General features: G+C 42.6%; 3 protein-coding genes across 10 annotated transcripts in view; 2 read left to right on the plus strand and 1 right to left on the minus strand.

The window, feature by feature from the left end:
• Nucleotides 1-4507, plus strand: part of uckl1b (uridine-cytidine kinase 1-like 1b) — a 16017-nt gene extending 11510 nt beyond the window's left edge. For 3 of the 5 annotated variants that reach the window (XM_071476476.1, XM_071476478.1, XM_071476481.1), the window contains exons 8-15: nucleotides 175-194; nucleotides 880-978; nucleotides 1105-1198; nucleotides 1701-1763; nucleotides 1897-2019; nucleotides 2329-2436; nucleotides 2523-2679; nucleotides 2854-4507. In XM_071476476.1, coding sequence (XP_071332577.1) covers nucleotides 175-194; nucleotides 880-978; nucleotides 1105-1198; nucleotides 1701-1763; nucleotides 1897-2019; nucleotides 2329-2436; nucleotides 2523-2679; nucleotides 2854-2933 — 744 coding nt within the window. In that variant the 3' untranslated portion in view covers nucleotides 2934-4507. The remainder of the gene's footprint in view (nucleotides 1-174; nucleotides 195-879; nucleotides 979-1104; nucleotides 1199-1700; nucleotides 1764-1896; nucleotides 2020-2328; nucleotides 2437-2522; nucleotides 2680-2853) is intronic. The other 2 variants (XM_071476477.1, XM_071476479.1) reach the window with 1 other exon arrangement.
• A 17886-nt stretch (nucleotides 4508-22393) lies between these two features.
• zbtb46 (zinc finger and BTB domain containing 46) lies at nucleotides 22394-88662 on the plus strand. Of its 3 annotated transcripts, XM_071476484.1 has the most exons (9): nucleotides 22415-22822; nucleotides 43193-43416; nucleotides 43606-44542; nucleotides 66292-66573; nucleotides 71309-71649; nucleotides 73128-73170; nucleotides 73295-73420; nucleotides 77939-78114; nucleotides 78211-88662. In XM_071476484.1, the coding sequence occupies exons 2-9, from the start codon at nucleotides 43231-43233 to the stop codon at nucleotides 78649-78651; spliced, it is 2532 nt and encodes an 843-aa protein (XP_071332585.1). In that variant the 5' UTR covers nucleotides 22415-22822; nucleotides 43193-43230; the 3' UTR covers nucleotides 78652-88662. The 3 variants fall into 3 exon arrangements, with proteins under 3 accessions (XP_071332584.1, XP_071332583.1, XP_071332585.1); XM_071476483.1 differs by lacking the exons at nucleotides 77939-78114; nucleotides 78211-88662 and having other exon boundaries at nucleotides 22394-22822; nucleotides 43196-43416; nucleotides 73295-77009; XM_071476482.1 differs by lacking the exons at nucleotides 77939-78114; nucleotides 78211-88662 and having other exon boundaries at nucleotides 22397-22822; nucleotides 73295-77009.
• slc2a4rg (SLC2A4 regulator) lies at nucleotides 88529-121688 on the minus strand. 2 transcript variants are annotated; one of them, XM_071476488.1, is made up of 9 exons: nucleotides 121197-121688; nucleotides 119718-119953; nucleotides 99515-99615; nucleotides 97839-98077; nucleotides 94885-94985; nucleotides 92836-93109; nucleotides 91603-91749; nucleotides 89928-90055; nucleotides 88529-88865 (listed from the first exon to the last, which is right to left on the minus strand). In XM_071476488.1, the coding sequence occupies exons 1-9, from the start codon at nucleotides 121467-121469 to the stop codon at nucleotides 88754-88756; spliced, it is 1611 nt and encodes a 536-aa protein (XP_071332589.1). In that variant the 5' UTR covers nucleotides 121470-121688; the 3' UTR covers nucleotides 88529-88753. The 2 variants fall into 2 exon arrangements, with proteins under 2 accessions (XP_071332589.1, XP_071332590.1); XM_071476489.1 differs by lacking the exon at nucleotides 91603-91749 and having other exon boundaries at nucleotides 121197-121687.
• Between the last annotated feature and the right edge of the window lie 208 nt (nucleotides 121689-121896).

Consider the following 121896-nt stretch of genomic DNA (forward strand, 5'->3'; position numbering starts at 1 on the left):
ATTTTTAAGTCTCAGCTGTCACACTTTTCACTGTGAGAGATAATCCCTGATCCCTTCATCCACCTGATGTTGTGTCTCCTCTCATTTTTCCTCCTCTTATCTGTTGTTTTTCATCTGTCTGTGTCTCCTCTTTTGTGACTGTTGTTGTGTTTCGACGAAAAATTCTCCCCATAGAGGAAACTTCGCTGGGATATGTGAGCAGATTTGCTATGATTTCTCGTTTCTTTGCATCTGGCTAACGTGTATCGCAGTGACATTGTGGAGACTGTAGTGTCAACAAGACTGTATCACTGAGCATTTGTAACAGTGTGTTCTTCTAGAGCCCAGGGTAGACCTAGGCTAACTAGATATCCAAGTATGTGTGGAATACTGGGGCGGTATTAAGTGTAGTAGAGACCTGTCATGGAAAATAACATTCTTGAATATTTATTTACATCAAACAGTGAAATTTACCTTCTTTTCAAATCTGTGTATTAATTTTTAAGTAGATCATTCTTAATTCTTGATGTTCTTTTCCATTATCATGGTCTCTTTGTTTTTGTAATTTTCTACTGAAATACTCAACACTGACATTGTGTGCTTTGCAGTTTTGTGCGTCTGCCTTTTCCAGTTACAGTGGTTACAGACTACTATTATCAACTTTGCTCTAACTACTTGCTAAAAATAATTTGTGCATGTATTTACACATCTCTGTGTGTCTGTGTGTTTTCTGCTCATTTGTACTTGTTTGTGAATTTGCACATTCTGTACACAACGTGTGCAAAGAAGTGTTAATTGCATTTGTATTCATGTTTAATGTTTCTGTCCATCTTCCCTCTTCCTGCTCCTCTCACCCTGCACTACCCACCCCCGCTCAACTATTTGTTGCCGTGGTTACAGGGCAGCTTTGGCATCTGCACACCAGGCCCAGCCCCTACCCCAGACCCTCAGCGTTCTTGAGAGCACACCCCAGGTCAGGGGTATGCACACCATAATCAGGTAAAGCCAAGAAATCTGAATTTTTACATTAAGAAACACATCTTTTTCCATTAAAACATGTGCAGTGTATAGCAACTGACACCGGTAGAAATCTTGTGTCTTTCTTTTCCTAATCACCACATGTAGAAATAAGGAAACCAGCCGCGATGAGTTCATCTTCTACTCCAAGAGGTTGATGCGTCTCTTGATCGAGCGAGCACTCTCCTTCCTTCCTTCACAGGTGCTAAACACTAAGATACACTGTTAATTAATTCATAGCACCACATGAAGGTTCTGTAATCTTGTGTATTAAGGACCTTGACTCTGAACCATTAGATACCAGGGTGTAGACTGAGACATGTAAGAGAAAGAAAGTGTGAGAAAACTGATGGATAGTCAGATGCTGATGAGAAACAGCAAGAGAGTGACTACAGTTCAATATTTGGCCTTCAAATGAAAAAAATATTCACATACAATGGAAAAAGAGTACGTGCTTGTATTTGCTGAAAAGAGAATCAGATAGATATAACAATAGTGGCCTGCCACATGAGCCAGGAAACTTATCAAATTACCACAATGGAAAGTTTCCATACCTTCACCATAAGACACAGGTGACTGAAGGTCTACACCCACATGAATAACTGTGCAGTACATTGTAGATGGTCACAAAGTATTTCACTGACTTCTGTAGTACATTATATAGTGCTGTACTCACACTGTTATGATGTTTAATATTATCTCAGGTCCACGTAGTCCAGACCCCCCAAGGAGAGGATTATGAAGGCAGGACTTTCAATGGGAAGAGGGTGAGTGAACTCCATTTACTCACGGCCATTTTCTCAACTCCTTTTTTTTTTCTTTTCAAGAGTTTTGTCTCCACTTACACTGATGCAATTAACCTCAGTTTATAATTTTTTTCTTTTCTTTGTTTTTCTTTAGATCACAGGCGTGTCCATCCTGCGAGCCGGAGAGACCATGGAGCCGGCTCTGAGGGCCGTCTGCAAAGACGTCCGCATCGGCAAGATCCTCATCCAGACCAACCAGGACACAGGAGAACCAGAGGTAGACATTTGAAATGTTGCTTAAGGATCAGAAATTTTCATTTTCATTTTTTCAATATGAGAACTTTCAAATTAATATGTGCTTATTGACATATTAACACATTTCAAAATAATATCTCACATTGTGTTTCCTGTAGTTTGGCACGGTCCTGTTAATCATTTTTGCTTATCTAGAAGTCCTTTCCAGGAAATTTTCAGGTTAGGGGGTTTCTGCATCATACCACCTACGATATAGCCACAGGATATAGGTACTGGTCATGTATTTACTCATTTTGGTGTTAACCCACATCCTGTCTCGAACCATTGCCAGCTTCATTACCTGCGTCTACCGAAAGACATCAGCGAAGATCATGTGATTCTGATGGACTGTACTGTGTCCACTGGAGCTGCTGCCATGATGGCTGTACGAGTCCTGCTGGTGGGTGCGCCTGCTTGTTCACAAATCCATGTTGCCTGCAGTAAACTGCATTACGCAATTATTCACATTCATGTTTTCATGTTCAGGACCATGATGTTCAGGAGGACAAGATCATGTTGGTGTCTCTTCTCATGGCTGAAATGGGAATCCATTCTGTGGCCTACGCATTTCCACAGGTCAAAATCATCACCACGGCTGTCGACAAGAAGGTCAATGATCTCTTCCACATCATACCTGGCATAGGTGAGTAATGCTGGGAAATGAGGAGAGAGTGTATAAGACTATTTGAATGTTAGAAATACTCCTTATTGCAGTATATTCACTATATTTTTTCATGCAGTGAGCTTGACCTTTACATGATGTCATCTTTGATTTGTACAGATTTAACTGATGTTATTATGTTTGTCGTCATTGTAGGAAACTTCGGGGATCGGTACTTTGGAACAGATGCGCCCCCTGACTGGAGCGATGAAGAGCTGGATGAGCCCAGTTACTGATGAAATTATTGGCAGTGCACTAACTTATTGGATGATTCAAGGAAGTGCCCCTCTGAAGACGATATGGGAAAATACTCTTTGCTTCTGTCAGGCCATAACATTTGTCCTTCAAAAGCCAAACAATGGGGCCCTGAAAAATAGATAAACATGACAAATGTCACTAATATACAGTCACCTTTTTTGAAATTTTAAATTAAATTATTTAATCTCATGTAAATACTGTTGTGGAAAGTGGTGTTGAAATATTTTTATATGATCAGTTAGTTCTAAAGTCCAAATGTTTTATTTTGGTTTTTAAATAGTTACAATCGCTGTATCAAAATTTCCGTCATGTTGTTTTGAAAAATATATCTAGCCTTAAACCGTGTGCTGCGGACGACACAACTGAATGTAAATTTGCACGTGCTGTAGAAAAAGAAAAAAAATCAAGTTTTTAAGGTTATTTTTTATCACATACCTTCCTCACAACTTTCAAAAATCAGAACATGAACTCATGTTGCTCAACTTCCATTGCCATGAGCACTTTCTGAAGGACCATTCAATCGGAAAATGTGTAGGTGTATCTCTTTTTTTTTAGCTCTCTGGTTCAGCTCTTTCTTTCTCTGTGGATGCTGACCTAACTAGTAGTAAAGGGTGTTGAAAACTGTTTTTTATTAAACAGCCAAAAGTATGCACTTGTGGGATGTATTAATGCAGTATGTCCTTCATTTACATATTTTACACTATGGATAGATTTGACCAGTGAAATGGCAAGTCGTATATCTATTCACTGCTATGAAACTGGGTCATCTGCATTTAACAAACACAGACTAAATTTCAGTCCCACACGACCTGATTTATGCCTCTTTTTTCATGCCGTAGATGGGATTGTTTATTTTTTTGTTTAAAAAAATATCCTATTGAGTTGTGGATACCTATGAACTCAGAACAAGTCAAAAAGTGTCCTGTTAGTGCCTGATCTTTTTACACTGTCAGTATTGAAACAAATGAGATCTGTTTGTCAAAGTTAGTGCCTGTGTAATATTACTTTGCTCTGCATAGGATCATTTGAACACTGTGGTTGTATTCTACAATATTCATCCACGTTCTTATCTGAACTTACGCAATGAGACATCAGAGGGAGAGCGTTGCATAGAAAGTGTGCTTTGCATTTTGCTATCATCATGTAGTGACTCCCATTGAGTTACATGAATATGATGTTCTCTTCTACACGCTTACAATCAATTATCAATGTACCAGATTTATTTTGGTTTACATTTCTTGAAGTTTAAATCACTCATTTGCTTTATAGAGAAAAAGGAAAGGTACACCATTAAGAGAAAATAAAATAAAAAAGAAGCAAGGTGTGTTGAAAGTGTAACTGTGCAACTTGTCACATTAGCAACAAGTACTGCTAATACTTTTGGTTCACCACTATCTTCCATTTAATCAACTGCTACTGTACAGTATGTGCTGAATACAACTGAAAATCCATTGACTGAGTTTGTAGCCTCAGTGTTTGACTGCGTGCTGTTTAACTCTCCTGCTGCATGTTTTTTTGTAATATATTTAATAAAAGTGCAATAGAGCTTTTACATTTCTTCTAGTGCACTATTTCATCTATGTCAAAAACACATTTTATGGTGCATGCTATGCTATCTGTGTTCACCCAGCTCACTCCAGTTGAACAGAGGTCAATATTTCAGTCTCTGTAACAACATATTTAAAAATACTCTTCAGTCTGGGCCATTAAAACAAACCTCAAAGAACACGCAGCACATTTCTTGCATTTGTGAATAACATGGTGAGATATACATGAGTTGCATATTTTTGCCTTTATCAAACACCTCATGACAGAATGACACATTACCTACACTTTGAAAATGAACAGGAAGGATATTGTGGTTGTCCTCTTCTCATGGAAAGTAACCTTGACATCTTCCATCACTTTCCATAATTATCATTCTGACAGCTGTCAAGACGTCAGCCACAGTAAAGTATGATTGACACACATTTGATGAGGCTGATGGACAATTACAAACCAGCAGCCGATTAGACAGATATTGACCCACAAGAGGCATCTTTTTTCTGAGAGAGAAGCTGTGAGGACAGACAAAAGACACACAAAAGCTAAGAATATCAGGAAGCTCAGCAGCAGCAGCAGTTTTATTCTTGTACTGCCCCTAGTGCATCTTGTGTAAAATGTGCAGCTGTCTTACATTTGAAAGGTTTTATTTTTCTGCAAAAGTAAAAATGGCTCAGATGACTTCATAATGAGTTCATTTAATGTGTCAAATTGATTTTAATTTGCAATAAGTTGAAAAGTTTGCCGTGTCTATATTTTTATTGCAGCAACTTTAGCACTCCCTATACACACACACACACACAAACACACATACACACACAACACATGCAAATTAGCTCTATCTTCCGCTGTATGGTGACATTTGCCAATAAAAGGTTTCATAGTCAGTTCAGATCTGTTTTATTTCTCATGATAAAATGCATGAAAACTTCATAGAATAGTCCCTTCAATGGAGATGTCAGTGGAAAGTTTACCACCAGCACTGACAAACAGGAAGGTGGTGTGTCTGTGTATGTCAGCATGTGTGTGTGTGTGTGTGTGTGTGTGTGTGAGTGAGTTGCATCCCCATTGGTAGTACAGAGCATGATGAGGTCACAGCTTGGTAAAGACAGCAGGAGCGGCCGTTATAACTCAGCGACCTGTGTTTCTTTTTCATCCTCTGTCACCAGCTTGCCTCCAGGTTGCTCTTCTCTCTTCCTGTGTGCCTACTACTTGATTTTACATGATAAAGATGACTTGAGATTTTTTTTTTTCTTTTTTACCCCCCGTGTCTGAGGATTCAGAGGGTCTGCCATGTGGGTAAGGTAAATGTAGAGGAGACTTTAAAGCCTTTAGTGATGAGACTTTTTTTTAAAAAACTTTCCTCAATCTTCCTTTATTATGATGATTGTTGAGGGCACGTGTAAAGTAACTATGTTTTTATGGTTGTTATTTGTTTGGTAAATGTGCTATCTGCCAGTGAGTGTGTTTGGATTGTAAATGTGAAGAAGACCAGCACAGCACAGTGGCTTAATGCCGATAGTTAAGGATGAATTATTCAGATGATGAAGTATTTCTGAATCATGTGAAGAGGGAGGTTGAACAGAGTAAAGTATGGTCGTCTTTTCTCTCCCTCCTTCTCCTTTCACTCTCTCTCTTCTGTGTGTGTGTACATGTGTGTCTTTTCCTGCGCTCTCCATCTGCATAGTTTATCACAAGAGTTAAAATTCTGAGAGACTGGAGTGTCTTCATAAAGTCAGGCCAGGGTGATTTAAATGTTTTTTAGCATATGATGCAGTTTGTGCACAAAGCTTGATTGTTCTCTGGGTGGTTTCACTGCAGCTTAGCTTACAACACAGTGCCAGATGTGGTGTTAAACTTTATACCGTGCTGTTAGTTCTCTGGAGAAAATGTGCACAAATAAAATCCAGGTATGTTTTTTAAATGCATTTAATTGTGGCTGCTGGAGTTTCCCCATTATTTGTTACAGATACATGATATTTTACAATGAACACAGCATCTGTATGCTATAAACATTAAAATCTACTGAGATTATATGATCAGAATAAATAAAAATCATTGTTGTTACTTAAATCAAGGGAAATTATTTCTAAAAAAGTGTAATTTTTCAATTTTATCCTCACTGGGTTCATGACTGTTGCTCCTCGCGCCAAAATCCTCATGCAGCAGCCCATCTAAATTACTGTAGGAAAGCTGCATTGTTTTAACTTCTACTTTAATTTATTTAATAACTTAACACAACAACAATAGTCCCTTTGGGTCACAAAAATCAAACACTTAAAACAGACCTTATTTTAGCAGATACATTTAGGATTAACATTCAGTTTAAAAAAAACACAGCCTTCGGATTATGGTGATCAGCACTGTTGGTGACCAATATAGTCACAAGTATTTATTTCATTATGATTATGCAGAAAACAAAAACACCCTACCGGCGTATTACCCAGAAATTGCATATTTGCAGATGTGCAAACACATCTGGACCAAAATTAACCTAAGGCCGACGTATTTTCCACCAATTTTATAAATTCTTTTCGTTTTATTTTTGTCAGAGCAGTTGCGCTCGGTGTGGTCAGTGCACACCGAGCCTCATGGAGCGGCCTAAGGAGGAGACCCAGTCCCACTTTAACTGTTGAGTAGTTCTTTCTAGGACTGTCCAACCTGAGAATGGTGATTTCAGGCTCAATCTCAGGTTCGTCAGCCCATGAAATGCTAACTCACCTCAGCAGCCTGTGAGGCGGAACACCAAAAAGCCCCAAAACCTGCCTGGACTGTGGCTTAATATGTCTGATATCCAGACACCAAGGTTTAAATTATCAGCTGATCACACAGACAGTTTTGTTTTTCTGTATTTAATCAGTTGTGTAATCGGTGAACTTTTCATTTAATGGGTGAAACCGGCCTGACTTCATTGTGGATTTTTTTTAATTCTGGTTCCTCTCTACGCAAATTGCATGTCAGCTCTACAGAGATAAAAACATATTCCATCCTATTCACTAAATAGCAGTGTTCAAAATAAAGCACCACTGAGCGGGTCCCTTCTCCTCACACAGAGCAGACAGCAAGAGTTCTCTAACAGAGCTCTGCCTGTTTACCAGTAGAGGGAGCAATGTGCACACTAACCACACAGCATTACTGCTTGTGGAAATTACTTTGCTAATTTAGATTTCAATCTCAAAGCTAAATCGCCTGAATCTCCTTCTCAGTAATTCTGATTTCATGTCCTCAACAATGGCCACTTCCTTCTTGAAAATGAGAGGAAACAGACATATTAAAAGTTGCCTCGCATGCTGCTTCCACATGGTTTAGCACACACATGCCAGAGCTTAAATGTGATGTTATTTTAAAACACTGGGACAAAGTATTGTTGTTGTCAGTGATGTAGGATTGTTGTTCGGTGTCTTAAAGCTGTCCATCAGTTGTGCTGTTCTTACATCTGCAGAGCTCATGTGAATGTGAGGTGACACATGCCGAATAATTTAAAAGGTGCAGGATAAGAAAGTGTTTTAATATATTATATATCAAATATATTTAATAGTTCCGTACTGTATATGAGCATGTAAAAAAATATAATGAGCTATACAATTATTATAATTTTATGTTGCTTCATTAACAACAATTACAACAATTGCTATTTTTAACGCGCACCTACCTTTACTGCAGATTTGATTTGATTTTACTGTTTCCAGATTTTTATGTGTGCAACAGGAATAGCTTATGTTGCATTCATCATTTCTACATTTTACAATAAATGCCCAAAATCAACAAAAACCAAAATGGAGTTTTGAATCTGATCTATTATTTTGCCAGTTTGTATGTCAAATGTCATTCAGCCTTTATTGAATCATCTTGAATAAAAACAGACCTTACGGGAATAAAACCAGTGATACATGAAAATATATCATTAGATTGTAATATAACAAGATAAAATAAAATGATTACTAGTACATTTGATGCACTTAAGGGAAGGAATTGTTTAAAAACTATACAGCTGTATCGTGGCATTTTGCAGCATCTCTAATCTTGTACAGATGTAGCACTTCAGTTTCCTTTTATTCTCTGAAATGAAACTTCTAGACTTTTCTAGAAGGTGGTCATTGATTCATCGTTTGTTACATGACATTTTTTTGTCTCCTTGTTCTCTGATCTGTTTGATAAATCATAAATTTGATGAAAACTATTTTTACAGGAAAATGGAGCTGCGGGCATTCAGCTGAGGGAAGAACATTTTTGAAAATTTGCTTTTAAAAAGTCATTTTTTTTTGGTGAATTCTGTACGGGGGTGTGTTCGTACCCCTTTCAGAGTAGAAAATGCAATATCTTTTTACATTCTGACCCCTCACTGAGATTAATATGTAATTCAATCTAAAAAGCACAGGTATAATATGAAGTGCAAAATGAAATGAAAGAACCTTGATAGATCCAGCAGGTCTTTTCAAATGCATTTTAAATTTAGCACAATAGTTTAGACTTCTATTTTCCACTAACTATCCTAGCGAGTTAAATAAATGGAACTTCACAATACACTCTGGCATCTCTAACAATTAGGGAGGAAGAGAGCTGTGGACATTTTTTCTGCAGGGATTGGTTTAGAAACGAGGCATCTCATGATTTTTAGAGAGGGTATAAACATTGATGTGGTCTTAAAAAGTCACGGGATGTAAGCTGCTGCGGAGTTTTACGACATGCTTCTGGTTTCATTGTGTGCTATAAATGTCCTTTAGTGGTTATATTGGCCAATATTGTTTTTTTTAGCTTATAGGTGTATAGGTTAGCAACTCCCCTCAACAAAGTCTGTTTTATTCTGAAGGGAGTGAAGAGACAGCAGGTGCACCCTGTCACACCCCTGCCAATATTCATAAGACAATGGAGTGATGCAATTGTTGTTATTGTCGTTTCCCTACCACAAAAAAAAAAAAAAGAAACTCACAATATCTTTCGTCGGATTTGCAGTGATTGTATTAGGATGACTTTGTTACAATTAAATGTATTCACATTGGCTCTCTGTTGCCATGAAAACTGATTTTACTAACACCCTTTCAGAGGAAAATGGTCATGTAGAAAATGGACCAGAGGAGTGTGTGACCTCTCTGACCTTTCTTTCATTGGGGTTAAGGGTCAGATTGGGATCCAGCTCTCTGTGGAGAGATTAAACCGGGTCACCAAGGTAACATTATGTGCAACCGGGATGACCAGGGTCACACCGGTGAACTCTCACTCTGATATTTATTGCACACTGATTTTTATCTCATGTCTTGAGAAGGGAACACGTTTGTTTTAGTGATACGTTGCCACGTTTTATTTCAATTAATAATAAATATTTAAACAAAACACATTCACAGTCTTCTGAATTATTGTAATGAGTTGTGTGTATGCGTGCGTGTGTGTTTTCATGCTAGCTCTCCTAGCTTTAACCTTTGATGCCCCCACAGCTTTTTTTTTTTCTTTTCGTTTGCGAGTCCGCCGACCAGGGTTGAAGGGTTTGAGCCATGTCGCCTGGGGTCAGTTGGCCGAGTATGAATGAGATGAATGAACATGTGTGTGGACTGAAAAGCCAGATCATGGCGGCCAAGTGTGAGCCGAGGTGGCTGGCTTACAGCGTACAGTCTGAGGCTAAGCGAGGAAGTTCAGGTCAGCTCATGTCACGCAAGAAAAGGAAAGGTTCTAGAGTTCACGTGAAGACTTACATTTTATCATATTCTTGTCAAATTGGTGCTGCTTTTAAAGTAAAACACATTATCAAATCATTTCTTGCTTTAAGGGCCCTTATTATAAAACTGTCATGTTTTGTAGAATTTTCTAATTTAAAGAAACACACCTGTGGTTTTGTAAATTTTTGTCCTTTTATATTAAATCAAATTACATTTTAAACTGACTTTCTATCCTCAAGTTGCTGTTGCTTTCCCCACAGTATGAAAATCAATATCTCGAAATATGAAAATTGCTTGAGATAGTTAATTTATCACAGTCAATATCTAATCATCTTTAATTTCATGTCACTGTTATGTTGCTGATGTGTTGTGATGGACTGAAAATTCTCCCATATATTTATATATATACAGACACTCTGACACGCAAGATACAAGTTTGAGCAACAGCAAATCTAATGCAAAAAGAAACAAATTTCATATTCCTGTATTTAGTCTTCTCATTTAGCCAGCTATCAACTCTATAATGCAGAAATGATATGCAATCAAAATTAAATTGAATTAAATGCAAGAAGACTTTAAAAACTTTAACAACAAATAACAGCAGCAAATAGTTGATTATGATTACCTGTGTCAAGCAATTCTCAAGGCTCTGACAGATGATTTTCAAATTGTCAGTTTCATAGTGTTTGAGTGTGCGCACAGTGTAGTGGGACAGTCAATCTATAAACTGGCAATAATGTAAAGAACATGGGAAACAGTAGATGTATGAATATTGAGGCAAACAGCTGACAGTATTTTGTGACAACAGTAAAACGATTAAATGAGGCGTTGTCACAGCAGCCGGGAGAAGCATTGATGAATGGCAAATAGGTACATGATGATGAACTTCCACTGGGCCAATCACTGTTTATGTGTGCTAGTGACCATGCCCCATCATCTGCAAGTGTGTGTGTGTGTGTGTGTGTTAGAGGGTTAAAAGGTATGGTGTGAGCTGAGGTCAGTTAGTTCCAGCCCAGAGGAGAGTGCCGCCACGGCCTTGGAACAGTGTGGGGGTGGTTCACTTCCCCTTTCCCTGCCTCATGGCTTCCTGTGAGCGCTATAACCGTTAACCACACCCTCCTCCCCTGGCCTACACCCCCTCACGCCACCACCACACACTCGAAAACACTCCGCTCTTACACCAACTCTCCCCTCTTTCTCCTTTATTCCCTGGCCAATGAACACACGCACACGCTCCAACAATAGTCCTCTTCCCTCACACTGTAGTAGTCACACCTCTCCCTCTCTCTGATCCTATCTCTGCCCTAACACCATCTCGCTGTTGTTCTCTGCTGCTCTATGCACGACCCCCCCCCCCTGCTAATTATAAAGATAAGTAAACACAAGTGTATGTAGGCATGTTTGTGCTTGAGCCATTGTGGCTACACACAGGTAGGCTTGCACTCGTAAGAGGTTCACGGCATTCCTCCCGATGCCCGTCTCTCATCGTGTAATCAGCCGCGTGGTGGTGGAGGTGATGATGGGGGGGATCACTGTCCACGTCTTACCGTACCATATATCGCACCTACATTAGCAGCACTCCTACTAAACTCCCATCAGACATTGTGCTGCAGAAGAGGAGATTGTGAACAAGATCTTCTGTGTCAGTGTGTGTGTGTGTGTGTGTGTGCGTGTGTGTGTGTGTGTGTGGGCGTACATAAGCCTGTGGTCTGTGGAGGGACAGTAGAGATGTGTTGAAGCGCATGTGTGGGGATGTATGTGTATACATTGTGAATGTGAGCATAGTACAGCACAGTGGTAGTGGTGTTTTTTTTTTTGTAAGGGGGGGGGGGGGGTCTATTCCTCTAAAGGGAGTGCTGTTCCTGTACGGCAGAGGAGGAGTGGGGTGGAGTGCATGGAGTGAGTGTATGTGGGGGAGTGAGTGTGGGGGCAGCTAGGCCATCTGGACTGCGAGAAGGCTGAAGAAAGGGAGAGTGTGGTGTGTGTGTGTGTGTGTATGTGTGTGTGTGTGAGAGAGAGCGAGAGACAGAGAGAGACAGCATGAAGGAGGGAGTAGGGATGAGAAGAGAGAAGGGAAGAAAATAGGGAGGGAGAGCTGAAAATTAAGGGTGTGGGGGAGAGGATGGAGGTACGTGAAGAGCAACAGAGGGAGGAATGTTGCTTGCGGTCATTATGCTCCATTTTTCTACAGTAATACTCAACATGCACTGCATTAGGGATTGATTTTACTTGATAGAGACGTGTTTCAAAGCCTCCACACTCATTCAGTCTGTTCTCTTCATGAAAAACTACGCTAAAAAATATTCTATACACACAATATTATCCTGCCATAACCAGCCTACTTACTGTGCTCATTGCAGTGGCGCTAGCATACAAAATAAAACACATTATGTCCTCAGAATCTCAAGATCTAATTAAAATTTGACCCTAACTGAAACGATCTAAATTCATTATTCATACGCACAGACAGGACAGTGTTGTGCAGGTGTTAAAACATGATGTGTTGTTTAGTAAATGTATTTATGTGACCTAATATTTTAAATATGATTATGTAAAATGATGTAAAGTGAAATATATGTGAGAACGATTAGTTTCTAAATTTGACACGAGAAATGTTATTATAATATCATATCATAATATTATAAGGAGTACGGTCTAGATATGAAAAGTGCCCGGTGATAACTTCTGTGCTATATAAATGAAACTGAATTGAATTGTATCAAATTGAAATGGACCCTGTGGGTGCAGCATCACGCTTCATTTTATGTAACAGTTTCAATGGTGTTTGTTTGTTTGTTGCTTTTTTTATTGGACAGCTTACAGAGTATAGACAGGAAATGCAACAAAAATCTCTACCCAGAATCAAACAGGGTGAGTTACAAGAATACAGTGTTGTGTTTTATGGTACCAGGATGCCCCCTTCTAATGCTCGTTAACAAGATTGAGTAGAATCGTGATGTAACATCTAAACATTCGCTGACTGGTTGAATACATACGCGACCAACCTGATTCAGTTCTTATGTCGTTGTTTCAGAACTGGTCCCCTGCAGATGTGGTCTGACAGCGTGTGATTTGGTAAAATACACTCCTTTAGGTCAGTTATGCCTGTCCTGTACCATAAATAAAAAGGGGCCACTTTTCTGTCAATGACAGGCATAATAGGCCTTTTTCTTCACAGCAGACATTTTGACTTGTCATGGTGGAAAAAGTAGAAACAGGAGTTATTAATAAAACTAACGGCTGGGGTTCGAATCCGACCCATGGCCCTTTGCCACATGTCATCTCCTCCTCCTCTCATCTCTCTCTCTTCCTGTCTCTCTCTCACTGTGGCTATCAGAATAAAGGCAACAAAAAAAAAAAAAAAAACAATGACTCTGTTCCATTCAAGTGCCCCAGTAAGCCGTGACAGTGTGACAATGAGCCAGCATGCACAACACCAGGACTCTGAAGCTTAAGCAGCTAAATGGAATTCAGCCATTATTTGTTTTTATCATTGACACTTGCACTTTTCCTAATGTGACATTTAAATGTGTTTTCCATGAAAAACGCAGATGGACATGGTCTGCTAGGGCCTGTAACATGCTAGGGGGCCCTTCTCAACCTCCATTCCTCCTATTCTCTGTGCTGTATAATCCCTGTACCAAGGGAGGAAACTAGGCTTTGGCACAGAGACCCTCTTGAAGACAGGGCCATTGGATAATTTTGTTACTCCAGTGCTTTAGCATTCCCAAACAAATTTTCAGGTACCTGGCACAAAGGAGTTGACACAGCAGTCCTGGAGCTTTTGGGGCCTTGGGGTTGTTAATGGTGCCCTGGGGCAGTAGTGTGCTTTGCCTAGTTGGTAATCCAGCCTTAACTGCCAATGATGACTCTTGGCACTTGATTAATGACTACTAATCTTCTAATTACTCACTACATATTATGTTGCATTGTGGGATAATTTGAGTCTCACCAGACAATCAGACCAGACTATAAAATGGATGACACTCTTACTCTGAACAGTAAATGATTTCTCTTCAAAATGTGTTTGGTGTAAAGTGCTCTCAGTGGGAAACAGCATGAAGTGCAATGTTATTCAGCCAAACGTGCGATTTGCACAAGATGCTAAATGACGTTCAGTCATCAGAATGGTTTGTGTAAAGAGATAAACAGGTGCACGAGACAGATGCGAGTATCAAGGTGAATGAAATGTGATGGTTTACAGTGATAGACCACATGTTCTCAGGCTTGGTTGTGAAGAGAAGAGATGACCTCCCTTTACTGTCCTTGGATGGTTTGCTGACCCCTTATCCTCACCCTCCCCAACACCTAACATCCCATCCCCCGTCTCTTGGCCACATCAATATCACCTCCTTCCTTTCCAAACCTCCCCATAGACCTACCCTATCCCCTCCCACACTCTCTCCTGCCCTGAGCTCCTCTCGGGACCTCCTGGCTGAGGGGTCAACTGGGGTCAGGAGCTCGTGACTCCCTCGTTCACGCTCTTTCCTCTTTCTCCTGACCCCCGCTCTTGTTCTATCGCAGCTCCGTCCATCTCTCCACCTCCTTCCATCTCTGCGTCCGAAGCGCAACCACTCATCCTCTCATCTCATTATTTGACCCACTTTTCCTCTCTCCGTCTCTCTCCCTCTTTCAGTTTCTCTGCTCCTTCGCCGGCTCAAGCTGTTCTTGGATGGTGTATTGATTGGGGTTTCTATTCACCTACACTCACATCCTCTCTTTCTCTCTCTCTGAGCCTCTCTCTCTATTCCTTTTGTTCCCCAGTGTACTGTAATGCTCAAACCTCTTTGATCTGTGTGTTTGTGTCTGTCTATCTACCACTTTCCTAAATGTCTCCATTTACTGTAAGCTCTATTGCCACACTGTGCACAGTTTCTCTCTATCTCACTGTCCAACATACACACACACACACACACACACACACACACACACATTGTCAGGTTGATTCTGGTGTGCCTCAGATGTATAACAAAATAGGACTGTCGTCTGACTTGCAGCTCACATTTAACACATTTGTCTGCTCTGCCATTCTTTTTTTCATTACTCAGTGTGTGTGTGTGTGTGTGTGTGTGTGAGGGTGGGCGTGTGTGTGTTTTGTACACATGACATAAACCCACATGTTTCTCTGCATGTTAACTGTAAGTCACATGTGGGGTTTGTGTTCCCAAAGGCCAATGGTGTTAAATCATGATTCTGAAGAAGGACTGCACAGCTAAAAACCTTGGGTACTTAAGGGGATTTACATGCAAGCGGTTGTGTAGACACACACACACACACACACACAAACACACACACACACACACACACACAGAAACACACACATACTCACAGAGCAAACACAAACACTGCCAACGAGAGGAGGGGCTGTACTTTACCCCTACATAGCTAAAGGGAGAGGAGATGAGGTACAGAAAAAAAATTAGAAACCAAATTAGAGGAACTGGTCAGGCGAGGAGAAGAGGCAGAGTGGAGTTGGAGGGGAAGGAGGGGAGGAGAGGGTTGAGGGAAAGGAGGGCTAGGACAAACAGAGCCAGTGACCTGAGGAGGGAGTGTCTGAGAACCTACCCGGCATGCATCAACAAGAGGGCTGCTGAGAGGACAGAAATAGGAGTTAAAACAGCGAGAGCAGCTCACAGAGAAAAAGAGCAAATGCACAATGTCGAACGCGTGTGTTGGTGAGAGTCGTCTTTGTCCAGCCGTTGCCCTCTGACCCTTCCCTTGTATGTGTGTGTGTCTAATCTTACATAGAAGTCCTAAATGATGAACAAAAGCCTTTCTTATGTCCACCCTCATCACTCCCTGCCCCCATGGTAAACCCCCTAACACATGTCATCATCACTCCCTCACACCTCAGTGAGACAAACAGAGGCCTGAGCACATGTACGCCTGACAGCAAAACGGGGTTTTTGAAACTCACTCAGCCCGCTGTACCACCACCACGGCCCATCCTGCCTTCCCCTCCCAATGAAACCATCTCTCCTGACTGGTGCATCCCACGCCTTCCCAGTCAGCCTCTCCTTCTTGAGGAGTGTAAAAATCTGGGAAATGTTTTAACCCTGTGAGAAGAAAAGTCAGCAGGGTGGGGCTGGAAGAAAACACTTATCATATTATCATCCTGATGACTCTGCCTCTTCCCGTTTGTGTTTGTCAGTGCAGTTTATAATCGTCACACTCAGATACATGACAAACACTCAAACTGTGCCTGCATAATGAGTTATGAATATCCCCCATGTAACACAACCCTTCCCCGGCATGAAGACAGTCAAACTGGGATACTTACACATTACAACCTCCTACAGCTGTGACCTCCGCCCCCATCCTCTTCTAACTCTCTCCCATTCTCCCTCTCTCATCCTTTCTGCAGCTCCTTCTCCCTTTCTGTCTCCCTGTCTTCTATTGCCTCATCTCTTTCTCTTGTTGGTGTAAGTAAGCAGCTTAAACACCTACAGGGTGTGACATTGGGGCCCCACGCGCCTCCGAAAGCAGTCAGTGCGGGCGGGAGAAGGCAGCGCTGAAAAGGAGAGCGTTTCATCCGTCTATTCTCTCCTCCCTGCTCTGCCTGGCATCGACGGCGCAAGTGTGGTTAAGGCAAAGCCAAGGCTGTCCCCTCACATTAGCCGGGACTGAGCCAGACAAGCCGTCATCCCCCCCGCAAGACTGTCCTCCACTGCTCATCTCAACACCCCCTCCCCCCTCCACTCTCTCTCTCTTTCTCTCTCTCTCTCTCTCTCATCCTCTTTCCTCCTCTCCTCCGCTCAGCTCAGCTCTGCCATGGGCACCGGTCCCCAATCTCCAAGGTGATTATGACAAAAACGAACGACCCCCAAGAGACGGGGCCAGCAGAGATAAGAGAGAAAGAAGAGGATGGCAGAGGGAGAGAACGAGGAGGAGGAGGAAAGGATTGGAGATGGATGATGTAACAGGGAATTTTGGCTGTGCGTTATGATTTGGGTTGAGAGTTTCAGAACCAGCAGTTCATATCAACCCATATCTATCTATCTATATCTATATCTATATCCCTATCATTTTCAATTTTTTTTTACCTCTGAGAGAAAGAAGCCACTGACAATAGGTAGGTATAGAAGTGCAAATATGTTTATTCAAATGTTGTATTAAAGTACAGGTCTGAGGTATCTCCATTTTATGCTACTTTATACTCATTATAGTTTTATTTTAAGATTTTACATTAAAATAAATATGATCACGGTTATAGAATAAACTCCCCAACAATATAGGAAGTAGTTAAATCTGCACTAGTGCGTACTTTCAATACTTTAAGTACAGTTTTCTTCTACTGTTTCTGTACTTTAACTTTAACTTAGATAGATAGATAGATAGATAGATAGATAGATAGATAGATAGATAGATAGATAGATAGATAGATAGATAGATAGATGCATACTGTACATAATTACATAGATAGATGGTGACTAACACAAATAAGACCCTTCCAAGGGTCAAAGAAATTTTTTTGCGTTGTGGACTGGGGTCGTGACCCCACACGGTCAATGGGGTCAAATCAAACAGCAGCACTGAGCCCAAGAAGGTCATTAAAAAGACAGAGAGGCCTGATGGGGGGGAAGCTGAACAGGGGATGCTGTTAACCCCTTCCCCTGCCTCCCTGCAGAAATGAGAGGAAGCAATGAGAAAGGAAATGTAGTGGAGGAGAAGAGATGAGAGGTCATATTATTGTAGCATAGCAACCCAGGTTTCAGTGTGGGTTGAGGCAAGCAATAATATATAATATTGCTGAGAGGTTAGACTGCTTGGAAGAACCTTTCAAGATGGATGTGGAAAGAGAGGTGCACTTTCTGCACAGAAGAGGGGGAGGGAAGGTAGGAGAGGGGGTGGGGGTGAACAGAGTCAGTAGAAAAAATAGCCCAGTCCTCCCATCTCCATCTACTCCCCCCTTCTCCTTCTCTCTCTCTCTCTATCTCTCTCCCTCCCTCTCCCTCCGCTCTGTGCATCATTAAAACAAGCAGAGTAGTGTTCTGAGCGTGGGGCTGCACTGAGACGGTGACCTCCACAATAAGAAGATGTTCTTGCTTCGGGGAAGAGAAGGTCATTTTGTACTCCTCTCTCTCTCTCTTTTTTTTTTTTCTCCTACTTCTTCCAATGGAGTAAATGAGATTTAGAGGGGGTAGGATAGTGGAGGAAGGGATCAAGAGGGTAGACATGCAGAAAGAGAGACGGAGATAGTGAGATGCAGAGGGAGAGAGGGCAGTTTAATGTAGGATTCATAACACAGAGAACTAAGATATGATAAACAGGGAAAGATCTGAATTCCCCTAAAGTAAAGTGGCGAGGAGGGTTAGAGCGAGGCAGACAGGGGCTGAAACCTCAGAAATCCAGGGCATGAAAAGCCTGAATATGAGTCTGCCTATTTTTCATTTGGGAGGAAGATTATTCCTGCTCCGAACTGGGGGGAAATACATGTGTTTTCTCCACACGTGCAGATGGACACAGTGAGGTCAGCCAGGAGACGCGCTTATCAAAAAAACACCAAGTCTTGAAGAGGTGACGAGCGCACTATCTGCATCCCTGTCCAGAGGCATCTCTCCATCATATACATACAATAAACACAAAGGCCTGCCACTGTAGGGAGCACAGGAAGTCCTATGGGTGACATGAGGACAGGCAGTGGTGTGAACAGCCCCGGCACCCCCAACTGCCACCCCCCCCCTCCCCACCTCCTCCCTGTATGTCGCCTTCACACAGGAACAAAATGTGTGGGCAGCGAGCACAAACACATTCTCTGTATCCTCCAGATGATTATACATCCTTTAAATCCAATAACCTCGATTCATTCTGCTTCTTCTGGTGTCATTCTTCATTGTAATTCATTCATTGACACTTTCTTTGAGGAAATCTGCTCATTCTTTACCTTCCTTTCCTCCTTTATTAACGCCACCTTTCCTTCCTGTCCTCTTGCCCCTCAATCCCTTCCGTCCTCTCTTCCCTCCTACCATCAATGGACGTGGTTCCTGTACTCTTAATTTGCTCTTTCTCTCTGAGGGAGGACTCTTTATAAAAGCCTTGTCGTTTCCCAATACTGATTTGAGTATCACTAAGCTGCACCTTCACACATATTGTTGTCTCACACCTTGTGCCAAATATTCCTTTGTAAAGCCTTCCCCCATCCCCTGCCTGCACCTGGTAGAGATAGTGTTCTTTCAGCCGCAGGCTCTGCTTTCTATACAAGCAGGGCTAGGATGGCACAAGCACCACACAGCTGTTCCCCTCGGTAAATTGATAGTGAAGGGTAGTGGATGGGGCTTTGAAAGCGCCTTGCGCTATTTTTATGACAGTTGTAGATTTTTTTGCTGTTTAATTCGATGTGACCAATTATGCCGTCGCGTTCCCCAGCAGGGGGGCACGCTGGCAGAGCAAATTAATGCTTGACTTCAAAAAGTTTTCCTAAAGTGTGTTTACGTTCCTCATCTCTCTGTCGCGTTTCAAACACAAGTCGTCAAGAAAGGACCCGGTCTCACTTCCTGTGCTGAGCAAAGACGTGTGTTTCTCTTTTCTGTGACTGTTTTTTAATGTCTTCTCCCTGGCCTCAGCTACAAACTTTTAATAACAGCATGCTCACTTTCATTTTTTAAAAGTCATACTCATGGGGGGGGGGCAGCAATTCAGCCTGATACACTGACAACCCCCCCCCCCAACCCCCTTCTCAATGCAAACACACACACAGGTCCATAACACACCCATCACCTTGTGTTTCAAGGACTCTTTCTGAACATAAGTACCACACAAACACATACACGCACGCACACACACACACACACACACACACGGACACAAAACCACAATGAAATACAGAAATCCTCTGCTCTCCCTCCTGAGTGCTGTGATGAGTGTTCCTAGGACTGAATACATGTGTAAGTGGCCTAATGATGCCTAAACCCATCTATGGGCAGACACAGGGGAAGAGAAAGGGGAGGGGCAGGGTGGAGGGGGTGGTGCAGAAAGGATCCGGGGTCATGCTTGTCATGTCAGGAGGATTGGAAGGCCACATTGGCGTGAGGGAACACAGCTTTGAGTAAAGCAGCTTGTTTCAGGCAGGGATTGTGTTTGCGGACCCTACTCAGAGAGAGAGAGAGAGAGAGACAGTGTGTGTGTGTGTGTGTGTGTGTGTATGTGTGTGTTTGTGTGAGAGAGAGAGAGAGAGAGAGAGAGAGAGATCTGTGCCTGGGCATTACAGACCGACAGCCTTAATCCACATGGCCTGACATTCTCCGTTATCCGGCCCTCAGCAGCCAACTACCCAGACTGATGCAGGCATGGCTCTACCCCCTGCTGTGTCATGCTACTCATCACTCTCTCAACACACACACACACACAAACACACACACACACACACATACATATACTACATGTTTTGCTGTGCCACACACTCTCTTCCCCATCAACTTTTCCCACTTCCTCAAACCTGCAACGATTCCTGGTCACAGCACGTATATGACTATTTCCTAAGAAACAAGCCCCTCCTCAGTTCCTCATTACTACAGACACTCAAACACAGTGGTGGACTTTATGTACTGACCATGACACACGCAAAAACTCACCCTTGCTTGCAGTTCTTGTCACTGTATGAGTTGAACCTCATCATTTTCCTGTCTAAAAATAGACAGGTTCTGTACTGTGAGCCATGGTTGTTCAACTTTAGGTGATAGTGCACATTTGTTCTCAGCTCAGTTTGTATAAACACATTAAGAGCTACTGACAACCAATCAAATTTCTTGCAGTGCAGTACAAAGTGACTAAGTACATTTACCGATGTATTGTACTTAAATACAATTTTAAAGTAATTGCACTTTTATTTGAACAGCCATTTTATATTTTTATACTTCTACCCCACTACATTTCTTATACAAATATTTTTTTTTTTACATTTCTCTGGCAGCTATAGTTACTAGTTGTTCTTCGCTTTAAGATTAAAAATAAAAAAGATATTCAGCTTCTAAAATACAACACATGGTTAAAGATTAAAGCAGCAGCTTTGGGCCTTTTTGGCTTGTGACCCCTTACATAAAAAACAGTATCTAGTTGAGGCCTCTGGGTCACACTGCAGATATCTATGAGATGTTAGAAGTTTCACCAGACATTTCCTCTCTTAACTTCTCTCCTGGTTTCATTTAAACTGTTGAAAGCTCAGAGAAGTAAAATGATCCAATATTTCAAAAAAGAGAAATTTAAACAATGATAACAAATTTATGTAACAGAACTTTTTTTTTTCTTTCCTATCTCATTGGTGATCCCCATTAATGACCTCATGACCCCTCAGATTTACCTTCAGACACACTGGAGGGCACCAACTGCTAGGCAGGGGACCACTGGACTGGACTGGCACTGGACTACCTGAGGATAAATAGATAAATTAGCTCCACCTTCACCAGCTACAACAGTGAAATGATGCATCAGTATAAACAATCTAACATATAAAAATATATCAATCACACAGACCATTTCTCTGCAGACTGAGCACTTTGACTTTTGAAAATTTAAGCAATTTTAAATTTTAAAACCTCTGTACTGTAGAGTTTCAATACAGGACTTGTGACCAGTTAAGTCTTGTACTCTACATACCACTATAATATCAGGAAGTACTATATATTGCAATACATGTAGCTGCTATTTTCTAGCTGTTTAGGAAACCACTTTCCAGGCCTTTCTCTCTCTGCTGTGTGTCACAAGTGCGAAAAAGTCACCTCATAATTTCCCTTCAAACAAAGTGTAATGATAAAAATCCATAGTGTGAGAAGGACAGGCCGGGCTGGGGTGGAATTACCCCAGACTTTTTGCCAAAAAGCGGCCTGCACATCACATGGCTCTCAAAGGTGTTTTCCAGCCAAACAGTGTCAAACTGTAAATGTCAGCCTTCAGGTTTTTAAGTGACAGACTGGTGTTTTCTAGCTGTTGCCACAAGAGGGGGTAAGTTACAGTAAGCCCCCAGTCATTATTGAGCCCTATGGCAACAGACGCACAAGCCAGAAGCCCCATATGAACCACGCCGAACTCAATCCCACTGCTGACATCATAACACAACATTATTATTATTATTATTATTGTTGTTGTTGTTATTGTTATTATTTTTTAGCATTATTATTATTATTATCATTATTATAAAAAAATAAAATAGAATAGAATTTGCCTTAGTGTTTCTGATAACACTTAGATCAGATGGATATAAGCGCAGTGTGTTCGTTGTCTCATTTCCTGACTCTGCCCAGAAAGAGAGAGAGAGAGAGAGAGAGAGACAGAGAGAGAGAGAGTGAGAGAGAGAAAAGAGGAGATACGGGGACACGAAGAGCGAGAGAGAGAGAGAGAGAGAGCGAGATCGCAGGGGGAGAGTGAGCTAGAGAGAGACGGGGAGAGAGGAAGGGAGAGAGACATAGACATGCACAGAGGAGGAGGAGGGGGAGGCTCCTGATACCAAGACACGGAAAAGCAGGGGAGGGAAAGAGAGAAAGAAAAAGGGGCTGGTGGAGGAAGAAGAGCGGGGAGTGGGAGCAAACAGGGGGAATAACACTTGAAGAAAGCATACAGAGGAGAGGAAGGACAGTACCTAGTGCTTTGGACATCCCCTCCTTTCTTCTCTCAGGCTGTCACATCAGATTGGACTCCGAAGGACCGACACCGCGTCCACCCCAGACCCCATGGGGTAACAGGTATGTCTGACTTCCTTGTATTAGTAGTAGCCCTTCTATCAGCATTCAGCCCCGCTCCGCTGCTAACAGGTTTGAGATTTCATTCAGACGCGGCGGGATATCGCAGGATTTCCATGCCTTTATAGTACCATGTCAACAATTAGTTTTCTACCTCACGGAGCCATCGCGTCTACAGCTGATAGTTGGTGGGCGCGCAGGTTGGAGACATGACACAATGCAACTCTTCGCGATCGTGGCACTATTACAGTTGGCCACTATATATGAAGGCCCGTCTGTCTGTTTTTCCGCTGCTTTTTTTTTATTGATTTTTTTTTTTTTTTTGTCTTAATTCCAGTCCACTGGCATCACGTTAGCCACAGCATGAGTGTATTTTGACAGCTAAATGCCCGACCGAGTGAGCAGGCGACAGTCTCAAAGTACGCCTACCTGTTCCATACGTGACAGCCAGCTGTCTATTGCGCTTGTTGATATTTGGAGAAGCTGTCATTCTTTGACGGGATCCACACGCTGTACATTTCACGCATTATGTGGACGATCATGGAACACAGACAGTGGAAACAACTGCAGTTTATATCTACTTTATAACAGACAAACTGATCTAAAGAGGAAACAGTTAATTTGGTGGAGTCAACAGCGCACGGGGGTGGGGGGGGGGGGAGAGAAAATAAATGTCTACTTTGCATAATATTATTTTGAATAAATGCCATATCTGTGCATCTTCTGCGGGCTGTACTTTTAGAAAACACCTCCCAACATATGCACAGGTAGCTACACAATGTGACACTTGCAGGCACATAAATCATTCTGTGTTGGGGTTTTTTTTTTTTTTTTTTTTTTTTTTTTGTTATCCCAGCTGATGGAGCGGGATCCTGGTGAAATTTGCAAAGTTTTGAACAGCATGACAACCTATAGCCACATCGGCTTTGGTGGGGGCTGGACCTGTCTTGCACACATGTCGTGCCACACAAAACACGGGTGATGCTCCGTGCAGCCGTCTGGAGGGGATTCAAAATGAAAGCGCTCAGAGCTTGGAAGACAAGGGCTTAAACCCTCCTCCTTCTCCCCTCGATTAACCTCCAAAAGGGGGATTTCTCCAGCTGGAAATTTCTGCTGCGTCAACACCCAGCCCTCGAGTAACCAGACAAGACAGGGGGGATTTTGTTTGCAGATGGTGCTCTCGGGTAATTTTTTGTAATTGACGAGGTACCGCTGATCATCATCTGATCCGTATTGAGGAGTTGGAAAGTGTGGCGTCAAGTGTTTTCTGTTTATTGGCGACCGAAGCCGAAAGCGCCCCCCCCCCACCCCCCCCACCCCCCTCACCCCCTCTCCCTTCCCCTCCCCTCTCTCGCCGCTTCTGTCTGTCTCCCGTGCTGTGTGTAGGCTATATACATGTCTGCTGTCTGCGTCTGCCCTCTCTCTCTCTCTCTCTCTCTCTCTCTCTCTCTCAAGCCGGTCAGTTCCGTCTTCCTCCATTTTCTGCCATGCTTGCCATGTGAGAGGGGAACAACCCCACTTCATTCACTCTGTGCGTGTAAGACAGCGAGGTGCGCCTGGCTGTCGTGCTCCTCCGGCAGCCCGCAGCCAGGTGAGCCCCTCCGCACATGATCTGCGAAAAAGTGACTGAGATTTCCCGTGACACTCCTCGTCTGATCGTTGTCTTTGCACTGGGGTTTCCAAACTTTTTTTTTTTTTTTTTTCCTGAACGCGAGTCAAACTTAGATTGACACTGGGGGTTTCTTTTCGCTGGAGATTTATTTTTATTTTTTTGGTAATTGTTCAACTTGTCACTGGATGCAAAGCCTGTTGTTGCCGATTAGATGATGGGAAAAGCCATGCTGTACTGACTTTAAACAAATGAAACCACTGCACAGTTTGCAGGAGATCCTCGGACTCCCTCAGTGTGGGAGCTGCCATATCAAACTAGTCTGTTTGTGGTTATTTGTTTGTGTTGTTTGAGGAACTTCACAGCACAGCCAAGCCATTTTTAACTTTGGTTTAAAGTGCACCCTACCAGCTTATGGCTGTAGCTATGTGTATGGCTGGTTACATCTAAGCATTTTGCTCAGTTTGACATCAGCTAACTGGATCTTTGGGATTAAGAGACCATCTACTGATTTTTCCAAATTGTCTTAGGCCTCGCTGGATTTGTGTGTGTTGTTTTGTCCTTCCGAGTACGGAGTTAAGGGTTGGCACTTAATATGATAAACCCTCCAAAGTCTTTTATTCAGTAATTCAATTAGTGTAGGCTTTTGTGTGTGCGTGTGTGTGTGTGTCTATTTATTCGCATGAATGCATGTCCATCCATGAACATTTTCTCTGAATCCTCATAAGCTACAGAAAGCTCAGCTATCTGCTTTTAACCCTAAACTGGCCAGCCACACTGCCACCTTGCAACGGACTATCTCCCAGAATGCTTTGTGTCTTTGCATTTGCCCCTTGCTGCCCCCTCTGAGTTTGCTTCCCTGAGGTGGGGCTGCGTAGTGTTAACATTGCAAGTGCAGTGGACATCAGCATATATGTGTGCGTGTGTGTGTGTGTGTGTGTGTGTGTGTTTGCACCTTCTCCATCTGTGTGTTCCATGGGGAAAATATAATACAGACCAAGACAACAGCACGAGGATGAGTGGAGGAGGCGTGTAGGCGAGATCAGCCGAAAGATGGAAAAAATATTAGCTGCGCGTGTGCTCGTGGGATTGCAAAGGAGGATTTGAAGCACTTTCCACTTGTGTTATCTCTCATGAATGGGCCTTTAAAGTTGATTAAACAAGATAAGAGAGTTAAATATACCTTGCACTTTTTCTTGGTTAAAGCCAGAGTTAAGTGTGGTGTTTGTTGAAGGTGGTGGAGGTTGTCACTCCGAATATTAACAGTGAAGGTGGGGCAGGGTGTGAAGAGAGGGTGAGAAAATGAGACGAGGGGGCTTGTTTTTGGTAGTAGTCAGGTTTGGAGCTCGTGACACTTGCCTCCTCGCTGTGTTTATGTGTGTTTGTGTGTAAGCCTGCTAATGTGTAGGTGGTGCTCAGTGCTGCCGTGCAGGTTGTGGGCTGATCTGTGTGGTAGCAGGTTGGTCAGCCTCAGCTACGCAACCCCTGGGGATGCAGTGTATTACCCCCTCACAGGAGTGTGTGCGTGGGTGTGTTTATCTCGACAACATGACAATAAACTGTACAGTAGACTTGCTTCATCTACATTCTCCAGAAATAGAGAAAAGAGGGCAAATGCTCCATAAAGACACATTTGTTCCCAGTGAGCAACCTCGTACTCCATTCATCTCTCTGTCTCTATCCCTCTCTGCTAGTCTCCTCGTCCCGATCCCCCCTCGGAGCTCACTTGTTAATGGGAACACCTGTTAGGCTAACACACTGCAAAATGAACCGTTTACACTCTCGTGTTCACATCTTACATGACACGCCACATCTCTCCTGAGTTTTCTGACAACTCTGTTTTTTTGTCTGTCATCTCGTGAACACTATCATTTTCATGTCTGATTTTTGTGTCAAGACGGTATGGCACACATCAACCCCCGGATCCAAACCACCTCCATCCCCCATCCCCTAATGACTTCCAAGGCTTTTTAGCTTAACTGCTTCTATAGCTCATTGTGCAGTGCTGAATACAGGTGTTCCTAATCCCCATGGGGTTACAAGGATGCTGTGGGGGATGTGTGTGTGTGTGTGTGTGTGTGTGTATATGTGTGTGTGTTTGTGTGGAACAGCTGTCTCCTCTATCCACCTATCTGACATCCTGCATAGACAACAGGTGAGTTTAAGCCATCCCCACCTCAAACCACACACACACGCAGAAATACTCTCCACCACCCCACTTGTCTTTTCACGTAGGTGTTAATATTTCATAGCTGTGTGTCCGTGAGCACGCACCTGCACGCATGATAGGATGTCAATGAAAGCAATGAGCTCTCTTGTTCTTTTGTTCTTTTGTCCCTGAATTTTAAATTGGAAGGTAATTTGCTGCTTTCGTTCTAATTTTCTAATCTACCACTAAGAATTTAAAGTCCAGAAGCGAAATCATATTTTGATTGTCGCTAAAAATAAATGCAAAGGGGTTTTTATGTGCAGTGGAAATGGCAAGGTGTCAGGATTTTTCTTAGAAGTTGTTGATATTGCGAAACACCTTTTGGATCACACATTCCTGAGGAAACAGATGAGGGATTTCAGTTTGTGTGCTTTCATCAGGGTGTGTTTTTCTTTTATTTAGGAATGCGGAGCAGATCAGCTCTTTCCAACCAGCGCCTCATGATCACACAATGCTTATCAGCGTCATGAGTTATTTTGTGGAATTTATGACCTTTTCTAACATCAGTTATCAATTGCATCCATGTCCAGAATTGGGGCCAGCTTAGAAATCTAATCAGTCTCTCTCCATTTCTCTGTTCCTGCTTAATGCACTCCTAATTGTTGGTTTTATATCCTGTACATTTTCACTTGTTCAGATGCTGTCAAAACAAATGCTGCAACAAGCGAAGCGATGACGGCAGCTGTTTCACACGTCAGGTAATGCAAGCCAGCTAGATAACATGCACATATTATCCTTTCAATTAGGCCTCTGTCACTTGTTAATGAAAGAACAAAGGAAGACATAGAAATTGCGTCTATTTTCTTATCTCCATGTTTCTTGGTATAGATCAGTTAGTTAGCAACAGTGTACTTGCTCCCACAGATTTTCAGCTGTGAATCACTTTTAGGTTTTGGGATATTGTGACCAAAACTTTTAGATTTCTACAGGAATCGGAAGAAATATCAGTATTTTTAAAGTTATGAATCTTTTTTTTTCCATATTCCAAAAAAATCTTTTTGAGATCACCTTGATTTGCGTGATTCACACAGTCGCACTTTTTGGAACATCAGCCACTCACATCGCTACTCTGGTAATGAGCTGACAAGGGACAGATAATTGTTGTTGGCATGACTGACAAAATATTGTGTCTCTCCAATTAGAGCTTCTGACTTATTCCTAAATTATTCACTTATTTCTGAATCTCCTACTAATTGTTTTGTTTGTCCTTGAATGGTTCTGGTTGTTACTTTATTTGGCTGAGTGTTGTAGATGTGCAGGTTGGGCATCCTTAATGCAGTATAATTACCTGGCGGCGCAGGACTGGTAAACCAGCGGGAAAGAAATCTGCACAAACACACACATACACACTTGAAGGAGTCTATCGACAAGATAGTTAGCGTCCTTAGCTCTCCACTTTGCAGAAAGGTCACCATCTTTTTAGTCAAATTTATATAAGCTATTAAGAGCTTTAAGGTTCAGGCTTGGAAAAACCTCTTTGTTGAAGTCTGGGTTTGCAGACTGCTGAAAGCTTTGTATAAGTACGTAGTTGTTAGTTGTTATTTTCCTAGTGAAAGGGTTTGTCTTTTATACACACAGTGTGAGCATTTGATGAGAAATTGAGCGGCTTTGAGCAAATACATCTTTAGAAACAGTCAACTAGCCTCGGGCTCCGGCTGGTGAGAGATTTCCATATCAAAGCTCAGGTGAGAGAGGGAGAGAGAGAGGCAGAGAGAGGAAGAGGAACAGACAATGTGAAGGAGAGAGAGAGAGAGAGAGAGAGAGAATAGGGAGAAGGAGGGGGAGGGGGGGGGGGGGGTGATGAAACAGACATCCACTCCAAAAGAGTTCTAGCCCTTGTTATTCTGTCGCTTTTTTGTGCACCAGAGTTTAGTCTGTGTGTGTCAGTGCTGTCTGTCTCAATCTAAACTCCTGCATTTAAAAAAAAACACACACGGGGAAGGTTGGAAAGACTCAAATACGCCAACACCTTTCTCGCCTCAGTACCACACAAATACAGTCTCTTCAACCTTATGTTGACTGGCACTGACCGCAGAAACACTGTGTGGAGCAGAAAATGGTTTTCTCCCACTAATACTGCATAACATCTGACCTGTGAGCCTCTGCCAATATTTGGATCCCTGTTTAATATTATTACTGAAGCATAAAACCATCATTTTCCCTGGAAATATTTCTCTTCTTTTGCTAAAAGTATCAGACCTGACCCCATGGAATTGATGGCGACACTCTAATTAATGGATAGAGTTTTCGTTTGGCGCTTTCAAAGATGTATGTGTGCCTCCGTATGTGTGTGTTTCTGATGAACATTATCCTGCTTTGTAGAGTTTTGTAATCCAGCCATGGACTCAGGCTAGAGTGCGAAAGTGCTGCTAACAAGGCCTGTTTAACATTCTCTCCCCTGCTCCACATACAATTATTCCACTTCGCTGCCATTAACATGTACAGTAGGACTGGGCTTTTAATTGGCCTGATATGACTAATGCCAGATCAACTTGGATTTGCTAATTAGTTTTTGCTTTAAAAGTGCCATCAGGACATGAAATATTCATTGATGTGAGGTGGAGCGAGGACTGTGGGTGGTATTAGTGGGATATTAGTGGTATAGGCAGGCTGCTCGAATGTGCTGGGAGAAGAGATTGAACCTACATTGGCCTGTTGTGGTCGGTTATTCATACTTTGGGTGAGGTGTTAGTTTTTCGTCATAATTTTAGACACCCCCCCCCCCTTACACACACTCACACACACACACTCACACACACACACACACACACAAAGCCACACATTCAACCTGCGCACACATACACCACACCTCCATTCTCAGAATCACGAGGCCACCTCTTCGTCTCCAGCCCCCACCTCCTCTCCTTCTCTCTCTTTCTCTCCGGCTCTCAACCCCCCCACTGCCCTTCTCCCCCACCCATTATTTCATCTGTTCTTTTTTTTTTGCCTCCTCATCTCATGTCCTTTTCTCTCCTCACCTTTTCCCGTTCCTTCACTTCACCCCAGCCCCCGTCCTCCCCGTGCCCTCTGCTCCATCCCAGCTGCATCTCCCCTTCCTTTTTTTTCCTCTCCAGTCCTCCTCTCCCTCCTCCTTCTTCTCTTCCACCTTATCCTTTTCTTTTTCCCTCCCACTCCTTAATCTTCCACCTCTCCTCCTCCTCCTCCTCCTCCTCCTCCACCACCCCCTCCTCTGCTGTAAGTGGGCCAGGTGCCTCCTGTGGCCTCCCCTACTCCATTTCTCATTTTTACCCTTCCTCTACTCCCTTTCTCATTTTTACCCTCTCCCTGTTCCCTTTCTCATTTTTATCCTTCCCCCTGACCCTAGCTCATATTTATACATCCTGTTAATGCAACAGCTTGCAAGAATGGACACAGGGTTTAGTTTTCTGCTAAAACGCAAACATTTTTTGGCCTGATGCACTCTTAGTCACCAAGTTGAGCTGTCTAACTTAGAATAAGTTATCTCTTCGGGTTAGAAGGTGACTTCTGAAGGGGGGGCTGGGGTTATTTTGATATATACAGGCTTTTCCTGCAATAAAAAAAACTGGTCCTTAGTATGTATAATTATGTGAACTTTAGAAATCAGTGATGAAAGCGGAGCTCTGTCATAGTCTCTGGTCATTTTCTGAGCTCTCCTGTGTCAGTATAGTTCCCCTTATGAAGAAGAGATGTGAAGCCAAACCAAATGTGAACAGAAGTGAGTAAGTTCACATCCCCTTTTCAGTGGCGAGGGGCAAATTCCCCCAACGGCCTTCTCTCCGCTCTTTACAATGTTGCATTCGCACCAGCGCACGCGAGCACGCACGCAACACACACAAACACGCACACCGAAACATGCATATACATGGAAGTCTCATTGTTGCTGTCTTTTTGTTCTCCTCTTGCTCTGTGAAAGCGCACGGTGAGCCGGCAATGCGCTTTTCACCTCATCTCGTCCCCTGTATTTTCTTTTTTTTTTTTTTTTTCCCCACTCTTTTCACTCATTGTCATTCTTTTTGCCTTTGTCTCTGGCTGGCTCTTTCCCTTGCCCTCTTCTTTTTATTCTCTCTTTCTCACCCCCGCACCACTCCCTCCTGTCTTCTATCCCCCCCCACACACACACACACACACACCTCCTGGTTGTTTTGGTGTGTGCGCTGGTGTGTCACGAAGGGGGTGGCGGTTGATTGGTGGTTGGTGGTTTGGACGGACACCTGATACTGGCACTGCCTCACAATGTGGGAATGTGCGACTTCTTCAAAATTAGGTTTCCAAGGTGGGTGTTGTCCCTAGCAATGGTGAGCACGATCATGAGAGTTTACACAGTGGTCCTTTTGTCTCTCTCTCTCTCTTTGTGTCTTTTATGTCTGGCTGTGACTCTAATGTACGTGAATCTGCAGTTCTTTCCATCGCTGCCGGGGGGGAAAAAAGCAGCAATAGTTCCAAAAGCCTGTAAGCCATTGCAGCCGCTCATGTTAGCCAACAGGTGACAGTCAAACGTCAAACCACATTGGAGTAAACACGCTCTGAGTGAAAAGACAGACAGATAAGGAGGGGTGAGTAGGCATGGGGGGGCTGAGGATGACAGAAAAGGAGAGCTCAGGACAGAAGTGAGGATCCAGGTGAACCTCGCTCTTTGTTAATCACGGTGGACGTGGTAGCCTCAAGCCACGCCGCCGTCCATGCAAAATCTTTCAAAAAGTTACTTGTGTTAAGCAATTTTTTTTTTTTTTGGGTTAGTAACTTTAGACAATGTTGCATTAAAATGCAGCAAATCCTCCCTGAAACCTCCTCGATCACCAATAGAAGTTCAAGTCAGCGGAGGAAAGTGTGTTGAAACTGCTGCAAAGATCACTGAGGGGGCAGACCCTCACTATCGACGCCACATATTGATGAATGTCTGTGGTGATGCAGCGCGCCGTATATTGAATTCTCGAGTCTCGCAGACAAAATTGAGTGTCCTCCATGTCCATTTCGCCGGTAGTCCACTAAGCAGCGCTACAGTAGATGAGAAACCCACTGAGGCTCTGCAGCCATCGATCTCGTTCCTTCTGTCTTCTATTCTTCTTGTGCAGCTTCAACACTACTTTTCTTCCCTCTCTATTGTTTTCTTATTTGTTCCCCAGCTCTCTTCCTCTCCCTCTTTATTCCTCTTGCATCTCCTGACTGCCTCCCTCTTCCTTACCCTTCAACGTCTCTTTTCTGACTCCAAAATGTGAGTCTCTCTATATTTAGATGCTCCTCTCTTCTCCCCTTGATTTCTCTTCCTTTATCTCACCTCCTTTTTTTCTGCTGTTGAAGGACAGATTTGCAAAAGCTCTCCGAGATTCATCAGTGTTGTATAGTAGCTGCTTTTTGATCAGCTTGATGAGTGACAACACAGCCTCGGGCTATTATATACAAATGTGTTTTTATAAACACTTCTCTATCTATATGTAAATCACTGTGCTGCTCAGTTGCTGTTGTACAGCGGGCTGTGGGAACGTTAGTTGTAAGTGAATGTTGCATGTTGAGGGCTAAGTTAATGTAGTAAAATTATGTGTTTTTCTCTTGTTTGTGTGTGCTCTGGAGTGTTTGTGAATTAGATTAGCCCGGAGTGAAGTCTCTCTTAATATTTGCACAGGGGGGGGATGGAGGGTGTGCCTGTTGAACTTGTGAGTACACACTTAAGCTGCGGCTTTTTTTGCTCCCCTCTTTGCATGAGCTCATTGTAAACTGCGGCCCAGTGTGGATTTGAGAAAGATGCCTCTGTTTGCTGTCTGACAGAGCGACAGTCACACCAAGTTACCCTTACACACACAGACACACTCTCTGGACACCCGCCTCGGCACCAGATAGCGACTGGCCACCAGCAGTGAGTCACCATCATTCAGTCATTCGCACACTGCACGTTCAAAAACCACACATTTTAACAAACAACAATTAGCCTACAGTCCTCAGACACTTTACGAATTTATTCCTTTAGAACTGGTATTGTTCTGCCATATGTTCATTTTTTTTTTACATTTTCTCCCCCCCGGTTACCCTTTGTTTCATTTCCTCTATACTGTTCACTTGTTGTATGCGTGTGTGTGTGTGTGTGTGTGTGTGTGTGTACGTGCTCTTGTCTCAGACCTTTGGAGCTGGTGGCTGCAGTGACTGTTTTAACAGCTCGGGAACAGGCTGCTTGTGTTCTGTGGGGTACAGTCATGTACAGTCGTGTCTAGCTGAGTCGTGACAGGTTGCTTTTTGGCTGTGACAGGTTGTGTGTTAAGACATATGAAAGGGTCTGGACAACCACACACGCACCCACACACACACACACACACACACACACACACACACACTGAGTGGCCTGCTGGCAGAGACAGATCAGGGTTGGTGTTAAAGGTGAATTTTGAGCCCATCCATAGTCTTGTACTGTTATCGTCACTTTAACCACAAAAAAACACAAAAAAATTGTTAAACTGGAGGATGAATTAAAGGAAATTATGTTTTTTTAAAAATAGTTTTTGGAAGTCATATTCACTGATGGCCAAAAGCCAAATTGCTGAGATCTGGTCCAACAGCGTAAGGAACATAAGCAATCACCCAAAATGTGAGTTATAATCCTTCATTACATAGATATGCAAAGCAAAATTTTGAATAACTTGAACACACTACATGGCCAAAAGAATGTGACAGCCCTGTTTACATGCATTTGTCTACTTTAGGTCTGGGGTTATCATGGTATAGGTTAGGTTGCTTAGTTCCACTGATGAGAGATCTTCAGCATGCAGTGATATTTGAGAAAATAGTTTAGCTACAACTTTGTAGCACCAGCTTTGGAAAGGCCTTTTCCTGTTTCAGCTCCACAAAGAAATGGTGTTTCAAGTTTGGCATGGCTGGCCTGCACGGAGCATTGAACTCAACCCCATCAAACACCTTTTGGATGAACTGGAAGGCCAACTGCAAGTCAGGCTCTTATCAGCCAACATCCTTCCCGACCTCTCTAATTCTCTTTTGTCTGAATAGGAGAAAATCCCCACAGCCAGGTTCCAAAATTTTGTGGAAAAACTTTTCTGATATAGCAGCATGTTAATGTAGGTGTAATGTTAAGGTGACCACATAATTTTGTGTGTATGTACTCAAAGTTTAATGAGTGAGCAAAATCTATTAGACACATACAGTTGTTAGTTTGGATAATGATTTTAACATTTGTCAAATAAGTGGTTTCTTTTGTGATAACCTGACTGCTCCACTGTAGGACACTGTCCTAGTAATCCTGCAGCAGTGAGGTATAGTGTTATCATAATCAATAGATAAAAATAGCCCAGGTTGTTTAAAAGAAACCCTGAATTTACATTTCAATAAGACATTTACAGGGTAGGGTAAGACGAGATTGAATACTACTAACCCTGGTTACGAAAGCAAAAGGGAAAAGAAATATGATGCAATTTGTGACCGGACAAAACCCTTACACAACACAGGAGAAGCCAGGAACTAATCCTGCTATTAGACAACGTCCCACCTTAAAACTCCACCCCCTCCCCCCACCGGGATATCAGGGGTTTTTACATCAGCAGATGAGTCTCCAGACTGTTGCGTTGATGAAACTGGGTTTTGCACCAGGAGACCACACAAGGTGGTGTGGCCATTGTCACATGGGACCCCCACCGTCCTACCTCCACCACCAACATCTATCTCCTCCCACCTGCACAACCAAATACAGACACTTCCTGTTGGTGATTTCACTTCCCTGTACCACGCAGATAAAGCTTTCAAAGAAGTAGCCTTTTCCTGTCATAAAATTAAACTGAAACCTGAGTAATTATGAGAGAGTACAGTCATACCTTTTTGTTTAGCCAGTGCAGGCCTGCAGTGATTAACAGAGCAGTGAAGATAAAGAGTAAAACTCAGTAACTAATAATCCTCTTGTAGCATACTATAATTATCAACCAACACACATACATATATACACTTACATATATACACTTGCTATCCTTTTGGGCTCTCACACATTACCTGTGACTGCACTGCAGCTGTTGACAGATGCTCTGTTTTTACACTAAACGTTAGTATGAAGTAGATAAATGGAAGATTCCAGCGCTGGTCATTTGACATTTGAATGACATCTCCTGACTCACAGCTCAGCTCTTCAGGGATCCACCCCTGTTTGCATAGGTGGCTAGTTCTGGCTACTCTCTATGTTAACAGCAACACGTATCAGACAAAAGACTCGCTGTCTGACTATCTGTTCCTGTGCCTTCACCTCTCCTCCTCTCTGCCTTTCACATCCTCCTTTCCTTTTCTTCTCCCATCCTTTCCTCCCTTTGCTCCACTCCTTTTATTTCCAGCTCTCGCTCTCGTTTCTCCTTGTCCTCTCACCTTCCCTCCCTCCCGTATAGCCCTCTTTCGTTGTCTTACAGTCCCACTCATCCGCCCCTCTCCGCTCCTCGCTCCCGCTCTCCCCCTCCTTTCATTTTGGGTTCTCCGACAGTGGTAATGAGATGTTTCATTATTTGCATTTCACAGCTTTTAATAGAGAGAGAATTTAGGCTAAGCCCCGGGTCGTCAGTCAGGGAGTTACCATAGGAGACATAGCAGGCTTAGGGGCCTAGAGAGAACGATAGCCCAGAAACTACACACACACACACATACACACACACACAGACACATGCATTAGTGTTGAGGAGGAGGGCACAGAAAAAAGACATGAAAAGACAAACAGAGATAGATTGCTGGGGTGATATGGCATTTCTCACTCTTTATTTGAAGCTCTTGATATGTCATAGTATCACTGACACTTTGTGGGTCCATTTGACTAACTCAAGGTGAAGTTCACACTCAGTAATTAGGGCCAAGGCAAAAGGACATCATCATTAACGTCTTAGAGTCACACCTTTTTTCCGGTCACTCTGGGATGATCCCGGTCCATCCTTACTATGGCTGGATTTCCATAAGATCACTCCAGGCTTAACACCTGCGTGGCTGAGGTTGAGAGGAACAGGTGGCAGGAAAGGGCTGGAGCTGCTGAACCGTACACGTTCGTGTCATAAGCTGGACGGGAGGCTCTTATAAGAGCAGATCTTTTGGCAGGTGCGCTGAATGTGAACATGTGCAAAAAGCATGATGAGTAGCATGGAGGTCTTCAGCTCTTGAGGAGGGTTCCAGGTATTGTTTTCGGGCAGTGCATGCAGGATGGGACCGAAGTGGGGGGTGGAAGAGCGAGGGATGAAGGGAGTAGTGCTAAGTCTCTCTAAGCCTCCTGGATCCTCTTTGGTCCCTCTCCACATGACATGGCTATCCTTCTTTGAGTCAATCTCTTCCTCCACCTTGGCTCACTGGATGGCGGCCAGAGAAACAGTGAGCGGACAGAGAAAGGGAGAGCAAGGTAGAGGTGCAAAATGTGGCATGATTAGAGCTGGTGGTGAAGGTGGAAAAAATAATGGTGGACAGATGGAGGGTGTGTGATAAAAGAAACAAGGGAAACTGACGACACAAACCCCGTACAGCGAGATAGAAGGAATTCTGAGGAAAAATGAAAGACAAACACACGAACAGTCATTTATTTTCAACAGAAAATAAAGGACAATGAATCTAAGAACGAGCCATTCACAGTTAATAGCATTGTTGTGTTGTGATTTTTTTTCTAATTGCAGCTTGCATGCCTGCCTGTGTCTGCCTGTGTGTGCATGTGTGTCATGTGTATGTGTGTGTTATTTTTGTCCGTGCCTGCCTCGTTGATGGGCTGCCACCCTGGCTTGTCCCGGAAGGCTGCCAGCTCCGTCGGATTGGGGATTAACCCCGGGATAATGGCCTTGATGCCCAGTTGAGTGGAAGCAAAGCTGTTTAAAAAATATTGGCTGCCTGAGTCACTCTCCCCTCTCTTCCTGTCTCCCCCTCTTTCTATCTTCTGTCTCTATCTTTCTAGCCTTGCCGTCTCTGCGATTCTGCTCTATTCTATTTTCTCTCTGTTTTTCACTGTTCTTTATCTCTCTCGTTCTCTGGCTCTACATTTTCCCTTCTTTCTATCTCTTTTGATTAGCCACTTTGCTTCATTTCTGTGTAAGCTCATCCCATGTTGAGAACACGTCCAGTTAACATCAGTAATGTTTACCACTCTATTGTGGATTAGAAAATAATAAAGTAAGCCTTTCAATCTAGTTTAGCCTTCCTTTTTTGTTTAAGTAGAGAGACTAATAGATTTTACCCTGTGAAGTAATAGCTGTCTTCTATCATACTGTCACGTGTTTGAAGAACAGTGTCTACATTGTCTAGCCGAATATCATTTTAATTCCACTTGTGCATGCTGTAATTTTTTCCGGTAGTTTCTCTCATTATATCAGAAGAAGTCCGCTTCCAAGCAAACCAATTCTTTCTTCCTGTGCTGTTTAATTTTTCATAGATATTAGCATATCATGTCAACGATTCTCTTAATATCTTTGTCTTGAGGCTTACATCGTTTATTTCACTTTGTTTTGAAAGCTTTACATAATACATAATTCATTTTGTGCAGACCTGCCAACCTGTTTGCCTTTTCTACAGAAACTGATATGAAACTGTGCTGGTGCAAGTCACTACTAGAAAATATGCAAAAGGGAACGTGAACAACATAAATGCCAGCTTTTGGCTACTGAATCCCAACTTGATGTCCCCTCCTGCTTCCTCCACACATTCATTCACTTCTTCAATCTCTGGCCAGTTTTCACTGCGTCCTCCCTGCTGATTTGAAGCTACAGCGCCAAGATAAAAGTAGGGATGTGAAAAGGAGGGAATTCACTGCTAACAGAGAATCCTTTCGTGCATGTATTGGTACATAAAGCTTGGGACAAGTTGGTATTTGTTTGTACAGATGCTAAGTAACATCGTTAGCTTATTGTTCCTCTTGAATCATATTTAACTGTGCATTAAATAATTTTTTGACCACTTTAGGGCACTATAACAGTCTGTAAACACAACATTTGCATGTAATCATCTTAAAAAGATCAAATAAGATGACTGTCAGCCTGCCTTCGAACATGTTAGCACACAGCTGCTTATTTATGCAGCAGATAAGGCACAACGCTGGCATTCATTTGGAGTTGTGTTGTTAACCCCAAACGATGAGCTACAAAAATGCTAAAATCTCTGTAGAGCTGAGGCAAAAACTAAAGGTAATAATTTTCTGTGGTGGTTTGTCTCTATGAGGGACCCATGTCACACATGTGACCCATTATTAATAAAATAAAAAAAATAAAAAAAATGGTGCCAAAAATGCACATATGCTTTTGGTATTTTTTGCAGCAAGCGTACATTAGCAGAAACAATTTCAGTCTGCAGTTTTAAAAAAATGCTATTAGTCTGTTTTTTCCTCTTTATTTATTAATGGCTTCTATTTATTTATTTATTTTATTTTACCACTTAAATGATGGGCTCCGTGAACTCACTTCTCTCAGTTTGACATGCTCGTCCAACCAAAGTCATTTTATCAAATAATGAGCAGAATTGTTACATTTGTTGGGCAGAGGGCCACAATTTGAATGTGTAGTGATTAGCTGAGGGTGCCAATTTTGCAAGCAGCACACTGGCTACTAAATGATAATTTGCCCCAACTAACTAGAAATCCCTCAATTCAAAGTAAGTGTGTGAAACTGCTCGGATGGTGAACCTGCAGTCAGTTAAACCTTGTACCTGCAAGAATATTAATGAGTGCATCAACAAATATGTATTAGCAAAGAGGTGCTGTGATTGAGGTGAGTTTTATTTGCTAAAATATGTTGTGTAATCTTGTATTATCACCCTGTCTAAAGATGTTTCACATGTTGTAACATCTTCTCGCAGTGTGATGTCTGAATACCTCTTGGAATCACAGCGTGAGCCCCCCTGTGAAAGCAGTCTGCGTTAAACCCCATACAAACAAAGTATCGCGCTGCCTTTGATCCAGAAGGACCTTGCGCTCCATCTCCCCTCGGTCCTGTGCGGTCAAGGAGGCAGAGAAGTGGCTCGGAGGGACAGGCTGCATTAAGAGAAACACAAGAAGGAGGAAGCCCCATTCTCTCACTCCATCACATGTCTCATCTCTTTAATCGTCTGGCTGGGGCCTAAAGTGACTTTGCTGTGATGTGACCAGGACAAACCGGGTGTGATGCCATGACGGCTCTGCTAAGTGTGTGAACGTGTGTGTTTTTTTTAGTTCCTACATGTGTTTGTGTATTTAGGGGCAGGAAGTCTGTGTGTGTATGTGTGTGTGTGTGTGTGTGTGCGTGTGTGTTAGGAGGGGAACAGGGGTCTTGACGGTGTGTGTTCGTGTGTGTGCCAGGGAAGGGGGGGGGTTAAGGAGGACAGTCACTTTTGATTTGGCCTCAGAAGGGTGACAGGGACTCGGAGTTGTAGTGGCATGCTTTACTGAAACAATCGTCTCTGACCACAAATAAGCGCTCACAGACTGTCAGCCTGCCTTCTGATGACTTTTTCCTTGCTTTTTTTTTTTTTTTTTCTGGTGAAATTTCATAGAGGGATGAAAAGCTTTTTTTCTGTTCTGTGACATCCTGAGAGCAGGCTTTAGTTTCTGTAGCCTTGGTGAGGCTGCTAATGCTTTGGATGAGACACAAAAGTCTCTGCCTTTCTCTCTTTAGTTGATTGTCTGACAACTTCATTTTACCTTACTTTCCCACCTTGTGTCAAGTGTATATTTGGAAAAAAGTGGGTTATAAATCAAGGCTGTACTCACATAGGTAGAGGGAGGGGGGGATTTGGTCCTGCAGATGGTCCAGGCTCATGGAGGAAGATGGAGTATACTCCATCTTCCTCCATGAGCCGTTTGAGGAAATGAAGTCAGGATGAAAACTGGAGAGGTTTATGTGTACTACACTAGGGGTAGCAGTGGGACTGGTTCCTCTGGAAAAGGGTTTTCCAACTGGAGGGAATTGGACATGCTGAAATTAAACAAGCCAATTAGGCAAGCAAAGAGTTTAGAGGTCAAAGCGCACTCCATTTAAGTTCCTCTTCTCTGCCTAACTGCTAACTCAGTACGTCTCTGAGTCTGTTGAAGCAATAAATCTGATTAGACCTCTCCCTCTCTGTTCCTCTCAGTCCTTTGCTGTTGTTTTACCCTCCACTGATCATTGTTTTTGTTAAATTTGAGGCACCATTTAACATGTCTTTGGGTGCAATCCTAGCCACACACTCACGCCACATACACACAGACTCAGACTCACACACATAGCAAACAAACTTTAATACTGCCTTAGACCCATGGCCCCCTGTGTCACGGTGCTGTACCACCCTGACATTATCGTTAACGCTTTGGACACGCATTAGCACACAGAATGAAAAGTTGCTCTAATGAACTTTGGTCCCAGTTACCAGACTTTAGTCGCACTCAGTGGGTTATTTAAATAGAAATCATATTAAAATGGTCCAGGATTGCACAAAAACTGCATTAAAGTAGATTCACCCAAATGATATTACCATATATTTTGTCACCTACTTCTTTTTTATGTGGTCATGCAGATAGTTTGGAGGTATCTGCCTCCGTGCTATTACAGTAAAGGTGAATGGTATTTTCTGCTAGAGCTGCAACTCACAATTATTTCAGCAATAATTAACCTGCTCATTATTTTCTCAATTAACCTTTTTTTTTTTTTTGGTCCGTAAATATAGTGAAAAACAATTTCCTACAGTTCAAGGTGATTTCTTAAAATGTCTTGCTTTGTTCAAACAATGGTCCAAAAACCAAAGAGATTCAGTTTATTTTTATCATGTATGACAAAGAAAAGAATCAAATTCTCATGTTTGAGAAGCTGAATCCTGGGAATATTTTCCATTTTTGTTCAAAAAATGACAAATGAGTTTACAGATTCTGTTGACTGATTAATCAATTAATTATTGCAGCTTCACTCTATAACAAAAAATAGTCCTTGAACACTTTCTGTTTATTATCCAAATGAATTGGGACACTTCTAAAAAGAAATTCTGCCCTTTAATTAAAAAATAAAATAAAATTTTAATGTTGTAAGCACCACAAATTAAAGGCCTCCAGTGTCCTCCAAGGTCAGAGGGAGAAAAAAAAAAAGGTATTTTTTTCCTCTTCCTTTGTAATTTAGGTGAACGTACTCTTACAATTCAGTTCTGTTGCAAATACATTGGTGTTGCTGTCATTAGCATGTTGCTTGTTCGCTTGAGTGCTTGTCATTGTTGTTCCTCATTTATACAGGGATGTTAAAAATGGTAACCAAGATGGAAATGGAGAGAGCTGGAGGAACCTGAATGCCACAGTCTTATTCCAGCAGTTGATTCGGTGTAGCTGGCTTTCTTTCACCCCCCTCCCCCCGCTACCAGTAGATGTGTGTCTCCAATGGGAGCTGCTGTTTGGCGAGTGTTGCACAGTGACCCTGTATTTCACCATTCACACTAGCCAGAAAAGAATGAGGAAGCAGGGTATTGAGGTATTTTTCAGTGAATAAATGACTTCTTCTGTGTTTTATGTGGTTCTGAGAAGGAGCCAATCTTATAGACAGGGCTATACAACTGAATGTGCCAGTGGCCCTGAGAAAAGAAGAGCAGAGAGAGGAGGAGGGAAGCTGCTGTGTCCTTAAAGCTGCTTGTCTCTAAAGGTGAGAGGTGAAGACTCTCAATGCTTCAATCAGGGCAACGCAGAAAGGAAAGAATCTCTCAAGGTTAGACCGCCAATAGATTTTTTTTTTTCTTCCAGAGAAATGTGTGAGCTGGAGGATAAAAACTCTTGCGTCAAAACTCGCCTTTTGAGACTCTGAGGGACACTCTGCATTCACACCTAAGTTTCCTCCTCCTCACAATTCTTTCTACGACTTAGAGAAACACCAATCAAAATGAAAGTTTGTGAGGCAGCCGTGCATTGATTGAACTCAGGACACTTTTACTTTTTTTTTTCTTTAGTAAGGGAGGCTTCAACAGTTGTGGCCATCACTCCATCCACTCATCCACTGCCGTTCATATGAGGTGTGTTTGTCCAAATGGACGTGGGAGACGCTGTGGATTTATCTGATCTTACAAGCCATCAGGTTGAGCAGAGCTTTGCTAAACATGACCTGAAGTGTGCCGGCCCCGGAGCAAACGCTGCTGTCACCTTGGCCAACCCGAGCTGTCATGTCTCAGAATGGCCCATGAGAGCTGACAGCTGTGGCGTTCCCAAAACAAATCACTGCTGCGTTTGGTAACACTCTGCGTCCGCGCGATTTAGCCCTCACCAAGACAAGAGTGGGAGCGGCGGCTGCTAATGCTCTGGCTAATGCACTGCCTGAGTGTGTGTGTGTGTGTGTGTGTGTGTGTGTGTGCGCGCGTGCGCGTGTGTGTTCATCTTCTGCTTCTTCTCTGCGTGTGTGTTTGTATGTTTGTGTTTGCTAGCGCTTTTATGGTTTCTCTTTGTTTCTCCGCCACCTCGTTGATTGGTTCAGCATAGAGAGATGTTCACATCTCCCTTTGTCTCCTCCTGCTCTCCCTCTCTCTGTGGCCTTTACCTGCAGCTCACAATGCCTTTCATCATGTCATCTAACCTGCATGCAGCCAAAAAAAAAAAAAAAAGGGACTTATGTTTTATCATCACTCAAGGAAAAACCCACTTATATCTTCGATCAATGTTTGTGAACCCAAAAGCCAGAGGTAGAGCAGCTCTATGGGCTAATAGGTTGTAAAAATCTAGATCTCTAGCTTTTCTCATACTCAAATTTAGTAAAAAAAAAATAAATAAAAAAAAAACATTAAAATATACCAGTGTCTCTCTACTATCACCACGAATCCTGTCAATGAATATCAAAAATTGGATCTTCATTCAGTGACAGATCAAAAGCTCCATGAATTGTCATTACAGGTCTTTTCTCTGTAGTTTTCAGAAAAAACTTTGTGTTCCCAACCTCAGCTGAACTGAGCAAGATCAGAAACACTGAGGTGAAGGTTCAAGAGTAAATTTTCGTCTTAACTAGACAGCTGATTGAAAATCCACAGTTGAAACAAAATGGAAATTAAAAAAAAGGGGCTGAGGCCGTGTTTATTGATAAATTTAATGGTAAAGTGGTCTGTGCTAAATGAGGTGTTTTTCTCCTTCTCAACTGTTTGTGAAAGTGTTGTGCTTTTTAACTAGCATTTTTAATGAGCGTACACACACTGTCAGTCAGTCACACACACTTACGCAGCTACACACACACACACACACACACACAAATGAACCTGTCAGACACGGTTTAAAGACAGAGATTTTTGACTATTTGTTACTGGGCTGTTTTTAGACATCAAACTACCGCAGTTGAGATGTGTCTGCTATTGATGTGATTGTTTTTATGTCACGGTCATTACTGAGATATCCTTACCCTGGCTTGTCTTTAAAGGTACAGCTAAATTTGCTTATCGCCCCCCCCCCCTTCCATATATAGCTACAGATACATATTGACTTAGAGGAGGAAACACCTGAATATGTTGCCAGAAATTTCATTTCCAAAAAAATGACAAGGTGGTTTACATTTTATTGCTCCTGCACTGTATCTGTCTGCTGCTGTACAGTCACATTTCCACACTGTGCATTTCATGGTGCAAGATACTGTACTCTAAGAGCATGTACATACATCCTAAGTTGATTTCTTTTGTGTCCCCTTTCATTTCTTAGCAGACGTTTTGAGGAGAGGCTTTTGTTCAGCTACACAGATGAACAACAGGAAGGAGGACATGGAGATCTCCTCTCACTACCGTCAGCTCCTCAGAGAGCTCAATGAGCAGAGGCAGCACGGCATCCTCTGCGACGCCTGTGTCATTGTGGACGGAAAGATCTTCAAGGCCCATAAGAACGTCCTCCTGGGCTCCTCGCGCTACTTCAAGACTCTTTACTGCCAGGTAAGGGGCTGCCACACTGGGGAAGCTGGGTCAGGGGATTTAGTACTTGTTTTCCATCTCAGATCTTGGTGTGTTTTTTCAGTTCACAGACAAGTGTCAGTTGTTGTGTTTGAAAAAGGTTTTTCCTCCTTTCTTGTGCGTGATGAATAAACCAGAAAACTGTGAACACTCCTTCTCCTCACCCTTCAGGTTAAAAAAGGGGCAGAGCCTCACCACCAGACTACTGTCACTCACCTGGACATCGTCACGGCGACAGGCTTCAAAGCCATCCTGGACTTCATGTACTCGGCGCACCTCGCTCTCACCAGTAAGAACGTGATCGAGGTCATGTCAGCCGCCAGCTACCTGCAGATGACAGACATTGTCCAGGCCTGCCACAGCTTCATCAAAGCTGCGCTGGACATCAGCATCCGCTCTGAGATGGCTGACGAACTGGCTGACTTTGAAATGGGAGCTGTCGCTGCTGCCAGCATAGGTGGAGGAGGTGGCGGAGGTGGAGGAGGAGTGGGTATAGCAGGAGCAGGGGGTGTTGCAGGAGTGGGTTTAGGAGGAGGAGGAGGAGGAGGCATTGTGGGCATGGCTTCTGAAGCCCTGGCCTCCATCATGTCTGGTCGCAGCACCTCCCCTTGGCTGGCGCGGCGCACCAGCCCCGCCAACTCTTCTGGGGACTCGGCCATCGCCAGCTGCCACGAGGGAGGTAGCACGTATGGCAAGGAGGACCAAGAACCCCCCAAGAGCCATGAGAGCCAGGAGGAAGCCTGCCATGACTCCCAGCCCGCCTGGCCGCACGACTACAGGCCTGTAACCGTCAAAGAGGAACAGGTGTCCCCCGCCTCCTCCTCTCATCCACGGGACACTCCCAGGGGGGCAGCCCAGAGCCAGGGGGAGCAAGGGACTGGGGGTGCTGCTGGAGGAGGTGGAGAGGGGCCCTGGCAACCTCTATCAGGGTCAGGCCGGAGGAAGAACAGGAAGAACAAGGACACGGTCAGACATATTACCCAGCAGGCTGAGAGGAACTGGGACAGAGAGCGGGACAGAGACAGAGACAGAGACAGTAGGCCTGGATCGCCTCTGCCCTCCATGCTGGCTGTGGCTGGATGGAACTACAACGGACAGGACATCCCAGGTAAGGCTTGACAAACCTGCTTCTGACACTGTTTACTGTCTGCAGACTTAGGAGGGAAGGGCTGCTGCAAATTTCTATGTGATATAAACCAAACCGACATCAGCAGCAACGGTGGAAGCATGGCATGTGTTTTCACGCCCAAATAGTCTCTTTTTATTGGATTTGTTGGTTAGATTATTAGTTTACTGTCACAACAGCAGGTGGAATTAACTTGAACTTGTCCCTCAAAATTGGAAGGATGGACGCAGGCCAAAAGAAAACAGACCGCCACTTCCATCTTGGAAAAGACTTTGTGGTGCTGGTTTGATGACTTTGAGGATTTAGACACTTCAAGAGTTACTGCAGTTTCGTAATGTTGGCCCCTACTTAGTTCAGTTATCCAGTCATGTAATTAATGAATGACTGGTGAGATAAAGAGATTAGGTTAGATAATTGGTTGAGAGTGTCGATCTCAACACCTAAACAACGGCAGAATCTAATTTATCTGTGCTTCTCTTTTAAAAGACGCCCCCTCTCACCAACAGGGCAGCATTTGTCGTGTGAGTGATCCAAATGCTTTGTTGAGTGTGCATGACGCTTTACAATACATGTGTGCTTAATACTCTGAATCCTGTGTGGATACTTCAATGCATGTCAGCCATCCACACAGTTTACTAGTGTAAAATGGCCTCTTCCCCTCCTCCGGGGTTGAGATTAGCGAGCTTCTACACTAACGTGTTAGGCCCAAGATGATTATCTCAAATCTTGGAGGTGTGAGGTGAAGCCTGGGTAAATGCAGATGGATAATACAATCCTCTTCTTACCGCGGTTTATGTAACAGACACTCCCACATAAACAAGCAAACGCATACACAAACAAACTCAAGAAGACGTATTTATTTTGAGAAAGCCTCTCTTGATCCTCATCCTTGCACAATTGTTTAGTGAATTCTTTTACACCAAAACTAATACATAAAAAAAACATTTACCTGTGTCTTCGTGTGTATGTGTGTGTGTGTGTGTGTGCGCTGTCGGGCCCAAGGCGTCGATAGGTAGATCATTAAAAGTAAGAGAAGCTAATCCTGGGCGCATTAAGGGAGTTGGCTGTGAAATGGGCACACGCGTTACGCAGCGAAAGAAAACAGGATAATTGAATTGACCTGGGTCACTGCACGGATTACCAGCGCGTCCTCGCCATTCGAGGCTCCTCCCCCTCTCTCTGGGGTTTAGGGAAGGACCTTCTGGAAAGGGCGAGAGGAAGGGAAAAGCAAGAGACAGTGGTAGATGAGAGGGGGTAATGAGACAGAGAGAGCGAAAAGAAAAGAGAGAGAGAGAAAACCAAAAGGAAAGGCGGAGAGGACGGAGCCATACAGGTTTCAGAGGGTTTGTCCGTTTAGCTCTAAGTGTCCTAAGTCCCGGATTTTGTGAGTGTCAGTCAGGTCTTATTAAGGTGCTCAAGTGCATCTTGTCTTGAGCTTCCAAGTCACACACATGCATGCATAACCACAAATACCCACAAAATAAACGACTCCATTAAGCCTGTTGGCCAGATGCATGCGTCTGTGCTGTGGTAGAAGGAAGGTGGGGTTCAAGTCTGGCCTTGGTGAGGCAGCCATTAATGAGAAAGGTGTTTCCTCACCTAAAGGTTAGAGGAAGTCTAGTCTTGCTAGACATGCTAGACACCTGGTGCCAGCCAGAAAACCACCATGTGTACCCATATTCAACTTGGTTTCAGTGCTGGGCTCTCAGTGGAGGGGGAGGGGGGGGGGGGGGGGGGGTATCTTTCTACCATGAGGTTAAAAACTATTTGGGCCTCCTTCAGACCTTCTGACCTTCAGACTGCCCCACCATTTAGCATTAAAAGATCATGTCACCATGGGGGAGGGGCAAGTCAGGGTCAAAAATACACAGGATCTCTTTGGGCTTATGAGAGTTTGTCTACTTAAGTCTTAAGTCCCCTTAAGTCCAGGATTTTGTCACCTGCAGTAGAAGATCTCCATCAGATGTATGGGCCAAGGAAGAGCAAAGGAATTAGAAAATGATGTACAATTCTATTTAAAGTTTCTAATTACACCATTTCACAGCATCGCAATGTAGGCAGGGTAGACAGCAAAGAGCTACTGAGTAGGCAGTTTGGATTTTTGTATCCTGCTTGACGCACATAAGAAGGCTTCTGTTCTGAGAAATCTCAAGCTAACACATAACAAAATATTAATATGATTATTAATTTAAAAAATGGGAATATCACTATGATTGCTGGAATATCCCTCCACATCAAAGGTGAACAGTTAGAAGGGTTATGAAGGGTTATTTCTACCGTTTGTATCGCCCAGGTCTATGGGCTGTCACTGTGTGTGTGTCTGTCCAGTTGTTGGTTTCCATGAAGAGCTATGGTAAGTATAAAGGAGAAAGGGCACCTTCAGTCTGAGATTAGCTTAATTGCTTCATTCCTTATTGATGAGAACTGCCGAGACACACACTCTCTCCCTCTCTCTCATTCATCTGTGACTGGTGTCCATGCCTTACTGTTAGAAATGCTGATATTACATACCACACAGAGGAGGGCTGGCTGCGGATTTCGCTGGATTATTCTGTAATATAAGGATAATATACGGCTGTGTAAAGGCTCAGTGTATTAGCGCCGGGCCGTTTCAAAGTGTTTGTATGAAAATGCCGTGCACTCGTGTTGACAAACAGCTGCAGGAATTAGGATTTGTTTTCTTTGGATCCTCTTCCCGTGCAAACATCTGCTGTGTTCACTTGATGTCATTATTGAGGCCACTAAGCACTCAACTTCCTCTCCTCTCTCTGGCTGACGCTTGATCTCACTCTGTCTCGTGCTCACCTTGTCTGCTGACACAAATATTTGACATCTTACATGCGAATTAGGAGGGAGACATCAGCACCGCTCGCATCCCACTGATCTCATCATGGGTTTTTTTCTGTATAATACTATATTAGAGGTGACAACTCTGAGAAGGAGAGTTTTAAATAGTCCCTACATATCCTGCCTGCTTATGTCGTAAACCTTCAAATAATTACCTAAAATTATTTTTAGTGTGGCCCCCGCTGCTTCCTCTAGACCTGGATTAAAAAGCATCTGCAAATCAAATACAGGAGTGTTTTGAAAAATTCAAAGTCAAGCTTTTTAAAAAAAAAAAATAAAACATTCAGTGTGTTCGTGTTTGATGCATCATGTCAGATTCCCTTCTTGTACTATGTAGTGCTGAAATGGTGAGTTGATTAAGTACTTAGTCAATTTTTATAATTGATTTCTCATTTATCAAGTCACATCAAGTAAAGATGTCAAACATTTGCTGTGTATAAATGAAATATTTTAGTTTTTTCAGCTCTTAATCCTGCAAAACAAGCTTAGTAAGCTTGAGATGAGCATGGCCTTTGACTCATTTCTGATGTTTTCTTTACTAAACAATAAACGGATTAATTGAATAAAAAATATCAGTAACTTTCAACCCTAATCCCATACTATCTTTGTATATTGTAACTAAATATCATAAATACCAGGTTTGGTTGCAATCTTGAAACTATATTTTTGTCAGCAATGATAGTCATAGAAAATAGTCATGTTTCTAAAATACAGATTTTTCCCTCTCTAAATTTGGCCACAAAGGCTGTAGCTTTAGCGTTTTCTTCTCATTCACAAGAATTGTTTATTTTATTAAAGCGGGTGTCACCTCTTTAAAAGATATGTCAGAATTCACCCGCTCTTTGGCATCTTCGCTCTCGGATTGAGAAGAAGCCTGAGCTGGTGAAAACATGAGTTACCGATTGATTTCTCTCCTACTTCCTTTATACTTGGGGCAAACACCAACTTGATCTTGATCCCACATAATAACAGCACTGGAAATACTTTTTGTTTGGTGCTTTTTCTTGTTTTGTTTTTTTCTCTGGTTTTAAAAACACACACACACACACACAGACACAGACACACACACACACAGACATGGTGACCTTTAGTGGCAGCTTGGGGGATTTTGGCAATCCGGTACATGGCCGACGTGATGTACACACACACACTCACATGCACACACACAGCTTAGAGCATCTGATTATGAAGACGTGAACAGTTCAATCACACGTGGGCTGTTCTTTCCATTTCCCTCTAGCTGTTGCACATTGATTACATCGAATATCTTTTTTGAAATCCAACATCTTTATCTGACTCTCTTCCTCTCCGCTCTGTAGCCTCAGAGTTCCCCTCCTCAACCGCTAATACACACATGCTCAGAGAGACACACACTCTCGCACACATGCCCACAGAGACGTACTAAAAAAAAAAAAAAAAAAAAAGTGAAATCATTTTTCCGTAGAACCCCATCCTGTTTATTCCTGCGAGCTCAGGAGTGCTGCAGTCAGCGCTGCATGTTTTGGCTTGTTTGAGTTCAGACCTTCGTGCTCTGGAGCTGCGGAGCCTCTTGGACTCACCTGGGGCCCACAGACCTGCACTCTCAATATTGCCCTCTAGTTTGCACTTCCGCATAAACTTTATCTCTCTCTCTTTTTTTTTCTCTCTCTCTCTCCTTCTCTCTCTCTCTGCACACCTCTCCCCAAGTCTCGGCAGTCTAAAGGTGAACACTTGAAATAATGAATCGGATCCCCCTTTCGCCCCCTTCCTCTCTGTATTCCAGTTAAGACTCTCCCCATAGTATTTGCACTTCATTAAACTTGAAATAGGTTTAATATTTAAAACACCGTGAACAGATTTCAACCCCCTCACCCCTCGCACACCTCTCCACTTTTTCTCTCCCTTCTCCTCACTCTTGGTTTAATAATCTACTCTCATATTTCCTCCCTAATTCACTCCTCCTTCATTAAAAACCAAAATAGATTTAATATTTCAGACTGTGTGGACTTAATTTTTAACCCCTTTCTTCATGGCTTGGTGCTTGACACACGATGGGTGAGATAACTACATCATCTTGAGGCCTCTTCCCCTGTATTTTCTCCACTTTGTCCATGTCTTTCTCTTTTTTTTTTTTTTTTTTGTGGCTCCTGGTTCATCTTTCTCACTTTTTACACAGTCAGTCTATTATCACTTCTGTTTCGTACTGTCTTTGTACTCCAGGCCTCTCTCTCTCTCTCTGTTTCTCGCTCTGTCTCCCCCACCCCCTGTTTGCTCTGCCTCTTTGTCCTCTGACTGCACAGATGATTTCAGCCCTTTCCTCCCACCCTATTGACTTTTGTGGCCTGCTCACCCAACCTCCCTCAGTTTTCCCTGCTCCCCCCATCCTCCTCTTCCCCTTTTTGTCCCCTTCTGCCACACATACACACACATTCCCCCCCCCTCATTTCTCAGTTTTATGTTAGGAAGAGGGGTTGAACGCTTTTTTTGTTCTGAGTTGTGATGGAAGACTCAAGTACTGTTCTGTCCCCCTTTCTTCAGCTCTCTGTCTCTCTCTCATGTCAACCTCCTGGTCGGCCCCCACTATATTATAAATAAATAAAAAAAAAGTTCCATTATCACCGTGGAAACCAATCATTTCTCACCGCCCACCAGCCATCTTTGTCATATGACCTCACATCCTGCTGGACATTATGGGCAGTCCACCAGCTAAAAGCCCCTCTTCCTACTCCACAACACCATCACACCACCACACACACACACATTCACACAATTTTTCACACTCTTGCTGTCTGTCTTTTTCTCTTGCAGCACTCTCTCTCTCTCTCTATCTCTATCTCTCTTTCTCTCTCAGTTCTCAATACTGACACCTGCTCTATTTATAATTCTCTGGCTTTAAAAGAGCCATTTTGGACAGGAAACTGCCCCCCCCCCCCACTCCTGACCGTGGCTTTTTTCCAAAATGTCACCACCCCCCACTTCTCCACCTCCTGCCCCTGGAACAGGCCCGGAGAAAGATTGCTGGGTGGAGAAGAGGAGGAGGAGGAGTGTGTATATGTGTTTGTGGGGGTTAAAGATTAGCCATCCCTCCCTGAGTGCACCTGGGTTGGGCCCATGTGTGTGCTTTAGTCAGTCATGGCCCACACACATACTGTACACTCTCACCCACAAACTGGCACACAAGTATCTAAACACATGTATGCATAGCACCTGCAAATATCCTATAAAATATGTGTACAGATCAATCCAGCCCTACATTTCACTTTAAATATATGTGGTTAAATGTCTACACACACACACAAACACATCTCTTGGCATTGATCGCTCTGGTCTAAGAATTACACTACCCAGAATGCATCCTGACAGGATGTCCTGTTGGCACAGCGTATTGGTGGGTGGGTCAGGAGGTTTCTGTGGTTGAACATTCACAGCAGCACCCCCCCACAGCTAAAACCAACCCCTGCACACAGACACACTTCGAACTCCATCGCATACCCCAAATGTACTATATACAGATATACTAATGGTTGCGGTTAACGTTGTAGGTCATACACACACACTCACACACACGCCTATAGATTCAGGCACACCCAATATCCTAGATAACTCAGCTTTGTAACTCTATGTATAACTCAATATTGTTTTATTTATTTATTCTAATGCTCAATTCCATCTTTAAAAGAGGATGATATCTGAGGGACTTTGGACCACTTGTCTTTACTTACCTGCTTACTTTCCAAGATATGTCTAAAAAGTCAACACTAACCAAATTCAGGTCAAAACAATTTTTTTAATCCAATAATACCAATTTTTTTTTTTTCTCTACTTCCTCAGAATTTTTGTCAGGGGTTTTCAAAGTCTGACACTGTGGGTCGTCCCTCAGACAAAACTGAGACACCTGTTTTTCAGTGTCACTAAGCAAACTTACTGGCATTAATTCATGACAGTGTAAGTCACACAAATATGTGAATCACATAAGTGTGTGTGTTCAGATTGGATCGAGTTTGTACACATTTTTGGTGCAAATTTCAGCAGTCAGGCACATGTGACATCTCTCGGTTTGGGCCCCTCCTTCAACTCTCCCCTCACAGTCTGAAAACCCATTGGTTCCCAAGCTGGGGGTCAGAGGGGTCCTGAGATAATTAACAGGAAGGGACATGTAAAATTAGGTTGTTTGTGAACTACGGGATAATTTTATCGCTTCACGCCTCTGAAAAGTATTTAAATAAAACAGTCTGAGAAGGAAAACTCACACTATGATTAAACTGGTCATAACCTGTTGAGCCTGTGATGAGCTTTATTTTAAGGGGTCAGAAGCTAAAAAAGTTTGGTAACCTGTAATCTCAGGTTCAAGCCGACTGTAAACAGCAGTGATCAGTGTCCAGCTGCAGCGGGAAACGTGACAACTTTTCAGTGCCTGCAGCCTTGTGAAAAATGCTTCTTCTAAAATAAAATCAAGGTATTTTCATGGAAAATCTGTAGGAGAAAAAAATACTATGAGCCTTATGTGTGAGGTAGGCCTCCTCCTCTTCAGTGGGAGACCCATGACAAGGCTCCTCTTTTGGAGATATGAGATGGAGATGTGATGTGAGCTAGGATGCCTCTCTCCTCTCTCCTCCGGTGATCTGATAGCCAGTAATGGGCCCTGTAGCCATGAGCCTGGCAGCACTGCTCACTGTGGCTTATGTGTCACACTGTACCCAGCATTCACCAAGAGTTAGTCGAGCACAAGCAGCCAGGATATTGATACTATTTAAGTGTATGAGGGAGAGAGAGGGAGAGAGGCAGACATATACAGTGGCGGACTGACTGACAGGGAGAAGCAGAAACGGTAACTTTCATGAAGAGTTAACCTTTAAAAAAGCGCTTCACAGTAAGCTCATGGTTGGATCTGTGCTCTTTTTCTCTCTCATTTTCAGTCAACCTGAAGTTCCCCTTTCCCGGTCTGTTTATTTTAGAAAGGTGGCTTTGTTCTATTTACCGTACCCACTCCCTCTGCGGCCTCTACCCCCATCAGCGTCAGAGCAGTTAGAAAAGGGGAGCGGGGAGGAGGAGGAGGAGGAGGAGGAGGAATAGGTGGGGGAGAGGAGGGTGGGTGCATGATGTTTGGACAAACGGACAACCCGAACAGGATATAGAGGTCTACAGCCTGTGGGTGTGTCGGTTTGGCCGAGGCACAGCTTGCACACAAACACACACACACATGTGCACACACACGTACACACAATCGTGGGAGTGTTCCCGCTGGAGGGCAAAGTCTCCCTTCCTCTTACACATTCATTCTCTCCTTTTCCCTCCTTCCCTTCATTCCCCCTTTTCGCCGTCACACCCCTCTACACCTCCTTCCTTTTAGACCTCTCGTTCTCCTTCATCCCTCATTCCTTCTGTTGTGACACCCCCCCCCCCCCCCCCCCCCTTCTTGAAAGGAGGAAAAAAAGAAAGTGTTAAAGATACAGAAGAGTTGGCCAACAGCAATGAGAAACTAGGAGGGAGAGGCCAAAATCACCACAGGGGACAATTATGGCTTGGGCTGTGTACATACAAGAGTGTGTGTGTGTGTGTGTGTGTGTGTCTGTGTGTGTGTGTGTATATTTGTGTGTGGTTCTTTTTGGGTTTGATCATTATAGAGGCGTTGAAGACAGTCCTGGAAGCCACTATCTGTCCTTCACAACTATTTGTCCCCTCCTTCTCTCCTCTATCCCTCCTTCCCTCTGTCTGTTTGGACCTTCCTTTCCATCCAGTCAGTTCACACTGTCACTTCTGTTTTCACTCATCACATACACTGGAGCTACGGTCGCTTCTTGTGTACAGTATGTGTGTGTGTGTTTATGTTGTTTCACATTGAGTATATGGGTTCAAATAAAGGCAGGACTGTGGGTTAAACTTCCTCCTCATCAGCAGGATCTGCGTCTGTTTGTTTGTTGTGTAAAACTGGAACTTCCAGGTTCTGTTCTAAAAGTAAGAAATCCACTTCACAGTCACACTGACATTTGTAATAATGCAAATTAGCAAAAGTCCCAGTCCTACAACATAACTTTTCTCACCAGTATGTCATGTGATTTGTCTAGACAGGGATGTTTTTGAGCTAAGTGTTGCCAATTTGATTTTTTTGTGTGTGTGTTTGTGTGTGTGTGTGTTTTTTTTTTTTTAAGCAGCCTTTAACCCACACCATTTCCCACAAAGACAAGACCTTCATTACAGGTCACCAGCTTTCCAGACTGAGACCAGTCAAGTTCGAGCTATGAAAATGTATGGACTTATCCAGACATGGCTATTACAATAACACACCTACTTACCTTTTCTTAAAGCAGTTATAATATTCATATATTACCAGTGTGACAATGTGACAAGCGTGATGAACCCACAGAGAATTACCGTCCGACTCTGCAGTTCCCCTCAGCTCTGTGCGGCCTTTTTGGCATCTTCCAGCTTTGTGTTTGGTTTTCCGCGCCACAACAGTACTGTCTTGGTTCACTCTCTGTGCTCTGATGTTTCACTGAAAACATCTGTTTTAAGTGAAAAAGCTCTAAAAACCCACTCCACTCCTCTTGCCCTGTACTAATGGCAGACGGACAAAGTTAGCAAATGGCCGGTGAACATAGTGGAGCATACACAGCCAGGTATTTCCCTCAGGAAAGAAAGTGGAAACCAAAAAGATTCCTAAACACAGAGTGAATATTGGACTTACTTTGGCCAGGTCGCCTTGAACACAACTCTAAATGAATGCTAATGTTGCTCCATGTCTGCTGGATGTGTAAATGGGCAACTCTTTGCTAACAAGTTCACCATATCAACTCAAAAGGTGATAATACTGTATGTCAGTGTTGTTTTGTGTTGTTTTCACTGCCCCAACAAGGCCAGAAAAATAATCAGTGTTTGCAAGTTTAAACACTTATCCCAAAGGCTTCTGAAGAGGCAAATACAGGGACGAGGAGTGATAAGGGAGAAACAGGACAACTTATAATGCGCACATTGCCAAACTGAAAAACATTATGGGTATGTAGATGTAGTTTCTTGAATACATTTAGAATTTTTGAAGCCACAAAAGCTTCACATTTTAAAAGAACTGCTATATTACAATCATTCAGTTTAGGAATATGTTTCACTTTCTCTAAAGGGAGATGAAAGAAGGGAACAGAGACTGCGCTGAGTTATAGAAGCTGGTGGAGCAGCAGCCAGCCCAGCACTGACGCCAAGACTTTCTCCGTTTGATCCTGCTCTTTGTTGTTGAAGATGATGTTAGTTTAAAAAAGGAGGCCAAGCTCTCCTTTATTCCCCGACTCTTCCCCAACCACTTTGCCCCAGATCACCACCCGTAAACCTCATTGTTTCCACCTTCCTCCACCGCTCCTCCTCCAACTCTTCTCTCCTCACTACCCTCATATAATCAAGCAGCAGCATGCAAAGAATAACTTCATCTTGATCTCCTTTCCATTCTCTCTGTCTGTCTTCACCCCCCATCCCTCTTCCTTGTAAGTCGCTATCTCTGAATCTAAAATGGGTCATGGGCTCATTTCAGGTGGGACCTCCCACAACAGGGGTGCCCGTAGGTTTTTTTTTTAAATTTTATTAACACTTATTCCCTAGTTGAGACTGCACCTGACCTGAGTGAGAGAGAAAAAAACTTCGAGGGGCCCTCATGTGAATTCAGACTGAGTAAGAGGCTCCTTGAGTGGTGGAAGGTGACGGCTGCTTAGAAAAGTAAAGGCGGACTTTAAAGTTTGTTCTAAGAGTGTGTGTGAGTGTTGGTGTGTGTGGGAAAGCATGCAAGACAGATAGAGAGAGACAGAGTGTGTGTTTGCATGTGTATATGGTGTAATTGTCTGTGACCCTGGCAGGTTTTTTTTTTTTTTCTTTTTGTGGTTAGACCGTTTGGCCTTCCCATAGTTGCTCCAGCCTCAGAGAGATCAAGCTTCAAGGTTTAGAGTGTGTTTCTGTGTGTAGACATGAGTGTGTGTGTGTGTGTGTGTGTATGTGTGTGTATATGTGTGTGTGTGTGTGTGTGCGCGTGTTACAGGAGAGGGGAAAGGGAGCAATGGGGGTTAGAGGTGGATTTGATAGTGCTGGACACCCAGACCCCTCTCCCCCCTCACTCTCCCTCTCCATACTTCTCTGTTCAGACCTTGATAAGTGGAGCCGGAGTCTGTGGGGGTCAGGGATTCCTGTCTGGCACAAACACGCACATACACATAGAAACACACATGCACTGGGATCCGCCCGCTCTACATTCCTGTGTCCGACTAAGGAAGCAGCCTAGCCGTCTTCCCCTCCACTCCCAAATTATCCCCTTCTCCTAAAGTCACTGCATACTTATCACACGCCTCTCTACCTCTCTCTTCCATTCTGACTCATACATACCTCCTCTATCTGCCATGTTTTGCGTCCTCTCCATCCCTCCGCTGAGAACGCTGCAAACAGCCCGTTGAATCATCTAGTAGTGAATTGTAAAATGTTGTGTTAGAGCAAGTGAAGAAAGCACGGTGAGATAATGTCACCTTTTTTTGCAGTGCGAATCGAGTTAAAAACAAAAAACAAAAAAACACACACACACACAAAAGAAAAAACATGGTTCTGTTGTGATTTGTCCCTCGCTTGAATAACAGCGGACACTGAACTGGAATTATTATAATTGTATAACCATTTATTTTATATTATAGGAAAAGTGAAATTCAGATATTTGTGCTGCTCTCCTGTCCCTGTGTCCCTGTGGGGGGGGTTGTATTCGATCACTCACTGCTCACCTTTTTTCAGTTCCTTTGCTCATTGCTTGAACTCTTCTATACTCTCAGCTTTTTCCCTTTGCCCCTTCTCTCCCTTTCATCCTCTTATCGCTCCCTCTTTTCCCTCCCTCTCTTTTTTTGCTATCTGACTCTGTTCATATCTTTTGCCCCTTTCTCTCCCTTCCTCCCTCCCTGTATTCCGCCCTCCCTTTCAGGGGTGTGTTACAGGGGTTAGGAAGAGGTCATGTGGTCTCACACTGCCCTTCTCCCTAATGGCTTCTTAATGAGCGAGTCAGAGAGAGAGGGAGAGAGAAGCAGGGAGAGGAGCAGTTTTGAGAAGCAGGGTGAGATATCAGCAGTTCAGCTTAGGGCACTGACTCTCCCTGTGTGTGTGTGTGTGTGTGTGTGTGTGTGTGCGTGCATGTGAGGCTGTGTGTACTGTATTTGTGTATTCATGCGCCCAAACTATTTGACTGACCTCTTGCTCCATGTCGAGCCCTTTCTGAGCTCTGCGTTCCTCTCCGGGGAAAGAGGAAATGACACGTTTTGTAGCCTTGAATAAGCACCGGGGCTCGTCACACGCACTGTCCACTGGGTACTGGGTCTGGCTCGGGGTGGGTGGGAGATGATGCGGAGGTGAGGGATAAGGAGGGGTGTGTGTGTGTGTGTGTGTGTGTGTGTGTGTGTGTTGGGGGAGGGAGGGGTGGGGTGGGTGGGTGGGGGTTAGCCTGCTCTTTAATTTGCACAGCTTCTGCTGATTTGATCATAAGCAATTAATCTCAGTGGTTCAGCTCGGCTGCAGTGGGGGAAGAGAAGATGAACGGTCCTCTATAGAGTGCGTCCCTCGCTGTGGTTTCCCCTTCTGTTCATACACTGTGATTACTGCTGGTCTTACCTCTTATACTCATATCATAGAGGGGCCATGCTGTGGTAATTGTGTCTCTCTTGTCGCACATGATATCCCCCTGCAGAACAGTGTGGTTTCCCTAGTAATTTTTGGATTTGCCAACACATATTGCTTTCCAATCTCCAGCTCCAGTGTCAAACATTTTCAGTGTGTATGAAAAGGTTTTCATGAGCCCTCGTGTCATGAAACACATTAATCGCTTACAGCAATTTGTAAAGTAAATCAATTGCCAATCAAAACTAATAAAATCAAACTTGGATTCACATGATCATTGGCCATCATCAGCTGTTGGCTGCCGCGCCAGAACTCTGATTATGGAATTAAAGCTGCGTCAAACGAGGTCATCTTCTATTTCGGTGGCATCTTCACAGGCTTTGGACTGCTGAGAGGCTCACGGAGTGGGGTGAGGTTCAAGGTCCAGATCCGGTCTGCCCAGGTCCTGACACCTGTCCAACTTTTATCAGCTCAGGAGTGACATAGATCTCCGCTGATCCACTAACATTAAGCTCGCTGCTTGCGCAGGTTTGGCTCCCTCATCCACGTCTCATTTGTCTCACTTCCTTCCTCCGGTTTAACCCTTTGCTCCGTTCCCTCTTTTTGACCTACACATCTGTGCACGACAAACACCGTGACTTGTTCCTTCACTCTCCCTTTCTGGACCGCCTCTTTGCCAGTTTTCCATCTCCCTCTATCTCCCTCGCCCTTGCTTTTCCTCTCCATGGCACCATACTCCTCCCATGCTGAGGCCAGAGCTCTCTCCATTGTTGGAGGCAGGTTGCCAAGGATACAAGCACAGAGAGGCACAGTCTTAATGTTATGAGATGGGAGAGATGAGCAGAGAGAGGGGGCAATAGCCTCTCTGGTCACTGGGCAGCCCGACAACAACGCTAATGCTCTCCAGAGAACACGTAACACCCCCTGCTCACCGCTCAGTGGAGTGTCCCTCAGTGAACAGAGCACTGTGACACTGACTTTCTGTGGAGGAACCTCTTGTACTGGTCCTCTGCTCTCTGCTCATCTGTTGTGACTCTAGTGTATGATTGTAGTGTGCGTCTTCATGTGTTGTGTTTTTTGTCCATTTGTCAGGCTTCCACTTGATGTGGGCTCCTGAGCAGCCGGTTTGTTCATCTTAACAAAAGTCCGAAAAAGTCAGATAATCAAAACTGAAAAATATTTGAGGATATTGGAATTTTTTTTAGTGGTCTTACTTTTGCTCTGCATCAACAGATTTTGTGATGCTGCACAAAATTGTCCTTGAAGACTTGAAATCAAGTTCCTTATTTTTATTTGTACTGTGCATGTTGTGCTAATTTTATTATTGTATTCGGAGAATACGTTTGTGAGCCACAATGATGACTTTTAACCAGCCTGTGTAGCCAAAGGCAAATTTCCACATTCATGGGCAATAAAGATTACTATTATTATTATTATTATTATTATTATTATAACATACAGCAAAAATCTCTGTCCCTCAATCACCTTTGTTAGTTAGATCTGAATCTAAATGTGGAAAAATCCTGAATACTTTGGTGAACTCACTTCACTCATAACAGAATGCAAATGTGCAAGTTGGTCAAAACAAAAAATATGTAAGAAAACAATAATAAGACAGATTGTTTTTTTTTTTTTTTTGGAGAAAATAAGACAAAAGCAGTGTTTCACTGTTCTCACTGGTGGAAAGTTTCGCGCCTCTGACCACACCCAACAGTGATGTCACAACGTCCTTGAGTACATTACATTCAACAAGAAGAGAATTTAAATTCCTGGAGGTCAGCAAAAACAAGGTTTTCAGGGGGTGTTCAGGGTTTAAAAACAAAGATTTGTCACGTGCTGATATGTAATTGAATGGGTGCAAACACAAACAGCAGGGCAGACAGCAGATAGATGCACACATGGCTCTGTACATCCATGTGCTGATATATTTTTTGCAGGCGCGAGGAGATGACAAAATTTACACCACACAGTTTAGATGTCAAACTGTTTTTTTGCAGGATATGGGCTTATTAGTTGCATAATATAAACCATTTTCCTCACCCATGTCGGCTTCACTGAACACATTTGAATTTTGTGTGTCTTACCATGTGGTTTATCTCATTTCTAGTTTCATCCTCAGTTCAAGAATGTCCAGCTGGAAATATTTTGATTTTGCCAACTTTGTTTGCTTGTTAAACTCTTAAATTCATTCCCAGGGAGCAGTAAAGAAGTAATTCTGGCTAAGTTGCCTCTGAGCCTCTGAGCTGGTCAGTGTGAGTCGAAGAGTGTGTTAACCCACACACCAATAAGCCACGGGCTCTGTACAGCATCCCCACCCAGAGTCATTGTCGTTTTCCTCCTCCTCTTTCCATTATCCCTCATTTCAACCTCTCTCTCTCTCTCTCTCTCTCTCTCTCTCTCCCACCTCACCCTTCAAATTCAACCCTGGACCGGGACTGGTCAGGGCCTTTGGGCTCGTGCCCGCTCACCAGTTCCTCCCCTGTGCATAAAGCCAAGACATAACCTCTCTCAATCTCTCCATCGCTCTCTCTCTTTGCTTTTAGCACAAAGCCCTGCGTGTCTGCCTTCCTTCCCCACCCAGCATTCTTTCCCCATGCAGACCTCTCCCCCGCTCTCTCTCTCTCTCTCTCTCTCTGTCGACTTCCCTCTTACCCGCCAACTCGCTCAGCCTCACCCTACCTTTCATTAGCCCACTCTTTATCTCACACACTCACTTGGCTCGCTCTCCCTCCCTCCACTCTCCTATCTCTCCTGCTTTTACACTCCCTCTACTCTCTCTCTCGTTTTCTCTCTCTCTCTCTCTCCCTCTCCCCCCTCAGTTGCTTCGGCTTTTGTTTCTGATATGTCTTCATTTATTCCTCTCTCCCTCTCTTTCCCTGCTGACCCTATTATTTTTATATTCTCTCTCCCTCTGCCATCACTCCCCCTCTCTCGCACTCTCTCTCTCTCTCTCTACCTCCCTCCCACTCCTCGCAGTCCCTCTAAGCTGCATTAACTCCCCAGATTACCTTGAGCCCTGCAATCCTCCATCCCCCACGCACTCACCCGCTCCCTCTTTCCCTCTCTTCCTTTACTCATTCACTTGCTCACTCTGAGTACGTCTGCACCATGGCGGCTAATTTTAAAAACGAAAAAGACTTTCCACCGCACAAGCATTTTCATGTGATTTTCCAGGAAACTTCGGAAACGGATCAATCTCTTCTTTGTTGTGTTCTTTTGGACAGAAAACAAAACTGTACATCACTGCCAACATATCTCCCTGATCATCTCTTTATATTTATTTTTATGTTTCTGTTGTCAGACAACTGAATAAGCGTAAAATAGCGATTTGATCCCAGATCATAGCCTCAGTTTAACCAGTTGAACAGTGAATCTGTCACTGCTGTGCTCAGATGTCAATTAAATTACTATGTTTTGTCATCAGCCAGATTGAACATAATTTCTCATACCAACCCTATTATTGAGTCAAATGAGTTATCACAGAGATGGTTACAGGGGTTAAGTTGTCCGTATCCACACTATGGCTCGTGATGTAAACATGCGGCTTCAATGTCAGAGCATTCACATCACTGCCTGCGTACTTTGTGTATATGCGGAAAGATTACAATTTTTTTTGAAATCGATTCATTTCAGTGGAATTGCTGCTTTGGCGAAACTTTGACACTCAGACTGACACAACTAAACAACAGCAATCTGAACTGACGGTGCCGGAAGCCATTGGCTGTTAGCTTATTAGCTGTGTTGCACCATCCGCTTATGTTTAGCCTCTGCTGCTGGAGTAAAGTGCTCCACAAAAGAGTTTGAAGACAGTTATAAGACACGAGTCAATGGTAGAAATGCATCTAAATTGACTAAACTGTGTGAACTTATTTTCCCATTAGCGACCAAGCAAATCCACTCGCTGACCAAAAAGGTAGCAAACCTTCTGGTGCGACCAGGCCAGATCATCTCTGGAAATGTCTGCCTTGTAAACTTCTTTCCTAACGAAACCTAACGAAACATGGTGGCTCATGAGGAGGTTACTATATATATATTTAATTAGATAATGGTAGAAACAGCGGCGGCGTCAGGCGTCATATCCTGATGTACTGCCCCCACTGTCTGTATGTGTAACTGCAACTTGCCGTCTTAATGTGGATTGAGGCCCAGAGTGTAGAGAGAAAGATGCATTTTCAAATTTAGCTGGCTGACTGTAGACGCACTCTCACACACTCACTTGCTCACCCCCACCGGCACCACCCACCCTCCCTCCCACAGCCTCTGTAACTTCCCCCTCACCTCTCCTCGCTCCCCCTTCACTCACCCTCCCACCCACACTCCATCACCCCACCGTCCACCTCTCACCCCACCACTCTTGCAATCGCTGTGCTCCTCTTCTCTTCTCTCCTCTCCTCCCCTCCACCCACACTCTCTCTTTTTCTCCGAGCCCCCAGCAGTACCACCATCACCACCAGCACCATCATCTCTCTCTCTCTCTCTCTCTTCCCTGTCCTTTACCACTCTTTTCCCTCTGTCCCTCCCTCCTCTAAAGCCTTCAGGCTCTGCTTGATTTATGCTTGCCCTCCCTATCCACACACACCCCTCCACCATCACCACCACCCACCCTTCGCTATCTCTCCTGGAGGTTGTGGCCCGGCTAGTCCCTAAAAACAACAGAGAGAGAGAGCAAGTAAGGGAGAGGAAGACAGACAGAGCAAGAGAGAGAGAGAGAGAGAGAATAACAACCTCTTTTACTTTCCATCCTCCCTCCTTTTTAACCCAGCATTTTTTTCATTCCCCTCTCCCACACTGCTTTTTAAATTGCCTCTGAATTCTTGAGCTGTTTTAGTGCCTCACTCCCCCTTCTCGGCTGAAATTACTTTTTTACCCTCTCAAACTCTGGCATGCTGAGGAAGCAAGTTCTACCTTCCCTCCCCTCTTTGTCCACGCGAGGACAAACACGCACTAATCACCCGTACAGTGTGTGGAGCTGTGGAAAAAAAAAGAGAAAAAAAAAAAAAGGAAAGGTGAAGGAGAGACTTTCGTTTTCTTGTTTGGAAGCATGTCGCTGTAATGTTGCATAGACAATACGACGAGCAGCGGGGTCTTGTGACAACACGGCTCTTGTAATGCCTTGTCCTTTTCAACCTCAGGCTGGCCGAGCCATTAACCAGGCCGACTTGGGGCAAGGCTTCTTTCTGAGTCTTTCTCTGTCACACACACACACAAACACGTGCACATACACACACACACACACACATATATAGACACAAAGAGACACAGTGAGAGAGTCTTTCTCCTTTGTTTGCACTTCCATACTCAAACATGCACACAAGCCCTACTTTCTTCTTGACAGCTCTCTTGTGGTCGACAAGCCTCAGTAACTCGTTGCTTAACCACCCTGGACTTTTTCTCTCCATTGTGTTTGGCTACTGTCTCTGGTGATTTGAAGGCGTGGTGTGTTGTGTGTGAGTGTGTGTGACTGAAGGTGTCATAGGAGTGTGTCCACCAACAGCCAGGTCATGTGTGTGTGTGTGTGTGGGTGTAAATAGTGGATGCGAATCATCTTGATATTGTTCATCCTTTATCAAAAACCTGTATTTTTTGGAAAATGGAAACTCCCTCACACAACAGTGTTTGGCTTCATTTAGAGGTGCATGTTGAAACACACACACACACACACACACACACACACACACAGGGACACACTCCTTGAGCACAATCAGAACAGAAGATCAGAGGTCAAACTGGGTCAGCTGACCCTTCCCTCCCTTTTCAGACCTTCTCTCTCCTCCTCTTTACTGCGTCAAAGCGCGCTCTCTAATAACACAACTCCCCTTGTGAAACACACGCGCACTTCACTCAGATATACAGTGCAGCCTCCAACCACAGCGCATAAAACCATATCTTCTATCCATTAGCTGTAACTCTCTCAATGGTTTATAAATGCAGTATCCCTCACAACACATTTTGAAGTATAGTTCAACACACACATCTTTCATTCCAAGGCAAGTCTTATTCCGCCTTTGCTTTTTCCCACTCAAGCCCCCACATAGCTTGCAGCATTGCTCACACACTCACACACACGCTCACACACACAAACTCACACATGAACAAAGAGAACCACCATTTCCACATATTTGTCTCTCCTTTTAAAAGGGGGTTTGATTTAGCATAAATGTTGAAGCCAAGGGTGCCCGGCTACCATGGCAACCAAATTAAACGGAGGATCTCTTCAGAAAGCAGAAATCTAAATTATTCGGACTCTTTTATGAAGGGGAAAATGAAAATTCCCTTCACTGTACAGAGACCACTGCACTGTAAAGGCAAAAGAAAGGAGGGGGGGTAGAAAAATGAGGAAATTGCTATTGTTTTTTTGTATCTGACCATGCAGTTCAAAGGCGTACCATGCCATTGAAATTCATAGGTTGTCTCATGACAACCAGTACGTTAACACTCAGCATATGTGCACAAAGGAATGATGTAACCACAGTGTCTCTAAAACTCCAGATAAACCTATTGCCTCTGAAAGACACTACAATACGTGTGTCTACAAATCCTCAGTGAAACCCGGCACACGTATGATGAAATCCATAAGCTGCGTGCATGGGATTAGGCGCGACTGTTTCTGGTGTGGTAAATGATTTTATCTGTTGGAACAGGATGAGGTTTAAGCAACACACCATCTACGCCGGGCCTCCAAAGCTTACATAAGTGAAGGAGGATTATGTACTATATTCCGATTATTTGGTGCGGAAGCCTGTTTGTGGTCAGCTGAATACTAATTTCAAATATCTCACGCTTAGTCTCGGAAATGTGGATAAATCCCCAGAAAGCAGGATACTGTATGTTGCACAACGGAGTGTGTCAGCAGGACACAGAGAGAGTCCTTTGCTAATGTGTAAAACATATATATTAAAGTGTTGTTGTTTTTTTGTTGTTTCTTTTTAAAGTCAAACGTTTCACATCACATTTCCATAACTCTGCCATTTAATCTGCAGCGTGTGACTGAAGCGTTATTACTGTATGACTGTGAGGAGGGCGGACATGTTACATCTGTAGATGCATGTGTCCAGGGGATGCTGGGAAAAGTGGCCAGGGGTCATTCTCTCGTCCAATGAACAGATGAGTGGAGGGAGATGGAGGTCAGAGGTGACCCTCTTTTTCTCTCTCTCTCTCCTTCGCTTCCTCTCCTTCCATTTGTGTGCCTCTCCTTTCTCCATATATACGTGTATGTGTGCGTGTGTTTGTGCATGTGTGTGTGTGTGTGTGTGTGTTTGTTGTTGGCCAACAGCAGATCTATGTTATTGATTGACTCCTGTGGCTGCTGGGCTGCCCACTGAAGGAGGGGGCAGAGCTCTAATGAATTCCTGCACCTTATGCCCCCTGCGCCAACCCCTACACCCCCTCCTTAATTAACTTTGTTTGTGTGTGTGTGTGTGTGTGTGTGCGGGTGGGGTGGGGGTGTGCGTGGACGCATGCATGTGTATTTTGTGTGTATCTTCTGCGCTTCCTCCACAGCTCAACACCCCCGCTTTTACACTCCCCTGCCTTCTTTCCTTTCTCTCTCTTTCTCTTTCTACCCTGTCCGTGCCTCCTCTCTTCTTCCTTCATTTCTCCTACTTTATCTCCTCTTTTTATATCTTCCTCTGCGTCTGCTAGTAGTTTGAAGGCTGCTGATGACTTCGTATGTGTGTCACTCTTATCTGTCACGCCCCATCTCCATCCCCGCGTCCTCAATATCTCGTATCTCTGCACCTTTCAGATCTATGTATGTGCAACTGTGCATACGGAGCGTGTATCCATCCATCTGATCTGTGATCATTTATCTATACTGAGCATGAAAAATGACTGACAGTGTCTGTGTGTGTTTTAGTGTGTGTGTGTGTGTGTGTGTGTGAGGGAGAGACAGAGTGGTCAACATTGACCCGGTAGACTGTGAAGAGGCTGTATACCCATCGGTATTCCAGACGTGGAGGCAAACTACTGTCTCTGTCACCTTGACTCCCCCTGCAGCAGACAAGCACTGGGCTGCACAGGAAACACTTAGCACTACCTGACTGTAGTTAAAATGGACAATAGGGCTATTTTGCTGCTCCTATTTCATTTTTTCATTTTTCTTTCTCCTTTGCTTTTCCGTCCCCACCTGCTCTCTGTGCCCCCGCATCACCCCAGTTTCTGGCTTCACTTTGTTTATTCCCCATTAGCTTTAAGTGTGAATTCAGCTGTCACTGCATGGGCTTTGTGGAACAGTAGGCTTATATATTAGGATGTCAGAAGGTTTCTGTCCAGAACAATCACACATAATTATGCACACAGCCCCCTTAAGGCAACTCACAAGTCTGCATTAGTGCTCAGAAGTCTGTGTGTGTGTGTTTGTTTTAGGTGTAGACAAGCCATTCTTTCAAAGTCTCTAAGTCGGTGATGTGCGTGGTGTGTATTTTTGTCTAAGTCTTTGTTAGAGAAAGCAACCTGTCATCAGTTAAATGTCAATTAGGAGGCAATGAAAGTGTGTTTGTGTGTCTGTATTTGCCTGCGTGCGCGCGTGCGTGTCTGTGTGAGTGTTGAGAGCGGAGCCGTCGTCAGCAGTGTGGTCTGACAGTCTTGTAGATCTACAGTGGATCCTCCAGCGACATGTCTACTGCTGACAGCTTTTCCACTCACCCTGCTTTCAACGACATTGACGGCTAAACACACACGCAGACATGATGCACACGCGCATACACACACACACACACACACATCACGTCTGTGTGTGTCTGCCCTTCTCTCTCTCACTGTCTCTTTATGATCTCCCTGTATTTTTGTTGACTGGTGATGATGAGGTATGTTAGGGAGTCGAGGAGAGAGAGAGATGAATCAGAGCGGTGACGTGTTGGTAGTCGCTACCAAAAACACTGGGTGTAAACGATGACTCGACTGAGAGGTTTGAAAGAATTGGTTTAATATGGTGGGGGGCTGTGTATTTTCCCTCAAGCTGTTATCACTGTTGGGTGAAACCCTTAAATCAACACAGTGACAACTTTTCAATTACAATGCTAGGGTTTTTTTTTTTGTAGTTTGACCAGCATCCTTCTCATCCCCTTTTGAAAGGGTTTCACAAATCCAAGATTGGCAGGCTTTTCAGCCAATAGAGAAGCATGTCATCCCTCAAATTAGGTAAAAACAATGCTGTGCAAAATGTTTTGAGGTATTGTCCCTCACCACCACCTTGAATTCCCCTACTTTAGTTTCATTGTCAGTCAGCAGTAGCTGCAGAAGGACAGAGGAGCCTCACCCATCTTCTGTTACTTCATCTCTATTTTCAGGGGCAGACGTGACCGAACCCAACAGCTCAGACAGCCGCGGCGAACGCCTCGACTTCTTCCTCAAACAGGAAGAGGCTCTCACCGCAGAGCCCGGCTTCATGGGTCCCAACGAATCGGAGGAGGCCGGAGGAGGAGCCGGGGGTGGAACGATCTCATCTGTAGCCAATCTGAAGGCGGCGCTGATGAGTAAGAACAGCCTGCTGTCACTGCGGGCTGAGATGATGGGAGATGATAACCCCTTGCTCTATGAGTACCTGCCCAAAGGAGGACACTCCCTGTCGTGTAAGTCACTGTTTACTAACACTGTGGTCACACTGATCGTTACAGAAACTTACACCCAGCCAGCCACACATCTCATCATAACTTACAACTCAAGTGTACACAAATCTACGAGTGGGTTTTTTTTTGTTTTTTTTTTTTGAGTACCTGCTCATATGGTCACCTGTGAGACTTAAAACATACAGGCTTGACCGCTTTTGACATGAGTGTCCTCTGCTGCAGTGTATTTTCCCTCATCAGCCACTGTATTTGGATAACACTGAATGCATGCATGCGTGTGTGTGTGTGTGTGTGTGTGTGTGGTGCCACTCGAATGTGTAACGAGATTGTGTGGCAATGCCAGTGATGAATAGTCAGCAGTGACTCAGTGAGAGAACATTTTGCTAGGATCGCTCTCGCTGTCGTGAGAAAATTTGTTTGGTTTTATGTGACAGTTTCTTTGTGTGTATCAGTGGGTCTATGGCTGTTTCACAGCAGCAGAGTAACACAAGAGAACTGCAGCAACTGTTCACATATTAGTTCCTTACTGAATTTCAGCAGTGACAAAAGTGACAAAGAGCTTTGCTCTACTCAACTACGGAGAAAAACCTCTGCTTGCTGTTAAAAGCGCCTTCAAAATAAGGAGCATTTTTACTTACAATAGAAAAATGTGATAAAACAGATAACAACGAACTGACTTTAAGCAATATTCAAGAATTATTAAATATTATTATTTACCATAAAATGTCATTTTTTGTGATAATTAATGACTGACTTGTGTGTTTTTGTGTTAAGTCTTCCTCCAGTCTTTGAATGAGGTTTAAATGTCTCAGCACATCAGCAGTAGAAAAACCTCTTATTTAAGCTTAAATGTTCCAGTCAATGCCTCCACTTAATGAAGAAGAAATAATTTTCTAAATACATCAATAATAGATCAATATACATGCTTAATTGCGCTTAATTTGTCCATGTTAACTGGTGAATTTTTTCTTTGTTCAGTCAGTTTTTTTTTTTTTTGCCTTCAGTGAAGGTGTTAAACTGTCAGTATTTCTATAGTACATGTGTGTATCTGTGTGTGTGTTTGTGTCCCTGTATGAGCGTATATTTGCTAGAGACCATGTCCGCGAGGGCACATTCATGTGTGTGACTTTTGTGTTTGTGTTTCTTTGCTTTTACTGGCTAGTAATTGGATCTTTTGTCCCGAGTTCTGCCTGTCTTTGTGAGCGGAAGAAAAGCAAAGGAAGGGTACAACTCCAAGCCTAGTCATGCCTTTTGAGTTGAGCCCCACTCACCTACAAAATAAAAGACAGAGCCAAGACTGAATAGACCAAAACACACATTCAGAATCGCACATACGCGCTTGTGCTTGCGCACGCACGCCACATCACATCACCCCTTTTGTGCAAGTGTTAAGTGTGTGGGATTGAGATGTTTCTGTTGGCTTAAAGAGGAGAATCAGATGCTGTCACAGCACAGATAGGCAGCCTCACAAGCTCCAGAAAAGAGAGGAGGCTTTTTGATACACACTCACACTTTACAGATATACTCAGCCTTGACTATATGAATAGGAGATTTGGAGAATTCAGAGAATGTTAATCATTTGCTCCCTGCTTGGGAAAAAAAATGTTGAATGAGTCTTATAGCTGTATTTCAGTAGTCACCAAAGAAACCTTGGGGAGGTTTTTGGTTAGCCAAACCCTATTTTGAATTCCCTGCACAATAGGGGTTTGGGGAAATGGGCTTGTCACGATGGCCAACAACCTCCCCTCCCTCCGTGGGTCTGCCCCTGTGTCTAAATGAGGACAGAAAATAAACAAACACCGTACCTCAGATTACTGGGCGGAGGATAAGTCTGCCTGGTTTGACAGATCGCTGCTCCCTGCCTCCCTCCCTCCATTCAGACCTCTTTCCCCTCCTCCCCCTCCTCTCCTCCCTGCTTCTCCTTCACCCCTGCTTAACATCCTTCCTGTCCTTTTTTCCCTCCTGTACTCCCCCTCACGCCATCCCTCCCTCCCTTCTTCCCTCCATCTATTTCTCCTTCACCCCTCCTTAACACTCATCCCTCACACTCTCCCTCACTCCCTCCCCTTCTGGCCGGCTCCGTCAGTGCCTCCGTATTTGTTTCAATCCTGTCTCTTTCCCCCTCTTTTACTTCACCCGTGGAGCATCAAAGTATGTTGGTTTAAAATCCTGGGAAAGTATTGATCTAGGCAGAGAGGAGGTAGAGCAAGGTCACCTGGCCCAATTCAAGAGAGACCACTGAATATCAGCACAAGGCCTTGACACAGAGTTTCTGTCTCCCCCTCCCTCCTTCTCCCTCTTTCTCTTGTTCTCTCCTTTCTGTACAATTGAACCTTTAATAAAACATTTTTCTCCATAAGATTCATACATCCAAAATCGGATTAACCACTTTCTCTTTACATTCAGCGATTCAAACTGAGTCGACCCCCGCCACCTTGTTGATGGGGCAGGCAATTCAAATGCACAGCTCCTCTCTTTCCCATCCTTTGCATGGGTCACAGATTACATCCTCCTAGCATGTCATGGAATGCCAAAATACAGTGGAACCAGCCTGTATGTCAATCAGCCTCCCGAATCCAATTAAGATCATTTGGATTTGGCCCCGTTACCCCTTTGTGCGTCAGACAATCAATGCCAGACAATGGATTTTGCCAGACCATCCCTGCGCACCTGTCCGCACTGCCACCACGTACAGACTATAAAGAACATCCAATTAACTATAGGGATCATACTGACATTATTGAACTTTTCTCCCCACTGCCTGCTCTCATCACTTCACATGTACTTTTGAAAATTGACTCAGCCTGTACAGTCGCTCCCAGTGGCTCCATAGCTTCTCTCCAGAGATTTTATGATTTTTCTATATGATTTGAACACAGATGCTCTCATTCTGGGGGCAAGAGACTTTCCAGACTTAAAATTTGGATTTTATATACCAACGCCATATTCTCTGCCTCTCTTTTTAAATGCAAGAGGAAAGAAAGAACAGTAAGGGTCAATGTAAAGGTAGATATCGATACAGGAGATGGAAATAACTTCAATCTGGTCATGGCATCTTCCATTAAAGGTGACCTAAACTACTTTATATATAAACCTTTCGGGTTTGCTGGCACTTCTCCAAGCACCTCTTACCTGCAGGAGATACATACAAGAGTCTGAACTGTGGGTCCAAATCCAGGTTTGCTTTTTTTCATCATACTTTGTACAACAATAAACAGAGCGTAAAAACCTCCCAGAGAGTATTGTTAACAGGTCGTCATTAAACCTTTGTGCCATGAAGTCATGGAGAACCCCAATCCTATCTTGCTATTTATTCCTAACCTGACTTACCGAGTTTAAGTTGATTGGCTATTGGCAGCTGGTCAGTCACCGTACAGTAACCCAAAAGCCACAACAGACCTAATAAGTCCTGGCCCCATTCTGATAGCAGAAGGAGGTGAGGATGCAGGTTGTATCTTAGTGTTAATGTAATTCAGTTACTCTTCATTACTGGATTTTTCTTCTTTATCTTTCTTTTGCTCTTGTTATTTGTATTCTTTTCAGCTCTCCAAATACGACAGCAATATTAAACTCAGTGAGACAAGATTGCAAAAATTACGGTCGAATGTTGTTGGAATTCTTCAAGAGATCTGGACCGAAACTGTTGAACCCAGTCGATGCAGATATTCCATGATAGTCCTTTCCTATGAAGCTCCCTCTGCCAGGACACCATTTGTCAATGAGCTTCTATCTCTCACCTGTGGCTCATCCTTTTACTCTCTGTCTTCATTTCTTCCTCCCTGTTAATGTTGTTCCTCCCGTTACTGCCGGGGGTGAGGAAGAAGAGATGGGGAGTTAAGCATTTGTGTGTGTTCTCAGTAAGTGGGAGTGGGGAGTGTCGGGCGCGGTAGTTTAACATTCCAGGAATCCGTCCACGGTCGAGCCTCATGGTTGTGTGATTCTGTCCGTTGTGCAGAGGAGGGCAATGAATGGCTAACCCACTGCATAACTCTGGAGACATTCCCTAAAACACTGCCCACACTCACACGTACTCAGACACACATACACACACACACACACACATACTCCAGAATAATGTGCAATACATTATACTTTGATTAATATGCACGATAAGAAAAAGGGATGCACTCTCAGCACCAGTTAATGGTGATATTAATGTAGCAGAAAAAGCTTCCGTGTGAATAGCTGTAGCGAGCTAAAGGCTCTGTAAGAAATTCGAAATTCTTCATCCAGCGTGCCTCAACTTGTTGCTGGTAAACATCTTACATGGTCGATATAGTCGTCCTTTACCCTGCGTGTACAAAAAGTCTTCACTTGAGCTGCAGGATGGCTCCTGTCCAAAACAATCTCCCTCCACACTACAGAGGATCCTCAAGCCCCCTCTCCTTATATGCATTTTACTTGCTCACACAGCACATGCACACTCTCTCACAAAACACACACATGCTGCCATCCTCTGCGCACGCATGTGGGTGGAAGGAGAAGGAGAGCAGAGGAGCGAAAGAAAAAGAGAGAGAAAGAGAGAAGAGAAGCCCTAACCCTTTCCCCTCGGCTGGTGGAAAGTGAAACTTCAGAGTTTTTCTTCCTCCCCCTCTCCATAGTGTTTGATAGTGTAGCACTGGCAGCCTCTGTGTGCCCCCCTGCCCACTCTCTCCCGTTGTGTTCTGGTGGCCAGCTGCTAGCAGAGTTGCAGTTGTACGTGAGTGGGTGGGTGAGACTCGTTTCCTGTGCTCCTCAGGGCTCCGCTCCAACAACTACTGCAGCACGCTCCGGCCAGGGGCCACGGGGGCCACTATTCATAACAAACAGGGGGCTGGCTCCTCTCCTCCTCCTCCTCCTCCTCCTCTTCCTCTTCTTCCTCCTCATCTTCCACCATCACCACCACTACCGCCATCATCGTCATCATCATCTTCATCAACATACTGCCCACCCACTCCACCCACACCACTGCTCCCCTCTGAGCCTCGGCCCCTGGAGGCCCCCGGTCTGCGGGCTGGGGTATCCCCGCTGCGCTCAGAAGGGTTGGACATGCAAGTGGAAGAGGCTCCTGAGGGCCCGGAGCCCTCCACCTTGCCTGAGGTAAGCACACAGAGCCTGGCTCTGCTCCAGGGCAGGCGGAGGCTGCTCTCTGGGTAATGCTCCTCCAGCTGGATAAAAGTTTGATCCATGTAAAAATGAGTGGAGTTGAAGATCCAGGGGGCAGCTTCACCCTGCTTCTGCAAACACACTGAGGGGGGTTGAGAGATGACGGAGAGTAGAAGGTGATTGGTGATGAGGTGGGGGGTGATGCTGGAGTTAATGGGGTTATTTTTCATCATAGGAAAGTCTATTTTTTTTTATACACACAAGTACATCATCGCTCAACCCCTCTCTGTATCTCATTCTCAGTGTGGAATCTGGCATATTTCCTGCTACACTGGAGAAGAAACACTGTCTGTCTGTTTTCTTTTGTTTGTCTTTCTTTTCCGTATGATTTGTTTGCTTTCTCTTCCTTTCAGATTTCCAATTCGTCACTCTTGTCTCACTTTTCAAATACTCTTTTAATATAGCTAGACCAGATTTCACCTTCGAGCCAGCAGACTTTGCTCAGCATTAGCGGTAATGTGGTATATAGTGGTTAGATTAGAGATGACACATCTGGTCACAATGGCAGTGTGTGCTTAGATATGGCAGATAACGGGCAAGCTAGTGAGATGAGACTGAGTAGAATCAATACTAGTAGACAATGAGAGGTTTGCTCTCACAGCCCAGGAAATTGTTTGTTCTGCTTGGTGTGTGTGTGTGTGTGTGTGTGTGTGTGTGTGTGTGTGTGTGTGTGTGTGTGTGTGTGAGAGAGTGTGTGGGTGTGTGAGCATGGATGTGAGTTTTGTGCCAGTCTGTGTGTGTACGCTGTGTGTGCGGGTGAGCATTTAGAAGCAGCATTTGATTTCAGTGGACCTGCCTCCCAACAAGCCTCCCTATCTCTACGGACAAGCCATCTGTTTGCCCAGTGCACTGTGTTCTGTTCTTGGAGAGGAGGAGGAGGAGGAGGAGGAGGAGGAGGAGGAGTGTAGGGGCCGAGGAAATGGGTGGGGGTGAAGGAATGGCAGGAGCGTGGAGTAGATGGAGGAAGGATACAGTTCAGATAGGATGTAGAAGGGAGACGAAAGTGGGGATGGGCGTATGTTGCACCTTGCTAACACCCAAGTGGGGGTTGTGTATATGACTAACAGAAAGATAATATTATTAATACTGTAGATCAAGCGAAGTGCTCATTCTGTGTCTCATAGGACAGCTCTAGCACCCAGGAACTGCGTTATTTACTGTACAAGACTTTTTCCATGTTTGCTTGCTTATCTCTAACAATTTATCTGTCTTTAAATCATGCTGACCTGTCGTTTCTCGTCTTTTTTCCTTTTCTGTTTTTCATGTCTTTGTTTCTCTGTTTCTCACGTGCGTGAAAAAAGGTTGTCTTTGCAGCTTGTCTCACCTGCCTGCCTCCTGCATGCCCAGACAATATTCCATACAGCCTGTATAAATCCCTGTGTGTGACATAACGAAATGCTTTGTGTTTGCAGGAGGGCATAAAAGACAACGAAGACATGAAAGAATACAGCACAGGTATGGTTTAGGCTTTAAGACTTGAAGTATGTCATGTCTAGACAACTTAAGAGAGAGTTTTTGTCCTTTTATACTAGTTCTATTTCTCTCACTTTCATTCTCACCCTCCTTCTTGCTGTCTCAGCCTTGGAAGGTGACCAGCCTCCTGTCGAGAAGGATCAGATGGGCGGTGGGAGCTGTGCTGGTGGTTTGACCATGCCTGCGTCAGTGTCCATGGCTGGCAGAGAGACTAAAGGGCTGATGGTGCTGGGCGAAGAGGCTGGATCAGGGGAAAGAGTCTTGCCAGAGCCCCGTGCCTGGCCCTCACAGGGGTTTGCCTGCTCCCTGTGCAAACGGCTGTTCAGCAGCCTGGAGCATCTCAGGGAACACGAGTACCGCCACACCCTGACTCTGATGGCCTTGTCCCTGGACTGGTCGAGCATACAGGGTCCGCAAAACCAACCTAGCTTGCCCCATCACCAACTACAGTCCCAGCCTCTCCACTTCCATCAGTCTCTCTACCGCCCTGCAGTGGCCGAGCCTGCGCGCTACCTCTGCTCTCAGTGCCCCGCCAGTTTCACCCTAAAATCCAATGCAGACCGGCACGAGAAGACCATTCACTTCAAAAAGAAGCTGATGCAGTGTGTGTACTGTCTGAAACACTTCAGAGACCGCACAGACTTGCACAGGCACCTGTCGTCCGTGCACTCCAAAGAGAGAGGACACACCTGCCCTGCCTGTGCCAAGGCTTTTAGCACCCAGAAAAACCTGGCAACACATGTTAAAGTGTGCTGCCAGGTGGGGTCGATGCCGGGACCTATGATGGGAGGCCACACTGGGATGGAAATGTCTCAGGGTGTCTCAGGGTATATATCCTCTGTGACGGCTTTCTCCAGAGATGAAAGTTGACAATAATAATCACAGTATCAATGCTGAAATCTGAGGCTGGGTCTACAGGCTGCAGGCTTCTGTGCACACGTTCATACCCATTCATACCCATCAATTAGCAGCGTATCCTCACTGGTGTTGTACATTCATGCCAAAAATTATCTGTTGTGTCATTGCACTGAGAAGGGAAGAATTCCTTATACAATCAAATGTCTGTTGACATGATTATAAATATCTTTACCTTTACCTGTTAAATTTGATGCCGTTATTATTTTTAAAGGTTCTTTAAGTGATCGTCATTGCCATTAGAAGTTACATTAGACCGCCAGCACCACAGACCAAAGCAAATGCTTCATCAGCCACACCTCTGGCCTCAGTTTGGCCACGCCCACACCCCCTCAAACCCCTCCCTCCTCCCTTCACCTTCTCAGTCAACAAGGTGTTACGGAGCCGAGTGAAAGTGGCCACTAAACACACAACGTAACAGGTATAACTGAACAAAGTTACCCTGTGGACAGAGAGCCAACAAAATGCCACAACCATTAACCGACACTAACATTGCCGTTACATGCTCCACAGCAATGCTGACAGCTAGCGAGCTAGCAATAGCAACATTTGCTGAACAAATTCATAATATTTGTAACAGCAAGTCAGCTAACGTCATCATGCCCTTTAGCAGCTCATAGGGTCCTCCATCTGGGTAAAAACAGAGCAGTATTGGCTCCATGGTTGGACCAGTAAAGAAATTCAGCCATGGTTTTATCCTCAGTCACACAAATGACACTGACATTGTCGTGGGTAAAGACATTGACAGAGCGGACTTTAAAAAAACTTTTTTTTTTTTAAACTTTCTGGATTTTTTGATGGTTAATTTGAGCCAGTAGTCCCTATTGCTAGAACACCTGTGCTCTCATTTCTCTTTGTCAGAGCCTTTTTCAACAAAAAATGGTTTCATCAGCGGAGAAAATTCTGGAAGGTTGCTTTTACCTGAATGCTGTCGCTTTCACCTGAAGGCTGCATACTGCACTTTGTCAGTTTGCGTGTGGGCGGTGCCTGTGTGTTTAAACATTGGGGGTTCAAAACGGTTTAACAGGAGAGACTCAAATGCATGAACATCCCACTTTCCCAGTCCGGTTAAAAAAAAAAGAGAACAGAAAAACTCAGATTACAACACAGACAGGGAAGGTGTGACTTCGTTCTAAACTCAGGATGCCATTTCTCCACTACATTTTCAAATAGAAAATAGTCGTTGTACAGCTATATTATTGTTTAAAATCCGGTTTAATCTCGTTTACAGAACCTTTAATGATTGTTTAATATAAATTGGAAACTTATAAGTCAACAGGGCACAATTTTTATGCAAAACTTTTAAACACACTTTTGGCTAAAATTATATGCAGTATTTTTAGGGTTTGTGAATAGTTTTCTTGAGCACTGACTGGACCCATAAACAGGTGAACTACTCTGTGCTGCGGTGCCGGGTGGAGAGACAGAGTGGGGGTGATGGTGTCTTTCCACCTCCCCAACCTAAACCACTTGTCTGGCTCACTGTCGCCAGCCACCAGTCTGACTAAACTCTTCTCTCCTTTTTAGGCAGAGAGATCTTTATCTTTGTGTCCACCCCTGCATTATGGGCACAAAGACAGTTCATATCTGCAAGGCTTTACTCACAGCCCACGCAACCACACCACCTGCAGGAACTATGTAGCATTGCAGCATTGAGAGCTGAATAAAAAATCTGATTATTTCTGTTGTAGAACACATCAATAAATATTAAAAACTGAAGAAAGAACTTAATGCAATATATAAAAGTATTCGCGGTCACTGTTTCTCAAAGCGAAAGCAAAAACAAAGTAATTCTACCACAGTTCCACCTCCACTGGACACACAGACGCTTGTCCTCAGTTGTCAGTCTGACACAGTTCCCTTCTGTCAGTGCTGTCAGATCAGTGCAGATGGAGGGGATGTGCCAAACGAGACAAAGCCAGCTAAAACAATAGACCAGTAGCAGCTCAGATGGGGGTTGGGTGGTGTCATTTTCTCCCTCTCTGTCCATCTCCTCTGTCCCAGATCTGTAAGTCTTCTAGTGGCTGAGTGTGGCTGGAGCTGGACAGTAATTGGTCCTTCATGGCTCCGACCCTTCTTAACCCTTGTCCCCTCATCTGAGGGGGAAGTGGGGACTGAGGGGCAGATGCCCTTTAAACCAGATGAGCCTGGTGATGTCACTGCCGCAGACAGATAATGGTGCAGTTGTGAGTAAAAGGTAGAAAATGGGAGATCAAGGCAGACAAGTGGGAAAATGCTGAAGAGGAATAAGGGAGGTGGTGGAGACAGAAGAGCTAGAGCAAGGCCTGCAGGAGGGAGCAAATCCTCTCTCATGTAAATTCAGACAAATTTCTGCCAAAAGTTTATCCCTTGAGGTTACAGCAGGCCTTTACCCTGCAACAAAATATTACCTTGATACAGCCCAAATTTTTTTCAAAATGTATTGTGTACACCCATACTGTGAATACTGTAATAATCCACAGTCACTCCAGCACATAGAACTGTAACTTCTGAATGTGTGCAGTAAAAGCAGAATTGGTGTCTATTGGGAATCTACCCCCTTGCTAGTGTATATATACACAGAGAATTCCCAAATGCCAAATCCTTTCTGATACAAAATCCCATTTCTCAGGTAGCACACGCTGTCCCAGCCAGCAGCTGAAGCAGACTGGCGGGCTCAGAGAAGTCAGAAACTAATCAGGAACTCTGCAGAATCAGCCACTGAGGAGAAATTGCGAATACTGTGCGGATGTTGTGTAGCGTTTCAGAGTTGTAATACGTGCTGTTTGTAAATACTGAAAGATATTTCATTTTAGATAATGAAGAAAACCTATGTACTGTATAAAAAATATGTACTTTTCTAACCAGAATGAGATTCTGCTTGTAATTTTTATGCTGTGATTAAACTGTTATTGAAATTGTCGAAATTTCTTTGTCATTAGTTGTCTGTGTCATGCACATAATCACATAATCACAACAATATTTCTTTCTTTGTGTTTTCATTTAACATATATTTAAAAAACAAAAAATCTGAATTCTCTAATCCGTTTGTGCAGTTTATGTATATATGCATGTTTTTTGTCGATATGCTTTAATCAGAGCAGAAGTCGGTTTGCAGATGGAGGTAATTATATTGTGTTCCTTATAGCTGGACCCTTAACTGTGTGTTTGACTCCCTTCCTCATGTGCTGTAGATGTGTAGAGTATGTGTTGTGCTTGTGTACACAGCCAATCCTGGTTATATACTGTATGCCTTGATAGTAAAGTTTCTCATTGGTTAGACACACAGTCACACACACACACACACACACACACACAATCGGTTTACTTGGATACCCTTCACCTGGCTTAACTACCATTTAAGTCTAGACCTTGAGATAATTGGCCTACCAGACTTCTACACAAGACTGGGACATTGTATTAATATTAGTTCTTTTTTAAAAAATTATTATTATGTTGAAGCCTCTCTTTGTGTGTGTGATTATTTCCCAACCTTCAGCCTTCTTGTCGTTGTCTGTGTTTGTCTTTCTGTCTGTGTTTTTGCTGTCCATAGCAGAGACCTCCTAGAGCAACCAAGGCAGACTGACTGTTGTGTCGTGTGTTTATAGTATCTCTTTGCCTTTATTGCTTTAGTATGGAGGAAGAGCTGTTGCCAGGGCAACTGTAGCCTTGACTGGGGTTGGGGTGGCCATGGGAATTGATGGTACATTTCTAGACCATGCTGCTAATTAAATGTAACTGAAAAGTGACGTCTCAGTTTATGTAAATGAGCTTCATTCAGCACTAATATATTTTCTTCTTCTCTTTTCTCCCCCCCCCCTACTCCCTCCCTCCCTCCTTCTCTCTGTTCCTACAGTGAATGACTTCACAGTGATCCGTAAAAAGTTCAAGTGCCCCTACTGCAGTTTCTCTGCTATGCACCAGTGCATCCTAAAGAGGCACATGCGCTCTCACACTGGTGAGAGGCCCTACCCCTGTGAAATCTGTGGCAAGAAGTTCACCAGAAGGGAGCACATGAAGAGGCACACACTGGTGAGTGGGTCCATATGATCACCAGTTGGGGGCATAAATTACATCTTAACCAACGTGTACATAAAAATTCTGAAATGATATTTTTCCATCCAACAGGTCCACAGCAAAGACAAGAAGTATGTATGTAAAGTGTGCAGCCGAGTCTTCATGTCAGCAGCCAGCGTCGGAATCAAACACGGCTCCCGTCGTCACGGCGTCTGTGCCGACTGCTCTGGCCGGGGCATGGCCGCACTGCTGGACCACAACGGGGAGGTGGGTGGAGATATTTCTCCGGAGGAGGAGCTGTATCCCGGCGATCGTTTCCATGATGACCAGGCGGAGTGTGACGGCGATGGAGAGGGGGAGGAGGAGATGATGGTGGAAGGGGATGGAGAGATGATGGGAGAAGGGGAGGAAGAAGGAGGGAAGTGGAAGGACTCAGGGATGACCACTGAGGCACATGGAGCACTGGACAATGAGAAGGAGGAGAGTGACTCCTCGGCACAGGAAGGGGAGCAGCAGAATGGGAGTGAGAGGGACTTTGCCTGGATCTCCTAGAATCTGTCAGGCTCCTGTTAGTGGCTCATAAACCAATCTCTGAGGATCTCTTGCGATCTCTTGGGCAGAAAACACTGCTCTCTTTACCCATTCGTCCCACTGTGGGCAGGCCTTCCTTTGAATGGAAATGCTGTAGGGTGATGCGCGACAATGATCTAAAACCATTATGAGTATCACACTCAAATGCACACATGTACACACACGCCAGACACACACGCAGACAGATACACGCAGATACATACACTTAGGCTATTCTCAACCTTGACTGCCATAGTAGAAGAAGAGTGGTCAAGAGATGGCTCGAGTGCAAGGCTTTTTCTGCTTACCTCCTTTACTTCTGATGCAGTGTTTTTGTGTTTCTTTTTCTTGAGGGTTCAGGCCAGAGTCCAGTAGTTTTCTACTGTGCCACAACAGGAATCAACGAGGACGCTGCCAAGGACGTGGCCAATGCTAGACTGCAACTTTACTGCAACTTTGTATGTTTGCCATCACAATCACCATGGAAACCAAGGATCACTTACAGTGTAGGGAAAAAGCCAGGAGAGGGGGGAGGGAGAGGGGGTATCTTGGTCCCACCTTGGGTGTAATGCTTCTAGGGAAAGTGTCTCTCTGTGAGTGAAGGGAGAGTCTAAATCTATTGCAAAGCTACGTGTGTCAGAGGACCGGGCAGCCCAATGGCACATTGATGCAGAGTCCTACTGCCACAGACTTGCACTTTAATGACAACTGACTCCTATCAAAGCCCTGAACCCGTGGTTTACATTTTTGATCTGATCTTTACTTACCTAAACAACTCGGTGACCGCACCTACCTTTAAGGATATACTTTATGTCCTCTTGACTGTTATCACGATATGGAGATCACTGAATCTTTGTGCAGATTGCTGTTTAAATAGCCTATGCCTTTCAGTGGGGTCCTTAATCTTTTCTTCACTTAAGTTTACCACACGGTTTCTATCGATCCATTCCAACAGATACTGGAGATTTGAAAAATGTACATACGACTTTTGGAATTTTTAAAGGGGCGTTAAGTGTGTGTGAGACAAAGAGACGGAGAGAGACTGAAAAAGAGTTTCACGGTGTATGTAAGAGTCTTAAACCTCTTTATATACAAAGTGCACATCGGTGTCTGCTTCCCTGTTTGGAAAATCAACACAAGCACACAGTGGATCCACATGACCTACACTATTAACTCTTTCCGTCTCTCTCACTGTCTCTGGTTCAGTTTCTCTCACACTGGAGGTTATGATGATAGGACCTGAGAGCCAAGTCTCTCACAGCTAAGGAGGAGCTGCCTTTGTTTCAAAAAAAGTTTCTTTTTTTTTTTTTCTTTTTTTTTTTTTTTTTTTCCCTTGGTCATGTAATTCCAATCTCTGAACACAAAATATGCAGACTCTTTCCATGGTTTCGCTTTCTTTTGGTGATATATTTTCTCCGGCTTTGTAAGGTTAAAAGAAGAGGATTGAAATTGTTGCTTGAAATTCAGAGTTTGATATTTGTAGAGAGTGTAATATTAATTTGTTTTGTTTAACAGCTATTTATTGAAAAACCTGTTTGTGGATTCCTGAGTTTTGAGAAGTCATTCCCTCCTCTCTCGCTCTCTGTGTCGTGTGGAACAGGATGGGTGTTTGTATGCAAGAATGTTTGAGTGTCCAGTGTCCAAAAAAAAAAAGTCTATATTGATTTCTTAAGATTATTTCCATGTTTTTTGGCAAAGTTATTGACAATTCAAGTGAGGCAGATGACATGTCTTATTATGATTATCAGAACTATGATTACTGTCGTTGATGTTCCTATTATTAATTATTATTATTAAGTGCTGGATGCTAAGCTTTATTGTGTGTTCTTTTTTTGATATTTTATATCTTGTATAAGAAAAAAAGCTTTTATACTTTGCCTTGTTGTGGACAGCAAGCCATGGGGCTTTTATCAACCTTTTATTGTGCCAGTTTACGCTTTTTCTGTCGTATTTGCTTTTTTTACCAAGGGGGAAAACAACTTCACTGTCAAACTTCTCTGTTAGATATTGATTGCAACATATATTCAGCACACGCTTTTGCATCACTAATGTACACTAATTGATTAATATCGAACCAAAACCAATCTAGTACCTTGTATACATGAAGTGCTTTTGTTTCACAGTCTGTGTGTGCAGGTGCTTTTGGATTTATTGTTGTGGTTAACAGTTTTGTTGTTGGGTTGTTTTTATTTTTGAACCTGTCACTATTTGTCACAGTTTGGGAAAAAAAAAAAAAAAGTGCACATGTTATGGTATTATTGTGAATATGAAGGGCTGAGTGGAAGAACTGGCTAGCTTTTGAAGACTGCATCTTAATTTTTTTTTTTTTTTTTCTAGTTTCTACTGTCTCACGCCTTCGCATGACACACAATCAAGTAGAAATGCAGCATGCAGACCAAAGGCTGTCGAGTCTACATGCTGTATTTCTATCCGCCAGCATTTGACTGGCTTGAACTCTAGTTTCATTTACATAAAGGGAAAGTGAGCGCTGCAGTAGTAACTCTGGGAAACATTTTGTTGCCAGTGCTGGTCATACACATCAGGCCTCCTTGCTACAGGTGCCATGGACTGCACTTCCCATAAACCCCCACTGAGAAACTCAACATACATTGCGATTTGTGATGCTTTCTTCATGTCTGGCAATGTCTTTATTTTATTGGTATTATTTATTGTGTTTTTGTTTGATCCATTTATTAAATAGTTGTACTTTTTTGGGGTGAAAAAAGAAGAAAGACAATGGGGTAGGATTTTTATGAATGTCAATGGTGGGTGTGGAAGGAGCCCATGATTAGTGACAAATCTCTGTCCTGTGGTGCTGTTGCGGCCACTTGAGAGACGTCTGGATGTATGTGTGACTCCCCCGTTCCTGTGCTCTTCTCACAACCTGTACTGTATGTCTTCTTCCTCATACTGGGTTGTACTTCAGGAAAACGTCTGCCATCAACCCCTCAATATGTGCCTCAATGACATTTCACCTGTGTGCTTGTGAGAGTGCTTGTTTCTGAGAGACGACTGAATATTTGTATTGACGGAAAGAGATTACCGAGATGTGACTGATCCGATTAGAGATGCAAGATATTTGAGGGTAAAACTTCAAAGAGACAAATCATGATGGGCGACTAGATTCTCCTTCCCACCGTGTGTTGATGACCTTTTGTGCCCTGATTCTGTGGTCTTAACTGCATGCCTGTGTTCATTTTGTCATACCAAAGCGACGTCTTCGGCATCTGCACACAACTGTCTCATTCCACGATGCAAAACTGGAACTATTTGCTCTATTGCAGATGAATATGGGTATTCTTAGACGTGTACAAATTGCAATCCTCATTTAGCCTGTATAGCTTGATTCACACGTGCAAATCATGAAGCCATAGATATGGGTATATCTATATTATACTATATTTCAAAATTGGCGCTTTTTACTTTAGATTTTGTTCTTCTACTAAGAGTGATGTGTGTATACCTTCATATATATGAATTTATATTACTATTATATATTATTTATTTTCCTCTCTCAAGTTTCAGAGGGTCTTTAATTTGTAAAAGGTTGCCCTTGAAGCTTGAGGTTTGTTTATTTTCATTGGGAATATTGTTCAATATGATACTGACTTTATATTGATGATTATCATAAACCTGTGTTTGTAACAAAATGTGTTAAATAATCAAAAAAACCTGTCCTGTTTTTACACCTGTTTGTTTTGGGCAGATTTAAGTGCTCTTGTGCAGATATTTTTCGGTTGATAGTACTGATCACAAAACATTTTTACAGTCAACCATGAGCCTCCTGTTTTGATGTTGGGGCTGGCCCGCCGGCCGTCCAAGCCTCTTTCTAACTTCATGTTTAGTGGAAGAATTAGCTTGACTATTATTTGCAAAAACCAATCAGTCTCAATAAATTTTGAAATTGCTGCTGTAAAGAAGTGACCAATGTGTGCTGTGGATTTTTTTTTCTCATGCCTGATGGGACTGTTTTAAGAACTAGTGTTGTCATTACCACTGCAGCCCACAAGAGGTCAGAATAGACAAGTCAAAGAAAACAGAAATGAATCCAGTCTACAAACTTTCACTGCCACATTTCCTTATTTGGAATATTTTTCATTATAAACATCTCCTGAAGTGTTTTTTTCATCTACACATTAAAGTAAAAAAAAAAAAAAAAAAAAAACTGGCAGCAAGCTTCTTCCATTCAGGTTTATTTTCTTTCTGTCACATTACATCACATAGATCACATTATCAGCATCATACATGGTCATCCATCTTTCCAAGCACTAGTCATAGGCTTGACATTCACACAAATACTCTTTGAGTGCACCACTTCTCAGAAAGTGCTTCCTCCATGTGCGTGGGACTGCTGATGAAGACCAGAGGCTGAGCCCACACACAGGAGAAATCTTGCCCTCCAGTGAAGACCCCGAGGCTGATGTCATGTTTCCCTCAAAATGCTTTTAGTGCTGTGTGTGCGTGTGTGTGTGTGTGTGTTGGGCTGCAATGAGCATCTTAACATTTCGAGGAAAACAAACTAAATCAGCCTTGGGTTATCAGTTTCTGAAAGGGGAAATCTAACACATAAAACCCTTCAGTGTTGTATCTCCTAACAAGAAAACAAACAGGAAAAAAATTGAGCGATGCTAGACATGCAAAACAACCTAAAACTCAGCCAGACAATCAATCAATCATTCAACCAATCAATGAGAAAACAAAAATAAAGCAAAAGTCAGTTATCACACCGGCCAGTGTAAGGCTCAGTAAAAACACAACAGGAGAAACAAAAATGGTCATGAATTGAGAGATGTGACAGACAGAGGGTAAAAGCCTGGACAAACAATAAGAACACAGTAGAAGAAGCCGAAAAGTGGAGCTGCCATTGCAATGCATTACATTTGATTTGGAAGGAGATCTATTGGCTTTGCTGCTGCTGGTTTACACAGAAATGAAAACTGACATTCAAGAAAGCAGCACATAGATTTTGACATATTTGGAAAAAACAAAGGCTTTTTTTTTATGCACATTTGAAGGGTTTAGTTTAGCTTAATATACTGGGTAAAGGCTTGGGTGGGACCACAGTAAAGCTGGATAGCACAAGAACAGGAAATGGAAAAGGAGAAGGTGATCAGAGAAGAAACACTGTAGTGAAAAGGAAATGGGAAGGATATGTCTATTGGGAGACAGGTGGAAGACACTAAAAGCGTGCTGTCTGTTGGAATGTGCACGGCAGGTTAAGGATTCCCGCAAGGTTACAATTTTCATCATGACCAAAGGTCAAAGGTTATCCTGCCTAACAACATCTTAACGTCACAACCACAAACAACAACATCATCCATCACAACAACCACACACATTCAAAAAAAAAAAAAAAAAAATTACTATTTGGCAGGGAGAAAGACAAAAGACGGACAGCAACAGTGTGAGCAAGTTGCCCAGATGTCACCAAAAAGCTCAAGTTAGTTCTTGTTCCATTATAAAGCATCTCATTGCACAAAGTAAGATAGTAAAGCAATACTGCATGGTTGTGTTATGATTTAGCAGTGTGGCGACAGCTGTCAGTGAATGTTAAAAGATTTGGATACCAAAATCAGGATGCGCTATTGGTTCACTACAGGCAGTACAAACTAGCCAGCAAATATAACAACAGAAAAGACTTTTTTCTTTTTGTAGGTTTTTACATTCAACAAGTTTTGTTTTTCTCCCCTTTGCCTCTAAGCTACAATATACATTGAATCTTTTACGTGTTATGTTCACTATAGCTTCTCAATCGACTTTTTAAAAAATGAAAGAAAAATATTCTGAGCAACTGTACTGTAAAAAAGTTTCCTTTTCATATAACAGAGATACAACAACAACGAAAACAACAACAATATATGAAAAAGCCTCACGGTTCTCTTTTGTTGCATATGTACAAGAAAGCCCTGAAACTGCAAATCCATCTATATCGTCACTGCGCATCTCGCATCTGCTTTTCATCTACTGTCAATCTCCAGTTTCCCTGCACACCCATTCGGTCAACTTCAATCTCCATCTCTCTTTTTCTAGGTGAAAGTTTCAATTGTTGATCTGTTTCTCAAAAAAAAAAAAAAAAAAAAAAAAAATCACCAATAAAGTTCTCTTGTCTGAGATCTGTGCACAAGAGTGACTTTGTACCCAGAGTTCTTTCTGGCCACGATGACCCAAGCCGCACTCAGCCGAGCCAAGTCGAGCTGAGCCAAGCTCTTAATCACGCAGCCTGGGTCTTAATCATCACGGGCCAGTTTAGTGCAACTCGAGAGAAAAGAAAAAGGTGGAATAGTGGCCAACAACGAAAGGCACCTGTTAGCTTAACATGCGCTAACAGTCCCATTCACTGCCAGCAAAAGCACTGGCCTCTAACCCTGCTGGTGGAATCTAAAAGTGCTTACATAGAGGATGGAGAGAGAGAGAGAGAGTTGATGGGCTGCATTTGACACTTGATCTCTGACCAAACCAGAGATAACAGAATCAAAAGTGGTATCCAGCACTAATAACACTATCTACAGTTACCACCTCAGCTCAGTAAAATGTAAAGAAGCATGAACCTGTTTTGTTTTTTTTTTTGGTAGTTTTTTTTTTTTATTTAAGTAAAGAAAGCACAAAGATGAGCTTTACGGATTTAAAAAAAAGTGTGTACTGTGAAAAAACTCCAGGCAATTAAACGCTGTAAAGCATCTGCTATCAAGACGATAACGTGTAGCTGCTGACTGAGACCGGTGTTTTCCCATCACTGAGACAAGGCAGGTGTTGCTTTCAGTCCTTGGCACTCCTCCAAGGAAAGGCAAAGTGACTGACTACCCAAGTACCACACTGTACTTCCCAGTACCACACTTCTATGACTGCCAGCACCACTATGTTTAGTACAATAAATCTGACACAGAGAGAAAGACATTAACTGTCAAGATCACTTGCTAATAATGGGGGACCCCAGAGGTACAGGACCCCTATCCCTGACACCCCATTTATTCCATCGGGCAGTGACGACACCCTTCCCACCCCGTCGAAAAAAGAAAATCCTTTCACTTCAAAATTTGTGTATATAAAATGTCCATGTATAAAAACATGTCTTTGCGCAGTGCAACATAGTGCAATTTCATTAGGTCAGTATACCTTTTTCCTTTTTTATGTTCTTTTCATTGGCACTTTGTGAAGTTTCTGACCGGAAGAGGCCTGCCGACTGCTCTCGCAAGCTGAGAGAGAGGGAGGCCTAGCTTATCTGGGATGCCACTGGAATAAACACTTTACAGGCAGGATCAGTAATTTTCAAAACAATGTGGTGGTGTATAACAGGAAATGAATGAGATATTTAGAATGACTATTACAGCAAACATGTGTGCTTAATGTTTTTGCCCACTGACTTCAAGCCAGCAATGAACAAGCAGGCATCATCTCATCTTTCATCGAGAAGCGATAACTAGACACTTATAAGGTGGTATCGGCCGACAGCAAACACCACGAGTGACCCTGTGGTGACAGAGGACAGTGCAGATGTTTCTATGGCGACAGAGGTCTGAAGTCGCACTGATCCTCAGTCAAGGGGTCTGCTCAAAGTTGGCCTGCTCATACAGAAAAGGACAGGCACTCTGTGTGTGTGTGTGTGTGTGTGTGTGTGTGTGTGTGTGTGTGTGTGTGTGTGTGTGTGTGTGTGCGTGCGCATGTGATAAGTTACTATGGTGATCAGGACTGCCTCAAGAGTAGATGACACACAGCAGAATCTACATTCAAAAAGCTGCTGACAAACAGCATGAAGGTGAATCTCTTCAAAAAATATACATCTACTGTCATGACTCCGCGTCTGAGCGCACATCAGAAAAATACCTGTTCAGGGGCTTTTCTTTATCTGAATTGTGGGTTAGAGAGCGTCTTAAGTGGTACAGACTGTGAAGCACCATGAGGCAAATTTGTGATTTTGGGCTATATAAATAAATAAATAAATGGACTTGATTATATGGTTGGGTATGGGCAGCTGGTTATCATCTTAAACAGCCCCAATATTATCTTTTATCACAGTTATTTGAATCTGAAGTTTGACTGTGTCAACTCGCAGCAAGTTAATGACGACTGTATGTTATTAATGAGGGGAAAATTTTCAAGTTATATTCTTGTGGAAATTTTTCAATGCAGGAACCCTCCTGTGTTACAGAAGAGCATGTTTTGTAAATCTTTCTAGAAAAAAAAAGAGTTGTAAGATTACTTCTGATGTCTTAACATCTTTTCTTTCTTTGTTTGTTTTATATATATGACGACTAATAGAGATACAAAGCAAGTAACAAATTGGGTTTTAACATTAAATAGTGCTATTTTCATAGAATGGCCAATATTGCTGAACAAATATGACAGGGATATAATCAAAAAAATTAAAATTTCTACTTATCTAAAAATCTACCACCTATATTTCATCTAAAGCTTGGAAAACTTGGCCTGTAATTTACTATTACAGGCCTATTCTAAAAAGTACAACTCCACTTTGGTGCAATATTTTAAAACCTTGCTCCACCTACTTCCAGATAAATCAGTATAGTCGACCGCTAAGACCACTTACTTGATTTGATTCTTACTTTTCATATTCAAATGTCACACCAGAGTGAAAGATAATTCTAAAGGACTAAACAGAAAATCTAGTGAAAACACAGGAAAAAGTCTTGGTTCCTATGAAGTTAGGTTTGGTGTCTACAAATTGTTGAACTGCTGTTTAATGATAATTATTCCAAAGCCTAAAGACTGGTTAACGTCTCAATTTCAAATTGTGAGAAATGAAACAGAATGCCTGACTTCTTATCAGGCAGTGATTGTTGCGTTATGATCTCAATGTTATTTACCTACATACACAATTTACATCAGTCAGACTGTAAGTTGAAGTTTCAAAGGGCAGTTATCATTCGTGTTTCATTCATTGTGGTAAACAATCTCTTTAAGAACATGAGCTGTCAAAGGAAATAAATGAGCCTTTCTGCCTCAATTCACCTTAATAACAATGACAACCACAGAGCAAGAAAGACAATATTAAATGCTGTAATTCTGCTGATTGCACAGTGCAACTGCTAGTTGTTTAAGCAACTAATTGTTGAAAATAAACTCTATTTAAGAAATAGATATCCACTCTCTCAGTCATTCGCTGTGGTTACAGTGATACTCTAAGAATCGACTTATTTCTTCAAGGTGCATATCTCTAGGGTATAAGTAGGGAATAAGTATAGAAAAGAAGAGAGGGAAATATATTTCATATATTGTGTACATCTCTCTAAAATATTTTGGAAAGTCAAGGGAAAACTCTTTGTACCACTTGGTGTGAAGTTTTTGAGCATTTCTGCTAAATTACAAGTGTCGCTGGCTGTGCTGAATGTGATTGATGAACATGTTGTGAGATATGGAACAATGTGTGTTTAAATATACGGTCGATACCCAGTAAGGCTGCAGAAGACAGTGATGTTAGATTCGGTATTGATCTTACACCTAAGCTGTTAGTTGTAAGCAAACAGACTTTTTGCCTTTGGTAGGTTTGAAGTCCCTTAAACAGTGGCAATGAAAAACGGATATGCTACAGAGATCTTACCGAGCAAATCTGGTGTTAACCCTTAAACTTCCCAAGAGTTATTATCCACTCCGTAAACAGTAGTTTACATGACGCTCCTATAATGAACAACAGAGTATACCAAAAAGCTTATCTGTAGTCTTTAAACATTGTCTTGAGTTGAGGCTGTGAAAAAATGGCGAGTGAGAAACAAAAATCAAATCAGAAGGTTAAGAATCCAATTTAAATGTTTCTTTTTTTTTTTCCTTATTCATCAACAGAGTGAAAATGTCTCAGTCTTAGAAAAAGTCTCCAACCTGCATAAAGTTTTTTTTTCCTTGCTGATTTTCTTTTTTTTTTTTTTTTTTTTTTTAAACCCACCAGTTTTATTTTCTCTTTGTGTTTGGAAATGGAAAAGAGAGAAGGCAAAGCCCCTACTGGGCCAGAGGAAGCAGCACTGAGAGCTCCATGGTGAAGAACTCTCTCCTCATCTCCTCAGTGGAAGAGTCCACATCGCTGTCGCTCTGAGTGAGGAAGAGCTCATCTCACAGACGCGGGAAGGGGACTGGATTAGTCGGTGAATCTCTGACAGGCTTTTTTCCAGCGACAGGCTGTGCACCACATGTCTCTCTTCTCCATGCCGTACACCTTTCGGCACTTCTTTGCCTCCCCACGGGGTTTCCTTGGTAACAGCAGATGTGACAGTGTAAGGACATGCACAGAGACATCCAGGCGCCCAAACGGGCAAAAAAAAAACCACACACACACACACACACACACACACATATACATATTATATATATATATATATATATATACATACACACACACACACATACTTATATATATATATAAGTATGTATGTATGTATGTATGTATGTGTGTGTGTGTGTGTGTGTGTGTGTGTGTGTGTGTGTGTATATATATATATATATACATACATACATACATACATACAATGCACTCGCAGGCACCAAAATGTGTCCATGTGCACGTAAGTGCAGAGGTACACACACATACACATACAAAAGCACACAATAACAGAAGTGTTTCCTTTAAACAAGTGAAGTATTATCGAGCATAAACATGAATCAATACAGAGAAGCCATATTTGAAGACGTTGATGATTGCATGCAAATGATTTTTTTTTTTAATTTGAAGTGATATCTGATCTGATGTGAGTCAGCGCCATGAAGAGCAGTGCAGGGTGCTGGCAGTGCATAGTGCTTGTTGTGACTCAGGTTGGGCCTTATCAGAAAGTCAATAGAGGCCAGCTATTATTCAGAAATTTTAACATTAGAACAATGACATAAATTAGTGTCTCCATGTCCTTATTTTTTACATCCCATCAGCAAAAAACTACTAATTCGATTATTTCTTTGTTTAAAGGGTTAGAACAATTTATAACAATGCAACCAACTAGAATCACTCTGAAATGAACAACTGTTGAGTAAATTGATGTAACCGAGACATTGTGTAGTGATAACAGCGACTTGTTCGCATTTTTTTGCCACAAAGAGAAAATGACTTGTAGTAAATGAATGTGATATGAAAGGACAAAGAAAGATTCAAAAGAAAGAAACACAATTTGGCATTCATAATCTAGACTGCTGAATCATATGATCAAGATATAAAATATATTAACACAGTCCCATATATTTAATTCATAGAGATAACTACAGTAAAATTTCCCCCACTTCTTTGATTTAAACAGAATCATGAACAGAAAACTGCTGCTGCTTACCTGGTTCCTGGTATTGACTTAGCTGGTGGCGTTATTAAAGCATGGTTCTTGTTAACAGTGCTGTGTGTGTTGGCTGTTGGCTGTCGCTTTTCGCCAATGCTGACTGTTCGGACGTGAGTCACAGGCCCCTGCAAAAGTGAAAAGTCATCCTAAGCGCATTGTTCAATACAGTACTTGCACAGTGACGCCTCGCAGTGTCTGGTCTACTCTCCAAAATAAAAGAGAAGTCAGTTATCAGAAAGACAAAACATTTGTCCCTGTCAGAATAAACTACAAAAAGTCATAGTATTACTAGTTCAACTAACTGGTAAGAGTTTTTTAGCTGAACTAAAAAGCTGGCCTCAATTATTTTAGATTGCACATAATGGAATGTGCAAATGTTTTTTTCCTGTTTTTATTCATTGTCTTTTAGCCACCAAGCCAGCAGTGCATTTCTCTTAATATACTCATTACGGTTACATTTTCACTGTAACCAACACGGAAAGCACAGAGATCACAGAGACAGCTATGGTAAAAGCTGCAAACAAGTTAGGGATCAGTGTTGTTTTCTTTATGCAGCTTGAAATACTGTTGAACATGTTATGCTTTTAGACAGACATTGGAATTGGCCTCAGCCACTATTGTCATTTCTACGGAAAATTCTTTATTGCTTTTGATTAACCAGAGCCACAGTATAACTTTGTGGAGCACCGTGCTGATTTAACTTCAAAAAGCTTCCTATCTTTACAAGACAGGCACAAGTTATCACAATCACACGGATGACATCAAACTTTGCGTTGCTGTTGTTAGGACATGTATATCTTGAAGTTGTCTTTTTTTCTACATTTATCCCTGAAAAGGGGGTGTAGAGACATCAATCTGCACCTTCATCACCGACAAGCTGCACTATCCTGATGCTCTCCTTCCCAAACAGACGCACAGTTCAAAATCAATTCATATAAAATTCATCTGTACATGATCTATCTACAACCAGAAAAGATGGCATTACATACGCTTTTTGTGTCACTGCAGTGGTTGCCTGTCAGGTTTATTATTGATTTTAAGATCCTTTTATTGGTTTGTAAATATTTAAACAGTTCTATGCCTGAGTACGTCTGATGTGCTTTTAAGATACAGTATGTGCCTCCAAGATCCCCCCGGTCCTCTGACTGTCTCCTGACTGTTCCTGGAGCCCAGACTCTGATTCAAGTCAATGCTGCCTTCAACCATTATGGCTCCAGCCTTTAAAACAGCCCACTAGAGACACTGAGGATTTTACAGTGTAATATTATAAACTTGTTTTTACATAGTGCTTCAGTTTCTTTTAGTTTGACTCAGTTTTTACTTCATACTCACTTTTTAAATTTGTATTTCTATGCATTTGGTCTTGTACACATATCATAGAGACAGCACATACAGTCTAATGTTTGCAACAGTTATATGATGTTGTTAATGCATGCACATTTAGTTGGTTTTCTCTTCTTGATTATATGTAAAAGACTCTGAATAGCATCTTTGGATGAACTGTGCTATATACAGACAGACTGATGCCTTTCTATATTAAAAGATGACGGTATAGAGAAGCAGAGACAGTGAAAAACCAGAGGGACAAAAAGCTCAAATGGCTACAAGTGGAGAAACAGCAGCAAAGTAGTTAAGATTAAGATAAAAAGGCGTGAGACAAAGCCTCACTCACCGGGACGCCTTTGAAAATGACAGGAGGGGACTGCCACGACACACTGATGCCGTTCCCAGTCCCAGTTCCAGTTCCAGGCCCGGTCCCATTACCACTGCCTAACCCTGCCAGCTCAGGACCCACTGGGATACTCACTGGAGCAGTGGCCTGGAACATGGGCAACCACCCCACCGCAGCAAGGAAAGGACATGACAGAAACAAGGAGGGACAGGAAAAGTGCAGGAAGAAAACGACAGATAGCACAGAAAAAAGATATCATATAATTAGTGGGGAAGGTATTTCTCCACCTCTTAATCTGAAATGTGCCTTCATATCATGATTATGAACCAAGATCAAAACTGCTTAAAACAGAAATTTGTATATTACATAACTCATAAATTTTGATAGTTTTACAGTTATAGTTCAACAATACTGGCAGGCATTTGTGGGATATGGCACAAAACAGTTTTTAAGAGAGAATAAAGAATAGCAGAGAGAACATAAAGTTAGCAGTAATAATTAGAGAGAGTATGAGTATGGGCCATAGAGAAAATGAAACATCAGCAATTTCACTGCATATGCATAACGCAAGTCTACTTTTGTGTGCATTTGGCGTTGTCATGGCAAAGTTCAATACTGCCTCCCACCACTGAGAAGGACTGCATTCAATATTGAATATTTTAAAGATTTATACTTTAACTAAATAAGTTCTTCCAACTGAAAACATTTCATTTTTACTTCCAAGGGCAAACAAGTGAGGGGTGCACATGAATTGGTTATGTTTAGAAGAGCAGGAAGAAAAGGAAGAAGGATGAGCAGAAGACGAAGAAGGACGCATAGATATCCAAAGTTGCTACAAAGCTGTTCACATTAAGTGTTGCAAGCATGAATATAAGGATAATTAAATCTCATGACTAAAAGTTTTCTGGCTTCATTGTTCATGTGAACTTATGTTAATATTTGCAAGAAAGTTTTTCCCTTTCTCTCCCTGATACATATATACTCCCACACTAGTGTAGGAGTTAAGTAATTCACCCTGACCTCTGTGCTTTTTGCTACACTGATCTCAAAAACTGCCTCTGCAAATTCCATACAATAGAAAACTGGAAAACTCTGTGGCTCGGTAACATATGTACTGCTTCATGTTTTTCCTTGTTTTCAACTGTATTGCATTAGGATGTGTTTATTTATAGAAATTCATTTTAGTAGTGTAAGTATTTGTCCAAAACCTGTCTGGTGGCGTGTGTGACTTACCTGGTAGGCATGGTCAGTGCGGATGTGGCAGAGCGTGGAGGGAGCTGACTGACTGAGCAGTGTCGGGGCATGGCTCTGTGAGCCATTCATGTTGATGTGTTCGGAGTGAGGGACATCGGTGAGTGGTGGCGGGAAGACGGGTGGAGGACCAGCCGTGGTGGGGGAGGTGGGTGTGAGGCTGGACAAGCCCTCTGTTAAGCTGTCCATGTTGACCTCAATCTCTGAGTAGTAAAAGTCCTCCTCTCCATCACTGTAGTCCGAGTCGCTGTTTCGCCTGCAGGAGAGAAACAGCAACTGAATAAAAACTACACATCCCCAACTTAAGATTGTTTCAACTCTATTTTATCTTCAGGCCTCTTAAAATTTGGGCCAAGCATCTTTTGAAGACTATGATGCTAAATGCAGCTCTTCTGTTATTGTACTTGTTGCTTGCTAATTCCTCTGACCACAGTGTTACAGTTACAGCAATTACACTCTGTTGGCCACTCACGCTATAAATGTCAGGTATCATAAACTTTTCCGAATATCTTGCTACAGCATCTTTAAAGACCACATCTTTATGTAAGCAATACCAGTGTATCTTAAGAACTGAGATATTGTTTTTCCCTTTCATTTCAAATCTATAAGCATGAATGCCAGAAAGTGCTAAGCACTTACTTTACGGTACGAGCCTGAAATAATTCCACTCACTGCTCTCTAATCTGCAATCACCAATTTGGTGGCTCAGGTCCACGATTTCAAATGATCTCATTCTTCCGAGGTGCATTAGCCTAAGAGTTGTTGCCTGTGCTACAGGTAGGATGAGTAGGCCTATGATATATTGCCAAGGCCATCTAGTACATTGTGTTCATCTGTTAGTAACTGACATTTCTACGAAAATTAAAAACAAGTTTTAAGTTTTTTTGTCTTCATTGTGATAAGGACAGTGACAGGAGAGACAGAAGAGCATAATGAACAGATTCTCAAAATATTAAGATCATTTTGAAATACTGACTTGGGACCACAGTGGTCATGAAAGATGCCAATATCTTTGTCTGTGATGTTCCATTTTACTAAAGTACCAGACCATTCTGCAAACATAAGCACTCTTCCCAACAGCAGGGGGCAGTGAAAGCCAGTGTGCTGCAGAGCCCCTCAGACAAACAGGCTGCTGATGTGTAGACGCCTTTTCCTTCAAAAACTGTATGAGGTGCAGCTAACGCATGAAGTAACAGTACGACTCTGTCTCTCTGTGTATCGAGTAATAGATGAGCAGAAAATGATCATAATTACTAAATTCTTCCTGACAATACTATACTATACCATACTATACTATTCAAACTCAAAGATATTACTGCTTTGTATTTCCCTGAGTGACAAATGCATCATTTTATTTTATGCCAAATGTACCTGCTGGGTAAAAGCAGTAAATGTTATCTACAGCTTTTATTAATAGGAGCCTCACAATATGACTTATTTTTGATAAAAATGCCCCAAATATGATACAATGTGCACGTGTGGAATACAGGTGACACACAAGCTCAAGCTAGTCAGGTGTTAAGACAGCCAGGTGGACAGCATCCAAGTTGTGACAAGTCAGATGTGCATCGCTTTTCTTGTCTTACCACACTATTTAGATCTGCTTGGACACTGTTACCCTGAAGCTGCAGAGCAAGGATTACTAAATTGACACCTACACAGTGAAGGTCCCTAATCAAACAAACAGACACCATAGGTATCACTGTCCACATAAGCAAAAAGGATACTAAAAAAAGAATAAATAAAACATAATAAATATATGTGTGTGTATCTGTGGGTGTGGGTAGGGGTTTGAGCTAAGACACTAGGCAGCATCTGAGACTTTATGAGGAAAGAAATAAAGACTAATACAGCAAACCTAAAATATTCTAATTCAATATCCATGTTTATTAAAGATTTAAGAGCTTATCTATAAAACATGTAAAAAAAAAATGGAGCACATATTTGATCAAAGGCCCCTACAAATGGGACTGTTAATCCCAAGACACGATATCTGTGTTTTTGGTTTTCTAGTGATGAATAACAACTCACCCCAGGTGGACGGTGCGGATGTGTCGCTGGATCCCTGAGGAGGTGCTGAGGACCTTTTCACAGTTCTTCCACAAGCACTTAAACATCACCTTCATGGAGTTCTGAAAGAGACATTCAGCCCAAAACCAACATGAGCCAGGTGACGACAGTTTAATGTCTCACAGAAACAGTGTCACAAATTTTAAACAATAAATAAATTAGACACTAACTGATGTCCACTTCGCAATCCATGCAATTATGCTATCACATCTGTCTTTGGTTTAGCACTTTGGTTTTGAATCACTTTCTCAGCAATAAAATAAAAAAAAAAAAGATCAGCTGTCAGCCGTGGTAGAAACTGATAAAACTAAACATATTATCTGCAGAACACTCATAAGTATTTAAAAGAAACAGAGAATTACGTAGCATGTGGTCTCATGTTCTTCTGTGTAATTCTCACTGGCAAACTCAATAGAAAGGCCTTCGTGGGGGATTGAGTGCCACTCTACAAGGGGCAAAACACTACACCTCATTAGAAAGCTATTAGAACAGCGAGCCTATAAAAATAGAAACCTGATATGTGACAAGTTCAGACACAAACGGAGTAAAAGAGAAAGAGAGAAACAGAAAAAGACAGGGACAGGGAGAAGACAATGAAACAGTATCCTTCTCTGTCTACCTCACAGTACTTTCATGTTCACTGACAGAATGATGAGCAAAATAAATATACTATTGTGATCTCCTCCTGCTGCATGCTGTGGGCTGGTGGAGATGTACTGCAGCGGAAATAGTCTGGTGTTAGGTGCAGTCTGGGGGTGCCCCCCCTAAAGACTAACACAACATACAGTACATGTACTAAATATAAGAACTTCCCCACGTAAACAGAGACAGGCACAAAAGCACACCTGTGACCTATTTTTAACCTCTGATCATTAAAAGTAGCATTTGAAAATGCTTTGCTTATCATATCTGATTTTACATTAAACCAAGAATAACCCTCCATGGTTCATAAGCCAAGAGGGGATGGATGGATGGATGGAGTGGGAGTTTTTTTATCTCAATTCATTTTCTCTTCCACACATCAGGGGTTGGCAGCTGTCCCGTGAGCAGGCAGGGACCTGCATCACTGCTAATGAAAGACAGTGGGTGTGTACGCTCATTACCTTTTAACAGCCTTTGGAGAAAGAAGGGCAAGAAAAAAAGGGAGGGAGAGAGCAGGAGAGATAGAAAGAGGGAAACAAAGCAAGAGAAGTCAGAGTAGAACAGTTTTTTATCAATGGTTATGTTAACTCTCCTACACTACTATTCCTCTGAACTATTTCTCACTGATTATCACTCCCTTTCATTGCATTTGACACCAACATAATATGAAACTAATTGAGTGGTGCTGACCATATGCACGTGCCCTACCATGCAGTTTGAAACAACCCTCCTAATAAAAATTACACAGCAAAGCTAGTTTATAATCCTACAAACAATCACAAATCACTTAATTCCCTAAGCGTTTTTCTTGCATCTTAACACTGTTACAGTAAAACTGATGATTGCAATGTTTAATAATCCTCTTAACTCACTGCCTGCACAAAATCAAACTACAATCCAATGGGGCAGCTGCTCATAGAAGGTTTAGACCTCTGGGTCTGGCGCCAGCTATATCACAACACAAGGCAAGTTAGCTCACACTTCAGCCCTTTTCCTCACAACTTGTGTGTCTATTCCTCCCAGTTTCATCCTACTTCATTTCCTGTCCGCTTATCTATGGTACGGCATAGGTCTCTGGCAGCATCGTCCTTGGAGTCTTTATGGTTTCATATATTCAGCAGCTCAATAATCTTCACTGCTGCCCCACTCCAGGGAGGTTGAATTGCAAACTCCCACATATTGTACAGTATATGAGCTCTCCTCTGTCACTCTATGGCCAGAGGATATATTGAGATTCATTTCTCCTCCCGTTGCTACCTTGAGCATCAATGCTTCTTTCCTCCTCTACACACTCTGACTATCCTCATTTTCATGCATCCATGGAACCCTTTGTTGCTTTCTGCTGATCATCCCTCCCCCGTCTGCCTCCTCTCCTTCGTTCTTAATAAAACTTCCCACCTCTCCCCTTGAAAAGGCTGAAAGGGGGATAGAAAGCTTCCTGACAGTGAAAAACACTTTGACGTTCTGGACTGTTGCTCTGGTAAAAAAAAAAAAATGAGAGGGGGAGAAGTGAAAGAGAGAACATAATCCATCTTCCACACAAGCAGAGAGTGACGAGCCACATGTCAGAGGCTGTTAAACTGCACGGTGCTTACATTTTCTGAATTTTTCTAGTGGGTTTTCCAAAGTCTCTCCTTGAAACTGTGGCCCTCAAGTATTGCTCAGTGTGTCCTAACCTTTGTTTTTAGTCATAAGTGGAGTGGACAGCATGTAGGGCTGCTGTGATAACCACAAAACCACAGTTGTGTCAAGCAACCCACAGAGTCAAGAAACTGTATGGTGACTGTAGATGTAAACTTTTCTTCTCGTTTGAATCACACAATAAAAGTCTATTAAAGCATTAGGACGATAATTGGTCACATCTAGAAATGTTGATTTTGACTTTTTCACCTTTTCTCTTCCATCATTAATTCAATCCATACATGGTGATCCTAAAAATATACTTAATATGCACAGGAAATGACACATGGTATTGCACTGTTTTGTGCCAAATGTTGACAAAATCCAGAAAGAATAGGTTGCCAGGTTAAAAGTACAACATTACTTATACTGCATTCACAGGATGCTGAATTAACCTAATAGCAGATACTGGCTGGGGACAAAATTATTTAAATTAGCTTCCTATGGGATATGACAAACAGAAATTTTGGAATTTCCAATATATGAAGATAAATAAATAAAAAATACAACTGACCATTTGAATAGCAAAATTCACCGTTACAATATATGACCCTGGACATGACATCAACATCACATCAGACACCCATCCTTACCTTTCGTTTCCGAGGTATGGGGTCCTCAAACATGAAGTGCGTGCTCTCTGTGACATCCTCGCTGACATCATCACCCTGGGACGAGAGCAGGAAGTTCTTGTTGGTATCGTTGGACAGAGGTGGGGACGGTGTGGAGGGCACCGATTGGTCGCTGGCATCCCAGCTCCAGTTTCCGCTGGTGGAACTGCTGTAGCTAGCTGACAGCACTTCTTTCCAAGCCCTGTTGGCTGGCTCTGGGACTGCAGTTTAAAGAATACACACGGTTGACTTCAGATTAAATGCAACACAATCCTACCTCTGAAATGGAAATAAATATCTCTACAGCACACACAGTTTGATTTGTACATTCTAATATCTGTAATACCTTACATATAGTAGATATTTTCGTAACATTTTGCATTAAGCTATATTGAGCTCTGCTGATTAAGCCCAACACATCTTTAATTTCCTGGACTGGTAATGTACTATTTGTAAGTCTTGTCTATACAATTTGGTTTATTCATAAATCCAATAATCCTTAACCTGTAAGACTATAATAATCACACTTGCTTGATCTGACTTTTACTGAGGCAAAACATGTAATAATAAAAAAATAAAATAAAACAAAACTGGAACTTCAACAGAGTAATCCACATCATATACACTGGGGATTAATTTATACCAACCAATAACTATCCTATAGAACGGAGTTGAATCTGAGTTCAAATGAATATGTTTGTGTATGAGGATTACTGTACTACTTCACAGAATTACTTAAGCCCTAGAGCAAACCATGTGACAACTTTTAATGTCAAGTTACACAAATCACACAAAAGCCATTTCGATGTTTAAGCATCATAAGGAGTGTCAAGGGAGGCATAGAGTGAGTTGTGCTAATAGCTTGGATGCATGGAACATTTGCCCAAACTCCCAATGTGCACACACATGCAGACATTTTCATGAGGCCTGACCAAACTATGATGAATCAAGTATGTAAACTAACATCCTCTCTCTGCAACACTTTGTATTAAATAAATCTTTCATTAGCTTAGCTCCTCCCAAACCCACACCATCCTCTGACAAGATCTGAAGACTACCGAACTCTACAATAAAAACTTACATTGCTATAGATTTATTTGTACATTGTCACAGTACAGCCGTGTAAGACAGGGTGCCTGACAGGGTACTGAGAGCAAAAACAATAGCTTTAGTTTAATGTTGTGTTAAAAAAAATAAAAAAGCTGACAGGACTTTGACCATCTGGTGGGGTTGGCATGGTGATGGCAACCACAGTAATACTTGAAACAGCAAAAGGAGCTATGGTGATATGGTCAAGGCTGAACAGTTGGCAATAAGCACTTGGTTTGGGTAAACATGTATGCAAACAAAGATAAGGAAATAGTGATAAAAATATTTTAAAACTCCTTTCCATTGGATGAATAATGGTTAGCACATAAATGACTAAGTATCTCAGTCTATGTCAGGTTAAACTAACATCAAGTGATTTCTGATGAGTATCCCTTTCCACTGTCACCATCTTCACCTAACTGACAGTGAGTAACCGTTGGCATGATTTAAAGTCAGTGTCCTTGATTTGTTTAATACAGCTGATGAATCTGTATTTGATGGAGTAGCTTCTGCTGAAGGTACAGCAAGGGCAAGGTTAAATGCAGCTGACACTGAGGCAGTGGCGTTACCTGTGGATGCAGAGGAAGGGTAGAGCACCAAAGGGGATGTGGACAGTGAGGTCAGGACGGTGGCAGCCATCACCTCCTTATCAGCATGACCTGAGGGCTTCCTGCAAAAAACATAAAAATGGATTGACCACACAACACAAATCAAACTTAAGGCATCCTCTGTAAAATAATTTGTTGTTTTCATTGTTTATCTGAGTAATGGAAAATGGTTTATAAGAAGAAGCCTGGCCTTGTCCCAAGAGAAAACTTCAAATCCCTGTAGCCCCCAAAAATATCAAGAAATTTGAGATAGCTAATAAATCCAACAAAAGAAGTAGCCAGTGCACAGAGACACATGATTATGTGAACAGTAAATCTGGGGGAACTTACTGTTTCTGTGTACGTTTGCGTATGTGCATGTGTGTGCATGAAGATGTAATGGAAAGACTCTAGAGAGAAAGAGTTTTGTGGTGTGTTTCTGCACGGCTTTTGCAACGTTGCTTTGAGAGAGGGAGAGATGCTTGTTCCTCCCTTCCTGCTCAGTAAACTCCGTGCTGAGCAGTCCACCCTCAGCTTAAACCTTATTTACACTGCCCAATTGAACTGGCAATGTGCACATACACACAGTGCACATATACATGCACAGTGAGCTCAAACAGTATGCCTTGGCATCCTGTATTATAATAAAACTGTGACACGGCACAACAGTAATTTGTTCAATCCTGCAATGAAGCACAAATGTTATTCACCCAGTCTATTCTATGTTGCACTCCTCACCTCTATTTCTGTTGTCCTTGAAAGTGAAATATGGGGGAAATAATTCAGTGTAGGGCCAAGAACTCACCAACAGATTTGTGCACACTTGCACACACATAAAATTCTCATGTAAAATCCCAAAACTCCATACAATGTGGTGAGTAGCTACATACTGTATGTAATATACAATCCCAGATGCTGTGAAATGTTCACATATGAATGCACACACTAACACACATGTACTAACACAAAGCAGACAAACACTCATACACAGACAGACAAAGATACACATGGTCTGCAGCTTTAAGAGGTCTTTGTCCCGCCCCCAGACTTCTCCACTACACAACCAGAGTAAACTGGTTTGAGGCTTTCTCTCAGCCAAGCCCTAAGCCCTGGCAGAGATCCACTCTGAGTCTCAGTGCACACGCACACACATACTCAACACAAAAACTCCACTCTTGTGTCCACAAGCACGTACAAAAGTACACTTTAAATGAGCAAGCGTACATGTACTTGCACACACAGATTAGAAATGACTAGATTTAAAAACATTGTATGACACAGAAAAAGTTCGGAAAGTCTCAGCTCCCAGGTTGATGAGAATTTGTTAGATGTAGAGGAATGTGCGAGATAGGAAGGAATCTGAACACTCCACACTGATGTTCACACGAGTTTATATGTGTGTGTGTGTGTGTGTGTGTGTGTGTGTGTTCTGAATACAATGCAGGCGGTTGACAAAACAGTTGTGTCTAATTATAAAATACCAACATGGAGAGAATCACAGTATGCAAAGAATAATATCCACACAGCTAAGACAGAAGACATACCCAGAGAAGACACTGGTAATACACATATGCACAACACACATACACATGCATAAACACACACACACAATCTGGACGAGAGATAAAGAGATAACAAGATTAGCCGTGTCCTGTTTCAGTCATTAGCCTTGTTTTCAGCACTAAACAGGGTCAACCAGGGACAGGCGTTTGATTTATGGACGTCTGTCTATTTTAATAACATTTTTCTGCTATTTTTCTCATTTTGTTGCCAATATGGACAACATGTTATCAGCTTCACTCTGGAGATAAAGAAATGGTGTTTTTAACTCTACAAAACGTGCGTTCGGAGTCCTGGTAAAGTCCCGTTGAGTCTGCCTATTGTGTTGAAAGTGGTATTCTTATAGCATACCACTCACAGTCATGCATGTGTGTGTGTTTTTGGTGTGTGTCTTTGGTCATGTGTGTGTATTAGTGAGACAGACATGCTAACTGCAAGCAAGCCTAAGGAAAGCGAGCCTATTAGTTGTTTCCAGAGCTAATTCAAACTTTGATATCTCTCTCTCTCTCGCACACACACATGCACGCACACACACAGATACCAACACACACCAGACCCCATTAATACCCACGACCCCACCCCCTAACCCCCCTACCCTGCCTGATTTCCTGACATTGAGCTTTTTCCTTCCTCTGCTTCCCGGCAGAACGTTGGTATTCTACCGCAGTGTCATTACATCTGGTGCGGGTGTTTGTGTGTGTCTGTGTGTGCATGTGCTAAGCAATAGATACAATAAACACTAATGGCATGTTGAAGACACTCTTTTCTCAGGGGGCCAATTGCTGATTGACTCTTACTCATGCTGACAGTGGTGAAGCTAATCTACTAACCCTATCAGACTGGCTTTGATATCAATGTTTATACCAAGTAAGAAGCAGATGGGTGCCACATTCTGCCATCATAAAACCAGCTCACACAGATAACAGCCCCGTCATTCCTGTTCACTGCTTACTCTGATGAACACATCAGTGCCTGCAGATACTGTAAATGCCACGGTCCTCTACTCTCTCTATCACTTGTTGTCTGCCTAGAGCCATTAAACTGGGTGGGAGTGGGGGGCAGAATAAAAAGTGACTGCATCACAGTAAATCTGTCTGCATCTTCTTATGCAAAGCTTTATTTTGAAACAAGTTAAACTGGGGATACCTTTATTTAGCATCCAGAAAGAAGGCCAGAGACAGAGATCGCTGTCAACAAAGTTGGTCTGTGTGTGTGTGTATGTGTGTTTTAGGGGAAGGATGTCTTAGGGTTTCTTGGTTTTTGACTCCTCAAATTTAGATGTTTACAGGAACCTTTCAGTCCACCCATGGTACATTTATTGCATGCAGTAAATTTAGTGATGACATGATAAACATAACAGTCCTCCCCCATATATGCAGATGAACATGTGTAAGCACATATACACACTGTGTGGTAACTGAGGAACGTAAAGTAGAGTAGTGACACCATTCATACTTTCAGCTGTCAAATTTACATGCCATGTCACTGACAAACATGTGTTTTATGAGACAGGTACTATCCCTCAATGGGAAAGCCCCGTTGTACTCCGCAAGTGTATGTGTATGTGTGTGTGTGTGTGTGTGTGTGTGTGTGTGTGTGTGTGTGTGTGTGTGTGTGTGTGCGCGCGTGTATGTATGTGTGGTACGAGCATTTGTTGATGCTTCTGCTTGGAGCATTCTGCATACTTAAATACAAGCAAAAAAAACCAAAACCATACACTCACTCATGGGGCGGGCACGCACGCACGCACGCACGCGCGCGCGCGCGCGCGCGCGCACACACACACACACACACACACACACACACACACACACACACACACACACACACACACACACACACACACACACACACACACACACACCTTCCTCCCTCAACTTGTATTGGCCTTGCCTGAGCCAAGAACCCTCCCCTCAGGCAGCAGCACAACACATGGGCCAGCTTAAGTCAACAAGCCAGGCCCAGGCATGGGGGGGGGGGAGAGAGAGAGAGAGAGAGAGAGAGAGAGAGAGAGAGAGAGAGAGAGAGAGAGAGAGACTACCAATTTGAGTCAAGATACAAGTATTAGCAAAAAGCCCAAAGAGTAGAAAGGGGGAAAGTCACATATGTCCAAGTATGTGTGTGTCTGTGTATTGTGTGCATTAAAGGTTAAGCTTTGTTGACCACTATTTCATCCAGGGTACAAAAAATCAAACTGGTCCAGACTCAGACTGAGCATTTTTGTGGGATGATTCTCAGGGTTCAATTTTTATAACTTGAATACTAGAGACTTCCAACAGTAGATTTCCACGCCAGGTCCTAAGAAGACACTTGGACTTTGATACTGCAAATGGTGATATGATGCCTCCGTGTTGCTGTTTGGCACCAACCCCACCCAGTACTATAGTGGGCTCTCTGCTGTTGTTGGGGAGACGACAGGGCCTTCCCTCTATATTTAACACAGCACCTCTGCTCTAGTTACCAGCCCAGTAGAAGTCCCCTGGATCTGCCTGTTTATAGCACATACTGCATTCAGTAAGAGCCCACTTAAGATCCAGACCAACTACCACAAAATACACACAGCAATTTTGAAAACACAGCCACTGAGACTGCACACACAAATAAAAACTTGACATGTTCATCAGTAGTGTATTGACCTTCCTCCGATAGATTTTTCCATCTGTTTTTCTGCTGAAACTAATCTAATCACTCCCCGCTCTGCATGTGTATTCCACCTGTTTGGCAAAACCAAGACAATGTTTACCAGAACATGACTTCCCACAGCCTCCCTCTTACACACAGCTTTTGCTGTCTGTCAAAGAGCAAACTATGAACATTTTACAGCAACCCTCAAAATCTGTGAGTACAGTGTGTAATTGTTTCATTTTGAAGAGACAGATTTTGGTTGAAGTGTCACTTCAAAACCTGGACAACACAATACAGGTCTATCTTGTTTACCAGGGGAAAAAACTGTCTCACAGACTGCTTGGAAGAAACCAGTTTTAGAAGGTCAAGAGAAAGGAGGAAGACAGTGTGGAAGGGGTTGGGCAGTAGTATCTGTAGATTTCATTGTTTTGAGTTGGCTGACCACAAAGCTTATCCATTTTATATCAGGATGATTCAAAGCTGTGTCGAGTTTAATATGGTGGGTCTAGTTTTCACTTGGGTTGTACACTGCCAATAATCTCTGCTCTCCCCCTGAGCCCTGGAAGTGGTCGCTTTAAATAGCACTCATCCATCCAATATGTGATCATCATGATCCCCAAAAGAGGCATCAGGGTGTATTTATGTGTCTCTGTATGAACTGTATGCATATGCATGTGTGCCAGGTTCTTGAAATCCAAAGCGGCTGTGTGTGCCTCAGATTGGCATGAAGAATACTGTGTGACCTTCGCAGTGAAAGAGTTGAAAAACATTGTCACGTGTAAACAAAACCAACTTTGAAACACCTCTGTGTTTGAGCCATGATTGGATACACATTCAACACACACTGACAGCATTTTCATATTCCTTTTTTTTTTGGACTGGTTCTCTCTTTATCTCTCCTGAACACAAACAAATGCAAATGCACACAGCGGCAGAGATATGCACACCTAAAATAGGGCTAATGTCATGAGAGAGACTCTCCCTTAGGCAAAGCTTTTCGTTAATTCTTCTCTTAAACATATGTTCACATCGCTTATCCTCATTCACACTCAGAGGGAGAGAATGTGAGGGAGGCTGACAGAGACAGGAACCACAAAACCACAAGACAATTGTTAACCATACATTTTTCTGTCACGTGTCCTGATATGCATCTCCCTTTACTTGTTTCTTTCAGCCTGTTTAAGCCTCAAAGGATGCTGATTGCCTCGAAAAGAAAATGGGACTATACACTGTATACACTTTTATGTAGATGAGCGTGTGTTATCCTAAAGCATACTAAATCATAGATAAAGGTGTAGATGAAGGCTTTTGAAAATGGGACTTATCGGTGCACACACATAAAGTAAAAACAGGCGATGGTATGAAGAAGTCAAACTGGTATAATAAGGTAATGTTGTGACAACTGAGGTGATTAGAACTGACCAGGCTGGTGTTGATGATCGTCTGCCTGCTGTGCAGCCCTGACAGCTGCCCCATCCACACCCACTATTAATAGAACACCCACTCTTCTCCGTCTCACTATCCCTCCGTCACCCCTCATAGTGCCTTGAATCCACTGTATTACATAACGTCCTCTGTCCCTCTCTCTCTCTATCTCACTTCCTTGCTCACTCTGCAGGCAGACAGACAAGACTGGTAGTAAACAGCCCGACACAAGCCTGTACATCCCTCCCATTTTTCAGCGATGATCCCCTTCCTCTGTCCTTATCACTCTCTGTTTTTCCTGTTCTGTATGTCTGCCATATCTTTGTACAACAAAGCATGTTTTGTAATAGTTATAAATCTATGGATGTAAATGAGTGGTTAAGCATTAAGCCATGTTGTCAGTGTGTGTGTGTGTGTGTGTGTGTGTGTATGTGTGTGAGCATCTTTGTAATTCACCCATTACTGTGCAGTCCATACACTCATTGCCCCTTAAGTAAGTCCCCAGGCTCTGAACCCCCTGGAGAGGGAGAGGCTGTTAGGCAGGAGCCGTGTCTCTTTAATGTGGGCTGTGAGTGTAAAGGCTATTCAGTCCCGGGACAAAAAGCCCTCTCTTTCTCTCTCTTGATCCTCGAATGCAATCTGTAGCCTTAGGACCAAACATAAACAACAGATAGTTTTGTTCTGGCAAAATAATAGAGATTAGGATAGATAGAGAGGAAAGGGCATGATTCCCTCTGTGCTGTCTGACTCCCCATGTGTGCTCTATATGTCATAAATTATAGAAACAGAATTATATACACATGCACATAATCAATTTCGACAGCAAACTCACAGGTCGGTGAGAAGGGGTTAATCTGTGTGGAGTAACCTGTGTAGGCAACCTCAAGATTAGAGTCAAGCTTGCAGCACATGGTCAACAGTAATAAACTGTTGACACAGCATAAGCAATTAACTGGTTGACAACAGAGTAGATCATGACGCACTATTTGACTTGCACGCCATGCCCACATCTTGTGGAAACAGCTAGACAAGGTGAAATTGTGGGCCATTACATTTTCAGTATGAGCCGCACACAGGTCAGCCCAGTGCTGGCAAAGAAGGTAGAAAAAAATCTAAATCTAATCACAGATAGGTGGCACACACTCACATGACTTCTCCTGACCTCACCTTTTCCACTACTTTTACCCCATGTTTAAGACATTAAATCATAAAATATTGCTTGCACATCTAATACTATTAAACAGATGACAATATGTAGAAGAAAATTACAATCAAATGGAGCATTAAGTGCATAGTGGACAATACACAACACCTCTAATGCTTTGGGTCTCTGGGCAAACTGGCTAACAACTACCAGTGCCGGTTTATTAACCCACTGTCACTTCAGGCTACACAAAAAGATTAACTTGTAGCTATAGCAACTTCCCTTGCAACTTCTGTCCGTCCCCTCCAATAACAATGTTGTTGCTAGGGGAATGCAGGGCAGTCTCTCTAGAGTAGTGGCCTTGGTATTTTTTTCCCCTCTTTGAGGGAGAGCAAACAAGATAGGTTCTTCTGTCTGCAAACACTGCTTCCTTATCAAAAGGCTTGTCTTTTTTTCATTTGGGTCATGAGTTGATGCAGCAAGGCAAAGAAGTCAGCCAAGTAGTTTTTTGTTGTTTTTTTTTTTACTTTCTTCCTGAAAAATATCTGTATTCCTATTCAACATAAATTCACATTATATTTTCATCTATCTAAATAATCCAAACCACTCTGGCCTAAGCCAAGGTTTTGATTCTCCAGGATCAAGAAGACATGTAATCTCCTGTGCCTTACAAACTATTGAGTTGCCTGTTTGTCCTGTGGATGTTAAGGGAGAACCAGATCAAATAAACTAAGGTTAATTCTGCATATCATCAGCTAAGCCTATCCCATCTGACTTAAACAAGAAAAGGAGCCCTTGATGATGTCACAACACATACTTCTCAGAGATAAAAACAATTCAGAGAGAAACAGGCAAAAGAGATATAAAGGGAAGAGAGGAACCAACATAAACACAAAAAAACACATCTTGAAAGTTGGGACACAAATTAAAATGTTGGAGAGCCCCAGAGCGGTCAGTTCTCTTTCTGCAATGTTCATACTCTTATTTTGTTCCTCATTCTTCACTTCCCACTCCCTCCCTCCCTCGCCTGCTCTTGAGATCTGCCCTCCTGCCATCACAAGCCAGAGCAGGCCTTTGCCTGGTTTCCTGTGTTTTGCAAAAGCAAACTAATGCTGTTCCAAAGCCACTCTGCTCTACTTATTCCCATGAAGCCAAATATCTGCAGGGCAGCGTCAGACAGACAAAGACTTTAGCCAGTAAAATAAACTGATCAGTATCTTTTTTTTTCTAGAGAGAGAAAGTGATGGAGCTGGAGCTCAGATGAAGAAAGTGCTAAAAGCGTAGAAAAGTAAAGTGGAATCGTGGCTGTGGACTTTGATGGATTGTGATGAGATCTAAGGATGAGCTGAATCTTGGAGTTCCAGGAGTAAATGCACCCTGAAGAAAGCATAGATTTGTTTATATTGATAAAAGCCAGTACTTGTGTGTTTTGTTTATTTTTTTTGTTTTTTTTGAGGGGGGGGGGGGGGGGGGGGGGGTTTGTTTTGTAAGACTGTGTGTGAAAGAGAATACAGAGAGAGAGCCAGGCACTCTGCAATGGCTCTAGTGATTCTGCTGTTGTAAAGAAATCAATAGTGATAAAAGCATTTGAAGCAGAACAACTGAAAAAAAAAAAAAAAAATAGGCCTTTACAATATTCAAAGCTTGAATGTCCATTTTGTGCTTCTCACATGCTTCTCCCTGTACACAGAAATGTGTAGTATAAAAATAACAAGAGTACAAGCACACGGCTGAGTTGGATTGACAGCGCACATACAGCAGGAGCACTATTGACTAAACACTGATCTGTCCACTTAGTGTCTCAAAGGTGTGACACACTTACGTTAAATATATTGGGGCATTTCAAACATAACATTTAAGAGCTAATCAAAATCATGTGCATTAGCTAAATTATAGCATAAAAATCATCGGTCGACAGACTGATGCCAAAGCTTATTACTTTCTATGCTGAACAGAATATCAAATATAATTACTATAATATATTGACATAAATATTAAAACAATACAACAAATATGTTAACATGTTTATATGTTTTATAATTCAATATATTTAATTTAGTTTTGTACATTTATACATGATAGTGGAAGTGAGTGTCCCTTTAATTTCATGAAGTGGCCCCAATCTTAAGTGACTGAGCAGCCCTTGTACTTCACCCCATCCTTGGCCCCCTGCTGGCCCCGTCAGACTCTACTGGATATGGTCTAAGATATAAAAAAATAAAAATAAAAAAATAAAAAAACATAAACTACATCTTTAAAATTTCTGGCCCAGTGCCTACAAAAGACATTCACCTCTCTCCAAATTATCAGTGTTTCAACATCATACGGGGGGGGGGGCAGTGACACTGTTGGGGATAAGGAAGGGAAAATGGCCTCTCTATCACCCTGCAATGCCAGCAATGGGATAGTTAATAAGACGAATGGAGGCAATAAGAGCATGTTATGGAAACACTGGAGAGATGATGATGATAAAACAGAGCATCTACCTTCAGACAGACAGCCGTCTTCCATGTGAAATCTGAGATGATATTACACCCTGACTGCGGACCATACTGTTATATTAATATATATAGCATATATCATTTACAAAACATGTTGAAATAATGGCTGGGTTTCACTAAACAGGATGAAAATGATTGTTTCTTGGATGCAACTGGTCAGTCACATTTTTTAACAAGGCCAAACCCAGGCAATGGTCAGATTAGGGCAGACTCTTTCTCCTGAACAGACAAACAAGCAGATGGGATAGTTTGCCAGACACAGCTAGCAGCCCTGGCCCAGGGAAAGTCAAGCCTTGTGTGACTGAAGTGTTTTTCTGTCCAACAGTCAGGCATGTCTACAGCCGAGTCTCTTCGCTCTCGGACTTATAGACGCACACAACCAAACACACACACAGACTCAGTTTTTGCATATTAGGAGCACACATCTGCAATCTTTGTAGCATGAAAGTTTAAACAGTCAGTCAAGCTTCGTGTTATAAAATTTCTTTCTAAATGTTGTGCAATTAATCGATGGATAATTTAGTAACCTAACTAATTACATAAATTTTTCTTTAATAATCGTAATCATCAGCAGATAGAAAGCAGCCGATTAGGGCAGTTACTATTAGGCAGGTTTAAAGGCTGGGTAATGTTGTTTGAACAGTAGATGGGAGCCTTGTGTTAAACTCGTGAGACTTCAGATGCAGCTTCAGAAATGCCAACATACCACTACACCACATTCATTCACACAGTCAAGACGTGCAGACATGCACGTACTTGGCACCACAAGTCCCCTTTGGTGCATCTACATCTCTAGTAAATCTGATCAAATGTAAAGGGGCTGACATGACCTCCCCCCCAGAGACAGAAACAGCGGCTCAGTATGCATATAAAATGTACAACACTCCCTGGTTCCCCTTTACAGTGATGCCCTTACCTTTCACTCTTTCACCTCCCCATTTCTCTCTGTCTTGGTTGACAGCCTTAAAGGACAATATTGTCACATAGTTACAGCCCAGTTGCTACAACCAACATTTTGTTTACGTTTCCTGTAGCTGTGCAATGTGTGCCACATGTTAATAGTACACTGTTCCATCTACAACAGAAAGGGCATGTGATGATGAGATCTGTAGGGGCAACATGTTAATGAGTGTACTTCAGTGTCTTTGTGACTGACAGCAAGCAAAGCATAAAGTGATGAACTGATACAAAGACACTAGTGAAAAGTAAAGCTAAAAACTGGATTTTTAATTATATCAAATTAAGCTTTAGGTTTTTAATGGTAGACTCTCTAGGCCAAGTCTCTGGAATGGGTAGCGAATGGATTCTTCTGGAAGTGGGATATCTTCGTGCCACACAAGCCATGACAATTTAAAGGAGATGACACAAATTTACATTTACTGTTGTTATCCTTTAGGTTTCCCATGTCCCACCCTTCCTCTCTCTCCTGCCCTCGTTCCTCCATCATTTCCTCATGGTGTAATTATGGTGAACAAAACACAGTGTAAACAAAAGCTAGGATATATATATGTATATTATTGCAACCACGGTGTTGATGCTTGGTCCAAACCAGATTGGGGCAGATTGGACAGGAGTGGGAAAAAGCAAAAGCTGACAAGACCCTGGAGATCAGCCTTTCCCTTTGCATAAATCACAAGCAAGACAAACTTCATGAAATATATCAGGCTCGTAGGGTATCAGCAAAACAACAAAAAATGTAAACATTTGTGTGTCAGGATAAAAACCAAAAGTGGGTGGAAATGCAGCTCATCAGAAATGACAGAAAATTACCACTTTGAAAAAATCTCAGTATTCCCATGCCCTGGAACAGCTACAGGAGTTCCTGGGTTATTTAGGCAGTGATCAGGGCTTTGCTCTGCACCTGACTGAACAGTCTCACACACTCAATGCTTTGTGCAGTGGCATGTTGGTGCTGGAAGCCACCACCACTAAAATTAAGCAGGGATACTTTCTACCTCTCCCCAGGCCGGAAATCTCCACGTTATCTTGGCAGCAGTCAGAGGAGTCCAGGGGTGTGTGTCAGCTCCTGTTTAAAGGGACTACACTGCTCAAAAGACCTCTCTTCACAGTCATACAAACTGGGTTTAAGACTTTTAAATATCTTTCTAATAACTATGGTAAAACTGAAGACCAATTTAAAACTAGAGCTGCAACAATTGGTTGATTAAACAATTAGTCAAACTTCAGAAAAAACTATTTAGTGTGTGTGTGTGTGTGTGTGTGTGTGTATATATATATTTATATATAAAATATTTTTTATTAATAGTTTTTAAGCAAATATGACAAACATTTGCTGCGTCTAGGTTCTTAAATGATGCTTTTCTTTGTCATACATGATACTGAACCTAATATGTTTTAGGTTTTGCACTGTTGGTTGGACAAACGGCTTTGGAAATTCAGGTTTTCACAGCTTTCTGTCATTTTATGGACCAAACAATTAATTTTTTCCAATCTGAAAATAATTGAGACTAAAAATAATTGTTAGTTGAAGACTTGTTTAAAACCAAAATAAATTAATTTGCCCTAATTCTAATACTAATTAAACTTAGATCATTTACATGGTGAAAATGGGAATTTGAGGTGTTACATTTATTTGTTTTTACTATTGTAATTATGTTAATTTGTTTCATTTGTTCATCCATTCTACATTAATCTTTAACTAGAAAGCAGTGCAAATAAATTGCTACTTACAAGGTGGAAAAGAAAATACAGTGAATAAATGTATTTAAGTAATTTTTTCAGGTCATAATTTTAGAACATCAGATATAACCATCCACATGCAGAGTCACTTTAAATATGTAGTTGTGGAATGTGTGCATTCAACAGGTGTTCAGATCTCTTCACTTTTTTCACATGTTGTTATGTTGCTGCCTTATACTAATATCATTTAAATTCATTATTTCTCTCATCATTCTACACTCAATACTCAATAATAACAAAATATAACTCAAAAATGACAATATAACAAAATTGTCCTTCCAACAGGACAATAACCTTAACAACACAGCCCAGAAAATACAGGAGTGTCTTTGGGACAACTCTGTGAATATCCTTGAGTAGCCCAGCCAGAGCCCTGACTTGAACCCAATCGAACATCACTGGAGAGACTTGAAAAATGGCTGTCCACTGACAGTCTCCACCCAACCTGTCAGAGCATGAGAGGACCTGCAGAGAAGAATGGCAGAGAATCCCCTAATCCAGGTGTGTAAGGCATGTCGCATCATACCAAAGAAGACTGGAGGCTAATTGCTGCCAATGGTGCTTCAACTAAGCACTGGGTAAAGCGTCTGAATACTTATCAATGTGATATTTAACTTTATATGACATAAAAAATGTTTAAAATTCTGTTTTGGCTTTGTCCTTATGGAGTATTCAGCGTAGAGTGATGAGGGAAAAAAGAATTGCAACATCACAAAATGTGAAAAAGTGAAGGGGTCTGAATACTTTCTGAATACACTGCATGTGTAAATATTGCTGACTGGCTCAGCAGAGCATAGCAAACATTTTGTTGAGGTGTGAGGAGAACAACATTATTAGCAGATCGGTGTCAAATGAAACCCGATTACGTCACTCTGGCTACAGAATGAAAGTGTGTGTATGTATGTGGGTGTGAGCAAAAAGGACAAATAGGATTAAAAAAAACACTAATCTGTTCACTTCTAGAGCTACTTTATTGCTTGTTTTGTCCCCCAGCACTATTTGTTAGAGAGAACAACGATAAGTCATTATCCCAGCTCACAGAGCTCTATTGTTAAAGACGTGCATATCCACACACACTTAAGGACACACACAGAGCATAGGGGATTTCTAGGAACTGGACCCACTGATTTTAGCAGCCTGGGTGTGGCATGTTGTTTATAATGGTTTATTCAGGCTGAATGTTTGAAATGTATTTTAATGAAGTTGCATAGTAAAGGCTGTATAGCAGCCGCTGAATCTCAGCAGCGCTTTGGGCTTTTTATTCACACTTTGATTTACCCAATCCCTTGCAGGCCCAGGCATTTTTAAAAGTCACTGCCCACATTACTTAACTGTGAATCCACTGGAATGCCAAAGGTTCAGTACAGCTCTCTCTCACAACTAAACAAAAAGACAGGGCAGCTGATAATCCTTTAATTACCAGGGAGATCATTGACATCTGACGGTCCTCAGGATGCAGTCAGAAACCTCAGAGAGTCCTACACATTGCCATAGTGAGGTGAAGGTAGCCATGATGTTTCATGGGTTACAGACACAGCAAAAGGGAGAGACGGGGAAATGGTGGAGCAGAGGAGAGGAGAGGGGAAGTGTAGTCATATTTGAAAATTATAAACTACATAAGACTAAATAATGGTTAAACGTTTACTGGAAAAAGCAGCCTGAATGAGAAGTGACAAGTATTTTAGTTATTTCCTAACCAAGAAAGGCAGCTAAAATAAGTTTCCTACCAAAGACAGAGAAGAGAAAACTAAATGTTGAGCACTGATACAAAATCAAAGCACATCAAAACAGATGTCGGACATTCAGCTCAGCACAGTACAAAGTATTAGATATTTCTCAGACTTCTTTCTGTTTGCAGTCTGGACTGAATTTCACTGCTTGTCATCAGCAGACTGGGATGACTTATGATAGAGTTGTGCAAGGCATTGCGTGTGTGTGTTTGTATGTGAGGATATTTATAAGTGCAGTGATTGAGAGCAGGAGAAAGAAAAACCCATGAAACTAAGAGCTTACGGGACATTTTGAAAACAGTCTAAAAGGCTTACACTCAGCCACCAAGGATCTGGTTTTGGAAGCCAGAATTCAGCCGGAATTCACCAGAGCATTGCGCAATACATTCAAAATTTTCTACTGCGTTGTGCCGATTAATCTGCCACAGTGAGAAGCAATAAAACAGGAAAGATTAGCAGTGTTGTTAGAAGCTACAGCTTAAATGTATAATTATGTTATCTAATCAGTCTGTATGATTTTAAGAAAAGTCATACTTTGAACTTGCTCAACAGTTCAGAAATATTTCTAACCAAAATCAACCCTGCAAATCTGGGATTTCACTGCCAATAGAAACATAGTGAACATTCCAGTGATGAGTATGCTACCATTTTCCAACCTTATGAATGAATACTGTCACTGAAAAGTAGTGGAAATTAAACAATATCTCATACATGCTGAAGATTTGTGTTTATGAGTGTTCAAGAAAAAAAGAAAGAAAGAAAAGAGAAAGACAAACACATGACAAACAGATTTGAACTGACATTATTTTGTATAGGAGCATGGAGTAATCTTTCCTGGTAGAGAAGGAATCAGCATTGTTCAGAAGACTTCATCTCCTCTGGATTTGAGTAGGATTTAGCCAGTGTCATACAGACAAAGGGGCAGGGGGCAAAAGGCCAAGAGGAACGGAAAATAGGAACAGATAAAATACATGAAAAAGGGAGGCATGGACTGTCACTTAAACTCAAGGCATAAGGCCCAAATCTCTGATTTTCTTCTGAAAGTCCAGACTGGAAGTTGTGATTCATATCTTTCCTCTGCTTTGGTACTTCTTTAGGAAGTTTGTCCACTCGATGCTCTAGAGTACTGCAGGGATGATGCAATTTTGTAAACAACCCTGAAGTTAGCATCACCCTGGTTCCCTCGACAAAAAGCCAATGGGATTTGGATTATTGCAGTATTGCATCTTATCTTATTTTAAATAAAGAAAAGTTTATGGCACTGCTTTTAGTTCAGCACAACAATCTTCACAAATGAACACCACTTGTATGATTTTTGCTGCTAATGCTGATGTCAATATTATAAATAAAGCTAATGTTAAGCTACAAACACACTACACCTCGGTCTCATGACTTCAGTATCATAAAGCTCCAGCTTGTAATTTGATTTCGCGTGCTTACCTCTTCTACAAAAGCCTTTCCTCTTAGACAGTTAGCAATAGTTTGCAAAAGCGCAAATATAAATACTCACTCATTAAGTCACTTGTAAGTAACCATCTTTTTAAAAAAGTAAAAGCTTAAAAAAAATCACAACTGGGGTATTCACTGATGTATTTTATGTTGTAGAATAATAAAAAATAATACAAATGCCTTGAGCTTGTGTTGACCACAGACCTTATTTCGGGCATCCAACCAAAAACCCAGCGATCTACTCTTCACCCACAATGCCATCTTCAGTTTATAAATTGTGTCACATCCAATCACACCGTAATTTCACTGTCTTGGACTGCAGCTGGTGACGGTATTTCTTGTTCTGGTCCAGTGGAGAACTTGTACATGTGTTGCTGCACCAAGCTCGCCAAGCTGCAGAGCAGAACAAGGACTGCCATTGCCAGTTGCAGTTAGCGGGCTAGCTGTTAACCAGTTAACAATGGGCTGGTTAGTGGCGATTGAGCTTTTAAAATTGAATATCTAAACATTGCAGCTTTTGCCGTGATCTGTAAAATTCATCTGAAAAGTAAATCAGATAAGTAAGATCGTCTGATCGCCCACCCCTAGCAGGGACATTTTACAAACTAAGACAAAGCTGCAGCATGAAAACCTTGGAACTGTGGAGCACTTGATACTATGGTATCAACCTCACTACTGAGACACCTTTATAAACAATACCAAGAACTTCACTGTCAGGAAATTTTTAGGTACTTTTATGAGCATGTCAATCACTCAAAGATAGAGAGAAAAGGATATCAAGGGAGTGGTTATAGTTGTATGAAAGATCAAGAAATGTTGTGGGAGGGTTATGATGAAAGATGAGGAGAAGTTGGAGAACGGAGGGGAAGCCACAGAGCAGCTGCTGTCGGTATGAAGAGCTGGGTAGAAACACAGAAAGACCAATTGAAAAGAAGGAAAGACAGTTGACTGTGGCATCTCTAAATGCTACTGAGGCAGAACAGGAGGCCTTATGTAAGTGTCTATTAGTGTGGGTGAGCAAGCAATAAAGCATTTTACTGCAGCGGTGCCAGAGCTGCGCAACAAGAGTTTCCTTCCCTCTTGATAAGCGTTTCTTGCTCTGACTGTCCCTAACGGATCCTACTGGAGAACAGATGTACAGTATCCAACCTACATGTACACTACTAGACATGAAAAAGCATGTGAAGATTTATAATGTAACATACAATCAATGCATAATATGCTGGAGCTACTTCTAACTTTGTCTGTGTCACTTTGTGTGTGACTGTTTGCAGAAAACCTTCCTTCATTGCCTCCTACTCTCCTCTTCAGTTATGAAATTGATTTAGCCTCTCTTCTTCGCTGCATAAGAGCAGATGATTTAACTCTCATTAGAGTATTGTACACAGGCACACACAGCACATATTTCACCCATTAGCCAGAACTTCTTCTAGAGGCCCTCATTACTGTAAAAGAATGAATGATTCAGAGTCTGCTGCAAAGCTGCATCCTGAAATTAAATTTAAAAAATGTCTTTGATACTAGATCCTCTTTTCTCCGCACACCTCTTTGTCAGGATACGGGAAAGCTGCAGTGTTCGATGATGAGCTGCCTGCTACAATATTGTGTGGTTATAAATTGTCTATGCAGCAGCTAACCCAGATCCTGAGGTTGACCTAGAAGACGTGCCAGATGCCTGCTCACGTCCTGATCTGACCCCCACCCCAGCCCTACCACCATCCCCCTTGCATAACGCCAATCATGAAGACGACCTTTCACCCCTGCCTGTGTCAGTGCAAGAGCCTTAACCTTTTATGGTCTGGAACTGAGAAAAAAAGGGCTACAAGGAAGGATAAAAAAGCTGCAACAAATTCAGAAGGAATTTTGCAACAAATTACATATGGTTTATATGGAAATAAAAAAGAAAATTACCACCTGAGAGAGGAGCAGACTGCTCTACTCTGGAGACCATGTCAGCAGTCTGGAAGTGGGTTAAACATCCCAGACAAGAGTGGGGGCGGGTAGCTGTTCCTCTGACTCTGACCTTCAACAACCGGCTGTAATGTCTCCTTTGGGAGAAGCGAATCAGTGGGGGGGGTGGTCGAGGGGAGATGGGGAAGCAATGCACTGCCTGCCTGCCTAGCCTAAACCCTCCGAATGACTCTTAGTCAAAGGCTGGGCAGTAATTTTATTAAAAACAGAGCTGTCTCCTCCGCGCCATCACCATCCCCCCTCACTGCAGTTGGTTGCTCTGGTGTCTTGTTTATGCCGATTCAGTGTTTTCTATTCATGTTATCCCACAGTGGTGACAGTGTACCTGACCAAGGACAGATAAGAAAGAAAAGCTTTTCGCATCAATACAATATGCCTTGTCCCCTCTTCATTTCGTCACACCTCTTTTTTTTTCATTTAAACTGGTCTTTGTTCCGGTATCAGTGTGCTGGATCCCACACTGATTAGTATTGACAGGTAGAACGAGCTCTGCTGCAAGGTGAGTGAAAGAGAGCAAGGAGAAGAGCGACACACACACAGGGGCAAGATTGACAAGACGGGTGGGAGTGCAAAATATAGGATGTAGGTTTGAATGTATTTAGAGGAATATGCATAAGTGTGAGTGAGTGAATATATTGGTTCCTCCTCTTTCTTCCTTCAAGATCTTTGCCTGGGCTTGTCTAAAGGATAGTGACCTACTTTGCAGCATTTGCAAAATGACAATACAAGGTGTGAATGCACTGAAAGTTGTACCTGACAAACAAAACACCAGTGATATGCTGGTTAATGTAAAACACACAGATTTGAGAAACAGTTTTATCGCTAAGGTCTCTTTAAACACATCTAATTCTGTAACATTGGTGGTATTACCAACACTGGTGGGGAGGAAATGAAAATAAATGGTTTTGTCAGGATTATCCAAAGCATTGCACAGAGTGCAGCAAATGTACAATCAGTCACACCCATATGCACAGATGTGCAAACAAACTGGGATGGTAAGTACAGACTCACCACTGTGATAGCTGTATCACAACGGAGTCTAAAAGTGTATTAGTGTAGCACGACTATGTAATGTGGTGAAATCATTGCATTTTATTCAAACCAAATTAATGTTAATGGGATTATGTGGCAGCTAGAGCTCCTTTTCAAAGTACTTTTATAATTTGTGATGAATACCGCATGCACATACATCTGGATAACAGTCAGAGCTGAAATGAGCTTAAGAAAGTTCACCTAATTAATTGAATACTAAAATGATTTAAACCAAATTGTGAATTGTGGCTAAGAAAGCTGAGTGTTTCCTGGTGAAGGAGGAGAGGAGAGCCTTTTGTCACCAACTACAAGACAAAAGCCAATTTGCACAGGATAAAGACAGTGACTTTATCTGAAAGGTCAATGGAGCAACAAAGAGGCCCGGCTAACATGACCACACTGTTATATAATGTTATGCAACCTCTTTTAGCGGCTGTGCAGTGTCAACGCAGAGTTTGTTATTGTGATAGCAGTGTGCTGAGATAGCCATCAACGTGCTGTGGAAAAGACATGCTTCATATGTAGTTACAAAGTGGACTGTGAAGCGAGAATGACTATTTTACTGTCTGTTGTGGGCAAATGTGCATACACACTCAAACACACACTCATTAAGTACAAGGCTCGTCATCACTTGGGTTTAAGCGCATGTTCAGTCTTGCATGCTCCCCAGAGAAACTCCCTCACATCATACATGACCAACGGCATGTGGAGTTCACATGATGAGAGAAGAAAAGGAGTATGGTGTTTAAACCCCCACATACACCATACCTACTATTGAGCATGCGCTTAGCAGTTGTGCTCTGGCTAAATCTGCTTACAATCTACCTACATCTAAAATTAGTGTTAGTATCCTAACATTTTTAAAATGTTCATATACTGTGGCACAGAAAAAGTCATAACACCTCAGTGCATCTTTAATGAAGAGCTGCCAAGTTTGTAGATACACCTGTACTGCCACCGGGTAGTTTGTTAATGTGTAAGCGCCAACTTGCCGCAGACAGTAACCAATAGCTGTGTAAAATAAAGGAAAGAGTGCCTAGGCACCGCCTGCAGCCTCTCCTAGTCCTCTTTACTGTTACATAATCACTTATCAGTGCACTAGGCTTGTCCCTGGATGCATTTTCTGCTTACTCTGTGTGAAACAGTGTGTATGTGCATATACGTTTGCTCGAGGACTATCAAAGAATGTCCTGAGTACAAATGTGTGTGTGTGTTTGACAGTGATGTGAAACAATGGGAGCAAGCGCTAACTGCACTGCACATGAAACATCAAACAAAACACACTTTCACACAACAAAGTTTATCTTCCTGCCTGACATACAGTGAGCACATCACACTGATACATCCACAAGCCTGACCTGTGATAAGAGGGTTAACAGGGATACCATCCAGCTTAGAAGGAGCCAAGCAAGACTTTGAAATGCTTGATTAGTAAAAACTTTCCAAAACATAGTTAACTGAGTTATTAATACACAACGCCAACACTGTAACTATCCCATTCTTTCTCTCTCTTTTCCTTCTGTCAAGTGATTGGGCAATCCTGGCCCTCATCTCAAGCTCTGGCTCTCTTAGGGCATATTTCAAAACTATTCTGGATGGAACACCAAACATGTGGTCAGTTGACCAGTACACCCCCACACCATTCATGCCCAAACCACTGTACAGTTGTAGCCAGAGGGTGAATTCCACTTATAGTCAAGACTCTGTTAAAGAACACAGGTTTGGAGTTGAGTATGAAAACTGCCCATGTCGATTCATTTAAACACAACAAATTAAGTGTCCGATTAGCTCCTGGACTGGGCTTGACAGAAAATAGAGCTGTGCACACATTAATAGGTCCGGTAATTAACTATGTTCTCCAGAATCCACTGGGGTGATTACACATCTGCCTGGAGCTCATGTTTCAATGCCAAGCCAAAGTCTGAATCCTATCAAATGACTGTATTGCTTGGAGGTGTTGTCTCTTTCACTTAACATGCAACACTTATAAAGTACAAATATATATCTATATAGATAGATAAAGGGATATATCAGCAGCCACTCTGTACCTGTTTCTCGGGACAGGGATGTGGGAAGAAGGGAGGGGTTGTCTTTCTGTCGGTGGTATGTTCTGCACTTGTGCTGCCCTGAAGCTGTTGGCCAGCTCTGCCTGTTTCCCTGGGTTGCTGATGTCCAAATGCATGAAGCCGCCTTGCAACTGCCCGTTTATGCCTGGGCAGTGAGTGGGACTGGCCCTTTTCAGGACCCCAGTGGAACCGGTGTCTTTTTGGTCCCCCCGGCCAGGCTATGAAATTAAGAAAAAACACGTTAGAGTCATTCTATCATTTTTAAATTTTCAATTACCAGCATGCCAGCATCAGAAACATTATGTCTGGTGATACCTTAGATTTCTAATTTGGTTGCTTGCAGAAACCCTGATCTGACTACATCAGTAAGGCAGTGGTATTCTGGGTTAAATTTTTTTTCTTTAAAAAAATAACAGCATAACATTCAATTAATCGCTGAGTACAAAATGTTAAAAAAATTTGAAAAATTTAATTTTAGTATCTTAAGTTTGGTTTGGAGCTATTATGTTTGGTTTTAGCCAGGACTAAAGATTTTGAATTTACTGTCACACATGACAAAAAAAAAAGCAGCAAATCATCACATTTGACATGCTGAAACCAGATAGTTTTGCCAGTTTATCTTGATAAATTGCTTAAATTATTACTTGATTATCAAAATAGCTGCTGATTAATTGTCTGTCAATCAATCCATAGCCTAATCCATAGGTGTGGCAGTTCGCCATCTATGCATATTTGATGTAGCGGGGTCAATTAGAAACCAAATGAATAAATAACTGATCCTGCAAAGAGAAACACAAACGGCTGAAAACATGCTGAAAAGGTAATGCAAAAACATACATGCATGCATGCATTGCAAGTTAGACCAGGATGCAAACAACAAGCTGCAGCATGGGAAGTTGGGGGGGGGCAGAAATATATCTACCACGTCTTTTTAACAAGAATCAATACTAGTTTGGTCGTATGTGAGGAGCCGGGCCTCACTGTGCAGCCAGGAAGCCCTTGCTGTAGCTCCACCCTGGAGTTATGGGGGAGGGGGTTAGGCCAGTAGTTTGAAGTCCCTGCCCCCCTTTTCTGTAAACTTTGCACACAGAGCCAGCCGCCATTTAAAGCCGTTTGGATACAACGTAATTACTTACGAAGGAGCATTGACAGCAGTGGGTGAAATAACTGACCCTTTACAGAAGTGGCTTACGAGCTGTAAAGGCGGGACTCAACACACACGGCAACATGATATACAGTAGTTTGAGTCCCGTGTGAACGTCACAGTCACATATTTCAACCGTTTAAACGTAATAACGACGTGTGAGAGCCGTGTAAACTGTCAAACCTGTGATTATACAGCGTAATGACAAGTTCAAGATACATACTTAACGCTATCTGTGTGGTAACTTGACTGTGCAGTTGACTTTACCGGTTAATGGAGTCGTGTTTGCGCACTTATCGGGGCTAAACGACACTTACTTTTTCCATGTCGTGCAATATTCGACCACCCGGAGACAGCCCGCTCCCTTTCGAAGAGGTCCTGTCGCCGTTCACCTCCGCCGCCGAGCCCACGTCAACTACAAATTTGTAAAGGACGGGCCCGTGTGTGTAAGCCGGCATGGGACCGTTTCTTTCTACCGTGGGGACCCTGGTGTCGTGGAGCACGGAGCGGCCTGCCCGGCAGGAATCCACTCCGCCGACACCGACCCTCGTCCCAACCGACGACTTCTCCAAAATATATCTGGAATCCATTTTCAGACGGGGCGAGTGGAGACTAAAGAAAGAAAACCAGCTTTCTATAGATTTTAGTGCAAATTGCTGGAGTTGGATACATTTATCAGGATTGTCGCGAGTTGATAGGAATTGTCTGTGTCTTAACTTCTATTCTAGTCTACATGTAAAAGTTTTCCACCACCGCCGCCGCCACCACGACCCAGGATATCCAAAAAGCCGCCCGGTCAGGAGGATAAAAGATTGTTTTGCCTCTTTCCTCCAAACGAATGCCACGCCCCCTCCACTTCGCTCCCATTGGTCCGCAGCGTACATAAACATTACATTCTGGCACGCTTCCACAGCGAGGCGACTCCTGATTGGCTGCCTTCGCCGTGTCAATCACTGTTTTTTTCTAAACCACGTAATGTGGGTGGAAGAGAGGAGGGGGTGTGTCCTACAGTTTACC

This window comes from Trachinotus anak, unplaced genomic scaffold, assembly GCF_046630095.1.
Source record: "Trachinotus anak isolate AG129_WGS33_773 ecotype Australia unplaced genomic scaffold, CSIRO_AGI_Tana_v1 ptg000004l, whole genome shotgun sequence".
Taxonomy (NCBI): domain Eukaryota; kingdom Metazoa; phylum Chordata; class Actinopteri; order Carangiformes; family Carangidae; genus Trachinotus; species Trachinotus anak.

Excerpts from the sequence above, each read along its gene's own strand:
- slc2a4rg (XM_071476488.1), bottom strand. The coding sequence starts at position 121,469 with ATGGATTCCAGATATATTTTGGAGAAGTCGTCGGTTGGGACGAGGGTC. Across the intron at positions 119,954-121,196 it reads TATTGCACGACATGGAAAAA|CCTGGCCGGGGGGACCAAAA; the intron begins GTAAGTGTCGTT and ends TTAATTTCATAG. Across the intron at positions 91,750-92,835 it reads GCACTGACCATGCCTACCAG|GCCACTGCTCCAGTGAGTAT; the intron begins GTAAGTCACACA and ends CCCATGTTCCAG.
- zbtb46 (XM_071476483.1), top strand. The coding sequence starts at position 43,231 with ATGAACAACAGGAAGGAGGACATGGAGATCTCCTCTCACTACCGTCAG. Across the intron at positions 43,417-43,605 it reads TCAAGACTCTTTACTGCCAG|GTTAAAAAAGGGGCAGAGCC; the intron begins GTAAGGGGCTGC and ends CTCACCCTTCAG. Across the intron at positions 66,574-71,308 it reads AGGAGGACACTCCCTGTCGT|GGCTCCGCTCCAACAACTAC; the intron begins GTAAGTCACTGT and ends TGTGCTCCTCAG.